This window comes from Bactrocera tryoni, chromosome 3 (genome assembly GCF_016617805.1).
Source record: "Bactrocera tryoni isolate S06 chromosome 3, CSIRO_BtryS06_freeze2, whole genome shotgun sequence".
Taxonomy (NCBI): Eukaryota; Metazoa; Arthropoda; class Insecta; order Diptera; family Tephritidae; genus Bactrocera; species Bactrocera tryoni.
In genome coordinates, this window is record NC_052501.1 from 38,218,477 (window position 1) to 38,340,372 (window position 121,896).

Consider the following 121,896-nt stretch of genomic DNA (forward strand, 5'->3'; position numbering starts at 1 on the left):
CGAGCAAAGAGCTACATTGATGCAGAAGAAGACAATTTTGAATAAAATAAATTGATTTTGCAGAAAAAAACATTTGTTCTGGTTTTACTTTGGAACGTACCTTGTATAAGATGTAAAACCAATCATACAGAGTAAAGTCAGCCGAATGTTCGAAAATCCTGATATTAGTTATAGGGGGGGTAAGTTAAGTTTTCGCTCAAATTTATCTATTTTAGGCACAAAGATACGCTGTTATGAGTTAAACTCGCTTTTTTATTTTTATTTTCATTAAGATAACTCATATATTGACCGATATATGCGCTACAAAGTCTCCCCGAAGTTCGAAAATCTTTGTATTAAGTATATGAGGCCTAAGTGAAATGAAGTTTTTGACATACAGGCACACCATTATAAGAGAAGGATTATCCCCAAATTTCAGTTATATATTTATATTTTCGATCAAAAGAATCGACTATAAGTACCGTGGTCTAAATATTCGGTACCTAGGTTCCTGAGAAGTTTTTATTAGATTTGAATAATTTTTGGTCTAAAGTTGGCATTATGCGTGCGAAGTTTTATCCCGTTATATTAATTGCTTCTTCAAATCATGTACTGGAAAGTGAAAGAAACTAGTACAATTTAAAATGCTGTTAGACGTATAAGGGAAGTAGGCGTAGTTGTAGTCCTATTTCGCCTATTTGAATATACATCTATAGGAATATGATAAAAATGTTATGTAGCAGATTTTTTCGAAATGGGTTGGTTGGGTCCAGAGATATGGGATTTCACCAAAAAGTGGGTGGTGCAACGCCCATCATCCAATTTTGTAATTTTGTATTTAGTTATTGATTTATTGCACATTTAGTAGTTTTTAAGAGTACCGTTATATGCGGAGTGAGCGGCCACAAATCGCGGAGGATTCGGAATCGGAATCGGAATCGAAGGTTTCCATCCATTTTCACACTGTCAGTAGAAGTTCATATAAAATTTGTACATACCTAATTTGGTTATTGTAGCTTAAGTGGTTTAGGAGATATGTAAATTAAAGTTATTAGAGGCCACGCCCACTTTTTCAAAAAAAATTTCCCACGTGTACCCCTTGTTACTGCAATCCTCCCTACCAAATTACAGCTTTATATCTTACGAGTTTCTTTAGTTACGACAATTTATGTGTTTTCGGCTAATGGCGATTTGTGGGCGTGGCAGTGGTCCGATTACACCCATCTACGAACTCAAATTTTTTTATGCTAAGGAAGCCACATACCAAGTTTCATCTTAACTCAATACTCTATAGCAACTGGTTGAAAGAGTATAAATATTATTAAACTAATTCGGATATGATCAAGAAGAGAATTTTTCGCATGATAAAGGTAAACCCTAAATTATCAGCAGCTGTTACCGCAAAATCTGTAAAGAAGTCGATTGTGACTTACACCCCGAAATAATTAGAAATTTTCTTTGCAACATCTTTTAAAGAGCGAACACTCCTAGTAAAAGCCATTACTTTCTAGTGCCAACGTAAGTATTACATTACTAGGCCAAAGGAGTTTTGGATATAATTATTTTTACTTAATTACGTATATGAATCAAATTTCAATTTATTTGTCTCTGACTGTCGCTCTTTTGTTTGGATAAATAAACTAAAGTGCTCAATGTCGCACTGAATACCGTCTATTAAAAACTTGTTTATTCAAAGCAAGTGACCTACTTTATTTTCAGGTCACTGTATATCTTTTGCTGATTAGAACATGGAATTAAATTTTTACAGTTCCGTTCATAGAACCGATACGTGCTCTTGAGTAAAAATTTAGTGGAATCGATAATCCTTTTCCGGCAATAGTGTGTTGTGCAGCCAAAAATCGATTTAGTGCTTCTATTAGACCCATATACCTCATTCCTGATTTATACAATTAATCCTATATCTCAGGAATTCCTCGACGAATTTAAAATAAGTATGACATTGTTCTGGAAATGAATGGGAATGAAATCGGACCATATCCTCTTAAAATTCAGTGCACATTTTCTCCATAATAATGCACCCTTGTGCAAGAATTAATAAAATCGCATCATTACTTCCTTAATAGATAACTCTATGTCGTACAGGTATATACCAGTCAAAATGTATGATATCTTTAGTTAAGAGTACAGTCTGGGGTATATTATATGTCGATGCCGAAAATTATTGAAATCGATTCACGAATAAACAGTCCCATATGCACTAATTATCATTTTTATAGTATATATTTTGTATGCTGAATATATCGGTCCTATTTTGAGTTATCTGATAGTTTGGTAAAACTATGGTAATTAGCGTACTTTCCTTCCTATCCCCAGTATACCTAATTTTGTGATTTCTGATTTCCAGTTGACAAACTGTTTTTATATTTTATAGGTCAATATTTATGACCGTTAAGTGAAATTAAATGGATCTGTTTTCTTAACGATAATGTGGTTTGGCTCTGAATACCCCTAATAACATGATAATTCAGCCTTCAGTTGGCTTTTTTCTCATATACTAAAATTTAGTCCTGTTAGTTTAGTTTATATATATGTATATGTATATATATGTCATGGAAAGTGTCCATAACATAAGTTAGTAAAATAATCCATTCACAGTTTACTAATGACTTCATATTATAAGCATTTTGGGAAGCCCAAATTGATTTCAATAAAATTATAAGACTTTTTTTTTAAATGATGGATGTAATAGGAACTTACTCAAAGATAACTAATTAGAGATAACTAAAATAGTTCAAATATAACAACACATAAAATTGTTATTGCACTTATTTAACCAAAAAGGTTTGGCACAAATAATGGCGTATGTTCTTGCACCTCTTCATCCTCACCATACTCTTCACGACGCTCCTCGTATTGTGGCCGATATCTCTCGTCACGTTGCTTATCTTCACCATGCACCTTGCGGCGATAGTCTTCTAAGGTGCGCCGTAAATGTTTATTTTCCACAATAGTCACTTTATCCGAGCCATCTTCCACCCAAAAATAACTGCGACGTGCACGGCTCGGCACATCATTTACTTCTAGATTTTCGACTATATTTGGGGATACTGGTTGAACCGCGGAGACTGATTTGCCTTGAACCCCAAACACAGCTAATGCGAGACTGAACATCAGCAAAAATGTGAGCTAAGTATTCGTAGGATTTCAGTTATTTCCTTATGTAGCAAAATTTTTCAAAAACACTCACCGACAAGTCCATAATTTTAAACATCTTGGTTAGATTGATTGACGATTAGTTATGAACTGTTTGGAAATAAATTTCAGGCTTTATATTTATATAGCACATTGAGCACATCTCTTAATTGCAATAAAACCGAAAATATTATTACTGCGTAATTTTTTTTCATGGACTTTATCGACTATTGACATTATTTAATTTTGGAAATTGATGTTTTCAGTTTTTGAACCGTGTTTATGATTCCACTAATTTTTATATGACTTAAGTTTAACGCAGTATCTGGTTTGGTTATTAAGTTTTTACAGTAAAGTCAGCTTAAATAATTGTTGTAACCCAATGAGAATTCTTAAGCAGCATATTAGCAAATACGCAAACCATTTGCATCTGTTATACTCGTTGAGTCGTAAGTTTTAAAACTGTCTACTCTCACAACAAAAAACTTGTTCACCTAAATATTGTTTCTAACTATAGCTAACCGAGATAGATACAATTACATATATCTATATATGAATGCTAAAACTACTAACTAACTAAAACTAAGCTAAAACTAAGCTTAAAATTAAGAAAGAAAACTATAATTTTCTATAGGGGATCGCAGTAGTGAGGGACATCTGTGGCTGAAAATTCTCAAAAACTGAACGTTACCGCTCCCTATATCCTTAGTACACAGAACTTTTAACCACTTAAGCAATATCAGCCAAATTTGCTGAGGAGGAAAACCTTTGACATCTCAATTAAAGAGTTACATGGGTTTACGGGTTCGACTGGAATTTTTTTATTGACTTATTAAATTCTACAACACCTCTAGAAAATTGGCCTAAGCTTCCAAGTTGATCCGAGAAAAAGTTTCGGAGATACAGCGCTTGTGCGCTCGAGGCTAGCTAAGCCAAGGGCGCCATCTATAAACGCGATTTTCTCGAAACTGTGTTTTTGAAGTCGGTTGGCAAGATTACTCGAGAATTACTCAACCGATCTTCATAAAACTTTACACAGGTCTTTGAGATACAATTTTTAAAGACTTGGAAGAAGGAATTTTTTTTTCGATTACCTACAACTATTTGAAATTTTAATTTTTTTGTAAAAATTTCTGTCATAAATCTAATTTTCAGCTTTTTCCTTCCAAGTTCTAAATTAAGGTTATAACTAAAAAACGTACTTTTTTCACTTTAGATGACCTTGAAAGAAGTCATCCTCACCGGAAATGGCGTCGCAATGGCCGAGTTTAAAATACTTTTTCCAAAAATTTCAGAATTTTTTGTTAATACTGTATGTTTGTTACAATAAATTTTTTTAATAATAAAAAAATTGCTGACAAAAGGCATATTTAACATAAAGTAAAGTCAGCCGGGAGTTCGAAAATCCTTATATTAGTTATATAGGGTCTAGGACAAGTTTTCGCTCAAATTTATCTATTTAGGCACACTCTGATTTGAATAAGACAAACTCTCTTATTTTCATTGGAATAACTCACAAAGTCACCCGGCAGTTCGAAAATCTTTGTATTAAGTATATGGGGGCTAATGGAAGTATTGGTCCGATTCAACCCATTTCTGACATACAGATATACCATTATAAGAGAAGGATTATTAATTACAGTTATATATATCACACATTGACCAACATTTTCGATCAAAAGTCAATCATAGGAACCGGGCTCTAAAACATAGGGGCTTGAACCGTTTCTATTGGATTTAAACAATTTTTGATCCTAAGATAGCACACACTCAACACATTAATCGTGGAAAGTTTAATGCCGTTATATTTCTATCTCTATTTATATTTCTTCTGGATTTGTGTACAGGAAGCTGAACGAAGCAAGTGGAATTTAAAATTATGCTATATGGGAAGGAGGCGTGGTTGTTGTCCAATTCCGTTCATTTTCATAATGTGACATAAGAATGTAAAAAGAATGGCACGCACTAAATTTTGTCGAAATCGCTTGGTCGAGTCCCGAGATATGGGATTTCACCAAAAAAGTGAACGGTGCCACGCCCATTGTCTAATTTTCATGCAGGCTCCTATTGAGCTCTATCATACCTTCTCGGTGGTAAAATTTAATGTCTGTGGCGTATTTAGTTATTGATTTATCGCACTTTTAGTAGTTTTTAACAGTACCATTATATGGGGAGTGAACGGGGTTATCCTCCGATTTCATTCATTTTCACACTGTCGATAGAACCAAAGTTAAGCTCATTTTTGACCCACTAATTCTATAAGATATGCATCCTTAAAAGGTGTTATAGCTTCGTTGCGGCCGGAGCTACCATTTTTTCTTATTTAATATAAAGTATTTCCAACACCTGAAAGTATTTCATCAGCTTTGATCTCAGCGAAATAGGTGGGTGTTAAAAGTTCAAGAGACCCGAATCATCCAGAACCAGATTTCAGCTCTGCCTTATAGCCTTGACAGACGGCAGCGTTAATCCGGGTTAACTGCGCACTTACTCAGGTCCAAATTTGTAGGTGACAGAAGGCAGCTATGCGCGTTTGAAACTGTCGTAAACAGCTGATTGTCATTTTTATAATATTTTCAATGAAAATGGATAGAAGATAAACATTGCGGTTGATAGCCGACCAATTTATACAAAACCATTTTATATTACAAAAACATATCAACACGCTATTTTTAAAACTGGATCATAACATAAAACTTCTTGTTTCATTATATTGAACATTTGAAAACAGCTATCAGTGTTGCTTGTTTTTCATTCACAATAGATTAAAATTGGTCATTTTTAACAATGTTACCAATGAAAATTCAGCTAACTCTCTAAAATTTGGAGGATTAAATGGGAGTTAGCAACGTAGTTATCTTGACTAACTCCAGAATTAATCCGGATTAATGCAGTTAATATATATAAAACTTGTTAAAATCAATATAAAATTTTTATATTACTTCTAGCTTAAAAGCATTTCCTGGTTCAGACCCAAAATTTTTTTATACGATTTGAAATATTCAAAATACGAGGGCTGCTATATATATTCTGGCCTAGGGCAACACTGAGTGTTGCCAGGTGCAATCTGACATTTCCATTGGAAAGTTTGACTTTTTTTAGCATAACATCACTCAGAACGTTTTGTCATTTAATCGTAAATTGTTTTATTTACAGGGAATTAAAAAATTCGTCTCGGCCAAAAAATGGAATTAACTCGTGAACATTTTCGTGCGATCATTTTGCACAACTTTCGACGTGGATTATCACAACAAGAGTGCATCGATGAACTAAAATCTTTGTATGGCTATGAAGAACCATCCTATAGCACTGTGAAAAACTGGTACAACGAATTCAATCATGGCCGATGCTCGCTCAAAGACGAATTCCGTGAAGGTCGTCCAAAAACAGCCGTTGTGCCAGAAAACATCGATACCGTACGTGAACTGATAATGCAAGACCGTCATGTAACATACCTTCAGATAAAGGCATGCCTATGTATTTCTCCCACCAGCATACATTCGATATTGCATGAACACCTGGCCGTAAAAATAGTCTGTTCTCGTTGAATCCCGCACTATTTGACAATCGCTCAAAAAAAGGCTGGTGTGGATTGGTGTAAAGAAATGTTGAAAAAATACGATCGCGGTGCTTCAAAGGACGTTTATAAGATCGTCACAGGTGACGAATCATGGATCTATGCGCATGAGCCCGAAACAAAAAAAATATAAAAAAAAGCAAAAAAAAACATTTTTGTTGATAAATATGCCTATTTACATTATTAGGCCAGAAATACATATATATAGCAACCTACGTATCACATATTTTTAAAGCCTATGTAGCAATACCGTTGTAAAGTTCCACATTTATTTTGAAATTAGCAAACTTAACGTAAATTCTTAGGAAATTAATAAAAATATTAGTTTATAAAATATTTAAATTTACGAACCTTAAATATGGGTTTATCTTAAAAGTATTCATTAGTTTTAGCATTATTATTACAGACACTCTTGAACTTTTAATAACACTTAATCGTTTACTACTACCGAATCCATGAAGTAAGCCTTACTACCAAATAAACCTGCTTTAGCCACATATAACCGGCACAAAAAAGGTTCTACGACGCCGTTTTGACTTAACTTTTTTAGTTTGCGTAGAAGTGACTTTGTCGCGTCCAGCGTCGTTTCGTTTAATGCGAACATTGCTCTGAGCATTATAAAGGGGACCCAAACTGTCAAAATTTTTATATTGTTCCGTAGTAACAGTTTTTACCGAGTCTATTTGCTCAGATCTGCTGTGCATCTCTTTAATGGTACGACTCTCTTGGGATGCCATCACATTTGGTAATTTGACACTAAGAGCACTTAATACAAGTAACAGACTGCAACCCTTCAGTATCTGAAATAAATTATATTTTAATTATCTATTTCGTTTGCTTCGCATTTCTACATACAATTTGCCTCATATTTGTATTAAATTGCTTTTGGAAATTGTTCTTCCGATTAAATGTTGCTCATACGTCCCGTCCGGTGGCTGGAATAGAATATTGTGGCTTTGTCGGATATACTGTTTGTTATTAATGGTATGAAAATATTTATCACCAGTTAACATCGTGGTGATATATATAGGTGTGTATATGCGGAAGTAAATGCCGTGAATAGCCGCAGAGGTGAGAAATGCTCTCATTGTTCTCGTGTGTATTGGAGATTTGCGTACAAAGAGCAATAAATAATATTGATGACATATACATATGACGCTACTAGAATTAAATCCACATTATTTTTAGTTAGCCCCACAGTACACAGTAAACCATCCGTCGGCAAGATGCTTATTTGACAATGTATAAATAAACGGGTTTGTATGTTTAAGTAGTTTTCTCTCATTAACCAACCGGGAAGGACTTCTCCGAGCCGTTCGGTATCAAACTAGGTTTCAGACAAGGCGACTCCCTATCGTGCGACTTCTTCAATCTACTGCTGGAGAAAATAAATTAGCTGCAGAGCTGATTCGAGAATGCACAATATTTTATAAAAGTGTACAGCTACTGGCGTATTTCGATGATATTGATATCATTGGTCTCAACGACCGCGCCGTTATATATGTTTTCTCCAGAATGGATAAAGAAGACAAGCAAATGGGTCTGGTGGTAAACGAGTGCAAGCCGAAATATCTCCTGTCATCAAATAAACAATCGTCGCACTCGCGACTAAACTTCCACGTCACTGTTGACAGTCATAACTTCGAAGATAGATAATTTCGTCTATCTTGGAACCACCATTAACTCCAACTAAAACGTCATCCTCGAAATCTATCATATCGTCAGTATGAAGGAAAGCATTCCAGCTCTAATAGTATTCGTCGCAGTACCCGCCGAGGGGAACAGAGGAAGAAGAATGCATACACTCCGTTGGACCTGGCTGCACTTGGCATTTCGAATTAGAGCCAATTTGCAAAAAGAAAAAAACGACTGGACGCGCTGTTGTTAACTAAGCTATAACTAGATAGCGGTGCCTAGCCCAGCAAAGAAGAAGAAGAATAGATTATAAATAACACAACTACATCAAAATATAAACAGAGAATTCATGAGAAAAGCAAAAAGCAAATGATCTTGAGTTTATGGATACAAACACTTCTTTTGTAAGAGGAAGCACGCTTCGTGTGGACACAACCTTCTATAATTGAATCATGGTTTGGGTTAATGACTACTATGAAGAAAATATCAATCAATACAAATAGATAATTTCAAATAAGCATATTTACTTTTATTGTTTTTCTTAGCGCACTCACTGGGTACGCTGTGGTTAGGGTTGGTATGCTGAGTTTAGACCTTAAGACCACAAAATAATACTGGATGGCCGCAAAGTGAAGTTGTTCGAGATAGCAGGTGCTATAAAGATATCAACTGAACTTGTGCATTATATTATTCACTAATATTTCGGTAAGAGAAAGCTCTGTGCAAAGCGAGTGCCGCGCGAGTTCAATTTTGACCAAAAAATTACGAGTTGAGAATTCGAAACAATGTTTGAGGATGATTAAGCGTTATAAACACGAGTTTTTACATCGATATGTGCTAACGGATGAAGCATGGCTTCATCATTTCACTCCAAAGTCGAATCGGCAGTCATCTGAGTTGACTGCACATGATAAACCCGCTCCAAAGCGGAGAAAATGCAATATACAAGTGTAACGTCTATATGGTAATATATGGAATGCATAATCAATTTTTTTTTATTGACTACCTTGAAAAATATAGAGCTATCAATAGCGACTATTATATAGCGTTATTGAAGCGTTTGAAGGACGTAATCGTCGAAATTGACAGCATTTGAAGAAAGAGAAAGTGCAGTTTCAGTAAGACAATGCACCGTGACACAACTCAGTGAAGAATATAAAAAAATACATGAATTGGGCTTCGATTAGCTCCTCATCCACCCTATTCTCCAGATCTGGCACCAGTGGCTATTTTCTGTCCTCATATCTCAAAAAAATGCTCGCTGGGAAGCAAAGAACAAATTGCACTACAAAAGTGGTATCGAAATGCTGGAGGGTCGCTATAATCGGCGTATCACCCTTGAAGGGAACTATCCTATGTTGAATAAAAAAAAAACATTTTGAAGAAAGCTATAGGGCGGAGACTTTTCAATTGATCTGTTAGTTTTCGGGTCTATAACTATAATAGTGCGGTTTGCCAACTGATGGCGTAACTTTATTATTACTCCATTGTTGCAATATTTCAAATATGCCTTAGAAAGCTACTGCCCTTTTTTATTATTATCTGTTCATTTAAAGCATAAACAAGAATTATTATTTCACTGAAAATAGTACTTTGTACCTGCAAAAGTTTTGTTTGAAGGTCCTCTTCATAACTTCAATCTGACGAAATACTCAGCCGAAACTAAACGTGTTTTAGTTTAAGTTTATGGTGAACATGATCTAACTGAGTGAAAGTGCCACAAATGGCCAACAATGTGTGTTGATTAAGAACTGAAAGCATTACTCGATAAATGTTACAATTTTTAAAAACAAAACCGCACGAATATAGTTAAAGACCCAATAGAATGCTAAAATATGTAATTTTATTAGGTCAAATTATGGATGCAAATAGGAATTGCTTGTAAAAACCCATACAAATCCGGGTTCCGTATTTAGTTTTTCATAAAAGTCTGTATATTTGAAGCCACTGTATGCAATTGGGTCTATACTATGCATTCCAATACTGGTATCCGTGCAACCGTGTGATATCGCCAATATTTATTATCACTTGGTTCAATAAAGTGTCCATCCGCAGTTTCTGGTTTCGTTACGCTTCAATTTCATTCTGATATTTTTATTTATAGTAACACATCGATTTATAACTTCATTTAAAGCTAAATTTAGATTTCATGACTTTCTTATTAGTAACATTATGGTAGCTAAATAACAGACACGCGCATAAGCTTAGTGCGGTACAGTTATTTGGTAATGAATTATTACCATTCTTTGATGATTTTAAAGTCTGCAGAATAATTACATATTATTTCAATGATTATTCACACTTGAATGAAAATGATTTCGATTTAACAGATTTAATACATTTTACATTTGCAAACCCAAATACCAAATTTAAAAATAAAGAAGTGAGGAAGGGCTAAGTTCGCGTACAACCGAACATTTTACACTCTTGCAGCTTACAAGAATCAAAGCCAGGTAAATACTTTAAGATGTTAAACCAATCATATAGAGTAAAGTCGAAAATCCAAAATTTAGTTATATACGGGCCAAGTTTTCACTGAAATTTATCTATTTTGGGCTCAAAGATACACTGTTATGAGTAAAACACGCTCTCTTAATTTAATTGGGATAACTCATATGTTGGCCGATATATGGCCACAAAGTCACCTGGAAGTTCGGAAATCTTTATATTAATTGAACAGTTTTTGGTCATAAGGTGGCAGACACTAAAGAAATTATTCGTGCAAAATTTTATCCCGTTATATTAATTGCTTCTTGATTTGTGTACGGGAAACTGAACGAATCAAGTGGAATTTAAAATTGTGCTTATGGGAAGTAGGCGTGGTTGTGGTCAAATTTCGTCCATTTTCACAATGTGACATAAAAATGTAAAAGGAATGGCACGCAAAAATCAAAATCGGTTGGGCGAGTCGCGAGATATGGGATTTCACCAAAACAGCGCTCTCATACCATCTCGATGGTAAAATTTAATGTTTCTGGCGCATTTAGTTATTGATTTATCTCGCTTTATGTAGTTTTGGACAGTAACGTTATATGGAGAGTTAGCGGGATTTTCATGATGGAATGGAGCCCCGCCCACTTTTTGAAATTTTCAAGTCAAATTTCAGTTCTATGTCTTAATTGATTGCTTAGTTGTGACTTTTTATAGACTTTCTGTTAATGGCGATTTATGGGCGTGTCAGTGGTCCGATCACACCCATCTACAAACTCTTATTTTTTTTTTGACTAAGGAATGCGCATACCAAGTTTCATCAGGATATCCCAATTTTTACTCAAGTTACAGCTTGCACGGACGGACGGACAGACAAACAGTCACCCGGATTCCAACATTTATTGTCATCCTGATCATTTATATACATATATACAAACGTTAGGTGAACAAAACTATTATGCTCTGTAGCAACAGGTTGCAAGAGTATAAAGTTAAAACCACGTTTATAATTAAAGATTAAAAAGAAATTACTATAGAATTTGCATTTTTTTCATGTTTACGTATTAGCGATACACCAATTTGTTTATCTTCTGAGAAGGAGAGCTGAGGTATAGGTAACCATAATTATAGAAGAAAGAATATTACATGATAATAGGTGAAATAAGATAACGGGTGATCCAAGTAGAGATATACTTTTCAATATCCTTTGACAGTTCACGCGTGAGTCGTGTCCAGATGCCGCGCTTCGCTCAACTTATGGTCAACATAATCGGTCTAATGGGCGTACTATTCGCAACACCATCACCCATCTCGAGACTCATCATTTACTATTGTATAATATTCGATCTAAAAGACCACATCCAGCACGTAGTGAGGAAAATATAACAGCCGTAGCTGAGGGCGTACACGAGGACCGTCGAGAGATGATTCAGCGCCGTTCGCAGCAACTCGGACTGACGTATGGAACGACTTTTCCAGGCGATATCGCTTCGCGCTGTGAGCTCTTGAGCAGTTACCAGTCGAATTGCTCAAATGAGTTATCGAAAATTGAACCCAATGGATGACCTTCTCAGACGTACCGCGGCCAATATTTGAAATGCAGGTATATAAATGACAAAGAATGTTCTTTCGAAAGATAATACACATTACCCTTTAAATTTTAAGTTTCGGTTTTTTCTTTAAAAAAAATGTAAGGAACTTCGAAATGGAATACCTTTTAGATGGATTTTCGAACTTTCTGTATATTCTGGTCAATATGTGAGTTATCGCTCATTTCCACAGCGTGTGTGGTATTGTGCCTATAATAGATAAAAATGGATAAAATCGAGTCAATAATATTATATAGGGCTATATTCCTAATTTAAAATTTAGGTTGAATTTAAAGGGCATAGGAGGATATCGAGTTTATAGTTATCTCAATAAATAAAACGTGTGTTGTGTGGTTTAATGTTGAATACAAATCGAATTGGTCTATACTTTGGTCTAATAACAGTACCAAAGATGGTTAAAATCGGGCGAAAACTTGCCTAAGCACCCATATAACTGGTACTCGCGATTTTGAAACGAAAAAATAAAATTGCTTGAAAATAAGTTATCCAGTATACCTGAACAATGTCGAAACTTAAAGCAATCAACCCTCCAACTTCTTTGTCACACTTATTTTAATATAATTTTCTTCGAATCTTGATGTTGAATATTGATGTTGAACCCCTTCGCAGTAACATAGGCTTCACTCTTTTACAACTACGGAGAAGGAAAAATATGTTACGGAGTTAAGGAGCCATATTTCGTTCATTGTCTCATATCGAAGAATCATCAATTATCTGTTGCCTTGAACTTCCTCAGGACCAACTTTCCATACCCAATTGTCCATCAGCAATTAGTCCCTCACACTCATTTGATAGGTTTAGAGTGTCGGCTATCTATGTATTTATATAAACTTCATTTTACAATTACCCAAAATCCTTTTGTCGATTTTGGACGTTTTCGTCTTTAAAAGGCAGTCCAAATTTTATTTAATGAAGATTTCATGGTATCAGCAACATACGAGTATAATATTTTTCATCAAAAGTAATGTTTCATTTAAATAGTACGAAATTCCTTTTTTCCGTTCAAAACACCAAAACTTAATGCTAAGTCTGACGAAAAAGTCCCTGCTTAGTAAAATTAATATACATATGTATAAATTTTTGCTTTATTGTATGGGTTTTTCTTTACTAAAATTAGACTTATGATAATATACTAAGCTAAACATTGTTATGTACAATTTATATAGTTTTATAATACACATATTTAAGTTTTAGAGAGATCAGTCTGTATTCTCAGCATCGCACATAACGTACTTCCTACGTTTAACCAAATAAGTTTGGCACAAATAACTTCTTCTTTGTCTTTTGATGTTTGACGCGCACGACCGGTGAGTAATAGACGTAATCACTGCCACTTAATAGAAAATCCTTGCGTCGTATGTCGCTGCTTACGGGGACGATGCGGCCATCATTTACGTAGTAGTAACCAGCAGGCAAATGTCGGTCCAAAGGATTATTAGCATAATCGAAACCATCGAAATCATAAAACAATTGAGCGCAGCTGGGGGTGAGTTCCATTACAAATAACATGATGATGACGCAGTATACGGGTGCCAAGCGCTGTAAGATTTAGAAGAAAATTATGTTCAAAATTTGTTTGTCTTCTAAATTTAATTTAATTTAAATACGTAATTTTATAAATTTTTTCGTTTTTCGTTGTTTTTCAAACTCACCAAGGAATTCATTTTTCACCAAATAATTTTTAATTGTTACACACTGTAGAGTTCTTTTATCAAGGTAAGTCAATTCTTGAGTGCCTTGAGCTCAACCTTCAACGGAACTTATATACGCCACGAAAGTTGGATTTATCAGTTTGTTTAGAAACACACATAAAAGAAGAACAAGAGAAATAAAAAAAAACCGCAAAGTTTTGTGTAAAATTTCGCGACATTTGCGAGCACCTTCATTCACACCTTTCAAAACGGGAATGTGAATCATGCTTGTACATGTTTGAATTTCACTGTAGTTTCCACAATCAAATATAAGTATGAATTTTTCCCCCTGTCAAGCGGGGAAATATTTGGATTTGGAATCGAGCGCCACCGCGAACTTTAATTAATTTATTGGGTTTTTAACACTTTAATGCTCCGTCTACTTAAAATTATATGGTGTGTTGTTATACAACCATTATGTATAAAAATTATACATAAGTATGTATGTATGTATGTAAATCACGGAAATTTACCACGATTAGCATTCAGTTTTATGATCCTAATACATTTACGATACTGCGTATTAAAAATAAAATAATATATAAAAACAAATCCCAAAAACGAATTCTCTGAGTGGGCTATATTATTCCAATTCAGATGGTATATGTACATATACAAGGTCTGTCGCAAAAGAAACAGGACTGTTAAAAAAAACAACAAAAAATTAATATTTTTCAAAAGTTATTTTTTTATTCAAATTAGTTTCCTTGTGCTTCGATACAGCGTTTAGCCCGGTCAATTAGCATTTCAAATGAGTGTTTAAGGTCATTTTTCGGAATGCTCTTGCGAATATCGGTCGTCGCCTTTTGGATAGCTAAAATGTCCTGAAACCAGTATCCTTTCTGGGCAAATGAAGTTTTCCAAAAAGATACAAATCACAGGATGCCAGATCAGGTGAGTAGGGTGAGTGATTAATGGTTAATATGGAGTTTTTTGTCAAAAAAATCAGTGACAAGCGTCGACCGATGACACGGCGCATTATCGTGCAACAGGCGCCAGGACTCTGCCTCACGGTATTGTGGACGAGCACGACGAATGCGTGGCAAAAGACGCTTCATAACACCAAGGTAAAACACAGCATTAATCGTTTGGCCAGGTGGGACGAACTCTCGGTGTACAATACCCTCGGAATCGTAAAAACAAATCAGCATTGTCTTTATTTTTGACTTCTTTTTTGATTTTGGCCGGCCCGACTTCTGATCGTCACAGAGGTCCTCACGACCATCTTGGAATCGCTTCAACCACTCATGCACATTACTACGGGATAGGCACTGATCACCATAAACTTTCTTCATCATTTGAAATGTTTCAGTATACGTTTTCCCAAGTTTAAAACAAAATTTAATATTTGCTCTTTGCATTTTACAACCGATGACCAAAAGCTGCTGTCACTTTTTTATCGATAACATCGATTGTAGTTATCCAATTGTCTTAAAATGTTTACGAAATGTCAACAAGGGATCAAACTTTTTATTTCATATACCTACCAATAGGTGGCGCCACCAGAAACAGTTATATTTAAACAGTTCTGTTTCTTTTGCGACAGACCTTGTATATACTTCATATTTTAGACCACCAGATGGTCTAAAAAATGTTCCAAAGTACCTAATTAAAATTGTTAAATCAAAACGAATTCGAATGAGATGGATACTCTCTCAATTTGGATTAAAAGAGTGTGAAATACTTTGAGGTGTTGTTAAGCCAATGGTGGATACACGAAATGGGAGTTCGGGGCCGGAAAAAAATTTTCGACATTTATTTCTGGACTAAGTAAAACACGATTCATGAATCTGTTGTATGTACCATATCATTTCAAGTTATAAATACTAGAAGATATCAGATATTAATGTGAGATCAATATAATATAATATGACAAACGCGTAACCGTTTTAAATTTGCAAGGGTTGAATGGTTTCATCTCTAATTAGTTTTGTGTACGTTCAAAAAAGCAAGATCATTGGACGCTTTTGTCCCACCATGTTCCTAATATTATTTCTCGTTCTTTTTAAAGTCATTCTGGGGTTTCAGTCGTTACATGTTATACTGCCAAAACTTGTAATACATATTTTACTTACATTTTATAGTGTTTCCACTTTTATTAGCTGAAATGATATAAGTTCAAGTTTATAATGCACCAAATGCGACGGTAATTTCGTTTTCTCCACATTCTTCCTTCAGGCATAAAAGTCTAAAGCTTTAAAGAATTCATCTGTGTTCTTCAAATCGGCTTTATAATGGCAAATAGAACTGAGAAGATATGATACATGAAAAGTGATTCTGTAGTAATCTTCAATCGACCAACGACAAACACATCGACATGGCATTTTCATCAGCATCTGCTGCTACAAAATTATATTCTAAATAACAGTATTTTTTTAATATCTTGCTGTGAACAATATTTAAATTATAATGTTAAACTCAAAGTCGAAAATCCTCAAATAAAAGGTCTGTTTCATATTTACAATACACTTAAGGGGTTAGGTGGGTTCGAAAATTTCAAAAAATCAATTTTGCTTTATTCATATATTTAAAACATTCTTCCAGAATTTCAAATCGATCTGAGAACAATTCTCACTTTTTAAGTCGGTGGATGCGATTTATCGAAAAGATTTAAAGCAATTCTGTTGAAACTTTGCACACATCTTTGAAATCATATTCTCTAATCATTGAAAAAATCGAGCCAATACATGATGAAAATTTTATCAAAATTGAATGATTTTTTTTTTTCAAAGTCTGTCTGTTCAATCTAGCCTTATCTTTCTTCACGTATATTTTTTTTTTCTTATACATAGTGCTCATATGGTGTGTATAACAAAAGTACTGAACGGTTTTTTTAATAATACATATACATATATTAATTGGTAATTGGGAGAGTAACAAAATTAATAGTTTTTTATTACTCGAATTTCAACACCAAAATCTTGATTTTTCATCCGTCTGCTAGAACTTAGAACCTTTTGAATTTTCAATACTGAACCCCAACTTTAATGAATCCAAAAACATTTTATCAACTATTTCGTGTTGTATGAGCAAACATCATAAGGAAAAGATGGCAAGCTTTTATAGTAATTGTAAATAAAATCTTCCCATTTCTGTCAAACGGACTTCAAAAAAGCAACGGAATAGAATTCTCGTAAACTATATTTCTGTCATAGTCACATTCATGTTGAATAGGTTTTCATATGTATGAACAAAGGTGCTGAATTTCGAAGCAAAAATTTTATTAAGAAGGAACGTTTAGTGGATAAGTGGGAAGACCTATTGAAACAATGTCATATTGATGATTGCTTTGCTCCACCTAATACGCTAATATATTTTATTTATTACAATAACAACTTCCAATTATGTAATTAAGCAAGAACTTTAACAGGAAATACTTTAAATTACATACAGTCCGTTAAGTTTGTATGAACAAATATTAGCATAGGTATATATGTAGATACTTTCGTACGTCCACAACTACCATTACTTAGTACTTCAACAATAATTAAATGCGCTAATAACAAATATACGTTGGTTTCCTCCATGAATATTCAAAATATGTGTTTATTTGATTAGCTGTGTAAACAAAAATATTTATGGATATGCCAATAGATGTGCCCATTTCCATAGCGTGTTCAAAAATCAATAGAGACTGTTCCGTATTTAAATTCACACTTTTTCGGCAAAGATTTGATTGTAGAATATTGAATTAAAGACAAATACCCCTTTTGCAAATCGAACTATGTATAATAGCGTATAGTTATGGTTCGACAATAATATAATAAAATTTACTTACGATTGGACAACGACTAAACAAATTCATAAAAATATCAAAAAACAGACTTAAAGGCACGTACGTACGTAGTAATCGACGAACATATGTTAATAATGTTGAGCTTCCGGGCAAGTGGAAGTTGAATTTACTCATGTTAAAGTAATTCAACTTCCTATAAACCACGCTCTTTTTGATAGTATAAACTACAACTAATTTCAATCTTGCTTCGTGCTACTTCGGACTTCGGTGGCAATTGAGATGTTAAGTCCTCTCTCGACGAACAAAGACCAAATTCTTCAAGACACTCATCATCCCTGTCCTGCTATATGATACAGAAGCTAGGACGATGACAACATCTGATGAGTCGGCGCTACGATTTTTCGAGAAACTCTATCTCCCGAATGGATGAAAATACTCCAGCTCTAAGAGAAACAGAAGAAAAGGAAGATATCCACTCCTTTCGAAAGACCAGGAAGGATCTGGCTATACTTGGAATCTCCAATTTGCGCGCTGTGGTAAAGTCGGCTATAACCGCGTAAGCGGTATCTACGAAAAGAACGAAGAAAGAAAGAATGCAATCTCCAAAGAATTTGTTCAGATCGGACAACTATTATGAAGGATTGGAATCAAGTTCTTGTATTATAGCTTCGGTACAGCCGAAATTAACTATTTTTCTTGTTATTTTTATTTTTTTATTCCAAATTGTTGTCATGATTCATGAATCACGATTGTGATTTTCGCGTCGAACTTTCCAAAGATTTTTCTCCTCTTTTTTTTCAAAAAAGTTGTAAATTTTCTAGACGTACTAGCGTTGCCCCGCGGTGTTATCCGTAGGGTTACCCGTATATTATTGGGGAAAATTAATTTTCGGAAGCCATCTTTTAAGCATCGGAAAGAAATTTGAAGACTGACAGGACGGGAGAGTTGATTATGCTTATGGAATGGTTTTTTGTCTCGGGTCATGGAGAAACAAGATTGCGGGACTTATTGCTCTCATATACTGTTATTCATTTTTTTTGGGGTTTGATAGCTATTTCGCACAACCACTCCTCGTTAGTCAAGTTTTCTTGCAAACTTCGTAATACCTCATTCAGTAGGTTATCTTCCGAGCTAACAATATAACAATAGGCTGTCAAAAGTTATTTGACCGTTAGTCCAAATCCGTCAGTCGGCATGCAAACTTCGCCGACCGCGAGAAGCATTTGTCCCTCATATTAGTATTCAGCTGTAACCGCTCTATTTGAACCCACAGCGGCGAAGCCTTTAGGTATACGTATCTGCCACGATACTTCGCTCGATAATTGTCAACCTGCCAGCAAGACGACCATTCCACCTATCAAGACTCGATTGCCCCGAATGTCTTGCAAGCTGCTTAATATATCTTTCCTGTGCTGCAATCGCTCGCTTGTGCACCATGCCGCATTGCATTAATTTGCACCATTGCAATAGATCATCGTGACTACTACTTTTGCTAATGTTTCAAATGGGTGTTTCTTCACTTGCAAGGTTCAGCGGGAGCTTGAATACTGAGTGTGCGGTTCTGCCACCACTTAGCAAGGTTGCGGTTATTCCGGATGACCCAACAACCAACGCAACCACTTCGTCTTTGTGCAACAGTACCAGAAGCAAGTTCAGCAAGAAAGTATTGCCGTTGTCTCCTGGTGCATCCAAAAAAAAGACCCCTTATCCGGTAGCTACGCGTGTTTTTGTTAAATTGAAAACTTGTCTTTACTCCGGCAGTAAAAAGGGCTCTGCATGTAGTATTATAATCAAACTCTCTGACCAAATCAGTGGTCAGCACTTCCGTTCTTTGTGGGGCAGATATACTGAAATCGGGCAATAATTTTCCAGTCACCGCATTTATTGTCAATAAGTTTCTGTGCTTCGTTAAAAATTATGTGTTTGTTCCCTTGCTATCGGCGAGCAATGTTTTGACTAAACGTTTTTGTACTTGTCCCTCAATTCCCGAGAGTTGAAGAGTCTCGGAAAATGGCCTTTTCCTGCTTGAAAACCGATGGAGCCTCGGACTCCAGTCAACACCAACCGTACACAGTAACACTCAAAGTGTGGTATAAATTATACCCCGGGTATCTGAGGTTTTCACACCAGGCCAAAAGTAGGCGGGTGCGCCCATCACACGACATTTATATTCTTTTCGTGACGAAAACTCGTTTTCCTGGATCAGGTGGAAAAATTCGGTGAGAGTGGTGTTGTTGTTGTTGTTTTAACGGAATATCTAATCCCCGTTGAGATGGTAAGGGTCACTTGTGTCGTCGTCGACGTCATCTAACGGAAGGCCCAAGAAACGTGCTGTTTCGACGGGGTCGGACCAGAGGGAGGAGGGTGTTAGATGAGTAGGGTACGTAGAGCATGCAAAGAGGTGGCCAGTATCATGCGGAGACTCGTTGCATGCAGGACACACATTCGGTATGTCAGGGTCTATTCTGGATAAGTAGGAGTTTAACCTGCTACAATATCCAGAACGAAGTTGCGCTAGGGTCCCTCGCGTTTCTCGCGGCAGCTGGAGCTCTTCGTCTGCTATGGGTGGTGATTTGACTCCAAGAACGCCATTCACGGGAAGGGAGTCGGTGAAGGTGTTGATGGCTCCACTGTAAATAGCGCTCAGTACCTGTCGAAAGTCAGTTGCGTCCGAAGTTCGGTCGGCGTACTGTACGACGTCGTCGACGTAGTCAAGGAAGGATCTTTTGATGCTCCTAGGAGGCGGTTCCGTTCCAAGCAGATGGCTGCAGGGGCGATTTCTACGAAAACATCCCAGCAGGAATTGCTTGAAGAGGAGCTCATTAAGCTCCTTAACTGGGAGCATAAGCGTCTCACTGTGGAGGTGTTCTATAGGAGACATCAAAAGGCATCCCGTCGTGGTCCGGAATGCAGTGTTCTGACAGGTCTGAAGTTTCCTCATCTGCGTGCCACTGCATCCAGGCGACCATATATGTGCTGCGTAGCTAAGGACCGGACGGCCGATTGCCTTGTATGTTGCCAACAACGTTTCTTTGACTTTTCCCCATGTGCTGCCGGCTAGCGACTTGAGGATTTTGTTGCGTCTCTGTACCTTGGCGATAATCGCGGTCGTATGGGGAGAGAAGGAGCATAGACTGTCGAAAGTTACACCTAGGGTTATTGACAGTCGGAATTTGGACGCCGTCGACTGCAATATTAAGCTAAGTCTATACTCCTTCGTCCAGTTTGAAAATATGGTCGCTGTGGATTTGGTGGGGGAAAGTGTGAGGTTCCGTGCAGTGAGGAAACGAGAAAGGTAGTTGTTTACCTTCGAACACATGCCATCGATTCCATTGCCCAACGCCATTATCGTGCAGTCATCAGCGTACGAGGTTATGGAAACCCCCTCTGGTGGTTGCGGGAGTTTCGAGATGTAGAAATTAAACAGTAGCGGGGAGAGGACACCACCCTGCGGAACCCCCTGTTTAATTCTTCTCAGTTTAGATGTTTCACCTCGAAATAGTACGGATGACTGACGACCGTTCAGATAGTTCATGGTCCACCTCTTTAGCTCTGGAGAGAGCGTAGTTTTTTTAAAGTCCTGCAGTAGCGTTGTGTGGTTAACCGTGTCAAAAGCTTTTGACAGGTCCAACGCTACGAGGATCGTTCTTTCGCAGGGTGGTTTCTGGTTGAGGCCACGAACTATCTAAGCGTTTATGACGCTCAGTGCTGTGGTGGTGCTGTGCACTTTTCGGAATCCATGCTGGTGGCTGGCAAGGCTCAGGTGGTGAGTGAAGGTCGGGAGTAGCAAGGCCTCAAGTGGCTTTACTACTGGGGAGAGGAGAGTTATCGGTCGATAAGATTCCCCTTTGTTGGCGGGTTTCCCAGGTTTCAGTAGTGGGACCACTCTTCCGGCTTTCTACACATTGGGTATTTGAAGAGTGGTCAGCGACAGGTTGAGGACCTTGGTGAGATATCTTACTCGCGCCGAGCCTAGATGCCTTAGCATTAGCATGTTGATTCCGTCAAGGCCAATGGATTTGGAGGATTTTGCCTTGTTGATTTGGAGGATTTTGCCTTGTTGATGACACCCTGAACCTCCTCGTCGGTGAAAGTAAGTGGCGCGCCGTCGTTTGGCATTTTGCGCAGCCGTCGGTTAACACATCGTTTAGATTTGTCTACCGAAGGGTGCAGTGTGAACTGACGGCTAAAATAGCTCGCGCACTCCTTCGGGTCCGAAGAGGCATGACCATTGCATTGAACTTCAACTCAGTCGTCATGTCTGTTCGGGTTTGACAAAGCTTTGACAGTAGCCCAAAACTTACTCACACCGGTGGAGAGGTTGCAGGACTTCAGGTGCTCTATCCATTTCGTCCGCTTATCATGGTTTACCATACGCCGAATCTCCAAATGGAGATCCCTTATTTGGGGATCCCCGGGATCGGCATGGCGTAAGGAGTCGCGCTCGTTAGCTAAAACGGCTGCTTCGGTCGTAGGAATAGGTAAAGCGTTGAAGGTGCTCTCAGTAAATTTTGTGAAGCAGACCCAATTAGCCTTGTTAAAGTTAATGAAGGTGCGGTTGTACACAGAAACAAAATCAGGAGGCTTCTCGATCGAGATAATTATGGGCAGATGGTCTGATGCGAGAGTCAGCATAGGTCGCCAGGTTATGCTGTTTATCAGACCACCGCTAGCAATGGTAATATCCGGCGAGCTATTACAGGTGCCCATATCTCTGGTGGGGGTTTCGTCATTCATTGTGCAGAATGTCGAATCGTCAATCTGTTCCGCTAGCTCCATCCCCCTACGGTCATTTGACAGGCAGGGATGCCAAAGATCGTGGTGCGCGTTAAAGTCGCCTAGTACCAAACGATTTTCAGCACGAAGTTGCGCACCTATATTCGAGAGATATCCTGTAGGGCAACATGTAACTGGGGGGATGTACATTTACATTAAATATTTCGAGCTCGACATCGCCTGACCGGATAGCCATACCCTGACATTCTAGGGTAGTATCCCTGCGGTCGATGTCTTCATCAATTAGACGGTACTGCACGGTGTTGTGCAATATGAAGGCTAGGCCACCACCATTATCTCGCTCGCGATCTTTACGTATTACGTTGAAACCGGCACAACTCAGAAGATCTGAGCGCCTGTTTAGCTTGGTTTCTTGGACCGCAGCTTTCGATACACGTTCCCGATTGATAAGTGCAACTATCTGCTCGAGGAGTCAGAGGGGGAGCTATGTTGCCTGATTGAGCTCCTAGGGACCGTGGAGGTCCTCTGTTGGCCACTCGGGTTGAGTGGCGGCGCGGCGCGCGAACTATGTGCAGATTGCACAGCCGTAGAGGCTTGTGTCGCAGTTTTGCGCAGGCAACATGGGGCCACGTCTTAAGATGGCTCCATCCATTGCATGTATTGCACCTGACCGAGGTGGAGTTTGGATGGAGCCGTTTTGCGCATACGCAGCAGAAAAATTCCTCCGAGCCCGGGTTGGACTCGATGCCAGCACGAGTCAGGAGGATATGGAGCAACCCTGCTGCAAGGCATTGCTCCAATGACGACAAACACAAATTAATACTCACCGATCCAAACGCCGAAAAAACAGCCCTTGGTCGGATAAAATCCGATTCAATTCCGGCTGTCGTGGGAATTGTCGGTGAGAGTGGTAATAGGCGATGTTGCAGCCCAGTCTCACAGGTTTTCCTTTTGTAAAATACACGTGCTGGCCATAAAAAAGTAATGTACAAAGTTCCCCATACATTATACGCGATTTAATTTCCATCGGTTTTCCCATCGGAATAAGTCATTTTCTCTCAGTAAAACATAGCCTATATGTTAATTCAGGATGTCAGGTAACTTTTTACCAAATTTTATTAAAACGCTCCATCTGTTTAGTCGTGAAGAAGTAACAAACATACACACTCACAAACTTTCGCTTTTATAATAGTAGTCTGATGTACATATGTACATACATACATATATATACCCAAACAACTACGCTAATGTTAAACTACAACTGCTTGTCGTTCTGTTCATAAGTTCTGTTCCAAACTCAGGCCGTTATAAAACTGAATCTGTGACACATTTTTTAATCAAATTAATTTTTTTTAATGTTAATATATGCTTTTTTTAAATAAAATTAACGCGATGTACACATTTTTAATCGAAATGATCATCTTTTGTTTCACAGAATCCCTTAAATGACTCGATCATTCATAAATAGCAGCATTCTGAGTTTCTATAGATATTGACGGCGCTGCTGGCACCGAGAATTTTTTGATACTTCACATTCCACTCAGGCATTCTATAAACTACAAACTAAGCACAAAACTGTAGTCCAGTGGATTCAAATTACGACTTCTAGACAGCCAAGCATATGCAACTATGAAACTGTGTGCTGGAGAAGTATCTTGCTGGAAGATCGACTTTTCGCCGAAGAGAGCATTACTCCTCTACCAGAGTTAAGAATTGGAATATAACTAGAGCGGCATATTGTAACCAGTGATTTATAATATCGAGAGTACAATTTTCAGTACAATACATTAATATGGACTAGATGTGAGACTACGAAAGCGTCTTAGCAGAAATTGTATAGTGTGTTCCTTATCCGGAAGTATGCTGGCTTTCCTAGGCCTTAAGAGATCAAGAGACATCCTTTCAACGTACGTTCCACCACATCTAAGCGACCATATCGGTGCTTCGTAGCAAATGACCGTTAGTATATAATTTAAGGCTGTCTTTGCCTTCAGTATTTATATTGGTTTGAAGATAGTGAAATTTGTCTACAACTTCCATATTATTATATTAGTATATTTCATTTGCTTTCATGTTTTTGTCGTAAATTTGTTATAAATGTAGTTTTTAAAATTGCTATCAGGAAAGAAAAAGCCTTGTAATTTATGTTAACAACTTCGGTATGCATTCTGGTATATAACTTTATTACATAAAAACTTTTAATTATATTGAGCTATGAATTATGCAAAAAAAACAAGGCGTCACCTTTTTATTCTTTTTTGAGAAGCAAATGTCCCTTGGGTTTCAGCTTGTTCTTTATAACATTTTCTTTTGCGGCCGCCTCTTCAGTTTGTATACGAGCATATCGTTTCTTTGCGAAATCTAATTCACCACTTAGTGTCACAATTTTAGCAGCGATCTCCTGTTGTTTCTTCAAGCGGCGTTTTTGGTTAGACTACGAAATTGCAAAATAATACAATTAAAGTTACAATTGTAGTTAAGCGCTTGTTAACATACACCAAGTGGAGTGGCACGGCCATCCAAAAAACTATAGTCGGGTAGATTCGTTAGTGGTCCAAAGGCATTTGGATTTCCCGGCAGTCCTTTTTGTTCACGCCATTTTTGATCAAGTGCACGTATCGCCGTGCAAGAAAATTGCCGTGTACCTAAACAAAAAATAAACAATTGACATTTATATACGATAATAATATATTCGAATATATACCGAACGTTCACTTACATCTCACATTTTGAGAAATATTTACCAAAAAATTTGATGCTCTGATCATTTTCAATTATTTAACTACAACCAACAACAAACATGAAGAAAATTAGAAACATGTTCAATATGTCAAAATCAGCTGATTTAATCCGTGCTGTTTTTGAACTTGGCTGCACTGTTGAAAATATAATTAAAGTAAACAAACATTTCAACTAGTCGCTGTTTGTAAACAGTGAAAAAATAAAAGGTTGATTGTATGGCGGAACGTTTAAAAATCACATTGAAACAGCCTAATCCTCTGTTTGAAAAGTGGCTCGAGAAGTGGTTAGAAGATGCAGAACGTCGTAATGCGAAATCACAGTACAAACTTCGCGAGGCCTTAATAGCCCTTCGGAGCTATCCACTTCCATTGTCTTCAGGAAGGGAATGTGCTATCCTTAGGGGTTTTGGTAGCATACTCTGCAATCTAATCGACGAAGAACTTCGTTTGTACCGAGAAAAACAACAGAAGTCGCCTTTACAACCTGCTATGAAGACATTTGAATCAGATGTTAAACAACTTGTGGAATCAGTCAAAAAAACCAAGCGGAAACAATCTCCAAAGAAATTAAAACCGAAATTCACTAAAAAGGAGCAAAAGGCAATAGCAGAAGAAGAAGAGCGCCAACGACAAGTCATTATGAGTCCTGGGAGCTTTCGTATTATATTACTTGTTGATACACAAGAAACAAGCGGTAAAAACAAACGTTCATTAGATCAAACACGTAGTTACTTGGAAAGTTTTAAAGTATTGTATGAGGTCCGACGTCTGACAATTGGTGATTTTCTTTGGATTGCTCGTGACCAAGAAGGTAATGAGCTTGTTCTTCCATATATTGTGGAACGTAAAAGATTCGATGACTTGGCCTCAAGTATACGGGATGGTCGATTTCACGAACAAAAACATCGTTTACGTCAATGTGGCATACAAAACATTATATACTTAGTAGAAGATTATGGGGATAATGAACATCTAGGCTTGCCTATGGAATCTTTGCAACAAGCAATTGTAAATACACAAATACATTCGGGATTCAAAATTGCACATACACAAAACAACTTTCGTTCTATGAAGCATTTGCAAAGTGTAACGAATACATTGATACGTTGTTTTAGAGAAAAAGTCCTACTTAGTACAACCAAGGAAGAGTTGCGACCATTTCGTGCTTCAGCTAGTATGATAGGGCTATTGAAATTTCGTGCTTTGTACGAGGATTCTGCGCGTGGAGCACAATTGACAGTGAGAGAAATATTTGTACAACAATTGCTACAGTTGCATTCATTGTCATTGGAAAAAGCATTAGCGATCGTTGAGGTATATTCCACTCCGCGATTACTATTTGATGCTTACAAACTGTGTTCAGATGAAAGAGACGCTCGTTTGCTGTTGAGCAAAATATCTTGTGGACCTTTGCAACGACCGTTAGGAGAAAAAATTAGCGAGACTGTTTATGATTTCTATAAAACCGAATTTTAAGGATCAATTTTACACGTACTTAAATATTTGGAAGTCATACCAGTTTTGGTTTCTCGTTGTAGGATTAGAGGAACACACACATGCATACTTATATCTCGCTATATTTAGTTATGATTTGTTGTTTAATTTCTATATGTGAATATACTTAGTTAATTTTATTTGGAAAATTAACAGCTTTTTATTGAGTTTACTGCTTTATCTGTCATAAAAACTTATGAAAGCATAAATTACGCTATTATATACATACATACATATGTTTGAAAGCAAAAATAAGTCGCTCAGCGTAAAATTTGGAGAAAGCGCGGAAGCACCAAATAAACAACATATTTTTCATCTCTTTTGGGATACCTACTGCCTCTATTATTCCCTGTCGTGACCATTTGAGGCACCTGGGCTTGGCTCATTAAATGTCGACGTGCAACAACATACATAAATCCCATTATTCTCATTCGACTTGAGTAATATGTTCTGGTGTAACGTGGATCTATTAATATTATCTGAATAATAAGTATGTATGTCAGGCGATTGCAGCGATGCCCTGGATAATAATCTGTACCGAATTTCTTGAGGATATCTCTAAAACTGTGGGTCTAGACGGACAGACTGCCGCACATTACCAAATCGATTCAACTCATCTCGCTTGTCATTTATATAAGTCTTTTATTCGACCTCCGACTTTTCCATTTGGATACTACATACATCGTGACAGCCTTAACTTGCCCTAATCAGAGTATATTATCGCTAATTGAATATTAGCTCAAACGCATAAAAAACATTCCGTTTATTCTTGGTCTTATGTTACTAACTTTGATCCTTACTTTTCTAAAAAATGTTTATTAAGGAAAATCTATAAAATTTACTGATTCAACGAAGCTATATTATTTAATAATATATAGTAATCTTCGTGATTTCAGTATCTGATATTTATAAAATATATCTAGAAAAATTCAAATACAATAACGGAAAGTAATTGCATTCAAGCTGTCAGTTAAATAATTGCATCAATACGGCAACGATGTGAAGACAACTGTTCTCACTGAAAACGAAATGTCAAAGTGACATTTACTAATTTACTTACACGTCCCTGGAGTTTTTCTCTAATCATTGCACGAGATTAACTTTAGTTAATTTATTTTAATTCTGCTTTCCATTTAATTAAGCACATTACTAAAATGTCAACAAGAACTAACACAATTGAACGCAACAGCAATGGCAGCCCAAAGTCATTAAATCTTTCAGAGATTTGCTCAAGGGCGTTGAAAGCGAATTCCGAATGGCCAGACAAGGTAAGTTAATAATGCCTATGAAGGTACAATGAAATGAAATATGTAATTAGAAAGAACTTTGTCACACCTTCAATAATGTTTTCACTTGCAGGATGAATTCTTAGACGTTATCTACTGGGCGAGACAGATTTTTGGCATTCTTTTAGGCATAGTATGGGGCATTGTGCCATTAAAGGGCTTCCTGGGCTTAGTACTGTAAGGAATATCCCAATAACAATACATCATATGTAAATTCATAAAAACTTCTCATATGTTTCTATAGATTCGCTGGTATCAGTTGTGGCATTGTGTACATTTATTCCATAAATTTCCAAGGTATTGATGAGGAGGCTTACGGAGGCGCTTGGGAGCTGGTTAAAGAGGGTTTTATGACGTCATTTGCGGGTTTTCTTGTGACGTGGATAATTTTCTATACTGGACTGCATTATGATACTATAATGGCTGAGAAGGAGCTGTCATAAAGCAGTTCCCAAAGTTAAGGATTGCAGATTTGTTTTAAACCAAAACAACACAGACTTAAGCACATCAACAAAATATCTATTAAAATTTTATCCCATTATGAATGCAATATGTTAAAAGCCAGTGGTCCCCGGGCGAAATGGTTCAGCAAATGTCAAAAGGTGACCGATTTGTCTCCAACTATCTAAGCAGTTCCTTACAGTTAAATGTATAGCTTTCGACCATCATAATTTTAAAACTATTAGTTAATACAATTAGAAAATTTACGACAAACGTAATTAATTATACACTGAGGCTCGTTCCTCACACGTTTCTGCATTTCTAAGCATTTTGTCTTTAGATGTGCTGCATAAATGTACCACTATCGTACGTGTTTAAATTTTTCTATGAAAAAATAAACGTTTAGTTGCCGTTAGTTCTTAAAACTTGTTTTTGTCTTTAATTCATTTTTTATTACAAATCTTCATAAAATTGTAAAGAAAAATTCATTTTAAATCAACTATAAGCAAGGCTTAACTTAATAATCCATAGTTTCAACACTACTACTACCGCCAATCGCATTACCATTTAGCGTCGCACCGTTTTGAGTCAATTCCAGTTCAAAGTTTTCGGGCAGTTGTCCACTTTGAAGTATACGAGATAGCCGTTCCACCTCTTGTAGTGAGTTTGCGCGCTTTATCGCATCTCTTATACGTTGCAAGTCTTCAGGATTGGCAGTTCTTGCTGCTACATTTACTCCAGATTTACCACCGGCTTCAGCAGCTGCGGCTGAGGCATTTAATTTCGATTTCTTTGCCACTTCCTTCAGCATATCTTTACCTTGTTTTGTTCGGAAATATTCTTGAGCTTCAATACGGTCCTTCCGTTTGATTTTCCTAAAATCTAGTAAACGCAATTGAGGAAACTTGAAAGCCATGTACTCGCGGTAATAGGGTTTTGTTGAAACAGGATTTACAAGTAAGCAAAGTGTTTCAAGACGAGGTAACAAAGCAAGTGGTTCCAGATCACTTAATTCTTGTAGATTATTTCCAGTTAAGATAATTGAACTTAAATTGGGTACTGCTTCGTGTAAGCCATCACCAATACGCAGGATACGATTGTTATTGAGTAGCAGGCATTTCAGACGCGGCAAGAACGGTATGCCATCCAATTTACGCAAATCATTGTCGGAAAGATCTATCGTATCAAATTGATCTAATGTGGCTCCTAAATTTTCAATCTGTGGAATTTTGTAACCGCGCAAATCCAGTTCTCGCTCCCGGCATGGATTTATATATTGCATTGACTGATTAACAAGCTCCGGCGTAAGTTTCACCATGTCTATATTTTTTCTAATGTATATGTGACACTTTTTGTACTAACACTTTAATGTAATATTGAATATATTATTTTTAACGTGAATTTATTGGTTTATCATATAAATAGCAAAACAATTGAAAACTACAATGAGGACAAGCGGCAGATACAGTAAAAACTTCATTTGACAAGCCGCCTGTCAAATGTGTAAGTGCTGCCCAGTTCGTAAAGCCACACATGGTTGCATTTTTTACTCTTTATTATCTCAATTGGAATGTGGATAAACAAATGAGTTGATTTAATACAGATGCTATATATTTGAAATAAAACCATATTATATAACGTTTTGAATTTTATTTTTTAATTATTATACTCGTTTTGTGAAACATTTGTTATTGTGTTTAGGCTACTCTTATATCGTTTATTTGAATATTTGATTCAAATATATATTTCAGTGCAGTTAATGTTTGTTTTTTATATTGCAAGGTGGGGACTAGAAATTGGGGCTTGTTCCAAACTGACAAGCGCCATATATATTACTGAAAGTTAATTTCAGAATTCCAAAATCCAAAACGGAACAAAAATTTTCCATGTTTTTTATATAAGGAAATACATATTTGTTATTTCCTCGTTCTTATTTTAACGTAAAATGTTGCTTTCTTTTAGTATACCTAATTTGAAGTTTACATTTCTCTATGTCACAAATTCGTAGTATAAAATTTCGTCAACTTTTTTTTCATTATTTCTGTATTGTTAATTGTGGCATATAAATTAACATATTGTTTACGGATAATAAGTGATTCTATTTTTTTTTTTGTAAAAAATTTTGATAGATAGTATATGTCGTTGATTTATTTGTACAAATAAATAAATCTGGAACACAATTCTGGCTTAACATGAAATTAAAAGCAAACGCTTTCTATCCCACAAATGCATTTGAAGATTGTCATTTTATCGTTCTAATAATATTTATATTTAGAAGAAAATAAACTTCACTAATCAAGCAAAATTTATGAACAAAAAGTAAGTGGTAAAAGCAATGTTTTCTTCTGAATTCTTCCAATTACGACTAGTTACTAAAGCACTCCACTTCTGAGGTTTTAAAAATTTACATTATTCAATTAAGCTCCCAAAATACAAATTCAGTTTGGAAAGTTTGTCAGACTTAAAACAAGTGCAGAAACTTATTGCAATTGAATGGAAGCAGTTATAAAAATATATATGTGTAATGCGTATTTGCACATAAAATTTATTACTAAAAACATTTCTGAAAAAAGTATCTTCTTTTAGTTACCACATAGTTTTCATTTTTTATTTTAAATAGCCAGTGTTTATTCATCAAATTTTCATATTTTATTTATTCCCTTTATGTAGGTTATTTATTTGTTTATAAAATATGATTGGCACTTAAAATCAACACATACATATTCATACATATTTGGGTAATTAGAAATGTATATCAGCATATGTAAATACGTACAAGTTTAGTAAAATATAAAACGCGCGCACACACACACCTTATAATTCTTTATTTTAATATTAATTTATTGTAAATGTTAGTTCAAGTCGAAATATGAAACACAGCATATTCAATATATACATAAACTAAAAACTAAACCACGCACATAACGCTCCAATATCGAAGTTAAGATAAACTGATAGAAATGAGAACGTAAATACAAGTTTATAAACACTTTTTCATATACACATTATATAAAATTTTAATTTATATTTGAAATATTCTCCAATTGCAAATCGGGAAATATAATATATCATTAATGCAACTAAAATTAGTAAAATATAAATATAATTTAAAAAACATTGATCAATTTTACAAAATAAGGCTTGTGAAGATTGCACAAATCGCGAAGTAATTGAAAATAAATATAAACAATTTTAGACCAATCGATCGCATGGAATTCTAAAAATTTGTTTTCACTTTAATTCTTTAATTCTAATTTCGTATTTGTTATTGGCTTTAGTCCATGTCCATGCGCATTGTTTCGTAGTTGACATTTAAACACATGCGACAATGTGATTTGTTCTTCCTTTAAATATTTTGTCTTCCTTTAATTAATTTTTCTTATATTAAGTTCTTTTCTACTGTTTTTTTGCTACATAAATCAATATTACTACCACATATTGCTGCTGTCGATGCATCTGCTACGCTGCAGTTCTGTATTTTACTTTGAAAATTATTTATTTTAAATGTCTCACAAATCAACAACATCTTCTTTTGTATATTGTGTGTCTCTAAATAATCGTCGAGTCGAAGAGCGTTGTAGGCCTTCAACTAATGTCTCCTGAAAATGCAATTCAGGCAGATAAAACTTTATATTGGAGCAGTACATTAATTGTAAGGTGATAACATTTATATGTATGTAAATAGTACACACAACACATATGTACATTTAATTACGTAATTAACTTTAAAATAAATACAAACATATCTGCAATACATTATAATTTAGTTAATATAAATTCATGAACGAAATATAGCATGCATTGGGATCTTAAGAGTTGTACTTCAAACATTATTTTTTTTTTAAATTTTATTGATCATGTCAAGCAAAAATTTAAACTTCAACCAAAAAAAAAGCGAAATCGAAAGACTTATATAAACTTTGTTAAGACAGCGTATTTACCGTTGAAAAGTACAAGTAGGTTTAATAATAACTTTTAATATTTAAGCTTAATTACACAAATCTCTCCAATAAAAGCATGCTTGGTGATCATTAGGATTGAAAACCCGAAGTATTCGACAAATATAAGTTCGGTATAATAAAATCTTAGTCCGAATATATTTATGTGATGCTGAGTGTTGAGAATTCGTAAATTTGTCAGAACTCAAAAAGTTCCTTTTTATGTACCAAAGTTATTAAAAAGCAGAGAAATATTTTAGAAACAGTTTTTTTCTTACTTAATTACAGACATTTAAGAGTCGCTATAGATCCCAATAGTTACTTAGAACACGCACAATGAAACAAAACGGGATACAATACATTCATGAACAATTTATAAATACAACTTTGCTTCAGCAACATGAATAGTTATAAAGCTTAATAACGGTGTAATAACACAAATGTTAGTTAACTTATGCAAAATGCAAGTTTAGTTACAAAAATAAAAACATAGTACGTATGTATATTCACACATAAAACATTAAAGTAAGCATCAAAGATTCGTGAAGCGCCAAATAGTGTTTTAAGCCAGTTTTTCAACTTTTTTCGTTTATAGCAATTTCAAATGGCGTACGGCAGCGAAGAGTAAATACAAAGCTTTTTAAGTTAATCACGCTTTTCTAAAGATACTTATGCTTGCATTTAATTTTTGTTTATAAATAGTTATGGTTTCTGTTTTCATTAGTTTAGCACCTCAGAAAGCGAACGGTCAAGCGTTGATGGATGTAGTTCCTGTGTTGCACAGTATGCTTTGACAAACACGTATGCAAGTAAGAAGAAATAGGTTGTTTACCGCATGTTAGACAGACACTGAACAGCAATGAAAAGGACACACATGTACACATATTATTAGTTATCGGCTTTCAATGAACGCTCAACACAACGAAAGCAACTCGACGTTAGCCACAAAGAGCACTTGGTTTCGCATAATGTATATTATATGTAATTCCAAAAAAGCGTGTTCAAACCTCGAATAAAGCGGAAATCTCTTTGCCCGCAATTCGCTTAAAGCCACCAATGGGTATACCCAAACTAGAGGCATTGCTGCCAGTGCTCAGCCGATCCACATTGCTGCTTTCGCTTGCGTTTGTGTTGGTGCTATCGCGATTGTGGGTGGTGGCGGTGCTGCAGCTGTTGGTGCCGTTACGTATGTTAATGATTTCGTTGGTTATGAAACTGCTGCTGCTGCTGCCGTTGCCGTTTTCCGTGATAACTGTTTTAGTGAGCAATGTTTCGTGATTCTCATTGCCGTTTGTCGCATTTGACGATGCGGTATTCGTCGTTGTTGTGGTAGAGCTGCTGCTGCTGCTACTGCTATTACTTGTTATTCTCATGCGCTGCGTTTGCAGCATTGTTGTTGTTGTAGTAGTGCTACTACTTCGACTGCTCGCACTATTGCTACTGCTAATGCTACTACTGTTCGTGCTGGTGATGTGCGAGGTCGACGATGACTTGGATATCGCCGATGCGCCGGTAAGCAGGGTTCTCGGCAACACTTGTGGCTTCATTGGAAGTTCTAAATTGTTTCGATTCGATTTGCATGCCAACCAAACAAAAAAGTAAAGGAATAAGGAACATAAATGTAAATACGTAAACAGAAGAAAATAAATAAAGAAATTATTTTGGAAGAAGTCTGGTGCAAAAAAATAAAGTTTCGTGCAAATTTACTTTTGTAACCGAATAACCGCAAATGTGTAAGAAGAATTTTTTTGCAACTCACTGGTTCACTAGACATTCAAAATACGTCCATTCAAAAGTATGCTAGCATATCACTTTTATGAATAAATGTATGTACGTACCCAAGCGGCTTAAGCCTGCTGCAAGCTCCCTTACAGATTTTTTCTCCAATGTGGGACCTATAAGAAAGGCGAAAAAGCGAATTAAATATTTATTTAATATCAACAGCATTAAATAGAAAGAAATAAATTAGAAAAATTATAAAAAAAATTGTCATTTAAAGTGTTAACTTCGGTTGTGCCGTAGAATTTAAATCTGATCAGTCAGTTTGTTTAGCTGCCACAGTGGCTCGATCTGAACAATTGATATCGTTGCCTTGGACAACAATCTTGTGAAAAAACAATATACAGACAGACCGGCATGACTGAACTCAGCTCGTCATGCTGATCATTTATATAATTGTATATACATACATATGTATATTTCAAATGGTGTTACAAACTTCGTGGCAAACTTAATGTAGCCTGTTCAGGGTATAAATATAATAAATAAAAACCGTAGCTTACCTGGCGCACTGCCAACATTGTTGCTGCTCTGACTAAACGATATGGATTCAGCATCTGTAATTTATAAACCATTAAGCAAGTTAAAAACGCATTTTATAAATAGATAGTACGCTTACCTTCATCGAGCTTTTCCGGCGTCGTTTTACTAGAGTCACTGCTTTGGAAGTCGTTAGCACCAGGCGCTTTGGGTTCATTTCCTACTACCGACCAGGGACGTGGCTTTTGTAGTATTATTGGTGTGCGTATAATACCGTTAGTGGTCTTAATGCTGATGCCATCGCCACCAGTGTGGCTACGTATCGAATCACTGCTTGGCGAACGCATCTTATTCTCACGTTCCGGAGCTTTTAGCGCTGAATTGGGCTCATCACCCGCCGCAACGCTGCCACCTTCAGTACGCATTTTCACCAGCGGCGATTTACGGCCAATTAGTGGTGAATATTTTTCCAAATTGTCTGTCGAACGCGAACGTGTGGTCCATGGCACGCCTGCAAGTAGCAAATGTTAACGTGACGTGGATAGTGGATTTCAAGCAACAATTTTTGGTTTGAGTTATAACATTTACCCTTGAGCAATGGTGACTGCCGATCCAGCTTAATGGGTCTGCGCTCCTCCAATATGGGTGTAGTCTCTTCGGATGTCAGATGACCGTTGCCATCACGACTCATTGTTGGACTATCGACAAACGATAGTGAGCTGCACTCTTCGGACGTGGGTGAAATCAGCGGCGTCAACGTGGTAGGCGTCACCGAACCGGGACGAAAGAATAAATCCAAGCCCTCGCCTATCTCTTTGGTGCTCGGGCCGGCGCTATTGTCCACCGCAACCAACGGCCGCGTTGGTGCGCGCGTCTTGGCGCGTTTCGGTCGTCCTTTAACCAGATGTTGCAATTGAAATGAGGCGCTGGGCAGTTCAGTTATTGAGTCGCCGCACTCATCACCACCTAAATCATCCAAGCCGTTGCCGCTACCCCCTGTAGTGGTGCCGGCAATACTAGCGCCCATCCCATTCGAATCACGTGGCGATAGCTGTGACGAGGAGCGATGTGAAGAAGGTGACTCAAGCAGATCGGGTATGTGCCCCAAGCTGAGGTTCTCCACGACGGACTGAGGACGCACTTTGCGCGCCACCGAACGACGCTTGGTGGGCATGTGTGGGGTAGCCTATTTGCGAAATGGAGTAAGGGAGGGGAAGTGGAGAAAAAAAATTAATTAAGTGCTTTATAAACGTGCAAATGACAAGAGTGTGCAAAACAGAATGAAAGTTAATAAAATAGTGAGAGCTGGCAGAAAAGCAAAGAGAAGTTCGGAAGCAAATGAGTAAGAGATTTGACTAAAAGTTCTATTGTGTTCAATTCTACATATTATAATGGGGGACTAATGATTGAATTGTTATGCTAATGTTAAGCTGTTGGCTTAAATTTTACAGCCGCTTAAGTTGTTCTTCATTTAATATTATTTTTTATCTTTGCCTTGCTTTTAAAACTATTCTTGAGTCTTTTGAAAGTACCAATTTACTAATTTACATTTGAACACAATAAATCGATTAGCTCCATCTCATGAAAAAAGAGTACGAAGAGTGTTACGAGTAGAATTTGAAATGCTTTTAATGAAATATGAGCGAAATGAGGTTAGAATATAACTAAAATAATTACAAATAATAATTTTGAATTTATTTAAATATTTTATTCTTTAATGAATTATATTAAATTAGATTTCATTAAAATATATTAGAAATGAGCTTGGTGCTGCTGTAAGTCTACGACTTTTCAATTGGATTGTAGGCTTTCTGAATACTGTCTATCTAGTTAAAGAATTGGTTATAATTGGGTGAAAACTATATCCAGGTGCCATATTGACATTGTTTTACTAGTGATGACTGGTTTTTAGCTATCATCCAGCAAAATTTTTTCTACAAATATTTTTATATAAAAGAAAATTACAAACAAAAAAATTAAGTGAAAGAACTTGAAAGAAACGCTTTAATAACAAACAGGGTTGTTTTTGATCAAAAAAAAAATTTTAATAATAAAATTAAATTTTGAATTTTGGGAATTAAAAAAAATATTTTGTTTTTGTTTTAAAAATGTTTATAAATAAAATTGAATAAATAAATTGAAAATTTTATTTTTAAGGTCACTCCTCAGTGCTCTAAAAGTATTCAAGATGATTTCACGAGTTCAAAAGGATTAATTCTTAAATTTTTTTTTAATCCTTAATTACATATGTATATACTTGGGATTATTTTTTTAAATACGGTATTTGGAATTAAAAATTAAAAACATTTTTTTAATAGGTTTTTCGGGTTAACCTAAAAAATTTAATGAAATAATTTTTTAAGTTTTGCGTTGAAATTAAAATTAGTTAAATATTAATTCATTAAAATGTACTTTTTAACAGTAATGAAAAAATATATACACACATACAGTAATCATGCCAACATAGAATAATTAGAAGCAAATCAAATACAGGCACTTGTGCGATTAATATGTATGAAGGCCACTACTTACAAGGTTCAGATATTCCAATTTCTTTATGAATGAACATTTTGTGGTTTGATTTGTTTGTGACGTTCGTTAATTTGTTAATAGTTTTGCATATTAGTAAAGTGTTTGTAGACGACAAATTTTGCAAGTTTTAATGAAAGCGTTGAGAGGGAATGATTGTCGTTGTTTTTAGTGTTGTATGCGAAGAATTGGAAAAATGTTATAAAATTTTAATTTTTAAGACAATATTTTAAACAAAAAAAATATATTTTTGTTTAGTTAGAAAAGATATATTAAAATAAGTATTTTATTATTTAAATATTAAAAAAAAACCACAATTAAATTGATAAAGCGCGTTGTTTGCGGTATTTTTGTTTTGTAGAAATATGCAGAGACAAACAAACATTCAAACAAATGCAAAATGAGTGATGAAGAATGCATTTGTGTTTTTTGTTTTTTTTTTCAGACGTAGAAAGGGGAAGACAAAACAAAACACAAATGTTTTAATTTAATTTCTTTATATAATGAATACATACATATACGTTTAATATAAAAATATCTGCTGATTATTGTGAAAAGAACAGTAAAACTCTTTGTTGTCATCTAAAATCTCTGTGGAATTGTGTGTGTAGTGGTCTACTGTACACAAATTGGCTTACTAATATACTAATATATAATATTAATGTGTATGTTTGAAAGTGTGTGCATGTGGGTGTGTATGGTGACTACTGAGTATCTAAGTGCGAGTGAATAATTGCAATTTTTGATATCAGCGTATTTATGTGTGAGAGTGTGTGTGTGTCTGTTTGTGGGAGCACTTAGATGGTTAGCTACTTTCGACTGCTGTTTTTGCAAAACTTATCTTTTTTTATTAAATGCTGTCTTTGCTCTGAATTAGTTGATATAAATATGTATACAGAATTTATATAGTTTTTATATAGAATAAAATATATAAAGCAATATTTATGACTAAGAAGAGTTACACGAATTTCGAAAAATTAGCACGAAATTTTCATAAGTGCTTGCCATTTGCTAAACAATATGGCAATTGCAATCTGTATTTGTATTGGTTTAATGCTGCGCTTTCAGTTGTTAAATGGGGAATGACTATGAATCACGCATCTGTTCTAATTTATGCAAATATGTAGTTATAGATATGTGTAGACATATGTATAGGTTGAATGATATCGAAAATGTGGTCTATCCAAAGGAGTGTGTGTGTGTGAGGATGGCAAAACTTACAGTGGGGGATTCCAGACCCATTTTCGGTAAGACGGAACCACGTCCGGGGCGTATTATCAGGCCATCCGCATCCTGCAAGCAATAAATGAGAAAGTTAGAAAACAAAGTGCAAGAATAATACATTTATAACGGTAACGCGATGAAGAGTTTGACAAATTTAATTAAATAAAATAAAATACAAAAGTTGCATTTTCAGTCTCAAGTATTTTAAATTTGCAGCAAATATTGATATATGCAATATTGACTTTATACTGAGCGTCAGACGATAAAAAAGTAGGTGAATGGGCGCTGACATATAATATCGCCAAGATGCTGCATATAGTTAAAACAATAAATTGCTGTAAGAAACTGCCAGTAATCATGAGTAAATAAATAAATGTGTCAACTCGTGCACAATGGGTAATTAAGAAATAAAAACTAAAAATAATAATAATCAAGAAAAAATATTAACTTCGTCTGCACTGAAGATATAATACTCTTCACAGATCCACTACGTATAAAAGGGTATAAAAAGAAGAAGAAAGTTATATTACTTTTAACGAGCAGTTTGTATGACTATAAGCTAGAGTGGAGCGATTTGAACAATATGTTGGAAGATGGTAGTTAGGCTTTGGTTAATAGACTATGTCAAATTTCGTGAAGATAAATTTTCCTTACAAAGCTTTCAGTTTGATAGGTCAGTTTGTTTGGCAGTTATATGCTATGGCGGTCTGATATCCGATATCGGTTATTTCTTTGTTAAAATAGACGTTTGAATAAGTTGAATAAAGAAGATAAGTTCACTAAGTAGGCCTATAAAATGTCAATTTGTAATAGCGCAATTGCTGGAAATATTCCGTTAATTTTCAGAAAATATTTATAAATGTGGAAAGAGACACGCGATCAATTAGTTGACTTTGTGAAGTAAAAAAGTATTGATCGCCGTAATATTATTGCTTTGCTATTCAAGTTTTTCTTTTTATTCTATAATTAATTGAGGCGGAATAGTTAGATTTCAGTTTTAGTAAAAAGTGAGTATTTTTTTTTTTTGTTTTTCTTTGTTATTTTCTTAAATTTGCCATTACTAAAGGCGAAAAAAACTTAATGCAACAAAAATTGAAGAAATGAATAGGCTTATTGATTTAAACACAACGCATAAAGAAATTGCAAGACTCGTTAGTGTTTCCGGGGGCGTAGTTTCAATAGTTTTAAAAATAAGTCAACCAATGCGCCCTTTATGCATAAAAAACACTCCTGAACGAAAGCGAAATTTTTCAAAGGGATGAAATAGATGTGAAAAGTGAAGATATCAGGAAGAAATTGCAGAAAACCGTATTCGCACGGACTTGTCAAAATAGAAAACCCACTCATGACAAAACGACACCTTAAAATGAAACTCCGATTTGCAAAGAAACATAAAATCTACATCCAAATTACTGTTTACGAGTCATATTGTCATAAAGGAAAAGATGGGTGGCAATGGATTAGCATAGCTGTATTGTTAATTGTTTGGAGGGGATAATGTAATGATATAGGGATGTATGAATGAATGGATGCCATCCCGTATGTTGATATCCTTGAACAAAACACAAAATCTTTTTGTGCAGGAGGATAGAAGTGTGAGGCAAAAACGTGTCGAACATCATCTTCCAGCAAAGTAAATGATCCGAAACATACTTATCGTGTAGCTAAAATTTGGCTTTAAAACAATGAATTTGAAGTAGTCGAATGGACTCCCAATCGCCAGACTTCAACCCAATCGAGTATGCTTGCGTTGAGATCAAGCGATTTCTGATATGTCAGGTGAGTGTCAAAATCTTATTAATTCATGAAGGCTCAAAATTACTCAAAAATATATTAGCGGAGATTTCTGCAGGAAGGTGGACGAGTCCATGCTCAAAAGAACTGAAGCAGTAATCAAAGCAAAAAGGGGCATATTAAATATTAAGTAAAAAAATTTTTTTTGTCAACCAATTAATCACATGTGCAGGGAAGATATTTTTAACAATTCAATCAAATCAAACAAAAAATGTGTTAATTTTAATTTACTATCTTTAGCTGGCTTTATATGAAATAAAATTGGATTACCATTACAAATAAAAAAGATGCAAACAAAAATATTTTTTTGGTACCCAGATGTGATCAAATAGTTGACAAATTGTACATACATATGTATGTATATATTTTAAGAGTCTCCGACGTTTTCTTCTGAGTTTTCGGGGTATAAAAACTAAGGAATATTACCAACTCACACAAAATTATTTAATTATTTGGAACATTTAATACAAATAATATTTGAGAGCATTCTACGAAGCTTTTTAATCAACACTGTTTAAAGAATGCTTAAGAAACAATTTTCCATGTAATATTTAAGAATAAGCGTCACAACTTTTGCGTCATAAATTTGTATAGGCTCTCATTCTCTTCAAAACTTTTAAGTCGACTGCAAAATGATTTTGACGTCAGATATACAAGTATACACCGGTCAACGCAGCCGACATGGAATTTGTATAATAACCTATAAGTGTGTTGTTGATATTGTTTTTTTGGCAAACATAAGCTGATTCTGTTTCCACGGTTAATGCAACTCGTTTTCTGCTAAATATACCAAAATTATTTGGGGAACGTAAACTAATTTTTGTGAAATGCCGCTACAACAACAACAAGACTTAACGTTGCAATCACGTTTATTAACAGCTTAAGATAAATATGTTTGTGGATGTGTGATGTTTATGGAACATAAAACATGTGAGTACGAATTATATTGTGTTTTACGCTGAGAGAGTAACAGAGCGCAGCTACGCGATACAATAACTCTTCGTACACTCAGTGCCATTGATGTATGCGCGTATTGTAATTGACAAAATATTGCATTAGATGCCCCTTAAGTGTTTCAATACATTATGGGCTTGCATGCCAACGGTACTGCGCCATACTACCATTTTTGAAATTTATCAAACGGCGATAAGGCGTATTGAGTAAACAACAACGCCAAATTGTTGAACACACGCAATACACAATTAATTTAGCATTTCGCCCGGCGATGACGGCATTGTAGGCAGTAGGATAACAGCAAAACAAACGAAGAAGCTAAAGGTGTACGAAAAAAACAATATTGCAACAGCAACAACAAACTATATATGTATATGTAGGTAAAGTATTTGTAAATATGAAAAACTGATAAGGAATTGGAAATTTTTATGGGTGCCGGTATAAGCTTATCTAACATATTTACACTACACAACCTTAAAAACACTAAAATTTTCTTGCAAAAACATTTTTGTGTGTATAACAAAAAAGTAACAGCGCCTTTCAAAGTCAACTAGTACTAATTGCTTGCAATTATTTAATATGCTTATTGCACTTTGCTCCAGCTAATACATATTTTGTAGGTTATTTTGTCAACTACTTACATGACTCGAACGGCTGCGCACAATATCAGGTGTTTGCGGCTCATCGAGCAGCACAGATGGTGAATCGGCAATGCCCAGGCCGCGCCGATAGCGTGTGAGCGCCTCCAACACCTCGTCAGTGGCGCGGTCAGAGATGGATGCCGCCAATGATTGTTCGATTTCACTGCAAGAAATATAATTTTCCATTAAATAATAGTAAAAGCGCGCAAAAATTTATATATTTATTAAATTGCATAGGCTTAGCTGTATGCACATAGTATATTCTACAGGAAAATCTTTATAATGTTTAAAAATGCAAACGTAATCACTTTCTTAATGCCTCGGTATCAGTTTGCGCTTCCGCGTCATCTTGTGTCGGCACATTGGCAACATTTAGCTGTAGCGGAGCTTCCACAGTCAAGGCGTTTGGCCCCAACAACTTCTCGGTAGTGTGATCGTAACGGACTTTATAAAAATTCTCATCATCTTCCTCATCCGCTTCTTCTCTAAGCGTTCTATTTGGTATTTTGCTACTGCCACTGCGCGCTCCACAAAAACACCAACTACACCAACCGCGCCCCATTGGTTTCAAAAAAAATTTTATTGCTATTTTGTTATTTTTATTTTGCACTTTCACTTTCGATTTGCAAGAACTTTGTGTTTCCCTTATGCTGCACTACACGCGAGCCAAGCGCCCCACCAGCTGTTCACCGTACTCTAACAGCTGTCGACGCTCCGTGTATAGCAGTGGCTCCTCTTGATCTGTTGAACGTTGTAGGCGCACTGAGCTAATGCTTAGCTTTGAGCACAACAACAGCGCCAGCTGCCAAGTCTTGAAACAGATTTACACTTTACTCTCCACTTTCAGTTAGAATTCTGCGAAGTTTTGTTTGCTGCCTCTGCTTGTTTTTTGTGATGTTGTTTTGCGCGAACTCAGCTCTGCTTATTGATTTCCATACTGTCGGATATTTTTGATATCGCTATAAAATGAATCTCGACGCCGCACTAAACGGGTTCACTATATGTATACTTAGCTTTTTTATTATTAATTTAGTGTTTTTTTACATTCGCATTTCTTCAATTCATTTTCATATTTCTGTTTTACTCATTTCGTTCGCAAATACAATACAGTACGCCGCTAATGTATAATCTTATCAATGAGTAAGCAATATACATAATATTGTGTATACTCACACACTGACGCGACCAGCTCTAGGTAAGCACGGGCGACTTATTATCAAACTGAGACAGTGGGTTGCTGCTCTAAACTTACAACCCAAAAATGTTTAAAATTATTATACCCTGAACAGAGTATATTAAGAAGTAAACGTTACGTCGCGAACTCTTTCAACGTGACGAGCTGAGTCGATTCACCCATGTCCGTCTGTCTGTCTCTATATACGTGAACTAGTTCCTCAGTTTTTGAAATATCGATCTGAAATTCTGCACACGTCCTTTCTCCCAAAGAACCTGCTCATTTGGCGGAATCACCGATATCGGACCACTATAGCATATTGTTTTCCATGGCAAGGCTACAATTAGCGAACTAATTTTGCATATCGGACCGCTATAGTATACGTATTTTACTTGCATACAAAATTTGTTTTATCTGTGAAGTGTATTATAGCTACGGTAAAAACGAAGTTAACATTTTTTTCTTGTTTTTGGCTTAATTTATGGTAACTGGTATCAATTTCAAGACTTATGCATACGAATTAAATATTAAATAGACGAGATAAACAAAAAAGCATTTTTTCATGGAAATTATCGTACTATTTTTAACAAATCCTCTATTCTGTTTTCTTTATATTAATTACGAAATAATTGTGTTATAAACTCGTTTTTTCACAAAAAGCAAAATCAATGTTTATCGGAATACCTAAAAACCACGCTCTCCCGCTAACAAGTTTGTCTCACTAGGCGTAGCAGCTTCCAGTTCATACAGAGCGAGCTTTTCACACATTTCTTAAACAACAACAACTTACCCCACTTTATTCATGATCTCACTGCCGGCGTTATTCAGCAAACAACTCTGTAGAAAATCTTCCGGTATTTGTAGACGCTCACTCAGCGCTTTGCGCAAGTCTTGCACCACCATTTGACTGCCCAATGTTTTGGGACACTGCTCGACAGCCGTGCGCAGCATGGTCTCCAATGTTTCCTCCAGATAACCCTGTATGGTGTAGCTGAGATCACTGGCGATGCGTGTAAGCTTTATTTCCACCGGATGCGATTCACAACGCACAGCCTCCTGTAATTTTGGCATTAATTGTTTGCAGTTCTCGGCGTCATCGATCAGTCGCTGCACTGCCGACGAATCGCTACCCTTAGCCACCGAGATGTTATCTTGTGTTTCGGCCACGAGCTTATCGACCAGCTGATGTGTTGAGGAAAGCATGAAACCATGTTGCAATCGGAATCCCTGTCCGTTGGCGCGCTTGAGTCCATTGCAATTGCGCTGTAGAAGCTCTTGCATTTTGCGCATAATCGCATCGGTCTTCTCCGGGTGGTTTTTCATGTGTGGTGTGATGTCGAAAACCGGATATTGTATGGTGCGCATGCTGTGATTGTTTTCCAAAGCGTAGACGATGTCGCCATAACCCTGCGGTGTTATGTTGTTCTTGTCCATGTAAATTGTGCGCAGTTTGTTGTTGATTTGCAGAGCTTTGGCGAGCAGGCGCGCACCGACGTCGCCCATATAGTTGCCGCTAATGTCTGAAAAAATATAGAAACAGCATGAACAAAATGTGAAACTATTCGAATTTTAGTATATATTTTTGGGTAAACAAGTTTCTTATTTGATTTGCTGTCAATCAGGGTTACGAATTCTTTCAATTTCAAAATTTTTGTATAGAAAATTATATAGCGACTAAAAATTAAATTTTGAATTTTGTTTTCGGGATTAAAAATAAAATTTTCCTGGTTTTTGGCATTGAGATTTTTATATTTTTTAACCCGGATTTGGAATTTTTTTTTTCATTCCGAGATTTGAGAATAAAAATTAGAAAATAACTTAATTTAGGGATTAGGTATTAATAAATGAAAAAAATTTTAATTCAAATGTTAATTCAATTATTTTTAAGGCATTATTTGCAACCCTACTGTCTGTCACTTCAGAATTATAATAGAGAAGAACTATATTAATGGCTCCTATTCCTGACAGTAAAGAATAAGAAAACAAGATGCCCACCTAGTTTCTGCAAACTTTGATTACTGCCAAGGGCATTAATGAAGTCGTGTATATCATTCTTCAACTTATTTTCGGAGATCACCAACTCCGCCAATGGGAAATCGTCTTTTTGTATCAGATTCACGAGCGCGTCCATAACGGTGGGAATATGTTTCAATTTCATGCCGGTCAGGCTGCGTGTCATGTAAAGCGTACGTATTGAGGGATTTTTCGAAATCGCTGTTAAAACGGGAGCTAATTCGGCATCCAAATCTAGGAAATATAAAATTATTAAAAAATTGTTACGAACACTATTTAAAATAGAGTAGTTGAAAAATTTTATACATACGAATGACAAACACTGGAGGCCAAAAAGTAGGTATAACAAAGTATGTTGTAATCTTAAACATAAGCAAACCTAAAACCTCAAAAATTATGAAGCTAATTTAAACTTGTATAACATTATATTACATAGAAATACATATATAAAAATGCATACTCAATTTTTTAGAGGAATTTCGAAAAAAATTCTGAAATTTTTGTAATATTTTCCAATCACAATAAATCTTGAACAAAATTATAAATAAATTCAATATTTTGATGTAGATGAACTACATCTTCATACACAATTGAATTAAAATAAACTGCCAAAGCTTGCAAAAAAAATCATAACTATTTTTTGGCCTCCATTGTACACATTTTTCTATTATTCGACTTCTTGAACTTACTATTGTCACTTATATCTAAACTTTGTAAAACTCGTACACCATGTATGCATGATTCCAAAACATGCGCGCCCTGGGCACCTAACGTATTGCTACTTAAATCTAAATACAGCCCAGCTGTGGACTCATTGCAGGCTAAACCGAGCAGTAAGTTTCTGTAAAACAAAGAATTTCATTGATTTAGTGAGATAATATAAAATTCTAAGCGAGCGACTCATAAAATTTCAAAATATTACTTTATTTTTATGCACCTATTATTACTTTGTATGCCTTAAATATAATTTATGTTATTTTATTATTATTTATTAATTTTATAGTATTTATTTTTTATTGTGACTGATTTTTATCATTTTTACTTTTTAGACCGGTCTATTTAACTAATCGGTTTAGTTTTCTGAATATCATTAACTCTGCACTTACTTGAGCGCTTCCATTGGCAGTTTACAACCGGCAATATTTAAATGTTTTAAACTCAATGTGCTCGTGAAGAATTGCTTAAACGATGGCGGTATCTCTTTGCCTTTTTTTGTGCTAAAAGAATTGTGTGAAACATTTAAGTGAGCTAAATGCGTTGCACAACCGCGTAAAAGGGCACCAAATAACTGTAAATATAGAATATATTAAGTAAATATTTCTAATAAATTTGTTTTTTTGAAAAGTACTTACATTCTCCAATGTTATATCAGTCGATGAGAGATCCAAATGTTCCAAAACATTCGGTTGTGCAAGAAAATTATGTAAATTCTTGAAATAAACAAGAAAAAAGTATTATTTCTATCGGACAAAACTACAAAACCATATAAATATTTGTTTGTACTTACTGTTATGTCGTCCTTGAGACTATTGCCACTTAAATCTAAATGTGTGAGTGAATTGGAAATGCTTTGATTCAGCGACAATGAGTGCGACATCTGATTCACGCCCTTCGATGTTAGACCGCAATGAGCGAGCGCCAGCTTGCAAAGACCTTTCGAAACCTTGGCAATGGGACCGGCCAAGTGGATAGCACCTAAGGAGAAAATACATTATAAAGGGTGCACTTTTTTTTTTAAATAAGGTACATAATTGAGTAGCAAAAAAAGCAGAACGAGCATTTATATGCTGGAGAATGAAATAAAATTGCAGTAACATCTCAATCAAAATTATGTTTTTGCATTAACGGTTTTATGTAACATGCTATATGGTATATACAAACATATATAGCTTAATAAAGTTCATATTGGAAGGTAGTAATACTTAATTATAAACATTCATCCAAATTTAAGAAAGCGTTTGTAGGTATTTTATATGAATATACTACATATGCACCTATTTGTATATATACACTGCTGGTTAAGTTATACACACAAATTTTTTGGTTCCAATATGTTCTATTTACCAACAGACATGTTTTAGTTGGCCCAAAAAATTTTCCTACCAAAGTTCGAATCTTGTTCGAAAAAACTGCTGATATTCGTATGGCTTCCGAAAATATAACTGTACATTCGGGAACTGTATTTCATTGTAATCACGTGGACTTCTGGTTAGTCATTGGATTAGATGCCCTACACATTTTTTTTGTGCTATGTAAAAGAGAGCAGTGGTTGAGAATAACAAAGAACTAAAAATTAAGCAATCACTTGTCGTTAAGCGGCAAAATTGGGAAAAGCTATTGTTTTGAGCTTATTGGCACGTCAAAAAATAGACTTCCTTCCACTCAAAGGAATCGAAATATTGCCAAACAAATAAAGCACCGAAAACCGAACTGTTGATAAATATTTAAAAGCTCCAAAAGACATGTGGAAAAAACTTAAAAGACCGAAAAAAGTACCAACTTCTCGAGCGGAACGTAAAATTACTAGAATTGCTGCACATCTACTGCTATCACGTTATATGGGACAATTGATTTAATTTTTAGTGATCAGAACATAAACGGAGAGCACTTTAAAACAATGTTGAGAGTCAGATTTGTATTATTAAATGAACTCTGCGGAGCTATTCCATTTTTCAAGCAATACTAAGATAAAGACGCATTAATTGCAGCAATGCAATTAGCATGGAGAGAGATTTCGCTACCTACAAGCACTTGATTTAATTTTTAGTGATCAGAACATAAACGGAGAGCACTTTAAAACAATATTGAGAGTCAGATTTGTATTATTATATGAACTCTGCGAAGCTATCCCATTTTTCAAGTAATACTAAGATAAAGACGCATTAATTGCAGCAATGAAATTCATGGAGAGAGATTTCGCTACCTACAAGCACTCCCTCTACCACTCAATGAAAGCCCAGATAAATTAAGTTTCTGAAAATATTTATTTTATTTTTCTAAGTAAAAGTCACTAAAAAAACAGTAAAAAAAGTTATTTTCCTTCTAAAAAATTAATTACTTTCGATGCGTCTAAAAATTGCCTTATTTTAAGTTACTCTAAGAAAATGCTGCAGATATTATTTTTTTAATTCTTAAATATTTTCTGCGAAGTTTCATTGAATAACCAAGGTTTTTGTGTATAAATTTTTATTTAATTGAATTCAAAATAAAATTTATCAACTGAATACTATTGCAAGTACGGATCCGCCGAACCTATTGACGAGGAGTGTATAGCATAAACGTAAAAGATGCGCTTAGTATACTGCAATTCCCAAAATAGAATAAATCAGACGTAAAAAATTATTTGGAACTAAACAGGTAATTATTATTCAGCAGGGATTCCAATTTATAGCCAAAGACAGGAAGCTATAATAATATTTTAGAGTTTGTTGTTGCTGTAGCGGTATAGTAATGATGCTGAGTAATAAATATAATACATACACAATGCAATAAATAGAAATAATGGAAATGTTCTTAAGGCATGCGATTATTATTTTCAGTAATTAATATTTTAATTAAATCAGTTGTCGAATTTAAATAATATATTTAAGTTTAAAGCCGTTGTTCAATAAATGAGTATACATATATATTCTTCAAAGCTGGAAATTTCGCATATTCGAGTGTCCGAATTATTCACATTTAATAAATCAAATTTGCTAAGCAATGAAAATCAAATTCTTGTAACGTTTTTTTAACATTTAACTATACATCATCAACTGTACACAAAACAAAAAATCAAACCTTGCACAATTTTTCCAAGTAGGGCGCACAATGAGCTTGCTCCTACATTACAAAAGTGGAAGAGTGGTAATTTAAATTGGATTACATTGGATTTAAAGGGTCGCTGGTCACATATAGTTGTACACATGTACTTTATAAGGGTTTTTGTTGGATGAAAGTGGGTATTAAATGCAAGTATGTATGTGTCTATGTACAACTGTTTAGTATTTTTTCATTCTTGGTAGTTAGTAGTGGGTATTAATTAGTTAGTTTTATGCAAAGGGCGTTTTTAAATTGTGTTTACTTTTGTGGTGCGTGTCAGGTGTTAATGACCTACATGCATTTCAGCTGATAGTTTCTTGGCATTTTTTAATGATGTGTGTATTATATGTCGCTATGTGTGTTTATCACATAACATTCGGTCAACATACCTTTATCCTCAATTAAATTATGACTCAAATCGATCGTACGTATTGCGGGATTGTTGTTTGTAATCACAGATACAGCTAATTTATGCAGAAAATCCGATCTGTTAGCAAAAAAACCCAAAAAAAAAATCAGTATGTAATAGATCTTTGACATATATGGGTGACTGCAGGCCATACCTTAAACCTAACGCCTCCAAATGCAGCTCTTCCAGCCACATTGAACGCTTGAGCACGTGTAGAATGCGCTCCAAAGTCTCATTGGAGAGGCGCATATGTGATGCTTTCAGACCGCGAAAAAATGTGTTATACTCCAATGCGGACACAATGGCCATTAAGTCTCTGCAACAACAACAATTAGATATATTAAACTAGTTGTATTCCTCATAATAAAATATTTTGTTGCCGTACTTTGGTTCCAAATGATCGAAATCACGTAAATTCAGCACGCGCGTATCGTGGGATAAATAAATCGTATCGATATCCCAAGCGACTTCCTCTCTGCAAAGTAAAAGGTTGCATATTTTAATTTATGTTAGTCGTTCATATGAGTTTTGTTTGAACCACCTGTAGGGCACGCCATGGAAATCACACATGCAAGCATATTGTGTGCTGAAACCACCGCATGGGCCAACGCTGCGTGGGTCTGTGGGACGAAACTCCTCGGAGAAAACAACCTCACGTTCGGGCGGTTGAATATCGATCTGCAAAGAGAGAACAACATATGTATATATCAATTAACATAATATAGGGAAATCAATGAAAGATTTTAGTATTAAAAGAGCTACGCCGAATCCTGTTCAGAAACTAAGTACTTACAGCAAAGGCATCACATGGTCAAGGTCCCAAAAAGCGCTGTCTTAATAAAATTGAACCAAAGGAAAAAGGATTGTTGTTTTATAGAACATTCATAAGACTTCTATTTGTCATCGATATCATCACGGTAGGTTCAAGAAACGAGCTCTCCCGGTGAGGTCGGACTATGCAAAATATTGTGTGGAATTCACTAGGTATATCAAGAGGCAACTAGCGGCATGCAGCGACAGCTTGACAGTACATAAGTTGAGAATGTCAATATCTACTCTGGATAAGCAGGAGTTCAGTCTGCTATGACTCGAGTTTTTGTTCCGTTTTGTTACCATTCACCAGTAGAGGGTCCATCAAGGTGATAATGTCTTCACTGTGATCGCGGTCGAAGTTGTTTGAATTTGCTAATGTATGGCATGAAGAGCTTCGCTACAAGCAGTTGACTACAAGGGTAAGTTTTGCAAAAACATCTTAAGCGAAACTTTTTGAAGAGGAGTTTGTTATACCCCTTAATTGGTAGCCAGCAGGTCTCATCTTGGAGATATTTTTCCACGGACATCAAGTATCCTATAATAGTCAGAAGTGGAATTTCCGGCAGGTACTTTCTTTTCTCAGCTGTACCCTACCCTACCAGATCCAGGTGAACATATTGAAGCGGCGTAATTTAGTAGACCCGACCACTCTTCAGCAGCTTCGTTCTGGATACTGTATCAGGTTAAACTCCTACTTCTCCAGAATAGCCCCCGACATAACCAATATAAGTCATGAGTGCAATGAGTCTCCGCATGACACTGGCCACCTCTTTGCATGCCCCACCAAACCCATTCATCTAACACACCGCTCCCTTTAACCCGACCCTGTCGAAACAGCACGTTTCTTGGGCCTTCCGTTAGATGACGTCGACGACAACTTAGCTAATCCTTATCATCCTAATGGGGACTAAGTACCCGTTGGAACAACAACAACAAGAGTAGACCCGACCGGCACATTCCGGCTTTGTATTGTGGAAAGAAAGAGTGCGGATTTTCGGGCTGTTAGCTGTATGTGTTTTGACTTCGTCAAACATTTTTAAGATCCGGTATGTTCTCGTTCAGTTAGTAAATAACGTTGCTGTGGATTTATTGGCGGAGAATGTGAGGCGCCTGGCACCTAAAAAGGGAGGAAGGTAGACCAAGTAGTCGTTTACCTTAAAAAACATGCAATCAATTCCAGTGATGATAGTGTAAGATGGAGGTTCAATTAATGCGGTGATTCTTGCATGTATGCTACACGATTCGGAGTTGGGTCCGACTTAGGACTTTTATATTCAACAGAACAAAACGCAGGAGTGATAGGGTTACTGGGGTCTATCTGGAAATTTGTGGGGCGCCGAAGTCAAGCGGAAGTATGGAAAAAATGCCACAAAAATAAGGATAATTCTTGTATAGTACATAAAACCCCTAAAACTTTCCATAAATCAAAAATTATGACGTAAATAAACGGTTGAAGAAAAATTAAGTGAAGTGCTGAGACTTTAAACTTACCAAACATGTTACATATCAATGGAAATATTCTCATTTAATTTGGCGACTCTGAATAACAATGTAATTTATAAACGAGCAGAGGGCGCAGCACTTTGGTACACACAAATGTCCCAATCTGGGACGGCACGTAATTTGGAGAATCTAAGTAGCACAACACTTTTCAACTTGGCACAACTTTGTTAATATTATCAGCGTGTTTCTAAAGCGAATGAATGGGCCGGCACAAATAAAGTTTTCGCAACTAACTGATTGGCTTTCCTGTATACTGAAAGTAGAACGCGATTGAATGGCGGCATATATAACTTCATACATTTCCGGCTAATGAAGCGCTGGCAATGCAACCGATCGGTCCTTGTGGGTGTACCACAGTACGAGCAGTGTTTGTGTGTGTGCACCTTTGAGAGAAGATAAGAAAAATACATCCCGAGCGTCTGTCAATTCTTAACTACTCGCCGGCAAGTATCACTGGGTGAATGTGCCTATTAGAATGTGCTTGGCGTCAACTTTTCGAAAGCCAATATGGCACAGACTTACAGAAATACAATTCCATATACAAATGTATGTATGTATATAAAAAGTACAAGAAATGCTAGATGGATGCAAGTACATATGTACACGTGTAAACACATCTCCCGCCATCGGGGCAGACAAACTTTGCTTAGTTTGAGTTTTAATTTAAGTGTAGCTTTGTTTTCGTCAGTCAAGTTGGCGCGACTTGAAGCTACATCTATAACACACATACCTATATACTTGTATATCATTGTATTTGTATGTGTGAACATATTTACGTTCGCGTTTGTGGGCATGAAAAGTCACAGGGCAAGAACATTGGTGAAGAACTGCCGGCAAACTTGTGAGATAATCCAAGTTTTCCCCATATGTGCATATATACATACATATGAATAAACAATCGTACAGATATTGCGAAGCTCGGTGGTATGTTGTTTGTATAGTTTTGGGCGTACGAAGTAACAAATGACCTCCCACGAGTACTTCAGACAAGAAAAGCGGTAAAAAAAACCGGAGAGTGCCACAATTTTTGTTGCGTTGCCCTTTTGTCAAACAGATACATACACACGGTGCACATCGAGTGTTGACAGGTGTGAATTAGGAAACATCATATATTGTATTAATTATACCCTGAACAGGGTATATTAAGTTTGTCACGATGTTTGTAACACCCAGAAATAAGCGTCGGAGACCCTATAAAGTATATATATAAATGATCAGTATGTTGAGCTGAGTCGATTTAACCATGTCCGTCTGTCTGTCTGTCCGTCCGTCCGTCCGTCCGTATGTATATATACGAACTAGTCCCTCAGTTTTTAAGATATCCTTTTGAAATTTTGCAAACGTCATTTTCTCTTCAAGAAGCTGCTCATTTGTCGAAACGGCCGTTATCGGACCACTATAACATATAGCTGCCATATAAACTGAACGATCGGAATCAAGTTCTTGTATGGAAAACTTTCACATTTGACAATGTATCTTCACCAAATTTGGTACAGATTATTTTCTAAGGCAACAATGTAATCTCCGAAGAAATTGGTCAGATCGGTTAACCATAGCATATAACTACCATACAAACTGAACGATCGGAATCAAGTTCTTGTATGGAAAACTTTCACATTTGACTCCGAAAAAATGGAACTGAACACAAAGTTACTAAAAGAAATACACCTATGAAGGGTATATTAGCTTCGGTGCAGCCGAAGTAAACGTTTTTTCTTGTTATTTATTAAAGTTATTCGGTCATTCACTAAATAGTTTCGTTTTTTTTAAGTGCAATTTAAACACAATTTTTTTATTGTGTAACGTGAGCGGTTGCGTTCGAGAAATTTAATATTTCAGCAATCTCTCGAGTTGTTATTCAACGATTTGCATCGACTAACGATTTTATTTTAATCTATCTTAATCGGCTTCAAAAGGCACTCCAGGACAGGGTGCATCCTCAAGATCGAAATTCTCGACACATGTTAAAGTCAATTTGCGGAATGGCCGTCAATGCGCGTAGCGATTCACATTTAATGGAACCTATCGTGCTTTCACTTTTCTTAGGCCCAAATGATCTTTGAAAATGGTTTTCACTGATCCTTTCCATATTTCAACGATGACAGTAAGATGCTTCTAATGAGTCATGATAAATCTCAAAGTTTTTGGAAACTACGGTAACTTTAACTTGAACTTTATCATACAGTATCGACTTATATCGTAGTTTTTCAGGTATAGTTAGTATATAAAGATACTTATCTAAACTCGTCGATAGATTTACTAATCCACATGAACATACATACACACTGATAAATCTGTTAAAATTTCTATTGAAATGAATTATTTTAAAGTACTCTGAAAGTGGATTCATTTTTCTTTTGCGTATCAAATCGTCAAAGCATCAATTCAAACTTATTCGACGTTATGGCAATAGTAGTGTTTAATAAACATCACTGTTGATTTGGTTTTTAAGACTTCAATTCCTGTCTTCCATCAGTCAGATATTAAGGAGTAGCGAATCAACACATTATACTAGCGGTTGCGTTTTTTCTGTGTTGGAAAATTTCTTCTTTCTTTGGTTTCGAGTAGAGTCCAGCATTTCGTTTTTAATAAACAATTTCCCATCCTTTTCTTTCTTAGTTCAACTCCCTAACTTTGATTCTTTTTTTATGTTTTTTTTATTTTTTGTATAAGAGAGCAGGGATCAGAGAAATGGCGAATCGAAGATGGCTAATATTTGCATCTCCAAAGAGACTGAATTTGTAATTTAAGATGAAGTCTAAGCGGTTTTCACCACAAGCGAGTGTGGATGTACTTTGCTTAAAAGGAAATCATTTAACTAACTTTGACAATTAATTCGGGGAATAAGGGTAAATAATCGAAGTTCTCTCTTTCAGGCTTTATTAAACAGGCAGCCAGTGTTAAACCAATTGTATATTGACGTTTTGATAGAGAATAGTGACTACTAAGCAAATATTTGGAATCACATTTCACATTTTCAAGCGAGTTGAACAGAGAAAATTATTTTTTTTTTGCTAACAAATTAATTGTTTTACGCTTCTGACGAATACTTTATGTCAATTAAAGGTTGCTGTTTTGAAAATCCTGGTATAGCCCTTAACTGAATGAGTCCTCCTAATGAAGTAGATTTTTAAATTTCTTCAAAGAACTGCAAATAGGCAAAGTTAAGGTAGTTGAAGAGCAATATCCCAAAAGTTCTAACACTGAACTTTCCTAGGATAAATAAATAATAAATATTACATGAGTTTAAAACATTACTGGAAAAGTCAGAAAAGGAAAATTTGTTTAAACAAATACAAACCGGAAATGTTCCTCAAAAATGGTGAAAATTCATTAAAAATAATATTGTCACCATGAACGTATCACACATTTAGTAACTTATTAAGTAACTCATTTTGGGATTTAAACCTACACTTAATAGTTTTTCCTAACTGTCAAGTATCGCCCTAAATTTCCATTCGGGAGATGTCGATATTTGCCTTGCTAAAGCGTAGCTCCAACAAGTAGCTCGTTCAATTTAAAAAGCTAAATAATAAAATAATTAAATTCGTCAATTGCTACTAATTGAATATGAATGTGTTGAAAAAAAGGCAACAACAATTAAAACAATTAATAGCTAACAATTTGTGAACTTAGTAATTGTTCACTCAACCGCAAATTACTGCAGACAATGCAAGCGGCAAGTGGAGGTAGACAGAGCCACCGACAATGCCAGCAACAACGCCACCGCAAGCGCCAACCGAGCGCAACAAATCACGAAAGTACATGGTGGCATGCACAGAGGCACATGCAACTCGCGTGCTGCTGCGTGCTTGCTGCAATTTTATGCGCACATTTTTTGGTTTATGAACATTTACTATTATTAACATCAACATTATAACTATTATTTCTCTTTTTAATTTATTAACCGTTGTGTCGTCACGACTGCCACCGTTAAAGCAGCGCAAAGAGCGGAAAGGTAGCGAGAGAAAGAGGCTAGAGGAAACAGTTTGACAAAGTGAAACCGGCAAATGTGCTAAAAATCAAGTCATCAGCATTCAAGAAGCCCAGTCTTTTCGGTGCGGGTTTGGAGGCAGTGCACGCTTGCCGCCGGGGGAGTACTTACATACTTAGAGTACGCTGTGTTGGCAGTATCACCTTCGAGCCATTGTGCCTTTGTGCAGTGCTCATTGTTGTTTGCGCTTGTTTTTGTTGCATGTGTGGCAGATTTGTTTGAGCAGCAAACGCTTCAAAGCCCGTTTTGTTTACTAACTACGCCTTTGTGCCCTTGCATGCACTTTGCAGAGCGCTTGTCTTCTCTTGATGCTCTTCATTGCCTAGTTCTACTCACACGATGCGGTAGTGTTTGCTGTAAAACAATTGCCAATTGTTTTCTTATGCGGTGTAAAATATCTCGTTGACAGCCCGTCTGCTTGTCGGCTCAACAATGTGTCAGGAGCGTTTTGTTTTCCATAAATGCTTTTGTTGTTGTTATCAGCCGCAAATGAAAAGTTATTAAAGTGCTTTCCACAATAAATTATACATAGTACTTACATACATTATACTATATAAATACAAGCATATTTGTGAGAAGGTCGATAGGGGTAGTGTATGTAAAAGGTTTATGATAATGACATACGTTTTTGGCGCTTGACAAGTAAGCCATCGCTATCGTAATTATAATTGTAGACTTGACGAAAGCCTTAATAAAATTATTATGGTTACCTGTATATTCATAAAGTTCTTCACAGCAGACCCAATCTTCAACAGACAAGTTGATATAGTTCCACAGTTATGGTATATTTTTCAGGTAGGGCACTTTGAACAAGGGTTAATACTCGTATTTAAAGAGAATGGAAGAGTGTTTTGAATATACGACTGTGAGTAAGACGAAGTAATCATTCGTAAATGGTTTTCTAAATTTCCTATAGACCACATAAGCTCAAAAGCCGATAAATGGTTTAAAAGTGCCTGTTATAGATAAAAAATGTTAAATATACCAGATTTATGTACAAAGTGGATGCAGCCCAAGCTCACAATCCACCATCCGATTGCGATTGCTGAGCAGCGTTTCGTGCATTTAAACCATAACAAGGACGAATTTTTGTGTTCATATCATTTCACTCCGAATGCTAAGCGACAGTCCGAGAGAATTGCAAACGATGAACCGTCAAACCGTGAAAACCATCCTAATCATGGAATAATTTTCATCGACTGCCATGAAGGGGAAAAAAATGCCAACACTCACTATTACATGGAATTATGAGACCTCTGCGGGACGAAGTCGCGGAAAACGAACCCCATTAGAAAAATGTTGTTTAATCAAGACAATGGCCCGTGTCTCAAATCTATAAAACTATGAGAAATAAACACGTCCAAGTTTAAATTCGAAACTTTTCAGAACTTTTAATTGCGCTTTCAATATACATATGAGAGATGCGTGTACAAGAGAGAGGCAAAATATTAAGGACAGGTTCTGTAAAAGTCAGTACTTCGTGGTTGGAGAGTGACTTATCATATAACTGGGAGATTGTCGAATTACGAAGGCAGGAAAATAAGAAAACCATTTGATGCGGCATTAAAATATTAAATTTTTTTAAACAAATATGTGAACATTGTGTTATAGAAATGGTGATTGCAGGATAGAGGATACAAATGAATCTAGTCCACTCGGTGGTCGAAACTGAAGCAAAAAGGTTCTAATAATGATGCAACAATCTTACATATTTCAGATCCCTATTACAATGTATAAAAATATTTTTCTCCAAATTTTATTTAATATTTAGATGGAGAATATTACAATGAAAAGAAGAGATACATCTATTTATTTCTTAATAACATAAATAAATATCAAAATTGCAGCAACATTTAATATTAAAAATACAAAAGAACTTGATTTTGATCGGCCATTTTGTATGGCAGCTAATTGTTATAGTGGGCCGATCTGAACAATTCCTTCGGAGAATGTACTGCTGACTCGGACAATAATCCATGCCGAATTTCATGAAAATATTTCTTCAAAAAAAAAAATGTAAGGTCATTATTTTCATCTTTTAGCTTGTATGACAGCTATGTAAGTATAAGTATATGCTGTAGTGGTCCGATATCGGCGGTTCCGACCAAATTCTTGGGTCAAAATAGTCGTACGCAAAATTTCATATCGATAGCTCAAAAAATGAGAGACTAGTTCGAGTATATACAGGCAGAGGGACATGGCTAAATTGACTCAGCTCATTATGCTGATAATTTATATATGTATATGTATATGTTACAGGATCTCCGACGTATCCTTCAGAGTTTTACAAACTTCGTGTCCAACTTATGTATATACACTGCTCAGAGTATTATTAGCTAAAAAATATGAACGAGTCATTCTGTTTCCAAATGTCTCATTTTATATTCCATAATAAATTTGAGTTCAGATTCAACTATTTAAGTGTATGAGCAAATAAGAGTAATCAGCCTTATCCATTTACATTCCTCTCGTGTGGGTCAAAAATTAAATACTCGCATTTGCATGTGTATATAGGCCTCCCATTGCATTGGCGTCCTCGGGTACACGCAATACTGTAGCCGCATTTGTATGTATAGATGTGTGTTTGTGTTTAACATTTGAAGCGTACAACAACATGCATTCATTATTAGAGTCAGCCAACAGAACAGAGTTAGTCAGTAAAGCGTCCACTTTAAGCGGAACTGAAAAAAAACGCGAAAAAGCTAAACGAAATATGGAAAGTAGCCTGCTATGCGCTTGGTGCTCCACTGAACGGCATAATGTTCAGTAGTTGTACACTTGCAGATATGACTAACTTACATTAGGTATATAATAGCTATGTATGTATATACATATGTACGAAAGTAGGCGCATGTTAGCATAATGGGTGAAAAGTCGACGAACTTCACACACAAAAAACATTGAATTAAACTTTAATTAAACTTCGACATACTGCACATGCTCGCAACACAAAGCGCTGAATTGTGAGTGCAGGCACACACTTCATATTCATATTTGACCAACAAACGAGTGGAGGTGGACATAGACACATGAAATACCTACGACACAGTAGTAGGCTCTTTACATGCAGATTTTTTTGGAATAATTATGTAATCCCATAAGTGGTTGGCGATTTTCATAGACGAGTAATCTAAGCTGAATAGTTTTCTAACTAATGAAATTATTTAATTTTCTTTTATATTTATTTAAGAATTTGTGTATTTCACTATAAGATAAGAATTCAATTTCGTCATTATTTCGCTCACAATTAAAGTGCGTACGTGTCAGTTACCATTAAGTCAGGGACATCCAACAATGACTGGCCGACAAAAAAATAATTTTACGTGTTTTAATACAATCTTTACCATCGAAATCAAAATAGACTCAACAATCAATTCCACTTGTTAAAGCTTCGGCTGGGTTGGCTATCAGTATCTTCACTGAATCTGTTTTTTTTCTGCCATTCGTTAGATTGCTAGAAAGTTTTGAAGTAATATTCACAAGCACACGTCTCGTCAACAGTAGTGATGCGTTTGAGGATTGTAGAGTCCTCAGCTCTACATTGTCAAGCATTTGTTTGGTGATCTGTACTCGACGTCGCTTCAAATTCAGGTCTTTTGGTTGGAGTCTAGCATTGACTTGCTTTCTAATTCAAACATTAACCAAAATGGATAAATTTCCAGATAACGGAAAATATCTGGGTCCAAATGCTTCAATTCCAGCAACAGCCGGTTCTGCGTTACCGGAGTTGAACGGGATATTATCCGGACAAGGTCTGTTATTTCAGCAATCCATCCATCGATCGATGTTGCTCCAAAATTAATGGAACTCAAGCACAAGTAAATAAAGTCAAATATTGCTGTATTTGAACTACTTGATGTTTTGTCTCGCCCGAAAACCGTTCTAACTGTAATCTTGGTATCCGGAATGAATCTCGGTTTTTATTTCACTAAGGGTGCGCGCAAAGTGGCCCGGCTTGGCTCGGCTTTAAGCGTCCACTTTCGGGCACCCCAAGGACAATTAACTCAGTAGCTATTTTCTGCCGTGACAGTAAAAGCAATAACAGAAAATCTCACTAAAATAATTTGAGTCTCGTTACTTCTAAAATCCAAAGCTTATTGCAACGATTACAGCGATGTTTTCAGACAGAGTAAAATATTCTTTCCGCCAAAATTTAAATATTTTGATATTTTCCATTATTACCAAATCGTAATACTGGATAGATTAGGTCTCGGGGCTGAAACTAGAAATAGAGATCAATGGCGATTCCACTTGAACAGTTTAAGGATTAAAACACCGCCATTTATAGACCAAAAGCTTTGAGCCTACCACAAATCTGTTGAAGCAGCTAATATCGATGCCAGTCGATTCTGTCGACATGTTTCCACCTCGCTTTGCTTAAAATAATTTTTAAAATTGGTTTTCGTCGTTTTTTGTGGCAAAAGGAACTACATATGTATGTTGAGACTAAGTAGTTCACGAGACCCTCTTACATTCTACCCTGCACTTTCGAGTTCTTAATTCAACATAATTACAAACAATCTGCTACCAGTTGAAAATAACTATGAGTATTTTATGAGATGCTGACGAAGGAATGGTATATGTGTATTTGTTAACAGAAAAATATTTGCACACGCGCTCAAACGAATTAATAAAAGGTTACAAATAGCGGGTATGAACTCAATAAGAAGTTTACGCCGACAACGATGACAAAGCAAAATAATCAAAAGCAAACCATATAGCTTTGCGTATACCATAAGCCGTGAGTTCTGGGTCGTATACAGTGAACCATAGAGCAACATTCAAGTAGATAAACGCACAATTTGAGACAGTAACACCGGCACATTTCCGACCACTAAACCCGGCACGTACATGCCAATAAGGCATCATATGTAAATACTGCACTTAACAGCTACACGTACATGCAAACATAACCATCGTATAATAGCGAAAAGGAAAGTGTAAGAAGGCATGAAAAAAACAAGTGAAAATGCTAATTCCAATTTGTGCTTGGCGCGAGTTTAAGCTGACGCGCAACTTCGACAGGGCTTGCTCCACGTTAAAAGGTGGCATTCAAGTACGTGCCGAGCGAACTTCAACTTACTTCATTGGCAAATCACAATTGCTTTCAGGGAGCCACAGCGCAATCACTAGTACTTGTCTTTCCAATAATGAAGCACAAACACTTGCAACTGCATACACTCCTGAGTCGAGCATAATAATTACTAATTGTCATTTACATAAATGCACATTTCTCCACGCATTTGCACCCGGCACTCCAAAGTCATTTGACCTAATTTTTATACATCAATTAACAGTTTATGAGCGGGCACCACAATCTTCATGCTCCAACTCACATGTATACATATATGAGCATATACATGGATGTGTGTAATTATAAAAACAAAAACTTATTTCTTAGTTTCCTACATGCATGTATGTATTTATATCGCTTACTTACTTTTCTTATGATGTACTTGAGAGGAACTGTTGGGAAAATGTGCTTAATTGCCGATGCCAAATCGGTGAGTATAACGTCAGCGTTCTGTAATTAAAAATGCAAATTGAAAAGTCAATCTTCAATTAAGTATACTCTAGCTGAACTCGGCTATTAGCTGTACTTACCGCACTGAAGCTACCCGCATCGAAGCTCGTTGCAAATGAATACGGACGATCATTTGTGATGATTGAGAAGTGTGTTGACTTTTTGCTTTCCACTGCCTGTATGTCCAAGTAGTGAAAGTGACATTCGATCTGAAGTAAACAGTTAAATGCTCGTAAATTCATTCAAATGACGTTGGAAATACAAATTGGGAAGTTTACTTAAAATAAAGTATTATATTTGACAGTTGCTTACCTTTGTGGGCACCTTTGCGATTAGCAAATAAATACGAACTGGCGTAAAAACCTGTAACAAAGGGAAAAGAGAGAGACGTTGTTAATTGCTTCGATATATATATTTGTAAAGGTGTTTATATTAGTAAAAATTTAAAATGAGTTACGGAATTTAGATACTGGCGTACTAGTGAACCTTGAACTTTTCGTAGAAAAACCAATTTTTCTCTAAATTACCGAGCGAACACGACGATTTTAAAAATAATTCTGGGAATCGATGGTAAAATGTGAATCAATGTGTAAAAAAAATTAAGACCGTAAATTCATTCAAAGCTTCAGCAGTGTATTCTTGAATTTTTTCAACGAAGATTATTTTTGAAATAAGAAAATTTTAATCGTAGTTATTTTTAGTGGTGATAAAAGTGGTTGTAACCCAGTCCAGAGCGTCGAAAAATAATTTAATAGATTTGTTGGGAAACAAATAAAAATCCTAAAATCCTACACTTTATTATTTACATACAAAATTGCAGACCTCAAATATTGATTCTAAAACAAAAAAACATTATTTTTTTTCAATTTTGTGTACAAAATGCTGGCGAAAAGTAAAAAAATATATTGCAAAATATGCACTCTAATATTAATAATAAGAAATGTGGTTTATATCTTATAAATAATTTTATTTTATTTTTAAGGGACCTACTATGTTGGCAACGCCTAGGTACAAAAAAAAAAAGAAAGCGTTTTACCGAAGCTATAATATCCTTCTTGACCCTTTTAAATTAAAAGCGTTTTCCATAAAAGGGTTTCATTCTAATCCATCAGTATACTGTATAATATATATATAGTATGCTATAGTAATCCGGTCTGAACAATTTTTGGGAGATTATAATGTTGCCTTGAACAATAATCCACGCCAAAATTCGTGAAGAAACTTTGTAAAATGAAAAAGATGTTCATACAAGGAGGTTAGTCTGACGGATAAGTTTGTATGTAATGGCAGCTACATATATTTATTGTGTAGTGGTCCAATATCGGCTGCGACAAATGAGCAGCTTTTAAGGAGAAAATGCCATATTCTCCATTAAGATCTATACACTTTTGCATGCGTTTAACCAATTCTCAAAGCACTTTCGCCACTCTTATCGAGGTATCTCCAAGGAGGATTACTCATCAAATGTTTTAAGTGCTCAAAAAAGCAGTTGTTTCTGTCGATGTTTGAGAGCACGCATTGTCGTTGTGAAGCGTGATCCGTCTTTAGTGGTTAGTTTTTCTGATTTCTTAAAAAACAACTGGCAAAAACAAATGGTTATGAATTTACTGTTCACCCCTCAGAATTTACTGTTCTGCGCTGTTCTAGTGGCATGGTAGATTTGGCTCATTTTGAAACATATTCTATACAGTCGGCTGCGGTTTACTTTCGGGATTATTGGTATAAATCCATAATTCAACATCTGTCACGATGCCATAAACATTTTTCGAAATACAGTTATTGTATTTTTTTAACATTTCTCTCGACCAATCGACACGAGCCTCTTTTGAGCGATCCAGAAATAATGTGGGATCCCGTGTAAATTTTTTTTCTACAATCAAATGTTCATGCAATGTTGAATGTGTGCTAGTTCCACTAATTGTCTCGATCCCACGACAGGTCGCATGACGATCTTGCGGTGTCAGTTTGCGCACAGCATCAATAGTTTCCAGAACAAGAACTGATTTTAGACGACCATCACGAAACTCGTCTTGGAGTGATCTACGGCCGCGATTGGATTCACAATGTCACACGAATCACGAAAAATTTTTTGTGATTTAATTCCATTTTTGGGCTGAGATGAATATTTGTTAACTGTGAGTATATATAATATCAAAAATGTCAAACTTTAAGACAAAGTTGTGATTGCAACACTGGGATTGCCAACTTCAGAAATGTAAAAGGCTGACAGACACCAAAACAGGGTTAAATCGACGCAGCTTGATCGTTTATATACTATATAGTATACTTCATGGGGTCTCTGACATTTTCTTATGAGTGGTACAAGATAGATAGATAAATAATAGAGGAATGCACCGCGACCTTAGGTCTATTGTACTCTATTGTGTGTGGTATAAACTTCGCGATAAACTTAATTTACTCTATCAGGGCATATTAACATTCTATAGCCTTGTAACTCCATAAGGAGCGCGTCCAAATTTTTGGTACATTAATTCTATGTTTGCTACTTTGTGTCAAGTTTTCAAACGGATAAAATCGATTGAAGATTAAACTTATCGGAGATGTTCACTTCTGAATATTCAATATAATATAAATTTTATTTTTTTTTCTGAATTTCCATTTTTTATATTTATGTAAAATAGCTATTGAAGCAACTTTGTCGGTAACGGAGGTTTTATGTACTAACTTTTCTTGACGCCGATCAAATAAAAACTTTTAAATTTGCTATTAAGTTGTTATGCAGACCGATCATTAAGTTTCTTGATACCAAAATAAGAATCTAATATAAGGATTTTGAGGAAGATAATAACCAATACAATTTATTGAGTATAAAGGAAATTCAATCTTTTGTGGAAAAGAAGCATGATGTTAGATAATATTTCTGAAAACCGATATCCGAAGTTATACCAATACAACAAAGGTTCCTTTCTATAGAACCGATAATAAAACTTTCGAAGGGTAAAAATATAGCACCAAACTTAAAAATTCATGTATAATCACGATATACATATGGTATATACAAGTGAAAATAATATTATACAATAATTTTTTATAAACGCCTTGGAATTTTGTACTTAAAGCTTGCATTTGCACGGCACGACACTTAATCCATTTTATAGCACGCAACAACTATTTTATCCTCTCTGGCAGAAATCCAATACCTATGACCATTTTCTGCTTAATGGCGTAATTTTCTGCTACTACTATTGAAATTTTATTAAATGCTTGTACATTCGACCGTACGCATGCGGCCACTCAGACTAACCCTTTTTAGTTTACATGTCTCTACTCCTGGCGTTGAAGCGATGTGTGTGCGGCAGCAAGAGATTAAAGTATTTAACGCTTGATTTGCTAACGACTTGCTATTTTTTAATGTCCTGAGGAAGGTATCAATTACCTTTGGTCGAGACATAAGTCTTACATAGCTACACTTTGTAGTTTAGTCGCTAAGTTTTTCAAGGTTTCATCCGCCGCCTATAAGGAAATAAGCATATTCGAGGGTATGTGATTCTGTTAGCTTGTTATTAACTGTTAACCATTTTGTATATGTTTGCGGAGAACAAAGTGTCTGTCACAGTTACACTTCCAGTTTTTTCATACTTCGCTTTATTTTCTATTACTTCTTGTTTCATCGTAATGGAATTAATTCGAATTTAAACTAATTACGTAGGAATAAAACAAAGAAGTGAACAAGAATGTTGCACAATTTTTCTGTTCTTTTTTTCTACTAAAAGCTTAATTAATTACATTGCAGCTTGTTGCATATATTATGTCTTTGTTCATCTAACGGTGGAGATAGGCAGTTATATGTGTATGTATTGTAATGTATTTTCTTTTTCAGAATGTACCGACGACTTAAATAAACTGGATTTGATTGAACCTCTTGCACCGTCGTTCTTACAAATGTGATAGAATTTAACTACAGTGGCTCCAAGCCAAAGTCGGACACTACCGAAGTAAATTTTCTGGCTATAAAAATTGCAAACTAAATCATTAGAGAATAAACTAAAGCCGTATTTAAAGCAACTCAAAGCATCAACTATCCACTGTACACACGTACGCAGCGCAGATGCTGTCTCTTAATTCGCTGAACTATGTCGATGTCGTCGTATATCTCGTACAGCTCATCGTTCCATCGAATGCGATATTCGCCGAGGCCAACGCGCAAATGACGATAAATCTTTAGTAGAACCTTTCTCTCGAAAACTGTAACGTCAACTCATCAGATGTTGTCATTGTTCATGCCTCTGTACCATACAGCAGTAACGAGAGACTTAGAGAGTTTGGTTTTTGTTCGTCGAGAGAGGACTTTACTTCTCAATTGCCTACTCAGTCCGAAGTAGCACCTGTTGGCAAGAGTTATCCTGCGATGATTTTCGAGGCTGACATTGTTGTTGCTATTAATGCTGATTCCAAGATAGGCGAAATTATCTACAACTTCAAAGTTATGACTGCTAGTCGCGAGTGCGGCGATTGTTTGTTTGATGACAGTCGATATTTCGTCTTACCCTCGTTCACCACCAGAACTATTTGCTTCGCTGCCTTATCCATTCTGGAGAAAGCAGAATTAACGGCGCGGGTGTTAAGGCCAATGATACCAATATCATCAGCATACGCTAGCAGCTGTACACTCTTATAGAAGATGTCACCTTTTCGGTTTAGTTCTGCAGCTCAAATTATTTTCTCCAGAAGAAGGTTGAAGAAGTCACAAGAAAGAGAGTCGCCTTCTGAAACCTCGTTCGGAATCGATCCTTCCGGATCCTGACGGAGCTTTTGGAGTTGCTCAACGTCAGCTTACACAGCCGTATTAGTTTTGCGGGGATACCAAATTCAGACAACGTGGCATAAAGGCAGCTCCTTTTCGTGCTATCAAAGGCCGCTTTGAAATCGACGAAGAGTTGGTGTGTGTCGATTCTCTTCGCACGGGTCTTTTCTTAAATTCCAATCGTGGCATGCTTTCGCCCGACCATATTTTACAAAGAAGCTGATGCATGCTCCTTATCAGTTCTTCGCCGCCGTGTTTGAATAGCTCGGCCGGTAGTCCGTCGGCCCCTGCCGATTTGTTGTTCTTGAGGCGGGCAATTGCTATTCCAACTTCTTCATGGCAGAATCGGGTCTGCTCCATCGTCATCGATTGGGAAACGGGTTCACCGTCCCCTGGTGTTATGCTTTCACTGACAGCCAGCAGGCTGGAGAAGTGTTCCCTCCATAATTTCAGTTTGCTCTGGGCATCAGCCACTAGATTACCTCTGGGGGCTCCACAAGAGTATGCTTCGGTCTTGAAACCTTCTGTTAGTCGGCACATTTTTTCGTAGAATTTTCGAGCATCACCCCTGTCGGCCAGCTTGTCAAGCTCTTCATACTCACGCATTTCGCCCTTTCTCTTTTTCTGCCTACAAATGCCTCTCGCTTCCATCTTCAAATCTCGGTATCTATCTCATCCCTCACGTATTGTGGTCGATCTTAACGTTATGAGGTAGGCAGTCTGTTATATATATAGATATCGATTTCACCAACTTTTCACAAAAGCTCAGCTTGATGTTTTATCATTCTTGGAGTAAGGCAGATTTCAACTCATATTTTATTTGAAACCAAACGTTCTCGCACTTTTGCGTTAAGAAGATTCCACAATTTCTTAATTGGAGTTACGTCCGGACAATACGGTAGTGTTTCTGTGGCATGGAGATAATTGTAGAGCAGCAATTTTGTCCTGATAGAACTGGCAGTTAGCCCGGAGAGAAAATTTGTTCACGTTTTCTAGCAAATTTGCTATTAATATAGCAAGATAAGGATTTTGATTCATTATCCCTTAAATACCCGAGGCCCATAAATGGAAAAGAGACTCATATCATAACAAATGTTCCACCATGTTTGAGTGTTGGTTTTAGGTTCCTCGTTTCAAGCTCATTGATTTCATTTCTATATTGCGAACAGTAGAATGATGGTGGTTAGAATAACCTTTATGTGACCAAAGCTATTATAGTCTGATGGGAGAAAATAAAACAATAAAAAAAAATAAACCGATAACCCTATCTTTATATGAAAAATAAATATCGCAAAATTGGAATCCACCACTTGATTATGAAAAGTGCTGCTGTCAGTTTGGCTACCTTAATACTACAACGAAACAAAAATTACTAAAAAATCAGGTTTCTAATACCTGTAAATACGCTCTGTTTTAAAAACCGAAATTAACACAAAACAGCAAAGTTAAAAATCATATTTCATTGTGGGCATGGTCGTGCTTGCATTGAGAGCGCATAGTTTGTATATGTCTTCTGTCGACGTAATGACATTTTGATTTTCTTCAGTTCATTTGGCTTGTCAAAGGATAACTAAATCATTAATAATCAATAATGCAAATAACAACTCACTCTTCTACACCTTGAAATGAGCTGTCACTTTGCTTTACGTTGTTGCAAATCGAAAGCACTTTGCAAAGGAGATTTGCGCGAAAAAGTCTTCATTCACCGTCAGTGAGAATCCAAAATTTGTTTCCTTTTGCTTGATTTTAATTATAAGTACCGTTTTGTTTGACATTGCTCAAAGAGATTATAGCTGTCAATGCCTGAGTAAGCGCAGTTTGTTCTTACACGAACAATGATATTTGTAAGCAACAACAAAGTTTTGAATTTAGAACGAACAGAGCCTTGAAACTTGAAAAGTCGCCATACTTTCTGAATAAACCTCGTAAATGTAAAGTGGTTTGTAGACTCATACTGTTTGTATTTTCATGCTTGAAAAGTATGTATGCATATGCATGTGCTGTGTTCTATTCACTAAACTAGCAGAAAATTATTTATCTTATTTTGTTCACTTTCATACTTGACATCATTCCGTTGCAGTCGATGTTGTTAATGAATTTTGAAAGCTGTTATCTGCTTGAAAAAGAGTTCTTTCAGCGCATCAACGCCAACTACTTGCTAGACAGTAAGTTGCCCGTCTCTCAAGCACCTGCCGTACAATCAATGGCACTGCCCATTTTCGTCACTGCAAGCGACGCGAGGACAACACTCGTTGTAAGCACCGTTCTTAAAACTTTATGAATTTTGAATGAACACGAATGTTGACACTTTGTAGTGGGGCCCGCGCAGAACAGCAGTCAACAGTCGCTCACAGCGCTTTTGCGCCTTAAATTATGCACGAGGCATAACGACAGCGCTGCTACTGTCTCTCTACTTAATGCTGTTCCATGCAATGTGAAGACAAACAATGCTTCTGTGCTTTCAGGCGCAAATTGAATTTTATATTTTCGTTTTCGCTTCGCCTACACTTGCCGCTGATTAAATTTCACTTTTCCAACATTTACTTAAACAATTATATTTGCTCGAAGTAAGAGCGATACCGCTATTTTTTATTTCATTTTACTTCGTTTTCTTTTGCTTAAGCGCACAAATTATCAGCGGCGTAAATATTTCCTTGTGCATTTATTTTGCACAAATTATATCATTTCAAAGTGAAAAATGCCAAGAATTGCTGACTTGTAGCAGTTTGACAACTTCCGCATTTCATTGCCAGTCGCTAAAAATTAACAAGTCCAAAAATCACTGCAAATTCAAACGCTCTTTTCATGTTATGGAACAGAGTTTAAAAAAATTAATTTCTCTTGCGCCCGATGGTCGCCCAAAACAAGCGCATGTCTGCCAGTAAAGCAGGCAGCCGGCCAAAAGTTTGGGTATATGCTACTCCGCATAAGTTTGTGCGCTCGAGACAGGTTTTTTCTTAGCAAGCCCGAAATGTTTTTTTGTTTTGGCATGTTCATATGCATGTCACATATTTAATTTTTCCCATTTAACATTTCAATTGTGGATAACCGGTGTTTAATGATTTTAATCAGTTACTTTTAAGGTTATATGAAAATGTACATTTATATTTAAACATATATATATTATTAATTTTTTCGTAGTCTTCGTCAACATTTTTGAAAATTAAATGAATTTTTCACAGAGTATAACTCGTTAGCTCAGCGTCTATAGAAAAGTAGGTTTCGGCGCTCAGAAGCTAAAAGAATTTTGTGCTCTCTGGTGAGATTGTTTGGTAGTAGGTCGACTCTGTAGGACACAAGCATAAACATCAAAAGGTGGTTGCCGTCCGACTGACTTAGTAATAATTAAAAATATTTAGAAAATAAATCATTCTGAATAAAAACAGTTTTCGATAATTTTATGTCTTAATAAGACGAAAGGTGGATTGAGATTATTAAGAAGTATGAGAAGTATACATTGTGATAAAAAGTACCCCGAAATTGTAATTTAAATTCTCCGGGTAAATGATATTTCAAAAAAATGTATTTTGCTAAGTTGGTAGAATACTCTTAATTACTATGCCAAATATGAGCGCGTTCTGTCCAGCAGTTCGTTTACAGCTTAAGGGGGGAGCCTGCTTTAGAGGCTTAAAAAATTCGATTCTTTTGAAGAGTTTTTTGGGAGGGAAAGAAATAATTGATTAAAGCGAAATTTCTAGGGTTTATAGTTATATATTTAAACATCATTCGCAAATTTTTTGGATAGGAAATCTTTGACATTCTGCCTTTGGGAAGCAATTGTCCGATGCATCTTGCATGTGCATTTGTCGGACGGCGGGCAGGATGCTGGTCGCAATTTCTGTCGGAAACAAAAAATTCAAAGAGATTCATATTTTTTAATAATTTATCTTCTAGTTAAACTAAAAAAATTCCAAAAGAAATTGTAAAATTTTACAATTTTTTTATAAATAGAAAAAAAGTGGTTTTTGACCCAAAAAATTTGACTTTATGTAGTTTAAAAATATGTTCAAACTTGACTTTTCCTAGTTTTTTTTTGTTTAAATAGAAGATAATTTAATGCCATAGAGAATAAACTTTGCCTCAATTCCATACGACGTTTAGTTTTTTTTTCTATCCTGCCCGCCAATTAAGAAGAATCGTAAAAATGAAAAACCGAGAAATCGCGCGTCAAAGTTTTCGCTTTCCGCCCAATCGCTCATATATCTGCTGGAAGGTCGGTCACTATTTCCCTTCTAGCTTTGAAAATATTTCGTATTCCCATCAAAAAATTTGGGGACATATTCTTGGATTATTTTTAAAGAGATTTAAGCAAAAAAAAAAAATTATTTTTTGAAGCTTTTAAAGCAGGCTCCCCCCTTAAGTCGGTTCACCTTCTTAACAAATTTCGTGTGCGGAATCGTTGCGAATGTTAGAAAAGGCTTTCCGTGATTCAGGGGAAAAAAGGAACAAGCCAAATCCAAAAGAACAAAGCCATAGCCGTTCAAAAATCAAGATGATGATCTTTTTTTATATTCGTGTTTCGTCGTGCACCATGAATTTGACGGTCAATAAGGAAATCTATTTGGTCGTATTGAGGTGCTTGCTTGAGAGTATACGTCGAAAACGGTCGGAAGAACAATTCATGGACTTTACACGACGCTAATGCATCATCGCATCGATCCACGATTGTGACCGAATTCAAAGTCAAAAACGCAATGAATACAATTGATCAACCACCGTATGATACCTCAGAGTTTTATAGGAGCGGTGCACACGCCCACCTTTAGGCGACCACGTAACTCAGAACATACCTTAGAAATTTCAACCAAATTCGGTACATTACAATTCCCATATCACAATGTGAAAATGGTCGAAATAGGATCACAACCACGCCTAGTTATCATATAACACAACTTTGAATTTCATCTAATTCTTTCAACACACAAATCAAGTACCAACGAAGATATCAGGACACAACTTTTCACAAATAATGCTTTCTCGACTTTAAAAACTGTCAAATTAGGGCCAAAACTGTTTAAGCCCTCACATACCGAAGATGGGAACCCCAGAGTCTATCGCTAACTTTTTCCCGATAATATCTGTCAATATTTGAGATATTTTTATTGAAATTCGGAGAGGATCACTTTCTGATACTAGTATGCCCTTGGGTCATAATCGACTGAAGCGTGTTAATACTTCCCTTAGTCTGGTTGAGATTATACCGTTTATGCTGGTTTATAACATATATAAGTTGTGTTAATGAAATTGAGAAAGCGTTGTTATTTTGAAGCAAAATCATAAACTAAACTAAACTAATAAAATCGAATGTTAGTAAACAAAAAAAGTTTTTGAAACGATGTGAACTTCTGAACCTTTCTACTTTGTCAAGTGCAAATAATAGTTTAGTAAATTACAAAGCAAAGCTAATACGGCTGTGTAAGCTGACGTTGAGCAACACCAAAAGCTCCTTCGGGAAAGACCTCCCAGAGGCGTTCGATACTAAGCGAGGGTTCAATGATACTCCCAATCGTGGGACTTCTTCAAGCTGCTGCTGGAAAAAATAACACGAGCTGCAGAGTAAATAGAGAAGGTACAATATTCTAAAAGAGCGTACAGTTGCTGGCGTACGCCGAAGATATTGATATTATTGGCCTCAAGAACTGCGCCGTTAGTTCTGCCTTCTCCTGACGGAAAAGGAAGCGAGGCGTATGGGTCTGGTTGTGAACGAGAAAAAGACGAAATATGTCTTGTGGTCAAACAAACCGTTATCGCATTCGCGACTTGACTAGCACGTCGCTGTTGACAGTCAAAACTTAAAAGTCGTAGATAATTTCGTCTATCTTGGAATTAGCTTCAACACCAATAAAAATTTCATCCTTGAAATCCAACTCAGCGTAACTCTTGTCAACAGGTGTTACTTTGGACTGAGTAGGCAACTGAAAAATAAAGTTCTCTTTCGACGAAAGACCATATCCTAAAAGTCTCTCATTATTTCCGGAAGGTTTTGCGGAAAATTTATGGACCTTTGCAACGGCGAATACCACAGTTGCTGGAACGATCAGCTGTATGAGGATGGAATGGAACACTCTAGCTTTGAAGGTTTTCGATTCAGTACCTGGCTGCACTTGGTATCTCGAATTGGCGGCAAATAGCGAAAAGAAGAAAGGCCTAGCGTGTTACTTTAACTCGGCGATAAGTAAGTGGTGTCAACGCCAGTGTAGAAAAAGAAGAAATTACATGCGCCAACAGTGCACGCATCATTAAAATAAAATGAGCGCTTCGATTTCATATCGCGGAGCAATTTATGTTATACGAGCGTATTGGAGCACTTGAATATTAAGTATCGTTCATTCATTTGAATGAGTGTAGTTAAATATTTTATGAATGCTTGTAAATGATAAAGTTCCGAAAGCTTTTAAATCTTTAATCTTCTTTAAATTGAAAAAAATCTGTTTCCTACATTTTTTTATTCATTGCTTTTATTGACTTATTATGGGAAAAATTAATTTGTCAAGAAGCGAACAAAGAAAAACAAAGTAAAGCTTATCAACCGATCAGATCACCCAATAAAGAGCTTAATAAATTTCGATGAAAAGTTCAGCAGTTCGCTTGACTGCAAATACTTACACAATGGATATACAAAAAAAAAAAATTAGAATCAAATTTCAAGCACTAATCGTCAAGTGTGCACTGAACCGGAAAATATTTAACCTTTGAAAAAAATACCCTTGTGGTAAAATTATCAACCAGGTAGCTGAAAGAACAATAAGACTACAGTTAACTGGCTACTGTCGTTGATGACATTGGCGCTGATGGGAATGCGGATGATTCATTCACTCAAAATCGTATTCAATGTCAAGCCCGAGCGTCAATAATATTGAAGCAGCATTAAAGTAGAGGAGAGTCGTAAAAATATAAAGTATGTAAGTAGTTGGAAATTTTAACTGAACTATGGCTATGAATCAAATAAAGGACCTTTTGCCTGAAGAAACATTAATACACTATGGACAATAACGAAAACGACTTCATCTCTTATTCTTACTCTCAAGAGAAATCCAATTCATTTCTACTTATCCTTTGTAACATATTCTTACTAGGGTTACGGGTTAGTTAGCCTTAAGAGGTAGACTAAAATATTTGTTGGTTAAAGTTTCCTTTAAATTTGATACGGGAGGTTCTGGATTCAGGATTTAGATGGTGGTAGGCTAGAATCGATCACGGAATAAAATCAAAAATGTTTCTACTAGCACTGGCACATTGATCGCCAAAGACAACTATCTGAATAACTTTTCACCACTCGCTAAGCTGTCCCAAAACGAAAATTGGTTACAAATTTTAAATACAACAAGTAAGGAAGGGCTAAGTTCGTGTGTCACCGAACATTTTATACCCTCGCATGATAAAGTGATAATCGAGATTTCACTATCCGTCATTTACATATTTTTCAAATACCGTATTTGTGTAAAGTTTTAATCCGCTATCATCATTGGTGGGATGTAGTGCAGGTCGCCTCCACGCTGGTGCATCCTGGGTAACGCCAAATGGCCTGCGGCCTTCACGGCCTTACAACTCCCTAGACGACCTTAGGCATCGAACTGGTTTTAGAATAGGAAACTTATCTGGATCTGTTAGAACCCTGGGCTGGTGGTGGCGGCATTCTGGCACCTGAGTATGATAGGGTGACATCTAGTCAGAAATGGCTGTCGGGCTAATGTCGAATCTGCCTCCGTCCCGTTAAAACCCTGGCAGGCCTCGGAGTACGTTCCCCCCCCGTCGTCGTTAAGTTGGCGTGGTAGGTGTAAGTTGAGAGGACTCCTTCTTTACGCTGGTCGGCTCTGAACGTATTGCCTCATAAGGGCGTACGTCAACCCTCGCCTTGGCCTCATCACTGAGATAACCTTGGGACCATAAAAGGCGACTACCTTTCCGGGGGACGGATAGCGGCTCTGAGTGGGGACCCTTATTGCATGGACACTTCACAAAACACGGACGAGAAGGTGACGAAGGGAGGTGATGGGGCGTCGAAATCGACACCCAGATCTGTCCCAGGCGGGGCTGCTGCTCCCGGGGCGACGAAATCGTCGCCAGGCAGCAATAGAACTAAGACCCTGGTAGGAGTCTCCGCATCAAGCGGCAGGATGGGGGAAGCCGGCGCAGATCCGCCGGCAAAAAAGGTAGTGAAGGGTGGAGCCTTCATTCGCGGCGGAGTCGCCAGCACTAGTAGAGGAACTTCTGCTAGAATCATGAAGGGCTCCACAGGGGGCATTAGCAAGGGGGCTTTAGCTAGGAAGCTGAAGTCGGACCGTCGATTAGCGGCGAAGATAGTGGAACGCTACGGTGGTGAGCATGCTGGTCAGGTATCTGAGCAGCATGCTAACACGCTTGAGTGGGCCAAGAAGGTGCTTAGAGAGAGCGAGACCGACGAGTCACGACTCGAAGTAAAGAGGCAGGGACCAGCGGTTAAGCGACAAAGGTCGCACGAGGGAGAAACCTCCCTCGGCAAAAAACCGAGAACGGGCGCGGCGCCAACTTTCAGCGAGATTGCTAAAGGTGCTGGTGCAAGGGTATTGGGCGTGCTTGACCGCAGCAGGGAGGACGGGGCTATCTCCCATGAGGAGTGGAAGAGAGTAGCGGCGGCTATCTCTTCGGTCTTCCTCAAGGTGGTCAAGGAAAACCCGGGGCCACCTCCAAAATGTGTCAGTGCCGGTTGGCACCATGGGCTGCACAAGCTTACAGGGTGTGCCGATGAAAGATCGGCCATCTTATATAAGAAAGCGGTGTCTCTGGTGGGGGAGGTTTGGAAGGGGGCCAGACTGGAGGCCGTGGACAAAGAGGATCTTCCCCTTCGCCCTAGGGCTCGCGTCTGGCTGCCAGCTGAACCATCCACTGCGAAAGAGATCGAGGAAATCCTCAGATACTGCAACCCCTCACTCCCAGCGCATGACTGGAGGGTCATAAGGCTGGAGAGAACCGATAAACCATATCGGCAGGCGCTGATAATGCTTAACGCGGAGTCTATCGGTCCTCTCAGTAAAACCAAGGGAGCCATCAGCTATGGGTTCGAAATGGTGGTACTTAAGGTACTCCCAACGGATGCCAGGGCTGATGGCACTCAAGCTGCAGGTGCGGGGGAGAAGGAGGAAGGCGTTAGCAATAGTCAAATGACCTTGGAAAACGACCCAAACCTCTCGGACGTGGCGAGCTCTGGAGGCGGATCGTCGATGGGCGGATTGTTCGAGGAGGTGAGGGTCGATCAGGACTTTAGCGCTGAACTAGCGCTACTAGAGGAGAGTCTGAAGGATGAAATTCCTCCAGATTAACCTCCATCACGCAAAGGCGGCCTCCGCCAATCTACTGCTTCGTCTGGAGCAAGACGAAGCCGATGTGGTCCTGATCCAGGAACCGTGGCTAACTAGCAACGGTATATCTGGACTGAGGACGAAGAACCATAAGCTGCTGGTGGCCAAGGATGCAGGTAGAAACAGAGCCTGTATGCTGGTCAGAAATGAACTAACGGTATTTATTTTACCTAATTTCAGCAACGCTGACGTAGTTACAGCAAAGCTAGAGTGCGGCACCGAAAATATCTGGCTAGTCTCGGCGTACATGCCTCACGACGATGAGGTAGAGCCGCCTCCCGCATTACTGAGGAGGACCTTGACTGAAGCGTCCCGGAATGGTGCCGGTGTTATCATCGGTTCGGACGCCAACTCGCGGCATTCAATCTGGGGGAGCTCGGATACCAACACTAGAGGTGAGTCGCTTTTTAACTTTATTGTTAGCGAAAATCTTCGCATATGTAACAGGGGAAATTCTCCTACCTTCGTGACCGCGGGTAGGGAGGAGGTCCTCGACCTCACCCTTGCCTCACACGGGATTGCTCCGCTGATCTCGAAGTGGAGGGTTCTCGATGACCACTCCTTTTCTGATCATAGGTATATCGGGTTTAGTCTTGACGGAGAGGGTCCGCCTAGAAAATCTTTCAGAAATCCCAGAAACACGGACTGGAAAGGTTACCGCAGAAGGCTTCGGCAAACTCTTCCACGCGCACCGGGGTGGGCGCGCTGGCCACCGCCGATGTGGTGGATGGGTGGGTCGAAGCTTTCAGCTCGGCGTGCAACACTGCATTGGAGAGCTCCTGTCCATTAAAAACACCGAAGGGCAGAGGGAAACCTCAATGGTGGACTGTGGAGCTCTCGGAAATTAGGGCGTCCTGTAGGCGCTTATTTAACAAGGCCCGTAGGAGCGGGCTACCTGATGATTGGGTCCTGTATAAAACAGGACTTTCAATATACAAGTCCGAGCTTAGAAGGGCTAAAAGGATCTCGTGGAAGAGCTTCTGCGAAAAAGTGGAAGGCTGTCACGAGTCCTCTAGATTCAAGCGAATCCTCGCGAAAAATCCTGTGTCCCTGGGGTATCTTAGGGATGCAAATGGGAAGTGGGCGCAGAGCAGTGAAGAAACTCTACAGATGCTCCTTGATGCTCACTTCCCTACTAACACGTCCTCTATGGAGGTATCTCTCGGAACGTTGCATGCTGACTACACAGCCTTTGTGGCTGAGCGTCACTTGACTTGGGCGATAAATTCGTTCAAGCCGTTCAAGTCCCCGGGTCCGGACGGCATCATACCAGCTGCAGCAGGCTGCTTAGGTATCTTGCGGCTGGTTGACACCGATCTATGCGAACTGCATCAGATTAGGTTACATTCCGGGGGCCTGGAGACGAGTCAGAGTGACGTTCATCCCGAAGGCGGGCAGGGGCTCGCACGTCACGGCCAAGGATTTCAGGCCCATCAGTCTCTCCTCTTTTTTATTAAAAACTTTGGAGAGACTGCTGGACTGGTATTTGAGAAGGCGCATTCCGAGGGACTATCTATCAGGAGCGCAACATGCGTATCGTAAAGGAAGGTCGGTGGACACTGCCTTGCACACTATCGTGTCGTGGCTTGAGGAAGCAAATGAGGCTAAGGACTTCGCTTTTGGGACCTTCCTCGATATTGAGGGAGCTTCCAATAACGTCCTGCCAGAGGCTACATTACTGCTCTCGACGGTCTTGAGGTTGAATCGAACCTCAAGCACCTCATTTTCAGTCTTCTGTGCGACAGAGTGGCCGAAACAGAATGGGGCAGCGCGAGCGCGCGGCGGAGTGTGAGCAGCGGAACCCCCCAGGGGGGAGTTCTTTCTCCTCTTCTATAGATCCTTGTCGTTAACGACCTTCTCAAAAAGCTTGGGGATCTTGGCTGTCAGGTGATTGCCTATGCAGACGATGTAGCACTTATGGTGAAAGGAAAGTTTCTAAGCACCGTGTATGAGTTGACGCAGGGATATCTCGGCGTGGTAACAAAATGGGCGGTCGAAAGTGGACTCGCCATAAATCCAAATAAAACAGAAATGGTTTTATTTAGTAGAAGATACAAGATCCCTGAGGCGCCGTTGCCGCTATTGGGAGGTATTCGCTTGCAACCGGCGGATACTGTGAAGTATTTAGGGCTCATCCTGGATAGAAAGCTTTCATGGAAGCCGAATATCGAGGAGAGAGCCAAAAAGGCATCGATTGCCCTTTACTGCTGTAGAGGAGCTATTGGCAAGAGATGGGGCCTCTCACCGAAGGTGGTACTCTGGCTCTATGACACCATAGTCAAGCCCATAATGTTCTATGGAGTCTTCATGTGGTGGAGGGCTTTACAGAAGACCACACTTGCAAAGAAACTTGAGAGCGTTCAACGAGCTGCGCTCATCAGCATATGTGGTGCATTAAAGTCCACCCCAACCATTGCACTTAATGCAATTCTGAACATAACGCCGGTGGATATTGCCGGAAGGTGTATGGCTGCAAAGGTGGCCATTAGGCTCAGGGAGTATGGATTCCTAAAGGAGCGGGTATCTGAACACTCGGATATCCTCACAAGCTTCGACTGCATACCAGATCACCTGGATCATGGAGTCGCCATATCGAACTCCGGTGGCTCCTTCTCTGCACATATACCGACGAAGGAGGCTTGGCAGGGAAGAAGCCGTTGGAGGAGAGGGGCAGCAAGCTTCTTTACGGATGGGTCGGAGCTTGGGGGGGAGGTTGGTGGAGGAGTGTACTGTCGGGAGCTCTCCATAAAATCCAGCTTCAGACTTCCCGACTATTGCAGTGTTTTCCAGGCTGAGGTTGCAGCCATCAAGGTAGCAGCAGATATGCTGCTCAGTAGAGCGTCTAACTTCAGGGAGGTGACCATTCACTCGGATAGCAGAGCGGCGATATTAGCCTTGAACTCATTCACAGTGCGTTCAGGGCTGGTCGAAGAGTGTCTGGCGTCACTGTCTCTGGCGGCGAGAGCTTTCATTATAAGACTTGTATGGGTGCCGGGCCACAGCGGAATCGCGGGTAACTGCAAAGCTGATGAGCTAGCAAGGAAAGGCACCCTAGAATCACTATCGGTAGAATGGGAACGGGTAGGTGCTCCGGCATCCTTTTGTGTTCTACTACTAGATAGCTGGGCCTCGCGGCTGCTCGGTCAGCGATGGGCCAGCATCAGTACCTGCGCGGTCGCAAGAGCCTATTGGCCAAAGATAGATCGAAGGAGATCTAGGGATGTTGACGGGCCACTGTCCCATTGGCATACACGCTGTAAGACTGGGAATTTTACCGGACGCCGCATGCAGAAGCTGCTTGGAAGAAGATGCAGTGGAAACTAGCCAGCACTTCCTTCTTGACTGCCCTGCTTTTGGGAGATCAAGACTGAGGCACTTGGGGGCACATACTTTCAGATATCCCACCGATCTGGCGGGCATTAAAATTAAGCGCCTCTGTAAATTTGTATTGGATACTAAACGGTTTGCCGATCTCTAAGTTCGAACATGGGAGTTCGAGTTTCAACGGCTTCACAAAGGACTACTTCTAGTCCATGTGCGATCTCCGATCAGCCGTCTTACCTAACCTAACCTATCATCATTGGTTCCTAATGTACATATATGTATATAATACAGAGAAGGCATCAGATGGAATTCAAAATAGCGTTATATTGGAACAAGGCGTGGTTGTGAACCGATTTCACCCATATTTTGTACGTCATCAGGGTGTTAAGAAAATATTATATACCGAATTTCATTGAAATCGGTTGAGTAGTTCCTGAGATATGGTTTTTGGTCCATAAGTGGGCGACGCCACGCCCATTTTCAATTTAAAATGCCATTTCTTCCGTAAAGTTTAGTGTTTCTGACGTGTTTTGTTAGTCGGTTAACGCACTTTTAGTGATTTTCAACATAACCTTTGAATGGGAGGTGGGCGTGGTTATTATCCGATTTCTTCCATTTTTGAAGTGTATATGGAAATGCCTGAAAAACACGACTCTATAGAGTTTGGTTGACATAACTTAGTAGGGGGCGGGGCCACGTCCAATTTTCCAAAAAAATTACGTCCAAATATGCCCCTCCCTAATGCGATCCTTTGTGCCAAATTTCACTTTAATATCTTTATTTATAGCTTAGTTATGACACTATATAGGTTTTCGGTTTTCGCCATTTTGTGGGCGTGGCAGTGGGCCGATTTTGCCCATCTTCGAACTTAACCTTCTTATGGAGCCAAGAAATACGTGTACCAAGTTTCATCATGATATCTCAAATTCTCACGGACGGACGGACGGACAGACAGAAATCCGGATTTCAACTCTACTCGTCACCCTGATCACTTTGGTATATATAACCCTATATCTGACTCTTTTAGTTTTAGGACTTACAAACAACCGTTATGTGAACAAAACTATAATACTCTCCTTAGCAACTTTGTTGCGAGAGTATGAAAAAATTAGAAACTAGACCAAATACTCTTTCCGAAACCGCTCATGTATCACTTAAGCTCACTCGTTTGTCATTCATTTACTTTTAACAAAATAATACTTTTCAGATGAAGGCATTTCAAAAGAACTGTTGGCGAACTGAATACTGACCGTGGGCAACGCTCTAAATATCATCCTAATGGCGGCTTTTGAATAGGTACCAAACCTGACACCTATAAGCCTCTGCGCTAGAAACTGGGCGAAAAAACCGGGCATAGCTCAGTGGGTAATAGCCGTTTGGACTCCTACTACATAATAGAACTTTTCAATTGGAAAAGAAGATTCCACGTATACTTAGACAAAGCGAAATTAGACATAAGGCAACCTTGTAAGCTGTCCGATCACTGCAATATATTTCAAGCAAAGGTTAGATCAGAAATACAAAGTTCCTACTCACTCCTGATAGAAAGGACTGTAGGAACATGATTGTAAACTCACTGTTCACAGTCCGGTGACGGTACATGCCTCTAGAAGGGGTGACAGATCAAGATGACTGCAGGAAATGTCAAGAACAAGGCATCATGAACCACTTAACGGTATTTCATATGGCACCAAAACTGGTCTAAGCGGACTCATTAGCATACCAAATTTATCAAAATTAAACTATGCAATAAATTCTATTAAACAGTTTTTACATGTTTGGTCATACCTTAGGTCAACTAACTATAACGATATCTATAGTTCGACTGTACACCAAATCAATCCCATCACTGTGAGTCAACAGAAATCATATTGAGTACACTTAAACGTACGAGGTGTTCAGTGTTATTGTTTTGTGATATTGAACAATAAATGTTACTCATATAAATATACATATATACATATGTAGTATATGGTATACTAAACTCGTATGTATGTATGCATTTGTAATTCATGTGACCAAAAGACTTGACTGTCCATGACAATGACAAAAGCGAACTTTTCCGCAAAACAAATATGTTACACACATACTTGCACATCACATAATTGTTTTTAATTTACATAAAAATTTATTTTCTGTTTATGTGCCTCGATCTTTTTTACGCGATTATTGTCTGTTGTTGACGCACTGCAATGCAATCCGAACACAATTGCCGTCGACATGCAAGCACGCTCCCAATAACCGGTAAAGATGGTAACCAATCGGGTAATAAAATTACAACATACACGCTTTTTGAAAGCAATAACATACATATATGTATGTTTACCGTGCACTGTTCATATATGTAAGTATGCACTGGTGTTTGTACATATATGTGTGCATGTGACGCTTTGAATGAATTTCGTCTGCTCCGTTTCCCTGATGGCTGCGGCCTGTCAGTGGGCCTTTGTTATTTTTGCTGTTGAGCGCACTTTATTGACTGTGATCGTCTGCATGCATGGTGCCTGCGCTTGTATTGGTGCATTGGCATATGTTTCGAATTCCACCATGACAGCTGCAGCATTTTTCAAGTGCGTCGCTGTCAACAGCCGCGCTGGCGCTGGCACTGGTCATTTTCCAATGTTTAATAGCCATTCGAGTGATCGTTAATGTCGCTCGAGACTGCAGACAAAAAGTTTTTATTAAAACGGGGGAAATCCACTCTAAAATGCTATAGAAATTAATGTGTTTAAGAGTTGTCATTGTAATGGTATCCTAACTTGAGTTCCGTCGGAATCGACAAATTAAAACTTGACTCATTCTCAATAAAACTATAAGGAAAGGCTAATCGACTGTAACCTTGATTTGAACGAAGGTTGCCTTTTATATTTCGGGATTAGAAAAAAAAAAACAATTTTAACCATCGAAAATAGCTTTATTGTGTTTTAGAATGTTCTCCATTAAGATCTATACACTTTTTCGTGCGCTTTACCATTTTCCAATCAGAGTGACGATTGGGGTATCTTCAAAACATGCGTTCTGAATGCATATGCCGCTTCTTCAGATGTGTAAGAGCTAGCATCGTCGTGGTGAAGAGTGATCAGTCTTCGGCGGTTGGTTTTCCTGATTTCTTGAAAGACAACTGGCATACAAATGTTTGTATATTACACAGAATTTACTGTTCTGCGTTGTTCCAGAGGTATGGTTGCGACGTGTCCGTTTTTTTTCAGAAAAAACAGGCAACCATTTGCTTAGAAGAGGTTCGTGCGCGAACAGCATTTGTTGGATTTGACTCATTTTGAAAAACCCACACAGTAGACTGCTGTTTATTTTGGGGCTCATACACGTAAGTCCAAGATTCATCATCTATCACGATGCCCTTACGTGTTTCGAATCAGCCCTATCGTTTTTTTTTAACACTTCTCTCGACTAATCGGCACGAGCTTTTTTTTAAAGGATCAACAAATTGTGTGGGATCCAACATCAACAAATTTCTTTTACTGTCAAATGTCCATGCAATATTGAATGTATGCTGGTCCCTCTAAAGCTTATTATTACCTTTATCTCACGATAGGTCACACGACGATCTGGCTATATCAGTTTTCGCACAGCATAAATATGTAGTTAGTGGAACAAACTGATTTTGGATGACCTTCACGAAATCTCTCTTTGATTGATCTACCACCTCGATTGAATTCACTGGTCTTTGATGAAGCTTCATCGCCAAAAATTTAATTAAGTTCATCGATGCACTGTTCTAAGTTAATCCACGTCGAAAGTTGTCAAGCACAATCGTGCGAAAATGTTCACGATTTAATTCCTTTTTTTTTGCCGATATAAATATTTGAAGTTACTGTAATCAACACAAGTAGGGGCCGTAATACCATGTTCAGACCGACACTTAATCACACGATTTCAGCTGTTGAATGGATTATCCCACTAATCTTAAAAATTTATCAAGATTTCGCCATACAAAAATGACAGTTCCAAATCACTTCATTGAAATGATTTGAAACTGATCCACGCTAAATCTTTCTGTGCGACTCTGATTTTGCGCAATCTACTTGTCAGCACTGGAAATCTGTTACATTATCACAGCTGATTTAGATACTACAAAGGGAGAAAAATGTAAACAAACAAATTTTTTTTAAAGCAATGAATCTAATTTCATCTGAAAATCGACTTAACAAATGAAAAAATGGATCCATTATTTCTATTATATGGAAAATATTAAAAAGAGCCGTCTTTTTATTTCAAAATACTATATGACAATCTTTTCTTTTGATAAATATTAAGCGATGTGAATTCTTGAATGACAATAACAGCTGTTTTTTGATCTGTCTAACGGCAGTGAGAACACTGTTGGGTTATGAAATGCTTAAATACATTCTAATCTTTTAAATTTTCGGTCTGAACATGGCATAAGTAAAACATCAAAAATGTCAAACTTTACGAACTTTAAGCTGTCAGTTGCTATACGTATATTACAACAATAGTGAAAAGAAAAAAGTGAAAAATATAGCAAAAACATCTTTTATTACTTTCTATTTAAATTATTTCCTAAGCAATTCGTTAGATGCTTCAATTTCGAAAGTGTAGGAATGCATTGTTCTTGGGATGCGATTAAAAGATGGGTCAAATAATCAGTTTAAGTCACAAGTTATAATTAATTGTAAAACAAAATTAACGCAGATAAGTACATATATAAAATATATATTTGTCTTCTTTTCGCTGCTCTAGCTCAAGCTAATGGCTGCTGAAGCAACTGCACTCATTTTGTCACCGCATTCGGCGAGTGAACTCCTTGCACGCCTAACCGCAAGCACACAGATGGATAGGCACCTCCGCAAAGTAACCATGACACAGTACACACAACCAATTCTATTAATGTATAGTACATATACACATATACTCGTAGAATTAACGTTTGAATGTCCAAGTAAAATTTCAACTGACATATCAAATAACTCAACATGTGTCAACGCATATTTATGTCATCTTAATGACAATTTAATTGTGGGTTGGCTGCGTGAAGTGTCATAAATACAAGTAATATGTTATGTGTAAGAAATGACCCCAAGGGAAATAGTGAAACTAAGAGTTAAAATACGGCTCAGCCAGTATGCGGACGGATCCGTCTAAAATAATAGCAATAACAAAACAGTAACACCACTGTGCTGTTACCAAAAGGCAGTTCAGTTTTAAAGGAGATGCTTTAAGACAGGAATTCGAAAACCCTTACAAACAGTATTCGAACTTGAAGTGGCTGTCAAGAAGCCGAGTAAAACATGTTTGACTATTGACAATAAAGATCACTTTCTCTGGAGGATTTTTTCGGTAATGAAAATTCATATTAGCATTCATTTCGTGCCCTGTGTGAGCCATACATTAAATGCCACGAAGTTTGTAATACACAAAAGGAGGCATCAGAGGTCCTATAAAATGTAAGTATATAAATATAAATGATCAGCGTAACGAGCTGAGTTGATTTAACCCTGTTCGTCTGTATTAAGGGTTTACATTGGTTTCAAAAAATCGATTTTTTTATTGACTTATTGAATTCTACAACATCTCTAGAATATTGTCCTAAATTTTCAAGTTGATACGAGTAATAGTTTCGGAGATACAGCCTTAAAACTGTGTTTTCGACCTCGGTTTTTAAAGACTTGGACGAAGAATTTTTTTTTTCGGTTACAACTATGTATTTGAAAAAAAAATCGGGACATTTTCGCTGAAATTTTAATTTTTTGTAAAAATGTCTGCCAAATTTTTTCCTTCGTCCAAGTTCTAAGTTAAGTTTTTAACTAAAACACGTATTTTTTCACGTTAGATGATCATGTAAAGGGTTATCCCGCTAACGCAAGCGCAATTTTTCTCATTTTTTATATGAGAAAAAATTGTTGAAAAAGCCTTTTTTAACCCGAGGAAACCAATGTAACCTCTTAACGCGAATTAGACCCCCAGTTTCTGAGATATTGATTTGAAAATTTGCACACGTAATTTTCTCACTATAATTGGTTATTTCTTGAAACCTATATAAACTAATAATGCGATATAAGTGACCGATCAAATTAAGTTCTTGTCCGGAAATTTCGCACGTACAATTTTACAGGGTAACGGTACAATCTCTGAATAAATCGGGTTTCTATAGCAACTGGCTACAATACAAACTAACCGTTCAAAATCAAGCTCTACTTTAATGAAAAGAAAAGCGAAAAAGTATTGGAAATTGTAATTACTACCGCTAAGTTTAATTATCTTCAAAGATTAATTGTCTTATTTTCAAACTTTCAATTATCAATTGCTACATAATTATCGTAAACACTGGAAGATAAAATCAATACTGCTGGAATAATAAAAAAAAATGTATTATCTACTAAATTAAGTTTACTGTATTTTTCAATTGATTATTTTTTTAAAATCCGCCCAACCTTTAAACTGATAAGTCATACTTCAGGAATTGTATGAAAACTCTGTTACTCAGCTTTACGATTTTCCCTACAGGGTAATGAGTGTAATTTCAAAGCACGTACCATACAAACATAAAGTTATGTACGCATATGTGGCCATTCAACTGCAAGACAAGTGAAGAGAATATGACACCTACAATGAAATACCGACGCCTGGGAGTGTCATCGACACACAAACAAGGCGGGCAAGGTCGCGCGTCAGGGGTTACAACTCTATTTTCACATTACGCGAATCAGCAGACAGTTGCAATAGAAGGGGTAAGCGAAATTGTATTAGAAGTGCGGTTAATGAATGCGAGTATTAGCATTGAGGTCATACTTACCAAAACACGGTTTTCGGTTTTGTCACCTTTCGTCTCCAATTTAACCATATACTTGACCAGAATTTTTGTGTGACGGCCCAGTATGGATTTAACGCTTTCTGTAAATAAGAAGAGTGTAATTGATTGATTAATTACGAAGTTGAATATTATATTTGCTTAAAAATAATTTGGAATAATTAAGAGATCATCAAAACACACTTTTATTGGTTGTCATATGCACTTTCGTGCAATAAAAGTACATTTTGACTTAAGGAAATATGCTTTCAAAAGCTCAGACAATTTTACTGTTTTCTACTATAACTGGAACTGTCTGGCTTTATTGGCTAAGTCATTGCATGTCATTTAAAATCGCGGAAGTAGCTTTTGGCGCACGGCATTCAATGGTAAATTGGCTGCAGTTCCTGGCTCCAGCTGTGCTTTCTGTTTAGCTCCCGCTAATTTTCAATTGTCGAGCCCCTGTGCTACGGATACGCACACTTAAGCGCCTAAGTTAAGTGATTGTTATGATTTTCAATCATAAGATAATAGTAAAGACAAACAAACCAGAAGTGGGACACGCAAACATACGAATGTGTAGTACGAATGTAAATATGACAGAATGGAGAAATCTCCGCTGACCACTTAAGTGAAATATTTATAAATTAATAGCATCCGTCGCTTTTGAATTACTCACATTCTGCTGTGTACTGCTGTTCACTGTTTTCGTATGTAACAACAAATAAAACGGTACCTAACCATATACAGTGCAAATATTTAATAATAAACTTGGGCAAATTGATAAATACGACATGAGCCGGAAAGATTTTGGCTAGAAGGGCGATCTCGTCACAAAAAAAGTCGTTTTTCTTCTTCAAAACACGAATTCGACATTTCCAATCTTATTTATTCAGATTTGGTGTCAAGAAAATACATACATACTTATGTAATATAAACATAAAAAAACCAGTAAAAACGCTAACTTCGGCGGCACTGAATCTATAATTTTGTGTACCATAAATGGAAATAAAATATCCTTATCTTGATTTTGATCGGTCAGTTTGATTGTCAGCTTTATGAGTATGCTTTAATGGTCCGATCCGAATAATATGTTTGGAGACTGTTTTAGACGATAATTCATGCCAAATTTCGTGAAGATACCATCTCAAAAAAAGTTTTTCACATAAGGATTCGGTCGATTGTATGACAACTACCGACCTTTCCAAAACTGATCATGATCTGAAATTTTTTTCAAGAAAATCATCTTCTTCGATGAGGTTCGCTTTCATCTGAGTGTTGCGGTAAATAAACAAAACTGTCGATTCTGGCGGGAAGAAAATTCACAAATTATTTATGAACACCTATATTGACAGTTTGGTGTGGATTTTTGTCTGGTGGAATCATCGGTGCGCACTTCTTTCGAAATGAAGCTGGTGAAACTGTTACTGTCAATGGAGAGCGGTGTAATCGATGATAACCAACTTTTTTTCGAATTACTTCCAGAAAAGTTTGGAGATTCAATTATTTCAAGAAATTGTGATGGCATCTAAGAAGCTGTGATTTAACACCATTAGACTATTTTTGGTGGGGTTATTTGAAGTCTTTAGTTAAAATAACCAGAGTCTCTTCCAGCTTTAGAAGTCAATATTGAACGTGCGATTCGAGACATACGACTTAATTTAGTGGAAAAAGTACTCGAAAATTGGGTTCATGGAATTCGTGCCTGCTAAAGACTTCGTGGAGGCCATTTGAATGATGTTATATTTAACTGTATCGATTGTACTTCACATTAAATAAAAAAATTATGTTTTCTTAACAATTAGAAATTATATCACTTTTATTTGAAAAGCATGATATCACCGGTTCTGACAAATGAGCAGCTGTTTGGTGAGAAAGAAGCGTTTGCAGAATTTCTGGCCGATATCTAATGAAAAGACTGAAGGACTTGTTCGAGTATATACCGACTTATATATATAAAGGGTCCCCGACATTGTTAGACATCGTGGCAAACTTAACAATCTTATTGAAGTCATCCGGCCAAAGAAACGTTTAGCTTAAAGATGAACCAATTTAATAAAAAAAAGATTCTCAATCCCCAAGGTTTAACTAAATATGCGTGATATTTTTCCACCAATGTACAAATATATACTCATATATGCAAATGTATCATTCTGGTAGTATTTTTTTAAGTATTCCATAATACCACATGACCATTTATGAAAGCGCAAATAAAAAGCAGAGAGCATTAAATAAGATTTTTATTGCGATAATTTCAGCTAAATTCTGTGGCGTGTGTATGGTAAGTGGAACAAGATGCCCATGTGCTGATGGGGAGGCAGGCAGGCCAAGCTAAGCAATGTGGAGGCAAGCAAGGCACTAAATGTAGAAACTCGTATACCACTGTGTGCCATGTGTGCGGCACGAGTGTGAAATAAATATTCACTAACATGCAAATCTAGAGACAGCCACACACATTCGGTAAACAGCTTTAGAAACAAACATGGTGCTTCGTAAGCTTCCGAGCGTAAAACAATTTAGCTTTATAAAGCACAAAATACAGTTTGTAGCTTCTCTGTAAACAGCAGTGAGGCACGTCCGTTACGCGCCGGGCCGGTTGTAGCCAAATGCTTATTTCATGCATGCGAAATTTGCTGATACTCGTGTTCACGACTTGATATCACAGCCACATTATGTCATCTTGTTTAGAGAACATTTTTTGTACATTCCGCAAATGTAACGGATTTATGAAAGGAACCGCCACTAGGACATACTTCCATTTAGCTTCCGCTTAAGCGTGTCAGTCTTTTCGACTTCTTTACACTTGTGAATTTGTTGTTCATTGAATTTGCTGAATATCTACATAAATGTAAGTTGGACTGAGAATTTGCAATTGAAATGCTTTGCTTCAGCGCGAAAGATGTAAAAATGAAAAAAGTGAAATTGAAAGACTGTAGTAATGGTGTTGGAATGAAATATCATTTTCATATTTAAAATTTGGGCATAAATATCAAAAAATAATTACTAAAAGTGTCTTCAAAAAGTAGAAATTTGGCTATCACAGACCACATCCAGCAAGAAAATATAGCAACTGAAGCTGAGAGTTTACACGAAGACCATGGTCATAGGTATATATTTCATCAAAAATTATGTCGGTGAAAACGTAACCGTCAATGGAGACCGTTATCGCACCATGATAACCGACTATTTTATGCCTGAAATTGAAGCTCGTCATCTCGGCGACATTGGGTTTCAACTTTCTTTCACTTTCCACACTTCGCATAAATCAATGAAGAAAACTTCGGTGCGCAGATAATTTCGCGTTTTGGGCCGGCCGACTTTTTCTAATGGGGATACCTAAAGTTTGTGCGGACAATTCCGCTTCGATTCTGGGGGCCTATTCTGTAACTCGATTCGAAAATTTATTCTATTCGAAATTCGGATTTACTTTGTAATTATGCGAAAGTTGTACCACCCTGTGCCAGAATAAATACGTACAATTTTCGTTTTTTGCTTTCTACAACTCAAAAGCTATCGAATATTTTATTCGAAAATTGGCTTGAAAATCCGAAAATCGAGTTACAGAATACACAAAAACCGAATTCGAGTAAATTGTTTTTCGAATCGAGTTACAGAATAGGCCCCCTGGCCTTGATTCTTTGCCATTTACCAGTCGTAATGCTCGAACGAGTAATTGAGAACTGGACTCAACGGATGGAACATCTGAGACGTAGCCGCGGCCAACATTTGAGAGAGGTAATCTTCAAAAAATAAATGCTAAAGAGTGGACTTTCGAATGATAATAAACATTTCCCATTAAATTTGAAGTTGCTGTGTTTTTAATTAAAAAAAAAAATAAGGGAACCTCGAAATGATAACCCTTTATAAGAGTTACTAAATTGTCTTCTTCTTGTTAACTGTTATGTGGGAATTTCAAAAAATTGAATTACATATATTAGGTTGTCAAATATTCCGATTTTTTACTCTTTATTTAATGCTTTATAAAAAGGGTTACAGTGATCGGATTTAGTTGAAATATGCGCCGTTTCGTTCGATAACCTGTTTCCATTTAGACGGCCACTCCCCCTCGTAGAAGCCCCCACCCTATTTGCGAAGAACTCGGACAGCCACTTTTCACAAGCCTCTTTTGAGTTCAACTTTACACCAATAATGGCGTTCGCCATGGACAGGTTCAGGTGGTAATCACTTGGCGCTATGTCGGGGCTATATGGTGGATGCGATAAAAACCCCCATCCGAGCTCCCGTAGCTTCTGACGGGTCATCAACGAAGTGTGTGGTCTGGCGTTGTCCTGGTGGAACATTACACCCTTCTTGTTCTTGTCGAACGCCTGCTTCAAGCGTTCCAATTGTTCGCAATAGATGGTAGAATTAAGCGTCTGACCATATGGGAGCAGTTCATAGTGGATGATTCTCTTCCAATCCCACCAAACACACAGCAAAACCTTCCTGGCCGTCAATCCCGGCTTGGCCATTGTTAAGGACGATTCACCGACCACGACCGTTTTCGCTTGATATTGTTGTATGTATGTGATCCATTTTTCGTCGCCAGTCACCATCCGCTTCAAAAATGGGTCGAGTTCGTTCCGTTTCAGCAGCATATCGCGGGCGTTGATTCGGACCAGAAGGTTTTTTGCGTCAAATCATGCGGCACCCAAACATCAAGCTTTTTTGTGTATCCAGCCTCCTGAAGATGATTTAAAATGGTTTGGTAACTAACTCCCATCTTCTGGACGATGTCACGAGATGCCACATTCCGGTCTAACTCGATGTTTTCCATGATTTAATCGGTATTCGTCGTCAGAGGTTTTCCGCCAGCTGGCTTATCCATGGTGTCGTTTTCACCCGCTCTGAATCGTCGAAACCATTCCTCCGCAGTTCGAAGTGATAGAGTACCATCCCCCAAAACACCATTAATCTCGCGGAACGTTTCTCTAGCGGATTTGCCTTTAAGGAAGGTAAACTTTTAAATAGCGCGAATTTCGGCGTAAGTGAACTCCATGTTTACACGTCTATAACTGTTGAACGCAATATCCAAACTAATCATTCATAGCATCGTTTTAGGTTATATCAAGACCTTTCAAAGATGTACAGTATTGCCAGATACGAGCTCTATAGCGCTTTATATATAGCCGCGAAATTCAAAAGGCAAAAAGACGGAAGGCAGATATTTAACGACCTAATATATACATACATACAATGTATATCGAATATTCCCAAATATTTTATAATATTCTCCAAAAATTAGAAGTTGTTGCACTAAGTAGTATTATTGGAGTGAAAATTTAGATATCGTAATGAAACTTGGTACCTGTGTGCCCAGGAAAAAAACTAAGGGCGGACTGCCACGTCAACAAAACGTCATTAATCGAAAACTTATAAATTGCCATAACTAAGCCGAAAATTAAGATACAATTTTCTTTGGTACAACGAATTACAATAATAAGGGACACCTGTGGTTCAAAATTTTTTTTAAAGGCGAGCGTGGTCCCGATCCTAATATATTTTATGTATATTGCTCCCAAACCATGCAAACTATTGATATGATTTAATCGATATTTTCATAAGCACTTCATTTGTATCACAAAAAAATCAGCAGTTTTCCACAAAGCAAATATTTGGAAATCAGTTTTTACTTCCGGAAATTTCAATATTAATAAACTGCTGCCGCATCACACAAATGCTGCTCGTCAAATCTGCATTAGATTGCCGGATGTCATCTATTGACATCAATGCAAACGCATAAAAACTGAACTTGTCAATTAATAACTGCATACGTACACCACATACACACGTGCAGCAGTGAGGTAAATGAACTGTCCAACCAATACACTGAGCTACAAATGCGAATAAATCAAAAATATATCAATATTTGATTGCTAATAGACGGAGTGTGCGTGTGGCGCTGTGCAACAGATGGATGGCAGAGGCAACTAATGAACAGATGCAAATCAATTTACAAGTAGCTCCAATAAATAATATATTTGAGAATGCAATCAATATGAAGCTTACTCATAGCGAGTGAAGAAACTAATAGAGACGAAGATGACAACGAAAGTAAATGGCAATAAAATATTAAAGAGATCAAATAAGGGTTAATTTGCAATAAAGTACTGCACTTGCAAACAGCAACAACACAACAATAAACAGTTATGCAAATAAAATGTGAAAAGGGGAAAGGAAGTGTGTAAAGAGCTACACTCACTTGGAGTAGAGGAGTTATTAGCAGTTCTCTAGTAATTATGTATGCATGTTGACAAATTGAATTTATATATAACAACAACAAACCATAATTAAGCTGGTTGCCTTATTCGACTGATAATAGTTGCTGATAACACAGAACACGAGAGCACTTAACATTGCTTACATCCAACGAATCGTATCAAACATTTATAGGTTATGTATTACAAGTGTATATAAATATGTTAAAGTAGTAAATAAAAGTAATAGACAAATGTAAACACGGTTCAGTTGCCGCTGGGATGACACCCACTTTGCCTTATTAATACAATTTTCTATTTGATCACCGGTTGCCACTTCATGTTGGCCCTTAGTTCGTCTATCGGCATTTTATTTTATTGAATTTACTGTTAGCACGTTTTGACACGCACTATTGTCAGGGGTAGCGGCATTTATGACACCAGTTGGGCATTATTATGAAAGCGCTCGAGCTTACCCGGTGGTTGAGTGTGTGTGTGTGTAGGCTACAGCGGGCGGCATGTGACGAACAACATCATGATTAGTTAAGAAAGGTGCTTTTAGTTAAAATTCAATTTAACTCAGTTTTAAATTCAAGTTGCGAATTGGATGTAGCTGTTCAGTTGTCTACGATTTTGCAAAAGTTTTTGAATGAAAATATGGCTTAACTCTTCGCTATAATCTTAAAATGGATAGTGTACAATATTTGTAAAAATAGTAAGACTTTGTTCATAACTTATTCTTCAATATCTATGTGGTCCCCCTCAACGTAATCCTCCTTGGCCCCGAGATGCTTGTGCCAACATTTTTTCCAATCCTCGAAACAGTTATTAAAGTCATTCAATGCGCTTAGCGATTCACGCTTAATGTCTTCAACTGACTCAAAACGGTTTCCCCGAAGCGATCATTTGAGTTTGCTTTTGTTTTTTTGACCGATTGATCGTCTGTTTCCGGGTCGTAAGCATAGATCCAAGACTCATTGCCAGTAATAATACGTTTCATGACATTCGGTAGTCGGGAAGCGTGGTTTCACAGACGTTAACTCGATACTGTTTTTCGAAAAAAATTAGTTATTTTGGAACCAATCGTGTTTTTACTTTTCTGAAGCCCAAAGATCTTTCAAAATGGTTCTTCCAATATTTCAACGATACCGGTAAGATCTCTTACTGTTACCAGTTCCTTTATTTTATTGACGTGTTTACGTGACGTGCTTCATCGTCAACGCTTTCTCGACCCTCTTGAAATAATTTGTACCGATCAAAAACCCTTGCTCGTGACAAACAATTATCATCAAAGTCTTTTTCCAACATTCTGAACATTTCGGTAATAGAAATTTCATCCCGCACACAAAATTTAATGAAACTTCTTTGTTGAATAATTTCAGTAATCGTAAAAATCGCCGGATGCACTTTATGTACTTCAGAAAGACTATCGTATACTAAACACTAATGTTTATTTTCATTTGACATTTGGCACAGATGTCACTGGCAGTCATACCAGCCTAGAAAAAAAAATATTTCGATGAAAGGATCTTCGCGTGAAATTTAAATTAAAATGTCTTACTAATTGTTGCCCACAGTAGTGTGATCCTATTTAGATCGAATTTTAATTTTTAATTGGCCAATAGATTTAAAGATCTAAGGGTTCTACGCCTGAATTGGACTTGAATTGGAGACTAGCCCTATTTAAACTCTATTGAGCACTAATGGCACATAATGAAGTGCGAAGTTGCTAAGCAGAAGCCAACAAATAAAAATCAATAAAGATTTTAGAACTAGTTTGGTATGGTCCCGTTATAAAGAAATCAATTGAGGTCTCAGTGAATTCCACGCCTTCAAGAATAAAGGCAGTTACTGAGACTAAAAGAGGGACGACTCGTTATTATAAGAGCCTATTGTAAAGCCTATTTTTCTACCGTTGGTGGTGAATGGTGGTTTATGGGTTATTCCTTAGAAAAACCATTTTCGAGGAAAAATTTTGTGGGTTACTAATTTACACTTTGTGGTCAAACAAATAAAAATGACCCTATTCTAACTTTATAAACATATTGCACCAACATAGCGCCACCTAGTGTACATTAAATTTATCAAATAGGAAGCATACCACAAGTTTCTAGAAGAATTCCTTTACTTGAATAGATTTCAGTCATTTTGGACAGAAACCGTAAATACTTTTAGAACATTGTTCATTCATAAAATTTTAATAAGGCCAGGAAAAATTTATATTTCATTTGGTACTCATGAAAAAAAAGTAATTATTAAATATCACGAAATGGATTCAGAAAGAAATCTTTCAATATAAAGTTAAATTATAATTAAATTGAAAATAGTCTCAAAATTGTTGGTATTAAACTATTGAACTCCACTTTCACAAAAGTAACCGGTTAAATGTAGATATGTAGGAAGAAGAATAAGAGGCAAGTAAACAATTAATCAGCGTTACGAATAAAAACGCTATTTAATTTTTCCAATTAAACTTTCAGCCACAAAATGCATATCTCACTATTGTGGCACGAGTCCACCGGGCGTACAGGTGATTCATTTCTACAACGTTATCAAAAATCAATTATTAACAGAGCTCTAAAAATGAAAACCAACACAACGTTTATTTACTTCAATTCCGAGAATTTCAACTAGCCAATTGGAGCACTCCATTTCATACGGAAATTCACTCTGCTTTTGACCCACTTTGGCGTCCGTCGGCAATAGCAGCTGCAGCAACAAAGAGCACGGATTGTCAGCGAGTATCGGAGCATAAATAAATAATGCATTACTCATGCGCCCCCATCGACCACGGACGCGCTCGACCACAATTTAAACTTAAAGCACTCGATTCTAGCAATGAATCAGGAACGACGAGGTGAGGGGGACAAGCCGCGGCCGGCAGACACGCGTGTGCAACAAAACGACAAGCAAATATAAGCAAAGTTATTACAAATTGGAAATGGCTGGCAAAAGAAACACACAAAAACAATAGCCAAGCCACAGAATGGATGTCGAGAAGGACAGCTAAACACAATGATATCTGTATGCAAATGACAGCCAGCAAGGCTCAAAACCTAGCTGATAGGCAGTCAGATAAGCCAAGGAGGAAGCCGACATGATTTAGCGCATGTCTGTGCATGTTTAAAGGAGTGGACAGGTGGATGAGGCAAGTGGATTACCATTCCAATGCCCTCAGGATGACAAGACGTGAAAAACTTTAAGGACATCTGATAACTACGACCACTATCAACTGTAGCAAACCATCACTAAAAATGAGTAACAGTGAAAATTATGATTTAATGAGGCACAAAATTCGCAAACGCGGGTATAAAGCGGACGAGGTAGTTGCTGTAATGGTTACAGAGTTGCTGACACATGTCTACTCAGCGCTTCGAAATTGGTGAGTGCTGCATCACCGGATAGATAGGTAGAAGTAAAATCGTATATTCTCTTGCAAGCATATACTGCCCGACAAATAAGTTGACATTTGAATTTAAACTGCGCGCGTCGAAGAATTTGGAGAATTATTTTTTTTTTTAGGTTGGTAGTACTGTCAGTCACATTTATGTGAAATTTCATGTCAAAATATTCATTAATGTTTGGAATACGTGTCGTTTTGTGAGCTGCTAAATGTGAGTTTTTCGTTTTTTGCGATGTCGAAATTTGTTGAGCAAAGAATTTGCATTAAATTTTGTTTACGTAATCAACTTTCTGCGGCGGGTACGTTGAGGATGGTGCAGAAAGCCTTTGGTGATGAGGCTATGTCTAAAAAAATGTTTACAAGTGGTATAGTGAGTTCCAAGCCGGCCGTGAACGTGTCGAAGACAAATAGCGTCCAGGGCGACCATCAACCTCAACCGACGAAGCTCACTTTCAACAAATCAAAGATTTGGTGTTGAAAAACCGTCGATTAACAATTAGAGACCTTGCTGATAAAGTTGGCATATCGAAAGGCTCAGCCAATACCATTTTGAAGGATGTTTTGGGCCTCAAGCGCGTCAAATCTCGACTGGTACCGAAAACATTGAATTTTTTGGAAAAAAGGCGTCGCGTTGAAGTGTGTGAAACGATGCTTTCCGACTACCAGGGTGTCATGAAATGCATTATAACTGGCGATGAGACTTGGATCTATGCTTACGACCCCGAAACAACCGATCAATCGAGCGAATATCGTGCCAAAAGAGAGCCGAGACCAAAAAAATCGCGCCAATTAAGGACATGTTGACTATTTTCTTCGATTATCGTGGTGTTGTGCATTATGAATTCCTTCCAACCGGTCAAACAGTCAACAAGGAATATTATTTCAACGTTATGCGTCGTTTGCGTAACGCTATCCGCCTAAAAAGGCCGAAATTGTGGAAAGAAAATTCTTGGTTTTTACACCACGATAATGCACCATCCCATACTGCCCTCGTAATTCATGATCATTTCGCCAAAAACTCAACCCATATCGTTCCGCAACCACCGTATTCACCTGATCTGGCGCCGTGCGAGTTCTGGCTGTTCACCAAGCTCAAAAGACCGCTCCGGGGACACCGTTTTTATACGATAGAGGAGATTCAAGCCGCAGCGAAGACGGAACTGAAGGCCATGCCGGAAAGTGACTGCAACCAGTGTTTCGAAGATTGGAAAATCCGTTGGCATAAGTGCATTGCATCGGGAGGGGACTACTTTGAAGGGGATGAAATTGATTTGGAAGAATAAATAAAGTATTTTCAAGTAGTACATATGTATGTATGTGCATAAATAAAAGTGGATTCATAAAATACGGACTTCTGCACAATATAATTTTTTTTTAATACTTTTTTTATTTTTATGGATTTTAATAACTACAACAACGGTATCAGTCAATAAGCGCTAATATACTTGGTTGGTCTTACTAAGATTTTGGCTTAATTAGATAGAAATTTGTCTGATATTTTGTGTATGAAAATAATTCTGGCTATGTTGTAGTGAACATAAAAGTCAAACACATATGTTTACATTGACAGCTGGTTGATCAGCTATCCCACTAGGAAATTCTATACTTTTATGAATACATATTGACTAATATAGTATATTAGTAACTTCTTTATTGCTCGAAAGTAAGATGATTCTTCACTTGCTGACAGCAAATGTCGAAACGCACAACATACTACGACGAGCAGAGCTTAGTTTAGAGTATAAAAATTAGAAGTAATCATAGAAGTTCTGCTCACAATAAAATGCAGATAATGTTGTTGAACAGAAATTTACGTTTACTGATATGTAGCTTGCAGCATGTACTTCTTATTTTCCAAAAGCCTCGTCTGTTGAACTAGAAATACATAAAATCACACACACGCACACACATACATACAAGCAAAACAAACATTATCAGCGCAGTAAAGCCCACCATCAACACGGTAAGAGTTCATTACCCAGCGAGCAAATATTGCACTTGTGCAAAAATAATGTTGAGCATAGGAAGAAAAGATCCAACAAAGCACTGTATATACATACATACATACATATAAATATGTACATATAGCATGTGTACGTTAGAGATTATATTATTGTGTGTAAAGTGGAAAGAAAATTTGTGCAATGTCACCACCAGCTGCAGGAGCTGAAAGCCAAGAGCCAGATAAGGTACGAATTTACAAAATGTTGTCAGATAACTTCCATCAAGACCAAAGCAGTAGATAGGGTAGGCATATAGAGTAAGTATTTGGAAATGCATGAAATTCTAAAACCGGTGAATGTGCGAATAAAGTAGAATTCGGCGTTGACCCACTTTGGGCCTCCTCTGCTTTGCGCACAAACAAGCCAGCAGCTTTGCCGATTTTTTGTGTTTTACTCATCAACTATTCATTCACCTATTCACCCATTCATTCGTACAGCGGTGTGCATTTCATTTATTTATTTTGCCGAATGTGCTAACTGCCGCTTTTTACTTTTTCTGCAAGGATTAAGTTCATGAGTGCAAGAATTTGCGGGGCTTTGCTCTTTGTATTTGCGCTTTTGTGGCGAAAAATTGGTGACAAATCAGCGCGCAGTAAAGCTAAGCATAGAAGAAACAAAAATTTGATAAAGGAAATAAAAAACTCTACATGTTTAAGTGGGAAGCTTGTTTAGAAGGCAGACAGTCAAAAGTGCTACAACACACGTTATGTTCCATCTGTTGTGTGTATGTAGTTTATATTAAAAAAGGAAGAAAGAAAATTAACAAAAATAAAACCAAAACAATAATGGCAAAAAATATCAAAACAGATTTGTAAAAAATGCTTTGTGCTCACAAAACGCCAACATATACATACATAGATATAGATATATGTATATGGATATTGTATAAAGTACGAGGGCGGTGCGATAAATGTCTTGGTTATACCAAGCGATGGTGCCACTTTCGCAACCGAAGTTTACTGCACTGTAGTAATTTCAGACGAATCGGACTCGTAATTTCGCTTTAACCGCGAGTGGAGGTCATGCCCGCGGATTGGAGAAATATCGAAAACAAGAAAAAAATTAACTTCGGTTGCAGTCGAAGCTGTAATTCCCTTTACAAATACAAATTGCTCTAGACAATCACCGTTCCCACGGGTCTAAGTAACCGGAACGGACCTGGATTTTTATCCAACAAAGGACTGTCAACCCGGCACAATACCTCGAATTTACTTCAGGTATTTTTACTGCCGCTACAACGACAACAGCAACAATCACCCATGCCAAACTATGGAACACATCTCGTCAATTAAAAAAAGTTCTTCATACAAGCCCTTCATTCCGATCGTTCAGTTTGTGTGACAGCTATAAGCTATAGTGGGCCGATATTGGCGTTCCAGACAAATTTGCAATTTCTTAAGGGGGTATTCTGGTCTAGAAACATGAATTTCAGGTAATTTTTAAAGTGTGGTAAAAAAGGCAATTAATATTTTTAGTATCCATTTTTTTATTAGAGATTTGTTAATTTTAAAAGAGTACAGAAAAAAAATAAAAACTGAAAAAAGTACAAAATTTCAAAAATTATGAGCTGACGAAGTGGGGGGTCTCTAAAAATTTCCACGTGACCATACCCATAATTTCAACCCTCCTAGTTATCTGAAACCAAAAAAAAAAAGATTATTAATCTAGAATAATGTCGCAATGGCCGGAACTACGGAAAAGTGGGAAAAATTTTTTTTCACAAAATGGCGACTGCCTGAAAAAAAAGTTTTTTTTGGATCACTTTTTCTGACTATTTCGAATTTTTTAAAAATAATAAAAATAAAAATTTGGGGATGGGGCTAGTTCCAACCATAGACAAGCCTATAAAGAAGACTCTATAAAAATTTCAAGTAAATCGGTCTAGTAGAACCTGAGAAGTCGTGGGTATCGTTCCGGAAAAGTCAGTTTTGAGAAAAACGCGTTTAAAGTTTCGCGTAAAGTCTTTTGTTGGATTAGCTCCGGCCGCACCAGTTTGGATGCCGGGTCTGAAAAATGCCTATTTCTCCCAAAAATATTAGAATGTTGAAAAATTCTCTTGTACACATATTCTTGAATAGTTAAACTTTGAAAATATTTAAAAAAAATTTCGATTTTTTTTAATTTCTAGACCAGAATACCCCCTTAAGGAGAAAAGGACGTAAGCAGAATTTCAGATAGATATTTCAAAAACTGAGGGACTAGCCCGTATGTATACAGACAGACGTGAATAGCTAAATCGGCTCAGCTCCTCATGCAGATCATTTATACTCATTATATTTTATAGGGTCTCCGACATATCCTTCTGGGTGTTACGAACTTCGTGGCAAATTTAATATATCCTATGTTCAGGGTAAAAAGATGACTATCGGATGGTGATTAGATTTTTGTTTATGGTAGGTTATGATTAAGATAAAATTTTCGTTTTTTAGACTAAATAGTTATTCGAGCGCCCTCATATATACATATTAATACATTTTACAGCTACTACATAATAGAAATATATGTATGTGCAGAGCTTGAGCGTCACCACTGTATGTGCAATGAACTGCGACTTGTTCTGTGTCAAATACACTGTAATAGCCTATAAGCCACAAAGCTGAAAAGGCGAAGAGAGTGGAAAGAGTAAGTGAAAAGGCAAACACAATCGACAGCTGGTCAGCAGACCAGCGTGCTAAATAGTAGCAGTGACCTATACAAGAACTAAAAAGCAAAACAAATCAAAAGAACTAAGGCGGCTACATTTATTTATTGGAAAATTTGTTGGACAAATCTACAATTCAGGCTTTTTATATACATACATACATAAGTATGTCATGTACACAATTTTCTTTCAGCTTAAAACAGCTGGGCTTACAGACACTTGCTGACCACATAAACATCCCACATGGATTGATGCTATTAACCCAACTATGCATACTTCAGTATTATATATTATATACAGTATACAAAACATATATACATACATACTTATATGAATGCAGTGGTGTAATTGTGTTTACAACACTTTATATGCACATGACGAGCAATTAAAATTGTGCTCCTAGCCATCTCGAACGGTAATGACCATACATCGTGACCACGCTGGCACTTGTTTTCGATGAATCGCCAGTAAAAGTGTCATTTGAGTACTAAAACAGGCATAAATACATATGTACATGCTTGGATGCACGAGTGCTTTTGGCAATAGGAAGTGTTCGATATTTACCGGCTCGTTACGAGATTGTCAACAGCTATTCGTTAACGTTAAGTACACTTAACAAACTACTCGAAAATTTTTAATCGACACTGGAAATTAATACAAAATAAAGAACGCTATTAAATTCGTTAACTTAGTATATGAAAATATGTAGGTATATATATTTTTTTGAAAAACTGTAATTTGAAACTTTAGAAATGATAGTACCTGAGACCATCGAATCAAATATATAACTAGCACAAATTTCATAGACTTGGGTGTGATCTAGAGATAGAATAGAAACTATTGTATTTAAATGGATAATTTTGTTGTTGCTTCCGGAGGAAAGTTTTTTCACTAGCAAGGCTTAGAAATCATGCTTGAAATGTAGGCAGAAAGTACAGATCAGAAAAGACAACTACAGCCGATGATATTTATAGGAAATAAAGACCAAATTTATTCAGAATTAAATCTCCGCAGGTAGAATAGAAAGATGTTTACAAGACTCTCGAAGACGTCGAGAACGTTACTGGAATATAGTTCTTTCAACGAATATATTTTATATTTGACGTATTTAAGTTAAATTGGAATAATCGCGTCTGGTAGAACAACCTAGCGTTCATCAGAGATATACTATGATTATCGTCTGCAGATCTATCAGGATCTGCGATGGATTTTTCTAGCGTGGTGTAAGCCTAATTGTAAGAATGTTGGCAAATGGACCGAAGTAGAAACAAAAATTTAGAGGCCAATGTAATAAAAATGAAATCAATTAGATTTTTTAGTTCGTCAAAGTTCGTCACAAAATACAAAATACAATTAGTGAAGCGTTGGATATAACGAATGTTTTTTTGGCCTTTTTGATCTTTGATAATGAACAGATTTACTCCAGAACAATGTTTGAAAATTTAACAAATTTATGACCAAAATAGTGGTTCGGTTCATGCGGTTTTGTTGTGATGAACCTCAATTTTCGTTGAATGTGTTCATAAACAAAATTGCTGCATTTGGAGTATTAAGAATCCAAAAACCATTGTTTAGACGCCTCTTTAGACAGAGGGAATAATTGGCCTATATTTCAATTTGGAACGCTATAGATTCATAAATAAAAACTTTTCCTTGCCTAAATGGGGGCAAGTTGATGTGGAAGACCATTGGTTTACAGAAACAGTCATTTTATTGAAATAATATTTTGATGAGCGCATTATCTCGCGTCGTAGGCCTATGGCGTGATCTCCAAGATCTTAGGGTTCAACACCGCTGGACAAATTTTTATTGGGTTATGTGCAGACACTTGTCTATGCTAATGATCCCATGAGGTTTGACGCCTTGGAAAAGAATATTCGGTGAGTATTGATGACACACATAATGACAAGCCCTTATCTTTTCTCTAAAGCCACATATCTTGTTTTGGACTCAAGAAGGACAACTATTCATGATATGATTTCATTTATCAACAACTGGTCAAGATTCTTAGAAATGATATTTTTTCAATAAAACGTTAAAGTAATTTTTTTTTCTAATTATAAGGACAGCACTGTCTATGTATGCTCTATAGGTCTTTATCACTTAATATGTACCCCATCCTCTTCATGTTTCCTACCTATCTTCTAAAGAGTCTTAAAAAGTCAGAACTTTTGAAATAATTTCTGCTATGAATAAGTTAATAGCATAATATGACAAATGTACAATTACTACAAACTCACCGAAATATTGCTTAACATGCCGTTATTTACCTTACTTAGTACTTAGTATCAGCTGCGATTATGAGTGTCATTTTCATACCCTTATAACGCACGCACACACCCTTGGCCGGAATTCTATTAGATGCAACAGCATTGAAACAAGTTCTTTACCGTATTGAGGCACAAAGCGCATTTGTGCCACACATTTAAAGACACCGTCACAGCTGCAACAAACCGAACTCAATCATAACAATGTCAAATGAGAAAAGCAGCAGAAAATATGAAGTAAATAAAAACAATCACGCGCTCTGAGCGCTTGGTGGCACTTCGGCTGCGCTAGCAAAGGGGCAGGTGTTTTGATAAGAAATAGTGTAAGTTGTGTTGCAACAATTCTCCTATGCTTCTGCATTTTCTTATTTTCTCCAATACTTTGGCTACTTCTTGTTTTGTTTTGTTTTTAGAAAAAGCTGGTTTCACTTGTAGAGGAATTGTGTCAACAGCAGCAACAAAGAAAACAAGCAGCTCAACTGCAGCCACTTGGTTAGCCATTAACTACCTGCATGTACAAATACCTTTTTGCAGCTCAGTACACATAAAAGTAAATAAATATTCATTTTGTATGCACTCACATCTTAGTATATGTACGTATGCGTGTATGTAAGCGCGGCCATATGAAAGCGACAACGATGAAACAAAAGAAGTCAATTGCTTTCAACTTGCAACACTTGAATGCCACGCAATCCAGCAAACAATTGCCACTTCGCGCACCTTGACTCAGCCATTCTGAGCTGAGCGAGCCGTGACTTAAATGCACCTCAAGTGTGAATTGCACATAAGGTGTGCAAGATTAAGCACATAAAACTGTTAACTCACTTTAGAGTTTTTAGTATATTTAAAGGTGTTTTGTTTTTATTTTAGTCGTTTCCTACTTTAAGCTTCGCTATTGGAGCCACATTTTAATCAGCGCAAGCTGAGTTAGTGACTCTTCGGTGGACGAGTAGGATCCCGAGAGGAATTTTAATGTTCTTCCAACACTTTTATGTTTCTGCATATTTCTCTCTTTCCAATCAACTCCAAGAAAAGTATAAATGAAATTTCATAGCCTCGTCATGTCATTCTTTATTTTTGAAGAAGTTTGGTAATGACACGTGACGGCATGAATTAAGCAAACTTTGTTTACAATTACTGTGAATGTTTGACAGTTTGTTTCGTTTAGGACGCACCGTGTTGTCTCTATCATTCTTGGTATAACTAAGTATAATAAAGTTTCTGAAATTTCTGGGGAAGTAAACGTAAGATCTCACAACAACTTTATAACACATTTATATCGATAAATATAAGTAATATCTATATATTAAATATATTATGGTTCTAGAAAGGCTCTAGGTTTATCAGAGACTCAGATTAAATTAACGCATTCACGATGACACAGAAAAAAAAAACACATAGCAATGGTGTATAAGCATAATTTTATACTATTTCTGTTTTTGATAACACTTACAAGTTACAAGTAATATTTTTATTTGCTTCTATTAGGTTAGTACTACGGCAGGTTAACTCTGATTTGTTTATTATTCGATTAGGACTCTTAAAAAATTCTTTTTCAGGATATTCCAAATTTTTTGAAGGATTGTTTACCATTTTTTCTATCAAAATGACATTTACAAAGATTTTTCTAAAAAAAAAACTTCAGGTGGGTGGTTTTTAAAAAGATTTCTTATCAATCTTTGAAGACAATTTAGCCTATTAATTCAGTTTTATAAATCGTTTGCATAATTTCAAAATCAAAAAAAAATTTTGACACTCTTATACGCTCTTTGAAATATTTTCTCTTTTTAGCATCAGATTTACTACGGAGGCTGCTATATATATTTCTGGCCTAGGTAACACTAAGTGTTGCCAGGTGCAATCTGACATTTCCATAGGAAAGTTTGACATTTTTTAGCATAACATCACTCAGAACGTTTTGTCATTTAATTGTGAATTGTTTTATTTACAGGGAATTAAAAAATTCATCTCGGCCAAAAAATGGAATTAACTCGTGAACATTTTGCACAACTTTTGACGTGGATTATCACGAAAAGAGTGGATCGATTAACTAAAATCTTTGTATGGCTATGAAGCACCATCCTATAGCACTGTGAAAAACTGGTACAACGAATTCAATCATGGCCGACGCTCGCTCAAAGACGAATTCCGTGAAGGTCGTCCAAAAACAGCCGTTGTGCCAGAAAACATCGATACCGTACGTGAATTGATAATGCAAGACCGTCATGTAACATACCTTCAGATAGAGGCATGCCTATGCATTTCTTTCACCAGCATATATTCGATATTGCATGAACACCTGGCCGTAAAAATGGTTTGTTCTCGTTGGATCCCGCACTATTTGACAATCGCTCAAAAAAGGCTCGGGTCGATTGGTGTAAAGAAATGCTGAAAAATACGATCGCGGTGCTTCAAAAGACGTTTATAAGATCGTCACAGGTGACGAATCATGGATCTATGCGTATGAGCCCGAAACAAAACAGCAATCGACCGTGTGTTTCTTCCAAGACTAGCCAAATCCAACGAAAGTTGTTCGTGGAAGAAGCACTTCGAAGCAAATGGTCGCCTGTTTCTTCGGCAAAACTGGTCATGTGGCGACTGTTTCGCTTGAGCAACGTAGGACCTTCAATTCTGAGTGGTACACCACCATTTGTTTGCCTGAAGTCTTCCGAGAAATTCGAAAAACGAACAAGAGAAGACGAATCATTGTGCACCATGACAATGCGAGCTCTCACACATCGGCTCAAACAAGCGCCTTTTTGACCGACCAAAACGTCGAATTAATGGATCATCCGCCGTACAGCCCTGACTTGGCACCCAATGACTTATTTTTATTCCCACACATCAAGAAAATAATCCGTGGTCAACGATTTTCGTCGCCAGAAGATGCTGTTGAAGCATTAAAAAACCATGTTTTGGAGGTGTCTCAATCGGAGTGGAAAAGGTGCTTCGAAAATTGGTTTGAGCGCGTGCAAAAGTGTATAAATCTTGATGGAGAATATTTTGAAAAACAATAAAACCATTTTCGTTGATAAATATTCCTATTTTCATTATTAGGCCAGAAATATATATATAGCAGCCCTCGTATTATATGTTTGTATGCGTCATTGCAATTTCATCTGTCTCATCACAACAGTTTTTGCTATAACATACATAAGTTTTTTTATGAGGTCAAATTAATCATATACTTAACATTTGACTGCTCGCCACTTGCAATTTGTAACAAGAACCCTCTATATGTATGGAGGTATATGCTCTAGCAACATGTTGCACGGAGTATAATAGTTTAGTTAACATAACGGATGTAACCCACATCTAAAATTGTAATAGTTTTTGAAATTTGTATATATGTACGATCAGTGGGATCACATAAATCTAATCTGGGTATCATTGTTTTCTGACTCTTTGACATTATACCGTTTCTATCGGTAATATGAAAAACTTCCCGTTAAGATTTGGTGGCAACCTTTCGTTTAGCATTTTGTAAGTCGATACAAAAAAATGGTTAAAAACGTCAGTACTTTTCCTTAAACCCCATATACCCAATAAAATAATTTTAACCCTCTGATGTGGTTTAGTGAGTCGAATGTCTCAAAAATTTAATCTGATTTCGTTCTATTTATCATATGTTATACCCAATATAATTAATTTTATACATTCGGTTGATTTTAGACAGCATTAACAGTGTGATTCCGATGGACTATCAATAAAATTAAATAAGAAATTGAAATTAAGCACGAATCACGCATCACTAGAACAAACCAGAAAAAGAAATACATTGAAAATAATCCTGTGAACTTGACTTTAAAGTAGATATTTCAGATATGATGACAGCTCTTAATGAGTCTAAGGTTTTAAATTATTCCTGTTTATATAAAGATTTATTTAATATTTTTATGGCCTATTATTTGTGACAAATGGACGATCAGCTACCGTTCGGCCATGCACGCCTATCGTGGTTGCTTACTTTTTTAGATTATTTTTCAGCACTTAATTTCAGTTCGCCACTCACAGGCGCTACTCAATCGCACAGTTTGGCATATAATATAAATATATACATACATATGTATGTATGTATGCGTAGCAATTCGGGATTACGTGAGTATGTTCTTCCACATAAAAACTCTTATCCATAACTGTATGTATGGGCTTCCTTTCTTTATAAATTTTTAAATTAAAATAATTTGTGTTGAGTCACGGTCTCAACGCAGAGAAATAAAAGTGTGACAGAGAATTTTTAGTGCATGAACTTCAAGTTCGTCGACTTACAAAAAAGTATAAGATTATATTGAAAATGTGTGAACAGCTAATAACGTATGGATTAAAACCACAATCGCACAATATATTGAATTATCGAAATTTTTCTTAGAAAACAAAATGTTTTAATAAATTATAATTGTTATCATAAACTAACATATGTTCTCGCATTCTATCAGCACAAGTTTTTATAACTCTGTCTACGAGGTTGCCTCTTTTATTTCGGGATTACAGCATCAACAGTTCCCGGAACAAACTGATTTTGGACGACCTTCACGAAATCTCTCTTGGATTGATCTACGGCCTCGATTGAATTCGCCATACCACCATACTGGTCTTTGATGAAGTTTCATAGTCAAAAATATAATTAAGTTCATCGATGCACTGTTGCCGGGTTAATTCAATACGAAAGTTGTAAAACAAAATTCGCGATTTAATTTCATTTTTTAACCGAGATGAATATTTTAAGTTACTGTAAACAACACAAGTAACGCCGATATGTCAAAACGTTCTGAGTATGTATAACATCAAAAATGTCAAACTTAACGATAAACTTGTGAGTTGTCATTTTGCAACATTAGAGTTGCCAAATCCTGAAATATAAAAGGTAACCTACGTATTTGTTATTGTACTGTTAGGTACTTATTGCTATAAGTCAAATGAATTTATTTTCGAATAAAAAGGTATAAGAATTAAGACAAAAACGAAAGTCAGGCGACTGAAAATGTTAATATTGTTTATGGTCCCTATACTGCAACAACTAATCACGAGTAAGTATGAATCCGTTGATTCTGTTCTGGTAATTATTAAGTCAAAGATAATAATCGTCGATATTATCGATAAATAATGAAAATCGTTGAGTGCGACCCTCACGTAAGCTCTACTTCAATTGCTCAGGAGGAAAGCATTGAAAAGAGAAACATTTCGGATTGTTAAGGCTGGCTCGATGCCTAAAAGCTTCTTAGACAGAAAATTCTTTCTTAGATTCAAAAAATTATTGCTAAATCGTAACAAACTCGATTAAATTCTGAAGCTGATGGGTACTGGTGATGAAAAGAGCGTTTTGCGATCTTTAAGATAACTTCAAGCGAAGGAGCGAAAGCGGCGAGCCAACGCAAACAGTGAAGATTAACGGTTAGGAAGGTTTTGGCAACGTATTTGGTGGGATTTGTAGGGTATCATCTACTATGACATGTTCTCCCTTCCAAACCTCTTTATTAAGACCGTCTAAAAACAGCAGTCGCCCAGATGCAGTATGTTTGGGCCAATAGCAAAAAAATCATATTCCATAAGGACAACGTCAGGGCGATAGTGATTCACAAGAAACTCCAGGCGCCTGATCAGAGGGTTCTTAGGCATCCACCTTATAGTCCATAACTCGAACCACTACCTGTTCCTCCGAATGATTTTGCTGGTGTAAAATTCATCTCAAGAGAAACTTGTGAAATTTGACTAACACAGGTTTTTGCCAAAATGAACATGGGTTCCCTAAGAGTGGTGAAATCATCTTCAAAATGACAACAAGTTAACGAACCAACCGCTTCACATTCGGCATAAATCGGATCATTCTAATGCTTCAATTCAATGCAAAAATATTGGAATTTTTAGTACATATTACTTTACTTGCAAAATTTAGGTTAATGTATAAGTAAAACTAATAGTCATATTTTAGATAAGCAATTACGAATAACAGGAAAATATCTTTTTTTTTCAGAATCGCATGTTTACACAATTATTTGAGTTAATTGACTTTTGGGCTTCTGGTTTTTGCTTCGGTTTTACCATTTGTATATTTGCGATTTGTTGAAACTATTTTCAGATTATCCAATTGAGTTGGCAGCTTTGAGTGCTGTATATGGCTTATATTTGTATTTAATTGCATTTGATCAAAGCTAAAATACTGTGAATACACAATTTTGAAATAAAATTGCACAAACACCATGTATTTACATGCACACATACATACTTATATAAAATTCAAATTATTTACAGTTAAAAAAATGGCAGCGCGAACTCGTAACTATAAATTTCATTTTACGAATGAGCGCTTCTTTGTGGTCTATGGCATTTTCACTGATTATCACATCCAGAAACAACTGTACCAACATACTAAATAAGTTCATAATAATAGTACCATATTTTTTCTGATTCCATGCAGGAATACGGCATAGACTGGATTTTTTTCTCATTTTTTGAAATAAAAGTATAGTAGAGAATGCATATGCTAAACACAAAGAAAACTCATCGCTTTTCACCCTCATCACCAGATCTCACTTTTTATCCGTTGACAGTACTTAGTCCAAAGAACCCGGTCACGGGTTGATGAAGGCTGTAGAACTCTCCGAGGCACCTGAAGATCTTACCGAGAAAATGATTAAGCATTAGTTTGCTTGTATTGACTCAAAATTGATATATTTAAAACACGAAGTTTCGTATTTTTACAGTTTAAGACAAATGTTTTATGAAAAAGCATCTGTGAACTACTTTTTATGTTTATCTCGTTAAAGTTATGAAAGAAATGAACTGTCAAAATTTCAAAGTAATTGTAAATAATAATTTTTTTATTTCGTTCACGATGTCATGAATTAAGGGGTTATTTCAACGTGCACGTCCGAAAAAACGTGGTTTTGTGGATCCTTTTTAAGAGGCATTTTATTATACAAAATATAATGTACTTTTTAATCGGTGGTGGAGACTTTTCTGCTAAAAATTGACTCAACCCTAAAAACCAAAAAATTACATAGGTATTATTATCACTATAGATGAATACAGATAATGTTAGAAGGACTTGTCAAAATTTTGATTGAACACAAAAGAGCGGCTTCCCGATTTTTTTGTTATAAGAAAAATTTTACTTCAGAGTGAACCGAAAAAATAGAAATTACTATCCAAAAATATATTCCTTTGATCATTACCTGTCAAATATATCTAAGAAGGTCGTATAAAAATTTCACTTTCATCGATTCGGCAGTTTTGGACAAATTTTTCACTCTGACTTCGAAAACATTTTGAAACAAACGAGTTTAAAGGTTTGGGAGTCGATTACACTGAATTCAAAACACCGCTTACAAAACTATAACATATACATGATATTATATATGTATATGTCAAGAATGTCAAGAATTGATTCTAAATCGACTTCGACTACTGAAGATCGATTCCGAAAAATCGATTATTTTACGAGAAAACTCGATTTTCGAGTAGAATCGGAATCGAGTTTACCATCCCTACTGGCAGCCATCGCGTGCACAAATAGTCACTTCCGCACAATAACCACCACAAAAAAATGATTTTTTTTCCATGTAATTTATATGGAAAACAGAAAATTTGAAATAGGCAAAGCTCATCTTTTGAGTGACTTTCTTTTTCACATTTTTGAAAGTTTTTAACCTGTTTTTCAGTTGAAAAAAAGGTTGCCTCAGAATGACACACCCTAATGTACGTACTACGTTTTAAAGATAGGCTCTCCATCTTTTCCTTCTGGATTTTACAAACTTCGAGAGGATATATATTAGAGTGATTCAAAAAAAAAAATTTTGTTTTTTTTCGTTTGGTACTCGGAAAAATAGGTTCCTAGACACCTCTAAGAAAGCCTCTCCAAACATGAGTTTTTAATTGTAACGGGAAGGTCCTCCTACATACAGTTTTCTATTTTTTCTTATTATCAGATAGAAAAATTTATATCTCGCTTCCAACTACTTAAAAAAATATCTTGTTCCTTAGATTTTGTAGGAAATTGAATGCTCTACAAAAAAGGTCTATTATGATTTTTTCGTAAACCCAAACGTTTAAAAGATATTAACAGTTAAAGTTTGATTATTTTTGGGAAAATTTTTTATTTCTTATGAATTTTATAACTCAATGAAAAAAAATTATTATGAATAGATTTTTGGAGAGGCTTTCTTAGAGGTGTCTAGGAACCTATTTTTCAGAGTACCAAACGAAAAAAATTTTTTTTTTTTGATCCACCCTAATATGCATTGCTGTTTGACGATGAATATCTCATAAACGCTTAACTTAATCGAAAATTTACTGCTCCGTTACAAGTAAAAACTCATGTTTGGAGAGGCTTTCCTAGAGGTGTCTAGGAACCTAATTTTCCGAGTACCAAACGAAAAAAAATTTTTTTTTTTTGAATCACTCTAATACATACATATATATAGTAATGTATCGAAACTATTGTAATCGCTATTTCTATTATACTTGGCTTAGATACTAGTTTGCTTTCATACTATCGTTTGATCGGCGCAGCTCAGATATATCGGAACAATTGAACTCACAGCAAATCTGTTGTAAATAAAATTTGAATTCTTAACTTCAGTTTGGTGTGAGCAAATAACCAAAGAACATTACCGAGCTCAATCGTAGCAACAAAATGCAGCATTCTTTATCGATGCTTTATTTTTGGTCATTGCGCGTTTAAAGCAATTTTCATTTAAATTAAAAAGCATACAATCGACTAAATGTAATTTGCGCTATCTTCATTCGCAGCCATACGCCAGTATACGCCAGGCGAACGTGCGCCGTTTACACTCGATTGAGATTTCGGCGAAAGAACGTTTGTGCTCAATAGGCAACGCTTGGCAACCAACCAACCGACTATAAGGCAAAGCAATTGGGCAGGCAGTCAAGCAAACAAACATTCAGCAGGCAGGCAGGCAAGCAAGCAGGTACTTAAATGGCAGAAGGCTGTGGAATACTTAGCAGCAGAACGGTGGAAGTGGGTTAAAACCAGTCGCGCAACAAATTGCTAAATGCACGCCACAAATCGAAACTGTTGCAGCCTCAATACGAAAACGTTCTGCGAATTTTTTTCACAAACAACACATACATACGCACACACATATACATACATATATAAAGTTGTCGATGCGCGTTGCGTATTTGGAGGAAAATGGCAGGTTTTTTGCATTTTGAATGTTGCTTTGTTTACGTTTTGACACCAAAATCCAATTGCGTTCACAACGCGCCTTCAAACGCCGGCGCGCGCGCGACGCCAACAAGTGAAATGCTGTCTGGCCTAAACTGGTTGCTCGCATGTATGTGGATTTTGGCCAAGCCAATCGCGCACAGTAGCTAATGCCGCACTGTCCGAGTGCCTTTTATCAATTGCGTTAATTAATTTCTAGTCCATTTTATTCATTTATTTATTTCCACTCTTCTTTGTGCTTTATTTCCGCCATGCAGTTACGATAAACATTTGTGTACGCCAACAACCACTCATGCATGATCAGCTTACGTATGAAAAGGGTAACAAATGAAAATGGGAATAATGTGGCAACGCTTAGTCGCTGGCCGCCTGCCTGCCTGGACTAATTGTGTTGGCGAGTTTGCGCACATTTCCATTTCAATTTGGTGCACTTCGCAATTGATTGGCATGCGACCAGCGCTGCTCAAACGTTGGCACGCCGGCACGAGCTGCACTCGAATATCCATTAGCCTCTTGCAGATCTGCGCGTTGTAAAGTCACACAAGCGTTGGCATGGTGCGAATTTTCTCAAGCAAATTAAATTTATGCGCGCTAAAAACCGCCGTCTGCTCAGTTAGCTGTGACGAATGCTGATTTTATTGCCGGTGTGTCGTTTACATATGTACATATCGCGGCTATAAAACTAGTATCAACATGCCCACTCTTTCATGTTTGAATTTATGCTAATCAAGTTAATGAAGCTCGCGGAAACTGGCACAGCTTCGGTGCTGGTCAAGTGACGCCACTGCATACTCGTCTATTGGCCGGTTGACTGACCCATTTACGTTTCAACTTTTTAGCATCACAAACGGCATTTCACAGACGCGCCCAAAACCAATGAAATACGAGAATTTACGAACTAGCGGCTGGTATTCTTCTTTTTCAGCACCTTACCCCGAGCGCGCATTCGCTTTCAGTTAATTCAGGTTGGCTTTGATTTCTTTTAAATAACGTTTTATCAACTTATCAACTTCTGCCTTTTATATACGTGTTCGCGTACCGCTCCCGTGCTCTTTGCGCCGAGCATAAATTAATTTAGCAGCGGTAGCTTTTAAGAGCACTTATCTCTCTTTCCAACTATTAAGCTAGCTATTAGCTTACTAATCAGTTGGCTTAATACTTTCAGCTTATTCAAATATTAAACAATAAGCAAAATTCAATAAAGATGTGGAAGGCAACAAATACTAAGAGTATCGATGTCAATAGAGTATAACACATAATTGGGTGTTATTATACCCGTAAGAGCGAAATAGCGGAAATATATTTCCTGTGCTAATTTACTTTTTTCATGGGTGTTATCTTTGAATGTAATTCCATTGTCCGAAGTTTAAACAAATTTTGCAAAATATGTTGGTAAATAAAAGGCAGTTGTAAAATTCCTATATAAAACAATGCAGAATGATTATTAAATAGTTTTCATGCTGCTAGGTAAATTAGAACGGTAATACTTCTTTTCATATTGGGTGATTCAAGTAGAAGTCCTATGTAAACAAGCAATATTGCCGCATTTGTGACGAGAAGAGATTCAAGAGCTGCCATTTCAGAAAAAGCATCAATTTGGTGTGGTTTGTGGGATGGTGGAATCATCGGTTCATATTTCTTCAAAAATTATGCCGTCAATGGCGACCGTTATTGCGCCATGATAAGCGACTATTTGATGCCTGAAATTGAGGGTCGTGCCCTCGGCGACGTTTGGACGGCGCCACTTTCCACACATCGCATCAATCAAGGGGGCACACTTCGGTGTGCAGATAATTTCACATTTTGGGACGGTCGATTGGATACCAAGATCTTGTGATATCATAACGTTAGACTTTTTCCTGTAAGGATATGTAAAGTCTAAAGACTATGCGGACAATCCAACTTCAATTCAGGCCTTGGAGCAAAACATCACGCGTGTCATTCACCAGTTACCAGTGGAAATACTATAACGAATTATTGAAAATTGAACTCAACGGATGGACCATCTGAGGCATAGTCGCAGCCAACGAACCAACGCTCGTAACGATTGGAGTTGTACCTCTCTTTATAGAAGATTTTGTGGAGGGATCTTGGTTCTCGTACAAGAATTGAAGCCGAGTGGCCCACAAGCACGTCGCAGTTTCGGTAAATAGGTCGAAAACAAGATGGCCACCGACCCAGATTTTCGGAAGATTATTTTGTTCTGCGATGAAGCTGACTTTTGGTTGAATGAAGCCGACCATAACATTACAGTCAATAAAGAACACTATAGAGTCATGATTAATGACTTTTTCGTGATTGAATTAGAGAATGTTGAAGTACAGGGTTTGTCCAGAAAGTAATGAGACTGATTTTCTTTCGCCGCGACTGTACTTCGAAGCGTGCGTGCACCGACTGGATTCAATAAAGGGCGTTTATAGCTAACGAACGAGCGAAAATGCAGCGTTCGTTAGAGCAGAGGTACGCGAAATTTGGAAAATCTGAAACGTTTAATATGAGCCAGCAGGCTTACCCAGGTGTTGCTTTAAAAAGAAGTGATGTGTTTCGGTGGCACCAGGCTTTTTTGGAGGACCGGGAAGAGGTCGCTGATGAAGACCGTGCTGGGAGACCTGCGACTTCGACACACCGACAATGTGACTCGTGTACGCAAAGTTTTGACCTCAGACCATCGACTAAGTATTCGTTTAATTGTCCAGTTGTTAAATTAATCAAAATCTGTGGTTCATGACATTGTGACGGAGCACTTGAACATGCGTAAGGTGTGCGCGAAGATGGTACTCCGAGTGCACACCTCAAAGTGCTCACTGACGACCAGCAACGCCCCGGCTCACAGCGCCTTTATTGTGAACAGCTACCTATCCAAAGCCGGCATCCTAACGCTTCCACAGCCGCCCTACAGCCTAGATGTGGCCCCCAGACTTTTTTGTTTCCTTGCCTAAAAAGGCCGAGGAAAGGCAAGCATGTTGAGATGAGAGAGAGGATCCAAGCAGCATGCACCTCGGCTCTCAGGGCTATTTACGCAGAAGGAGCCTATTTTGAGAGTTTTTTAAGAATTGTAACGATTAGTTCAATAATTTTTTTTAAATCGACTTCGTCCTATTACCTGTAGGATCTAACGAGAAAGCGCTATATTTCGTATTGGCAATCAATGCCTAGATCGTATGATTTAACACCGCTGAAATATTTTTGAGGGGTTATGTGAAGTCTCAAATACACATTAAGCCCGCGGCGATTGACGTCTTGGAAGCGAATTATGCGCGTTATTACTGGCATACGGTCCCAATTATTGCAAACAGTGGTCGAAAATCGGGGCTGTCGACCGGAATTTATTCGAGGCAGCCGCAGCGGTCACTTGCGCGAATTTATTGTCATAAATAAAGGCCAACCATTTTCTTACTATTAAATCTAAATTCTTGACCGTAACATAAATTTATGCGCATTTTATTTCTGCTTGAAATAATCATCTGGTTCCGCCGCCGTGATATTTAAATATGTGACCCTAAACACCTTTAAAGTTTTTTTTCTTTAATAACTATTTCAAATTAGAGTTTTCAATATAAATTTTAATTACGTAATAATGAAAGTTGTTTCGAAAAATACTCTCTCGGAATATTGCAACCATTAAGTACTTTACCGGTTGGAAAATATTTACGAAAAATTCTTCTTGTCATTTTGGGAGAGAGATCAAGTGCTCTTGCATTCATACTATCATACCGTCATTCTCGTTTGAATTCATATAGTACCTTTTCATCATTACATCTCGCACCCTTTTTCCATAAGCTGACCTCTACAATTTCATAAACAGTATACAAAATACAGCTAAATTATGTCATAAGAAATTAACGACTATCTTCATTACAGTCTAAATTTTAAACATTTTCAAGCAAGCACGTTAACTTTTGCAAGATCCCGCACGGTTTTCGCTTTAGTACCACAAACAATTAGAATTTTGAGTTCCGACTAAGTTTGATCGCTAGAATACACAATAATTATTTTCAATTCACAAAGTCTGGAGAGTGGCGAATCGAACAAACAACTGGTATAAATGCATTAGTTTGACATAACCATATTTATGGATACACATGCAAACTCTATTGTTGAATTATACCGGAAAACTGTCTTCGTTTTTGTTATGTCTTTTACTGATATTTTATTTTCTCAATAAACAGATGATCTCCTTTTTTCTTTGAATATTCTGTTGCGCATCTTAAAACCCATTGTTACAGCATATAGGTAGATATCCAGATAGCATATATTTAACTGATTTTGCCGTGAAAATTATTGAAGAATAAATTAAGGGGTCAGTAGGGTAATCATTTTTCAAAACTTTTTTTTATTTGCATTTTCTGTTCCCTTATACCCTTAAAATTATTGTAGAACCCCACTTTACCGTTGGAAAGTTTCGAAAAAGGCCCAAAAATAATGATACCGCTCGACGTTCGGAGCGCTCGGAGTGCACACCTCAAACTTTAAACACGTTTTTCTCAAACACACAATTTTTTAAACTGGCGGACATGATTCCGGACGAACTACTCAACCGATTTGCATAGTTTTTTTTAAATGTTTACAAAACGCCTGGCTTTCGTCCCTATATTTTTTATAATTTATTGGCAATGTTATGACAAAATTTATGTAAAAAAACATGAGGGAAAATTAAAAAAAAACATTAATTAATTTTTTATTTATCAACATTTTTTCAAGATTTTAGTAAGGACAATAACCATTAACGTACTTTTTAAGAATAAATTGTTTTTTTGTGTTTCCAGTGTCCGCCAGTGAAAAAAACGCATCTCATTCACCCAGTCATTTCTCCGACAGCTGTGATCAAAAAATTACGAAAAAATTTGTCTATACACTCCACGATATACCTTATGATATGTAAAAAAAGTTCTATTGTAGAATAAAAATTTCTAAGAAAAACAAGAAATGTCAAAAAACAGGCCAAATTACCCTACTGACCCTTTAACGTCTAAAAAGTATCAATTGTGCTGGCAAAAAAGTCTAATGAAAAATATGTACAATGTGAGCTTATGTGTTAGCAATTATAAAATTATTGATAAAGGCACAAAACTCATCGGTTATGGTTGTGTATATATGAAGATATGTATTTCAAAATGATGCATATAATTTGAAAAACGTAAACAACGGCAGAGTGGGAATTGTGCTCCAAAGCTGGCTTCACGACACATTTGTGCTAATATGAAAATACACTTGCATGTATGTATCGCTTTTACCATACATACCGACTTATATTTATTATTTTCCCCTTCATTTAAATTTTACCTTGCAAGTTTTTTCAATTTTTTGCTCACAAAGTTTTTATCGGCTACGAGTGCGAAATTTGGTGCATATGCCTATTTTACGGCTAAATAATTGCGATGATTTATCCAAGGTGTGTCTATTGAATACTTGATTTTATACATACATACATACATATGTGAGCTATAATTAATGGATTTTAATACAACAACTGGAATGTGCAAACATTCATTCGTACATGACATGTGTAAATGGAAATAAATACGAGGCATACGAAGAAAGCTTTTCTCGGAATTGGTTAAAAAATAAGTGTCCATCAACAAGTAGTGCAAAGGTCTTCGAAAATAAACGAACCTGGGAATGATATTATAATACAACCTAATCGCAAATGATTTGGAAATATTAAACAGAAACTTTAGTTGAACCAAAGCTGAACTAACCTTCAGCATAATATAAAAAAGTTTAGATACAAGAACTTGGTTTGGATCATTAGTTTATATGATAGCAATATGAATTTTAATTATGCATATATCTCACCCATTGACCAATATTTGCGGTAAAAAGTCAATTTTAGGAACTGGGTTCCACATAGTCGGAACCTCGAGACTTGAACTGTTTTAGTTGAATTTGCATACTTTATAGGCATTATTCGTGCCAGGTTTCATTCCGTTTCAGTATTAATTGTTTCTTGATTTGTGGACTGGTAAGTTAAAGAATCAAGTGGATTTTAAAATTGTGTTATATAGAAAGTAGGCGTGTTTGTAGTCCGATTACGCCCTTTTCGCACAGTAACATAAAAATGTAAGAGGAATGTCACGTACCAATCGCATTAATCAGTGGATTTGTTGAGAGAACGCTTCGGTGAGCAGATAATTTCACGTTTTGGGCCGTTCGATTGGCCACCAAGATAGTGTGATATATCTTGTTTGAGGATGTGGAGTAATTTTTATCAGAAAAATTTATTTGTTCTTATTAACTAACCTTCTTCAACCATATTAAGTAATCTAAGGTCGAATCAGACATGCGACTCGAAATCTACTAAGGGTGCGAAGTGTATTAGAAACAAATCTTCAATCATAAAATAATTATTTTTATAGGTTTTCGCGCATATACTCGTAAAACTACAAACTTCCTTAACCGCAAAACTGAAAGAGAGTATATTTCAAATTTAATTTTTATGGGATTTATTCATAACGTCGATTATCATAGTACAGGAATCTTTACAAGTTCCATGCATTTTGCATTATTTTTAGCTTAAAGCTTAGTGCTCCTATAGATAGTTCCATATTCATATGGTAGCAAATTATATTTTAACAACTTGTATAACTTATCAATTTTATTGAAATAACTAGATGAGGCTAGACGAGGATCTGTAATACCTTTACTGTATTTTCTTTTAGATGCCAACCTGTTAACCCTTAATGTTTGTTTAAAAATATTCGAATATTTTATCCAACAAACTACTTGGATTAGTGTGGTCGAATGATTTGATTGATTTGTGAGAAATAAGCAGCTGATCGCCATTGATCCAAATACACCAAAGAATCGGTTTAGCTTTATCATTACTTAGTTTCAAAATGAACTTGAATTACTCTCAGTAATATCTTTAGTAGAAATTTTACGTAAATGTGCTCAGCTTGATATCTCCAATATCCTTTATTTCAGGCATTTAATTGAACAAAATCTCTTAAAAAGTTGGCAACCCTATTCGAAATGATTTCTAATTCAAAGTCATCTTAAGTTTAATACACACATTGTATGAATTTGTTTAAGTTACAAATAGTATAGATTTCAATAGCTAGCCAGGCGGCAATACTTCTCAAATATGGTATATTTCAATTTCATTAAACGCCTTTAGATTGAAATCCATTTTGCTATCTTATCAATTTATTACGCAGAAATTTGAAATAGGTTACAACATTCTTTATTTTTTCTTTGAACATTTATATTATTACATAGAACAATTAAAAAAAAATCATTGATACCGGTTTAGTCTTCACTATAGTATGTAATTATAATAAGAGTACCTAATTTTTTATTTACTTCTTTTCCACAACAATTAACTTGTTTATTTATTTTTTTAAGTCAGTGTGGTTTTCGTTTACTTTATGTGCTGGTATTTCATTTAAAGGTGTTCTAGATTTCATATCTACGCATTTGTAAGCATCAACCTTACTCTTCTTCGGCAAAGTATTGACCAAATTACGTTCACAAATTTCTCAAGTTAGTATATACTATAAGGTGAGTACGTACTTTCCGTTATTTAGCAACACCTTTTTATACCAAACTTACCTTGGTTTTGGCCTTTGGCCATATCCATTACTTGTAAGTGTATGATGTTACTTAGGTAATCACCAATATGTTCCATTAACTCTGAAGTATACATTTTTGGTTTTGTAAAAAACTTTATCATTTATGTATGTGTATGTGAATGCTCTTGTAGTTAAAATATTTACGCTATTTGACACAGACACTAGCGCATTTACTACGCCTTTAGAAATATTCTAAAACAAGTTTTATATAATTTTGAACACTTTTATCAATTTCGTATAGGTTTACAAATTATTTCGAATCGTTTTTTGCTTTTTGGAAAGTCAAATCACTATGCCGCAATTGCAAATACTGATTTCTCACTTATTTTACATTTTTACACGCTTTTCACTGGCGAATATTCCACGTCGACCTCGCAAAACATTAAATGAAATATTTTATGTACGCGTCGTTGCGATGTTTTTGTATTGTCGAGCGTTTCGCTGCAGTCCGCTGCACGTCTCTAGTAACTGTACGCGAATGACTCAATATTGTCGTACTCCATTAGCGCTTGAGTAAGGCAGCTTTATCTAGCCAACACAAGTACACCGATATCAGGTGGAATTGACAGACGGAACGTGGCACAGTGTTACGAGTTTAATCAAAATATAGTCTATGGATTATATTTCAAATTTCGCTTTGAATTATATTCATAAGTCTCATAGGTTCTTCAGATTTTTGTATGGCATAAAAAGTTAATAATTTGCAAAAACGAATTATTGGTTTAAAATAAGCGAAGCCTTAGGAAGCAAGCTTATCCGAAACTAATAAAGGATCTCATATGCAGAAAAAAGTTTTGACAAAAATAAATATCAGATTTTCTGACTGAGTTTGATTAGAAGAAAACGGGTATGACTTCATCTACACGGACGGATCCTAATGATCCAAAATGTGTTTTACATCCCTCAAATTTCAGCACATCGAACTCGTCCAGTGCATTTTAAGAAGTGCTGGGGACTGAATGCTACACAAGAGAAAAAAGTAAGTAATTAATATTACATTATGCGACACTGTCTCGCGATCTACCTACTGTTCTCATTAGCCAAATACTCAAGTGCTAAGGTGTTATCAGTAGTTGAGTACGCGCAACGAAATGTTTACAGCCAATTCTATGGCATATGTGTGAGTAAATAGGCCCGCATTAAGAACGTTGTTGAAGTTAGGAATTCTCAATTCGTTGTGTGTGAATGTAAATTAAAATGTAAATATGCAATACAGTCTTGCGCCAAATAGTGGGTACACTTTAAGCGTAGATATAATTTCAACTCCAATTCGTGCTATAAAACATATAGTTTCCAAGTATGGATGTAATTAGAATTTTAAGGCTTTCCTAAAAATTATACATTCTTCTCATTTCTAAATCATAACACACTCACTCTGTGTTCATATTATTTAAATCAATATTCTCTCAAACCATTAAACTTAAAATCTGAAGGTTTTAAGTTAGAGCTGTAAGTCTCTATCAAAATCATCAATGAAAATATAGTCCCACATTTTTTACGCTCATTCTTGTGGGGTTATATACAGTTAGAATTTTCAAAAAAAAAATTATTTTATTTTCTTAATGTACATATCTTTAAGAATACACACATAAAATTTCATATCGTTCCTGTGAATATGTTCGAAGTTATACACAGATTTGAAAAGACGTTTCAGAGTGCTTGGAAGTACAAGGAAAAACTTTAAACGCGTTTTTCTCAAAATGGAGTTTACAAAGACGGTGACCAACATTACATGGAAACGGTTAAACCGATTAGGATAAAATTTTAATACGAGCTTCCTAAATATATGTTTTAGTAATTAATCGAAGAAGTCTTAAAGTACAGTTAAATACTATTATATACAAGGTCTAACGCAAAAGTAACAGGACTGATACAAAAACTAATATTTTTCAAAAGTTATATTTTTTTATTCAAAGTAGTTTCCTTGTGCTTCGATACAGCGTTTAGCCCGGTCAATTAGCATTTCAAATGAGTGTTTAAGGGCGGAATGATCTTGAGAATATCGGTCGTCGCCTTTTAGATAGCTGAAATGTCCTGAAACCAGTGTTCTTTCATGGGCAAATGAAGTTTTCCAAATAGGTAAAACTCACAGGGTGCCGGCTCAGGTGAGTAGGGTGAGTGATTAATGGTCAATATGGAGTTTTTTGTCAAAAAATCAGTGCAACAGGCGCCAGGACCCTGCCTCACGGTATTGTGGTCGAGCCCGACGAATGCGTGACAAAAGACGCTTTATAACACCAAGGTAAAACACAGCATTAATCGTTTGGCCAGGTGGGACGAACTCTTGGTTTACAATACCCTCGAAATCGAAAAAACAAATCAGCATTGTCTTTATTTTTGACTTCTGAAGACGACCGATTTCTGATCGTCACAGAGATCCTCACGACCTTCTTGGAATCGCTTAAACCACTCATTACTACGGGATAGGCACTGATCACCATAAACTTTTGTCATCATATGAAATGTTTCAGTAAACGTTTTCCCAAGTTTAAAACAAAATTTAATATTTGCTCTTTGTTCAAAATGCATTCTACGACCGATGACCAAAAGCTGCTGTCACTTTTTGATCGATAACATCGATTGTAGTCATCCAATTGTCTTAAAATGTTTACGAAATGTCAACAAGGGATCAAATTTTTTACTTCATACATATACCCGCCAATAGGTGGCGCCACCAGAAACAGTTATATTTAAAAAGTTCTGTTTCTTTTGCGACAGACCTTGTATGTACAAATTTTTGAATCAGTAAATTTAAAAATTTTTTTTAGAAAAAAATGGTTTTTTTTCGGCCTTCTAACTGTATATAACCACTCAAAATAACTCATTTTAAGAGTAAGTCCTATACCGGGTTTTCCAATAGGGATGATATGATTCTAATTCTATTTCAAAATTCTGTTGCGAATAAAATCCACAAATTTTTCGTGAACAACCAATACATTCACCTAAATTGACAGTTTGGTGTGGTTTTTGGTCTGGTGGAATCATCGGTCTGTACTTCTTTCGAAATGACAGGATGACAGGGTTACTGTCAGTGGCAAGCGGTTTAGATAACTAATTTTTTATAGCCGCAATTGGAAGCAGTCGATCCAGAGAACATCTGGTGCCAAAAACTATTGCGAGGTAAGTTTTGAGATTCGATTATTTCAAGAAATTGTGACATCGAATGAACTCTAACATGTTGTGATTTAACACAATTAGACTACTTCTAGTGGGGTTATTTGAAATCATTGGTCTTAGCAATAAACCAGATTAGCTTCAATATTGAACGTGCTGTTCCTGACATACGACTTGATTTAGTAGAAAAAGTAGTCGAATATTGGGTTCATCGAATTCGTTTCTGCAAAAGAAGTCGTG

At 36.7% G+C, this 121,896-nt stretch overlaps 7 protein-coding genes across 9 annotated transcripts; 2 read left to right on the forward strand and 5 right to left on the reverse strand.

Annotated features, from left to right (window-relative positions):
• Positions 1-2,769: 2,769 nt before the first annotated feature.
• LOC120770147 lies at positions 2,770-3,211 on the reverse strand. Its single transcript, XM_040097337.1, has 2 exons — positions 3,188-3,211; positions 2,770-3,126 (listed from the first exon to the last, which is right to left on the reverse strand). The coding sequence occupies exons 1-2, from the start codon at positions 3,209-3,211 to the stop codon at positions 2,770-2,772; spliced, it is 381 nt and encodes a 126-aa protein (XP_039953271.1).
• A 10,415-nt stretch (positions 3,212-13,626) lies between these two features.
• Positions 13,627-14,071, reverse strand: LOC120773122. Its single transcript, XM_040102118.1, has 2 exons — positions 14,037-14,071; positions 13,627-13,923 (listed from the first exon to the last, which is right to left on the reverse strand). Exons 1-2 carry the CDS (start codon positions 14,046-14,048, stop codon positions 13,627-13,629), a joined length of 309 nt encoding a protein of 102 aa, XP_039958052.1. The 5' UTR covers positions 14,049-14,071.
• Positions 14,072-24,689: 10,618 nt separating this feature from the next.
• On the reverse strand, positions 24,690-25,331 carry LOC120771546 (39S ribosomal protein L52, mitochondrial). The gene is made up of 3 exons (XM_040099601.1): positions 25,268-25,331; positions 25,045-25,193; positions 24,690-24,982 (listed from the first exon to the last, which is right to left on the reverse strand). The coding sequence occupies exons 1-3, from the start codon at positions 25,314-25,316 to the stop codon at positions 24,797-24,799; spliced, it is 384 nt and encodes a 127-aa protein (XP_039955535.1). The 5' UTR covers positions 25,317-25,331; the 3' UTR covers positions 24,690-24,796.
• Positions 25,332-25,450: 119 nt separating this feature from the next.
• On the forward strand, positions 25,451-26,932 carry LOC120772717 (crossover junction endonuclease MUS81). The gene has a single exon (XM_040101466.1). It carries the CDS (start codon positions 25,506-25,508, stop codon positions 26,763-26,765), a length of 1,260 nt encoding a protein of 419 aa, XP_039957400.1. The 5' UTR covers positions 25,451-25,505; the 3' UTR covers positions 26,766-26,932.
• An 898-nt stretch (positions 26,933-27,830) lies between these two features.
• On the forward strand, positions 27,831-28,935 carry LOC120772130 (respirasome Complex Assembly Factor 1). The gene is made up of 3 exons (XM_040100546.1): positions 27,831-28,051; positions 28,143-28,246; positions 28,314-28,935. Exons 1-3 carry the CDS (start codon positions 27,938-27,940, stop codon positions 28,510-28,512), a joined length of 417 nt encoding a protein of 138 aa, XP_039956480.1. The 5' UTR covers positions 27,831-27,937; the 3' UTR covers positions 28,513-28,935.
• A 34-nt stretch (positions 28,936-28,969) lies between these two features.
• Positions 28,970-29,978, reverse strand: LOC120772129 (probable U2 small nuclear ribonucleoprotein A'). The gene has a single exon (XM_040100545.1). The coding sequence runs from the start codon at positions 29,826-29,828 to the stop codon at positions 29,028-29,030; it is 801 nt and encodes a 266-aa protein (XP_039956479.1). The 5' UTR covers positions 29,829-29,978; the 3' UTR covers positions 28,970-29,027.
• Positions 29,979-31,912: 1,934 nt separating this feature from the next.
• Positions 31,913-118,985, reverse strand: LOC120772857 (F-actin-uncapping protein LRRC16A). Of its 3 annotated transcripts, XM_040101674.1 has the most exons (25): positions 118,523-118,984; positions 85,280-85,377; positions 61,393-61,443; positions 61,161-61,289; positions 60,997-61,080; positions 49,788-49,924; positions 49,632-49,721; positions 49,401-49,562; positions 49,227-49,324; positions 48,817-48,858; positions 46,544-46,731; positions 46,389-46,466; positions 46,143-46,324; positions 45,726-45,877; positions 45,019-45,270; positions 43,814-44,543; positions 41,850-42,012; positions 38,458-38,529; positions 37,240-37,260; positions 35,296-35,893; positions 34,847-35,218; positions 34,731-34,784; positions 34,287-34,343; positions 33,456-34,003; positions 31,913-32,109 (listed from the first exon to the last, which is right to left on the reverse strand). In XM_040101674.1, the coding sequence occupies exons 1-25, from the start codon at positions 118,641-118,643 to the stop codon at positions 32,020-32,022; spliced, it is 4,569 nt and encodes a 1,522-aa protein (XP_039957608.1). In that variant the 5' UTR covers positions 118,644-118,984; the 3' UTR covers positions 31,913-32,019. The 3 variants fall into 3 exon arrangements, with proteins under 3 accessions (XP_039957608.1, XP_039957609.1, XP_039957610.1); XM_040101675.1 differs by lacking the exon at positions 33,456-34,003 and having other exon boundaries at positions 118,523-118,985; XM_040101676.1 differs by lacking the exons at positions 37,240-37,260; positions 48,817-48,858 and having other exon boundaries at positions 118,523-118,983.
• Between the last annotated feature and the right edge of the window lie 2,911 nt (positions 118,986-121,896).

What these genes read in the sequence shown, in the direction of transcription:
- LOC120770147 (XM_040097337.1), bottom strand. Translation starts at nt 3,211, where the DNA reads ATGTTTAAAATTATGGACTTGTCG. An exon ending in TTAAAATTATGGACTTGTCG is followed by an intron (nt 3,127 to 3,187) that starts GTGAGTGTTTTT and finishes ACGAATACTTAG; the next exon opens with CTCACATTTTTGCTGATGTT.
- LOC120771546 (XM_040099601.1), bottom strand. Translation starts at nt 25,316, where the DNA reads ATGATCAGAGCATCAAATTTTTTGGTAAATATTTCTCAAAATGTGAGA. An exon ending in TATTTCTCAAAATGTGAGAT is followed by an intron (nt 25,194 to 25,267) that starts GTAAGTGAACGT and finishes TTTTTTGTTTAG; the next exon opens with GTACACGGCAATTTTCTTGC. An exon ending in GCCGTGCCACTCCACTTGGT is followed by an intron (nt 24,983 to 25,044) that starts GTATGTTAACAA and finishes GCAATTTCGTAG; the next exon opens with TCTAACCAAAAACGCCGCTT.
- LOC120772717 (XM_040101466.1), top strand. Translation starts at nt 25,506, where the DNA reads ATGGCGGAACGTTTAAAAATCACATTGAAACAGCCTAATCCTCTGTTT.
- LOC120772130 (XM_040100546.1), top strand. Translation starts at nt 27,938, where the DNA reads ATGTCAACAAGAACTAACACAATTGAACGCAACAGCAATGGCAGCCCA. An exon ending in ATTCCGAATGGCCAGACAAG is followed by an intron (nt 28,052 to 28,142) that starts GTAAGTTAATAA and finishes TTTCACTTGCAG; the next exon opens with GATGAATTCTTAGACGTTAT. An exon ending in GGCTTCCTGGGCTTAGTACT is followed by an intron (nt 28,247 to 28,313) that starts GTAAGGAATATC and finishes ATGTTTCTATAG; the next exon opens with ATTCGCTGGTATCAGTTGTG.
- LOC120772129 (XM_040100545.1), bottom strand. Translation starts at nt 29,828, where the DNA reads ATGGTGAAACTTACGCCGGAGCTTGTTAATCAGTCAATGCAATATATA.
- LOC120772857 (XM_040101674.1), bottom strand. Translation starts at nt 118,643, where the DNA reads ATGATAAAGTTTTTTACAAAACCAAAAATGTATACTTCAGAGTTAATG. An exon ending in TTGGAGGCGTTAGGTTTAAG is followed by an intron (nt 49,325 to 49,400) that starts GTATGGCCTGCA and finishes TTTTGCTAACAG; the next exon opens with ATCGGATTTTCTGCATAAAT. An exon ending in ACTTGGAAAAATTGTGCAAG is followed by an intron (nt 46,732 to 48,816) that starts GTTTGATTTTTT and finishes TTTTCTCCTTAG; the next exon opens with GTGCTATCCACTTGGCCGGT.